Here is a 144,179-nt window from a genome sequence, read left to right on the forward strand (position 1 = left end):
TCACTCACTCACCCACCCCACCCACCCACCCACTCACTCACTCACCCACCCACTCACTCACTCACTCACTCACCCACTCACTCACTCTCACCCACTCACTCACTCACTCAATCAATCACTCACCCACTCACCCACCCACTCACCCACCCGCCCACTCACTCACCCACCCGCTCACCCACCCACCAACTCACCCACCCACCCACCCACCAACTCACTCACTCACCCACTCACTCACTCACCCACTCACTCACCCACTCACTCACCACTCAATCAATCACTCACCCACTCACCCACCCACTCACTCACCCACTCACTCACCCACTCACCCACCCACCCACTCACCCACTCAATCAATCACTCACCCACCCACTCACTCACCCACCCACCCACCCACTCACTCACTCACCCACCCACTCACTCACCCACCCACCCACCCACCTCACTCACTCACTCACTCACCCACCCACCCACCCACTCACTCACCCACCCACCCACCCACTCACCCACCCACTCACTCACTCACCCACCCACCCACCCACACACTCACCCACCCACCCACACACTCACCCACCCACCCACTCACCCACCCACTCACCCACCCACTCACCCACCCACTCACCCACTCACTCACTCACTCACCCACTCACCCACTCACCCACCCACTCACCCACCCGCCCACTCACTCACCCACCAGCTGACCCACCCACCAACTCACCCACCCACCCACCCACCCACTCACTCACTCACCCACTCACTCACCCACTCACCCACTCACTCACCCACTCACTCACTCACCCACTCACTCACCCACTCACCCACTCACTCACCCACTCAATCAATCACTCCACCACTCACCCACCCACTCACTCACCCACTCACCCACTCACCCACTCACCCACCCACCCACCCACTCACCAACCCACCCACCCACTCACCCACTCAATCAATCACTCACCCACCCACTCACTCACTCACCCACCCACCACCCACCCACCCACTCACTCACTCACTCACCCACCCACTCACTCACCCACCCACCCACCCACCCCACCCACCCACTCACTCACTCACCCACCCGCCCACTCACCCACCCACCCACCCACTCACCCACCCACTCGCCCACCCACCCACCCACCCACCCACTCACTCACCCACTCACCCACCCCACTCACTCACTCACTCACTCACACACCCACCCACCCACTCACCCACCCACTCACTCACACTCACCCACTCACTCACACACCCACCCACCCACTCACTCACTCACCCACTCACCCACTCACTCACTCACCCACTCACGCACCCACCCACTCACTCACCCAAGCACTCACTTACTCACTCACCCACTCACCCACCCACTCACCGACTCAACTCACCCACCACTCACCCACTCAACTCACCCACTCACCCACCCACCCACCCACTCACTCACTCACTCATCCACCCACCCACCCACCCCACTCACTCACCCACTCACTCACTCACTCATCCACTCACTCACCCAATCAATCACTCACCCACTCACCCACCCACTCACTCACTCACCCCACCCAACCACCCACTCACTCACTCACCCACTCACTCACTCACTCACTCACCAACTCAATCAATCACTCACCCACTCACTCACCCACCCAACCAATCACTCACCCACCCACCCACCCACCCACTCACCCACCCACCCACCCACTCACCCACCCACCCACTCACCCATCCACTCAGTCACCCACCCACCCACTCACCCACCCACCCACCCACTCACTCACTCGCTCGCTCACTCACTCACTCACTCACCCACTCACTCACCCACCAAACCAATCACTCACCCACCCACTCACCCACCCACCCACCCACTCACCCACCCACCCACCCACCCACTCACTAACTTACCCACTCACCCACCCACTCACTCACCCACCCACTCACTCACTCACTCACCAACCCACTCACCCACCCACTCACTCACTCAATCACCCACCCACCCACCCACCCACCCACCCACCCACCCACTCACTCACTCACCCACCCACCAACCCACCCACTCACCCACCCACCCACCCACCCACCCACCCCTCACTCACCCACCCACCCACTCACTCACTCACCCACCAACCCACCCACCCACCCACCCACCCACTCACTCACCCACCCACCCACTAAACCACCCACCCACCCACTCACCCACCCACTCACTCACGCACTCACCCACTCAATCAATCACTCACCCACTCAATCAATCACTCACCCACTCACTCACTCACCCACCCGCTAACCCACCCACCCACCCACTCACCCACCCGCCCACCCACTCACTCACCCACCCACCCACCCACCCGCCCACTCACTCACCCACTCACTCACTCACTCACTCACCCACTCACTCACTCACCCACTCATCCACCCACTCACTCACTCACTCAATCAATCACTCACCCACTCATCCACTCACCCACCCACTCACCCACCCGCCCATTCACCCACACACTCACCCACCCGCTCACCCACCCACCCACTAAAACCACCCACCCACCCACCCACCCACTCACCCACCGACCCACTCACTCACTCACCCACCCACTCACCCACCCACCCACTCACACACACACCCACTCAATCAATCACTAACCCACTCACTAACCCACTCACTAACCCACTCAATCACCCACTCACTCACCCACTCACCCACTCACTCACCCACTCACACACTCACCCACTCAATCAATCACTAACCCACTCACTAACCCACTCACTAACCCACTCAATCACCCACTCAATCACCCACTCACTCACCCACCCACCCACCCACTTACCCACTCACCCACCCACTCACTCACCCACCCACTCACTCACTCACCAACCCACTCACCCACTCACTCAATCACCCACCCACCCACCCACTCACTCACCCACCCACTCACTCACTCACTCACCCACCCACCCACTCACTCACCCACCCACCCACCCACTCACTCACCCACCCACCCACTAACCCACCCACCCACCCACTCACCCACTCCACTCACTCACTCACGCACTCACCCACTCAATCAATCACTCACCCACTCACTCACTCACCCGCTAACCCACCCACCCACTCACCCACCCGCCCACCCACTCACTCACCCACCCACCCACTCACCCACCCACCCACCCACTCACCCACCCACTCACTCACTCACCTACTCACTCACTCACCCACTCATCCACCCACTCACTCATCCACTCACTCACTCAATCAATCACTCACCCACTCATCCACTCACCCACCCGCCCACTCACCCACACACTCACCCACCCGCTCACCCACCCACCCACTAAAACCACCCACCCACCCACTCACCCACCCACCCACTCACTCACTCACCCACCCACCCACTCACCCACCCACCCACCCACTCACCCACCCACTCACACACTCACCCACTCAATCAATCACTAACCCACTCACTAACCCACTCACTAACCCACTCAATCACCCACTCACTCACCCACTCACTCACCCACTCACTCACCCACTCAATCAATCACTCACCCACTCACCCACCCACTCACTCACTCACTCAGTCACCCACCCACTCACTCACCCACTCACTCACCCACTCACTCACCCACTCACTCACCCACTCACTCACCCACTCACTCACCCACTCAATCAATCACTCACCCACCCACTCACCCACCCAACCAATCACTCACTCACTCACCCACCCACCCACTCACCCACTCACCCATCAACCCACTCACCCACCAACCCACTCACCCACCCACCCACCCACTCACCCACTCACTCACTCACTCACCCACTCACTCACCAACCCACTCACCCACCCACTCACTCACTCAATCACCCACCCACCCACCCACCCACTCACTCACTCACCCACCCACCAACCCACCCACCCACTCACCCACCCACCACCCACCCACCCACTCACTCACCCACCCACCCACTCACTCACTCACCCACCAACCCACCCACCCACCCACCCACCCACCCACTCACTCACCCACCCACCCACTAAACCACCCACCCACCCACTCACCCACCCACTCACTCACGCACTCACCCACTCAATCAATCACTCACCCACTCAATCAATCACTCACCCACTCACTCACTCACCCACCCGCTAACCCACCCACCCACCCACTCACTCACTCACCCACCCACCCACCCACCCACCCACCCGCCCACTCACTCACCCACTCACTCACTCACTCACCCACTCACTCACTCACCCACTCATCCACCCACTCACTCACTCAATCAATCACTCACCCACTCATCCACTCACCCACCCACTCACCCACCCGCCCACTCACCCACACACTCACCCACCCGCTCACCCACCCACCCACTAAAACCACCCCACCCACCCACCCACTCACCCACCCACCCACTCACTCACTCACCCACCCACTCACCCACCCACCCACTCACACACACACCCACTCAATCAATCACTAACCCACTCACTAACCCACTCACTAACCCACTCACTAACCCACTCAATCACCCACTCACTCACCCACTCACCCACTCACACACTCACCCACTCAATCAATCACTAACCCACTCACTAACCCACTCACTAACCCACTCACTAACCCACTCAATCACCCACTCAATCACCCACTCACTCACCCACCCACCCACCCACTTACCCACTCACCCACCCACTCACTCACCCACCCACTCACTCACTCACCAACCCACTCACCCACTCACTCAATCACCCACCCACCCACCCACTCACTCACCCACCCACTCACTCACTCACCCACCCACTCACTCACCCACCCACCCACCCACTCACTCACCCACCCACCCACTAACCCACCCACCCACTCACCCACCCACTCACTCACTCACGCACTCACCCACTCAATCAATCACTCACCCACTCACTCACTCACCCGCTAACCCACCCACCCACTCACCCACCCGCCCACCCACTCACTCACCCACCCACCCACTCACCCACCCACCCACCCACTCACCCACCCACTCACTCACTCACCTACTCACTCACTCACCCACTCATCCACCCACTCACTCATCCACTCACTCACTCAATCAATCACTCACCCACTCATCCACTCACCCACCCACTCACCCACCCGCCCACTCACCCACACACTCACCCACCCGCTCACCCACCCACCCACTAAAACCACCCACCCACCCACTCACCCACCCACCCACTCACTCACTCACCCACCCACCCACTCACCCACCCACCCACCCACTCACCCACCCACTCACACACTCACCCACTCAATCAATCACTAACCCACTCACTAACCCACTCACTAACCCACTCAATCACCCACTCACTCACCCACTCACTCACCCACTCACTCACTCACCCACTCAATCAATCACTCACCCACTCACCCACCCACTCACTCACTCACTCAGTCACCCACCCACTCACTCACCCACTCACTCACCCACTCACTCACCCACTCACTCACCCACTCACTCACCCTCCTCACTCACCCACTCAATCAATCACTCACCCACCCACTCACCCACCCAACCAATCACTCACTCACTCACCCACCCACCCACTCACCCACTCACCCATCAACCCACTCACCCACCAACCCACTCACCCACCCACCCACTCACCCACTCACTCACTCACTCACCCACTCACCCACTCACTCACTCACCCACTCACCCACTCACTCACACACTCACTCACACACCCACCCTCTCACCCACTCACTCACCCACTCACTCACTAACCCACTCACTCACCCACTCACCCACCCACTCACTCACCCACGCACTCACTCACCCCACTCACTCACCCACTAATTCAATCAATCACTCACCCACTCACTCACTCACTCACCCACCCACCCACCCACTCACCCACCCACTCACTCACTCACGCACTCACCCACTCAATCAATCACTCACCCACTCACTCACTCACCCGCTAACCCACCCACCCACTCACCCACCCGCCCACCCACTCACTCACCCACCCACCCACTCACCCACCCACCCACCCACTCACCCACCCACTCACTCACTCACCTACTCACTCACTCACCCACTCATCCACCCACTCACTCATCCACTCACTCACTCAATCAATCACTCACCCACTCATCCACTCACCCACCCACTCACCCACCCGCCCACTCACCCACACACTCACCCACCCGCTCACCCACCCACCCACTAAAACCACCCACCCACCCACTCACCCACCCACCCACTCACTCACTCACCCACCCACCCACTCACCCACCCACCCACCCACTCACCCACCCACTCACACACTCACCCACTCAATCAATCACTAACCCACTCACTAACCCACTCACTAACCCACTCAATCACCCACTCACTCACCCACTCACTCACCCACTCACTCACCCACTCAATCAATCACTCACCCACTCACCCACCCACTCACTCACTCACTCAGTCACCCACCCACTCACTCACCCACTCACTCACCCACTCACTCACCCACTCACTCACCCACTCACTCACCCACTCACTCACCCACTCAATCAATCACTCACCCACCCACTCACCCACCCAACCAATCACTCACTCACTCACCCACCCACCCACTCACCCACTCACCCATCAACCCACTCACCCACCAACCCACTCACCCACCCACCCACTCACCCACTCACTCACTCACTCACTCACCCACTCACCCACTCACTCACACACTCACTCACACACCCACCCTCTCACCCACTCACTCACCCACTCACTCACTAACCCACTCACTCACCCACTCACCCACCCACTCACTCACCCACGCACTCACTCACCCACTCACTCACCCACTAATTCAATCAATCACTCACCCACTCACTCACTCACTCACCCACCCACCCACCCACTCACCCACCCACTCACTCACTCACCCACTCACACACCTACTCACTCACCAACTCAATCAATCACTCACCCACCCACTCACTCACCCACCCAACCAATCACTCACTCACTCACTCACCCACCCAACCAACCAACCAATCACTCACTCACTCACCCACCCACCCACCCACTCACTCAGTCACCCACCCACTCACTCACTCACTCACCCACCCACCCAGTCACTCACTCACTCACCCACCCACTCACACACCCACCCACTCACACACTCACCCACCCACTCGCCCACCCACCCACCCACCCACTCACCCACCCACCCACTCACCCACCCACCCACCCACTCACTTACCCACTCACTCACTCACCCACTCACCCACTCACCCACCCACTCACACACCCACACACCCACACACCCACTCACTCTGACCTGACACGAAAGATTTAGAGGTAAAACCTCTGACCTGACACGAGAGATTTAGAGGTAAAACCTCTGGCCTGACACAAAAGATTTAGAGGCAAATCCTCTGACCTGACACGAGAGATTTAGAGGTAAAACCTCTGACCTGACACGAGAGATTTAGAGGTAAAATCTCTGACCTGACACGAGAGATCTAGAGGTAAAACCTCTGACCTGACACGAGAGATTTAGATGTAAAACCTCTGACCTGACACGAGATCTAGAGGTAAAACCTCTGACCTGACAGGAGAGATCTAGAGGTAAAACATCTGAACCTGACATGAGAAACCTAGAGGTAAAACCTCTGACCTGACACGAGAGATTTAGAGGCAAAATCTCTGACCTGACACGAGAGATCTAGAGGTAAAATCTCTGACCTGACACGAGAGATTGAGAGGTAAAACCTCTGACCTGATACGAGAGATCTAGAGGTAAATCCTCTGACCTGACACGAGAGATTTAGAGGTAAAACCTCTGACCTGACACGAGAGATTTAGAGGTAAAACCTCTGACCTGACATGAGAAATCTAGAGGTAAAACCTCTGACCTGACACGAGAGATTTAGAGGTAAAACCTCTGACCTGACACGAGAGATTTAGAGGTAAAACCGCTGACCTGACATGAGAAATCTAGAGGTAAAACCTCTGACCTGACACGGGAGATTGAGAGGGAAAACCTCTGACCTTACACGAGAAATCTAGAGGTAAAACCTCTGACCTGACACGGGAGATTGAGAGGGAAAACCTCTGACCTGACACGAGAGATTTAGAGGTAAAACCTCTGACCTGACACGGGAGATTGAGAGGGAAAACCTCTGACCTGACACGAGAGATTTAGAGGTAAAACCTCTGACCTGACACGGGAGATTGAGAGGTAAAACCTCTGACCTGACACGAGAGATTTAGAGGTAAAACCTCTGACCTGACACGGGAGATTGAGAGGTAAAACCTCTGACCTGACACGGGAGATTGAGAGGTAAAACCTCTGACCTGACACGAGAGATTTAGAGGTAGAACCTATTCACCCACGCACGCAATCTCGAACCCACCAATTCACTTATCCTCTCACCAACCCACCTTCACCCACTCTCACACCCACTCACGTGCTGCCCCACCCACTCACTCACCTCAACCATTCACAAACCCACCCACCCACTCATTCACCCAACCACCCACCAACCACTCAATCTCTAAACCCATTCACCCACCCACCCACTCAGCCACCCACCCACTAACTAACCCAATCAATCTCTAACCCACTCACCTACCCACCCACTCACCCAGCCACTCGTCTATTCACCCCCACACAACACACCAACTCACGACACCCATGACTTACCCTATCACCCACAATCTCTAACACAGTCACCCACTTACCTACTCCCTCAACCACTGACCCACACTCACAGACCCACCCACTATGTGTAGTCCTCACCTCTTCTGGTAATTATTATTATTCTTAGGTTTTTTCGGTAAAGTCACGTAGGTAAAACATTAAAATGAATAAAAGTAAAATAAAATAAAAATAAAAATCACGACGTTTTGGAGGCAACACAAGCTTCCGTCTTCAGGTGGAACCGTCACAGCCACGACAGCTGTATCAAGTAAATGAGAGATTACAAGAGCTACCACTCCGTATATATAATGGTTGGAGAGGGGAAGGGCCAAGTAAGGCACACTTTTTATTAATATAAGTGTAATGTAGTAACTCGGCGGGAGACGACTTCACGGGTAGCACACTCTTTATTTCACCAACTTCGGTTCACAGGCGACTAACACCCACTGTAGTATCTCGGGTGACTAACACCCACTTGGTTACTCGGGTGACTAACACCCACTTGGTTACCCGGGTGACTAACACCCACTTAGCTACTCGGGTGACTAACACCCACTTGGTTACTCGGGTGACTAACACCCACTTGGTTACTCGGGTGACTAACACCCACTTAGCTACTCGGGTGACTAACACCCACTGAGCTACTCGGGTGACCAACACCCACTTAGCTACTCTGGCGACTAACGCCCACTGAGCTACTCTGGCGACTAATGCCCACTGAGCTACTCGGGTGACAAACACCCACTGAGCTACTCGGGTGACCAACACCCACTTAGCTACTCTGGCGACTAACGCCCACTGAGCTACTCTGGCGACTAACGCCCACTGAGCTACTCGGGACACACCCTGCCGGGGTGTCCGTCTCGACTGTGGGTCCCCCAGTCCCGACCCACGTGGGCGTCGAACCACGGGTCCCACAGTCTCGCCTCCGAGCCACACAGGGCCCCGGTCCCTACAAGGACAGCGGGACTAGGGGTCTCGGGGCACTATGTCTTCAACTCCGTCTTCGATCTTCAACTGGTTAACAACCCCGAGTGCTCTCGCGCGTCCCCCTTTATACCCCACCTGCGGACGTCGCTGAGAGCACCCATCCTATTTGACCAATCACTGGGCGCTGGCTACGATCCTGTTTTCCCACATCTCAGCGTGCCTCACCACCCACGCCGCGCCGCCCCGTCATCCGTCACTCCCGGCGCGCGCGTCCATACCACGCCCACAACGCGTGCCCAACCCCGCACCCCGTGCCGCCCCGTGATCCATCACTGTCACAGTCGGCGCGCGTCAACACCACCACTACATAAGAATAGACTGCATAAAAAAGGCTGAGCCTTTGTTATGGAGAGGTACGGTTTGTGACTAAGCCTGGCCTACATAACAATAGTGTGAAAAAAGAAAACAACTAAACATGGTAAAACAAGCCTGGCTGTCTATCAATAACTTGTAATAGTTGTCTGTGAAATAAGATGGACCAAATAAGTGTAGTTAAATCTTTTTTACATGGTTAATCACATCTTTCCAATGATTACTCAGTTTGTAACCATCATCACGGTTGAAATTATGTCTGTGTTTGTATATTTGTATAGCTTCGTGTACAAACCTTTGATGGTAACCAGGAGGTTTGCAGAGCACCTTGGTCTCGGAAAAGACAATTTCATGAGAGCCCACAGAGTTGTAGCAATGATCGGCAACGGCCGAAGAATCAGTTCTGCCGTGTTTCAGATCTGACTTGTGCTCGCGGACACGATCAGAAACATGACGTTTCGTTTCTCCAATGTAGCAATCACCACAACTGCAACTCAATTTGTAGACTCCAGGATACTGTAAGTCAGGAACAACATCCTTCACAGATGGAATCAGGTCACGGATTTTATGCACTGTACTGAATCGTACTTGGATCTTATGTTTGTTTAGAATTTTGGAGATCTTTTTGGTCACGCCTGCTATGTATGGTAACGTGATAGTTTTGGTCGGAGTTTCATGTGGCTGTTTCTGTGTGGTGGGAGAAACAGCTTGGCGGATAGTGCGGTCAGAGTATCCGTTCATCCTGAGGGCCCGATGTACATGTATTAATTCACCGGCCAGGTGGTGTTGGTCAGAAATGCCATGGGCTCTGTGGTATAGCGTTTTGATGAGAAAATTCTTTTGAGATGGGTGGTGGTGGGAATCCGGTTTCAGGTAGGAATCTGTGTGGGTGGCTTTCCTGTAGACAGAATGTCCCAAGGATCCGTCAGGCCTCCTCTCAAACAGAATATCCAAGAATGTTAGTTTACCATCTTTCTCCACTTACATGGTGAATCTGATGGATGGGTGTCTAGAATTGATGTGGTCCAAGTGGTTCAATGCTGGGAGGCCATGTGGCCAGATGACGAAAGTGTCATCCACATACCTCTTCCACAGGGAAGGACGCAGGGTGGATGTCTGGATGGCGTCTGATTCAATCTTTTCCATGAACATGTTGGCTATAACTGGTGACAAGGGGGAGCCCATAGGGGTACCCTCATTCTGTTTGTAGAAGGTGCCATTCCAGGTAAAATAGGTGTTGGTGAGGCAATGCCTAACCAGCGCAGGTACATCAGAATTCAATCCATGTTGGACTAAGTCCTCAATTATTGTTAGGGTGTCCGGTACTGGGACTTTGGTAAACAAAGATACTACATCAAAACTGACGAGGATGTCATCAGGAGATAGTACCATGTCCTTAACCATAGAGACTAATTGGGTTGAGTTGAGTACTGCCGAAGAGGTCTTGCCTGTGAAGGGAAGCAGAGTATCTGATAGAAACCGGGCTAGTTTGTACGTAGGAGAGTTTATCGTCGACACGATGGGTCGTAGCGGGGTGCCTTCTTTATGGATCTTGGGAAGACTATAGAGTCTGGGAGGTCTAGCCGCTGATGGTTTTAGAGAGGGATGTTTGCTTGGTTCGATTAGGGAAGTCGAACTCGTGATGATACTGTTGGTTTTTGTCGTTAGGCTTTTAGTGGGATCGTTTTTAATTTTGGAGTAACTCCCATCATTAAGAAGCTCCAGGATTTTGTTGTTGTATGAATCTTTATCCATGATGACCGTGGCATTGCCCTTGTCTGCCGAGAGGATGACTATATCACCTCTCTTTTTTAGGTCCGCGAGTTCAGAGCGTTCGTTTTTGCTGATGTTACTAGTGGGTTTCTTAGCATTCTTAAGAATAGTAGCTATTTCAGCTCTTGCTACATCCGCATGGATGTGTCCTATGCCTCTGAGGGCTACATCAATCTGAGAAATCACATCCTCTACTGGTAGGGGTGACGGCGAAATTTAGTCCTTTGGCCAGTACCGTTTTTAGATTGTCAGAAATTGGGATGTTACTCTGATTAATCACGGTCTTGTTAACATCCAGCTTTGCGATGTGTGGCTCTGGTTTCTTCTTAGATAGGAGGTTGAATTTAGAAATCAGGTTAGCTTTGCATTTGGCTGACATTGAGTCAGCAGAAGCGGAAGTCATGTTATCAACGTGGTTCCAATCGGAAGGTGACATTTTTTGTGTTAACATTAAATGTGTTTGTAAGAGAGTCTTGTCTAAATTATCGAGTGCAGATCGGAGTAACCTTATTCTCTCCGAGATTAGTGATAGGCTAGCATTAAATAAGATCTGTTTAGAGTTCGGTGAGGACACAGCAGCGGATGTGAGTGTGAAAGCGATGGGTATTACCTTGTTATTTCGGCACACTATTGTTATGTAGGCCAGGCTTAGTCACAAACCGTACCTCTCCATAACAAAGGCTCAGCCATAACAAAGGCTCAGCCTTTTTTATGCAGTCTATTCTTATATTAATAAAAAGTGTGCCTTACTTGGCCCTTCCCCTCTCCAACCATTATATATACGGAGTGGTAGCTCTTGTAATCTCTCATTTACTTGATACAGCTGTCGTGGCTGTGACGGTTCCACCTGAAGACGGAAGCTAGTGTTGCCTCCGAAACGTCGTGATTTTTATTTTTATTTTATTTTACTTTTATTAATTTTAATGTTTTACCTATGTGACTTTACCGAAAAAACCTAAGAATATGAATCCTTGCAGTCACGAAAGCTTCAAATCTAGAATCTCTTCTGGTAATGTGAGATATTCTTCCTCCCAGCGGTATTTTACCAAGTAAGGCCCACTGAGCTATAAAGATTGTTTTCAGAAGCACCCTCGCCACAAATGATAGTTCAACAAAGTCGCTGTATACATTTGTAATAAAAGACTCGGACGCTTCTCTCTGTCCTGTGTCCTTTATTTGGGTTCGATCTCTTTCCCTCACGGTACTCCCCTATATACTCTCCACCCTGCAGCCCCAGGCTGCTGTCGCTCCCGTAGCCCACACTCTGCAGCCCCAGGCTGCTGTCGCGCCGTGCAGACCCCTGCTGCCGACTCCTCCCTTGCAGACCCGCTGCTCTCTGCAGCCTCCTCGCTGCTCCTCCTGCCCCAGGGTTGGTCACCGTTGGCCGACGGTGCTGATCCTCCTGGCTTGGGTGTGTGGCGACCTCGCCACTCTCTCTCACCCTTCGCCCTGCGTGGCCTCTCACTTCTCCCAGTCCCCGATCACTCCCGACTGCTTCCGGTTACCCCCCTTATAGACCGTTACCCTCTCCCCCACGTGACGTAACTCCTCCCCCCATGACGTCACTTCCCGAAGGTCGTTTACGCCCGCATTACACATTTATTGCACCCAATTCCTCTTATTACATGTTTCTAAATGTGGAGTGAAATATACAAGCGTCAAGGTTGGGATCGAACCACAACATTCTGTATAACAGGCGAGGTAGTTAACATCTTGCCACCGTGGCGCTCAATTCTTTGACTCACCCAATCACCTACTAAAGCCACCCACCAACCTACTAACCGACTCACAAACCCACTCACCCTGCCACACACTCAATTTCTAACCCACTCACTCAACCACTCATCCACGCACTCACCTACACACGCACTCACTAACTCACTCACCCAACAACCAACCCACCAACTCACCCACGCACTCACTGACCAACTCACACACCAACCCACCCACTCACACTGTGACCTACTCCATATCTAACCCAACAACTCACTCACCCAGCCCCTCACCTACTAACCTAACGACCCACCCACTCACTCACACACCTACGCACTCAACCACCCACTCACCCAACTGTAAACATTTTTTTTTTATAAGGTAAGGCCCACATAGCTATCATCAGAAGCAACATGGCCACAAATGATGGCGTAACCAAGTGGATTATCACGTAGACATTTAAAGCATCCAGATCCTCTAAATGCACGTTGATAAATATGGAGGGAAAACCCTGAGGACTCGGAGAAAAATCCATGAACCACGAGGAGAACATGCAAACTCCAAATATACAGGCATCACGATCGAGACCGAACCCACAACCTCCTGTACAAAAGGTAAGGTAGTTAACATCTCGCCACCATGGGGCTCCACTCTCTGACTCGCAGCCACCCACTCACCTACCCATTCAGCCAACTACCCATTCAGCAACATACCCACTCAAAGACCCACCCACTCAAAAACCCACACACCTTGCTAACCACTTACCTACGCACCCAACTACACACCCACTCACTGACTCACTCCCTCAACAATTCATTCACCCATCCACTCACCATTTCACTCCCCCAATCATACACCCACCCATCCACCCACTCTATCTCTAACTCACACACTCACCAGTCCACCCACTCACCCAGCCACTTACCTACTCACCCACTCATCCTGCCACCTACTCGACCTGCAACATAACCTACCAACCCAACGAGCCACCTACCCCCTAAACTAAACTACCTTATACTAAGCGAGGCAGTGAACATCTCACCACATTGGCGCCTCATTCTGACTCACCCATCCACTCACTCACACGCTAACTTACCCACTAAACCTCCCACATCAACTCACCCACCCACTCGCTGACCCCACTCAGTCAACAACTCACCCACCCACCCAACCACTCACTCAGTTAACCACTTGCTTACCCACCGACTCACCCTACGACCACTCACCAAGCTACACACTCACCTACCAACACACCCATTCACTCACTTGCTCACCCACCCACTTACTCGCCAACCACTAACTGACCCACTCACCCACCTACAAACTCACGAACAAAAAACACACCCACTCAACCCATCGCTCACCCAACCCCTCACTCATCCACTTACTCAATCACCCACCCACGCACTCACCGACCCACCAACTCACTTCACCCACCCAACACTCACCCAACCACCCACTCAATCTCTAAACCACACACCAACCCTGCTACTGAGAGAAGATCTGGAGGACCCGGATAAAACTTCCACACGACCACAGGGAGAACATGCTAACTCCAAATATACAGGTGGAAGGGATGGGATCGAATTCACAAACTCCTGTATACTAGGTGAGGTAGTTAACATCTCGCCACCGTGGTGCCCCACTCTTTGACTCACCCACCCACCCAATCACACACTAACTCACCTGCTCAACCTTCGATATTCACTCACCCACCCACTAACTGACCCACCCACTAACTAACCCACCCACCCACTCACCCAACAATCTACTCACCCACCCACTCACCTATTCACCCAACCCCTCACTCACCCACTCACCCACCCAATCACCTAGTTACCCACACACTCAATCTCTAACACACCAATTTACTCATCCACTCACCAACCCACCTCTCACCCACTCAATCACTTCAAACCATTCACTCACCCACCCACTAATTCACACAATCACCCACCACCCACTCAATCTCTAACCCACACCCACCTACTCACTCACCCAACGACTCACTCAACAATTCACTCCAATTCAACACACCCACTTCTCTAACACACTCACTCCCCTACTCCCTCAACCACTCACCCACCTACTCTCTCAACCACTGACCTACCGACTCACCCACCGACTCACCCACCGACTCACCCACCGACTCACCCACCGACTCACCCACCGACTCACCCACCGACTCACCCACCGACTCACCCACCGACTCACCCACCGACTCACCCACCGACTCACCCACCGACTCACCCACCGACTCACCCACCGACTCACCCACCGACTCACCCACCGACTCACCCACCGACTCACCCACCGACTCACCCACCGACTCACCCACCGACTCACCCACCGACTCACCCACCGACTCACCCACCGACTCACCCACCGACTCACCCACCGACTCACCCACCGACTCACCCACCGACTCACCCACCGACTCACCCACCGACTCACCCACCGACTCACCCACCGACTCACCCACCGACTCACCCACCGACTCACCCACCGACTCACCCACCGACTCACCCACCGACTCACCCACCGACTCACCCACCGACTCACCCACCGACTCACCCACCGACTCACCCACCGACTCACCCACCGACTCACCCACCGACTCACCCACCGACTCACCCACCGACTCACCCACCGACTCACCCACCGACTCACCCACCGACTCACCCACCGACTCACCCACCGACTCACCCACCGACTCACCCACCGACTCACCCACCGACTCACCCACCGACTCACCCACCTACTCCCTCAACCACTGACCCACCGACTCACCCACCGACTCACCCACCGACTCACCCACCGACTCACCCACCAACCCACCCACCGACTCACCCACCGACTCACCCACCGACTCACCCACCGACTCACCCATAGACCCACCCAGTTAATCACCCACTACGTGGAGTCCTCCCCTCTTCCAGTATTGTGAGATATTCTTCCTCCCAGCGGTATCTTCACAACAACGCCCGGTGGGGTGGGCAAGCCTCTCAACGAGCCGGGCGAGCGGGGCAACAGCCTGGTCATGTTGGGTTCATAGCGCAGTGCGGCACACGCATACACACAAGCAGACCACACACATATGAACACAATAACAACAGTGGGAGCCACTCACGCGATAGGGATGGGCCGCATGGTCCACTCCAGCTCGATGTACGGCTTGCCCGGATACAATGTTAACTACCTCGTCTGGTATACAGGAGGTTTTCGGTTAGATCCCAACTCTGACACCTGTATATTTGGAGTTTGCATGTTCTCTTCGTGGTCAAGTGGATTTTTATTCTGGTCCTCTAGATTTTCCCTACACATTTAGAAACAGGCATTTAGAGTAGTTGGCTGCTATACAATTCCACATAAGGCACGTTGTTGACCTATCATTTGTGGCCAGGTCACTTCTAAAACAAAAAAAATTGTTACTCAGTGAGATGGTTGAGATACAAGTGATGAGCCTGTGTGTGAGTGGTTGAGTGAGTGAGTGGTTAAATTAATGATTGAATGAATGATTGGTTGAGTGAGTGGCTGAGTGAGTGAGTGAGTGAATGGTTGAGTGAGTGGCTGAATTAGTGGTTGAGTGAGGGAGTGGTTGATGGAGCGATTGGTTCAATGAGCGAGCGAGTGGTTGAGTGAGCGAGTGAGTGGTTCAGTGAGTGGTTGAGTTAGTGAATGGGTGGCTGAATAACTGAGTTATTGAGTGAGTGGTTGAGTGAGTGGTTGAATGAATTAGTGAGTGGTTGAATGAGTATTTGAATGAGTGAGTGTTTGAGCGAATGAGTTAGTGTTTGAGCGCATGAGTGTGTGGTTGAGTGAGTGAATGAGTGAGCAGTTGCGTGAGTGTCTGAGTGAATGAGTGGTTGAGTGGGTGGTTGAGTTAATGACCGAGTGAGTGATTGATTGGTTGAGTGAGTGAATGGTTGAGTGAGTGAGTAGTTGAGCAAGTGGTTTAAATTTCGATTTAAAGCTTTCGTGACTGCAGGGATTCATCTTCTTGGTTCTTTCAGTAAAGTCACGTAGAATGGAAATAATAAAATAATACAAATAAAACATAATCAAATAATTGTCACGACGTTTCGGCCACAACGCAAGCAGCCGTCCTCAGGTGAAGAACAGGTCTGTCAAGGAGACAGAGTCTGAATGACAACCCCAGGCTTGGAGCGTCTTTTTTAAGCTGGGATGGAAGCGGGGAGAGTGCCTTGACAAAAGAATTTGCGAGAGAATAATAAGAGAATAAAGTTTAACTGGAAGCATATTACTGCAGATACATATTATTAACATTCCTTCTCTTTATTAATGCTACCCCTACCCCCTCCCTTTGATGTTGCTAATCCTGCATAATGCACGGGCATAATGACTTTAAACCCCTCGCCAAACCTCCTACGCATTTCACAAGTAGTACTAATCGCATATCTGCATTTCCCATAAATATGCTAAATTCCTCTTGATATGCAAATTATTTTGTCAAGGCGCTCTCCCCCCCTCCATCCCAGCTTAAAAAAGACGCTCCAAGCCTGGGGTTGTCATTCAGACTCTGTCTCCTTGACAGACCTGTTCTTCACCTGAGGACGGCTGATTGCGTTGTGGCCGAAACGTCGTGAGAATTATTTGATTATGTTTTATTTGTATTATTTTATTATTTCCATTCTACGTGACTTTACCGAAAGAACCAAGAAGACGAGTGGTTTAAGTTAGTGGTTGAGTGAGTGAGTGGCTGAATGAGTGAGTGGCTGAGTGAGTAAGTGGTTGAGTGAGTGGTTCAAGTTAGTAGTTGAGTGAGTGAGTGGCTGTATGAGTGAGTGGCTGTATGAGCGAGTGACTGAGTGAGCGAATGACTGAGTGAGTGAGTGGCCGGCGCGCACCTTGGCTGCGTTGTCCAGGGTGTCCCGCTGGTGCCGCCCCACTGTGTTGCTGTACTCCGTCAGGGTGAGAGCGGCGGTGCCGCGAAAGCAGCTGCTCCAGCGACTGGGCCATCTTGCCCAGCTCCTCCTGGCGAGCACGCAGCATGCCCTGGAGCTCCCGTCACATGGTGCTGGCAATCTGAGACACCCGCCTGTAGCACACACGCGATATGGGAATGGATTAGGGTGACCCGGGTGACGAGATGTTCACTGCTTTGCCCGGTATTCAGGATGTTGTAGGTTTGATCCAAACCCTGATGCTTACATATGAGGAGTTGCGTGAATTTTTCTTCGGATCCTCTGGTTTTGCCCTCCACATTTATAAATATGCATTGACAGTATTTGGCTTATTTACATTTCATCGTGATAAGCCACTTCATTGGGCTATCATTTGTGGCAAGGTAATTTCTGAAAAAGAGCTATATAGCTCAGTGGGCCTTACCTGGTAAAATAAAATAGGCGAGTGGGTAGGTGAGTGAGTGTATAGGGAAGTGGGTATGTTAGTGGAAAGGTCAGCGAGTGGGTAGATGAGCGTGTAGGTAGGTGGTTGAGTGAGTGAGTGGTTGAGTTAATAATTGAGTGAGTGATTATTTGAGTGAGTGGCTGAGTGAGTGAGTGGTTGAGTGATTGAGTGAGTGGTTGAGTGAGTGGTTGAATGAGTGGTTGAGTGAGAGAATAACTGAGTGAGTGAGCGGCTGAGTGGTTGAGTGAGTCTTTGAGCGATTGTGTGGCTGAGTGAGTGAATGGCTGAATGAGTGGCTGAGTGAGTGAGAGCGTGATGGATGAGTGAGTGAGAGAGTGATGGTTGAATGAGTGAGAGAGTGATGGTTGAGTGGTTGAGTAAGTAATTGAGTGAGTGGTTGAGTGAGTGAGTGAATGGGTGGGTGGGTGGTTGAATGATTGGTTGAGTGAGTGAATAGCTGAGTGAGTGAGCGGCTGAGTGGTTGAGCGAGTCGTTGAGTGAGTCTGTGGCTGAATGAGTTTGTGGCTGAGTGAGTGAATGGCTGAATGAATCACAGCTATGATAAAAATGGACATCAGCATATAAGTGGTCTTGTTTTCACTCACTAAATGAAGTTTAAAATAAAATTGTACACTCACAGGATCGAGTAAAAGATGACAGCGAATCGGAGTAAACTAAATCGCGGCAATGATGAAATTTGTCATTAGCATAATATTGATTTATAAGTCTACAAAATGACTTTTTGCAGAGCGATTTAACACAAAAGTCTGATAGACTACATGAAAAAATTAAGAAAAAAAGTACATACAAATCGGGCATCAATACCGTTGCTTTGTATGATCTGTGAAACGCCGAGGATTTTAGATTAAATCGCACATTTTGAGCTTGTTGCCGGATCGACTGAGTGGAATCAATACAATTAGTCTCGATTCATGATCAACAAAGACCATATATGGGAAAATCTCTGATCGGTGATTTTGATTGCATCGTATTGCAGCGCCCCTTTGATGATGTTATAAAGCACTTGCCCCAACAGTATGTTAAAGACTTAATTACACATTTTTGGACCATCTTATCTGACAGGTACTATTTTACTTTACTTTACCGAGTGTTAACATCCCCAGTGTTTAACAGTACTCTCTTCATTGTTCAGCCAGCACTGGTATAAACATGGGCATTTTCGTTCTTTTCTATCATGTGTATCAACAGGTGCTTGTACACACACATGTCGACGTACACTTGCACCCCACTCTCTCTTTTGGCCTCCCCTCCCCCTCTCTGTCCAATGCATTGGCGTGTGCAGCAGTAGTTGCTTGCGCACAACCACGTCCACGCCGCCGACTCTCGTGTACCACGTCGTGCATTCTTTTGGCCCCGCCCCCCTTCCCCCTCCCGATGCGTTCTACGTGGCACGTCGTGCCGTCTTTGAGCCCCGCCCCCCTCCCTCCCGATACGTTCCATTCATTGGCTACCACATTCTGCTGAGCTCCCCCCCCTCTCCTCCCCCTTCAACTTGCTTTTAAGGGATTACATCTTGAATCATTGCCTCACTTGATGCAGCAAATCTGGCTGTGACGGTCCCACCTGATGACGGAGACTTGTGTTGCCTCCGAAACGTCGTGATTTTTATTTTATTTTACTTTCATTAATTTTAATGTTTTACCTACGTGACTTTACCGAAAAAACCGAAGAATATGAATCCTTGCAGTCACGAAAGCTTCAAATCTAGAAATAGTATGTTAAAGGCTACAGGGGGATCTTTGTGTGCGAGTAGCTCACAGATCCTTGAGAGATCTGGACACTGTCCGATCATCAGCAAGCTCCTCAGGCAGGCGAGACTGCGTTGGCTGTTGTCTGTGCATTATGAGGTGATAAATATCCCACGCAGAGGAGTCTGCTTACAGGACAGATAAGAGGTTCTTCACTGACCATGCCCCGTGTCACGTGAACGTTAAATGGGGTCCCAGTAATTCAGTGTCCATCGCTGAATCATCTTTCACCATCACCACGCGTCCATTAAGGCCAATGCGACGAGGCCATAAATAGACGCCGCGTTATAACGGGGGGGGGGGGGGGGGGGGTGGGGGGAGCAGGACAAACGTCGTACTACGTGACATCACAACACCCTGCACACAGCCATAGTGGCTGATTAGGGTGCGCATCGTTCACGAATATGTGGTTTAAGTGGTTGAGAGTAGATTTTGGTGTAAATTGATCACGATGCATTGCGTAGCCTGCATTTAAAATTTAATGCGTGGGTGTGTGAGCAGATATGAGTGGGTGAGTGCGTCAGTAAGCTGGTAGGTGAGTGTGTGGGTGGATGGAGTGGCTGGGCGGGCACGGCATGGGCTGGAGTGGAGTGGACTGATGCGGTACGGAAGGATGTGGAGCTGAGTGGGCTTTGCCGACGACTGGTACCAGCGGTGTCGGGATCGGCCTCTGCGGGGGAGGCTCGTGAAGGACGCTTCTACTGGGCAGTTGGAAACAGTCGGCCTCCAACAACAACGGAAGAGTGACGCTCACAACAACGAGCGGAATACCGGATAATAAATATGCAGCAATTTGGCACAGTACGGGGTACAGGTGGTGCATCTGCCAGTCATCTCAGTCAGCCAACCCATGGCACCTGGGTCTGTTCCAGGACCTCTGGTCAGCGAGCCTTTGACACTTCACGTGGCTTCAAAGTGCACATGGCCTGGCACAGGTGCCGTGGTGACGTCACTGTCACTTATTGGCGAATGGCGACGGTCGATAACGCAGCGGTGGTTGTGAGCAATGCCATTTTGAGGGGGGGGGGGCGCCAACCCTGACCATCTGTGAACATCACGTCGCCTCACGCCACCACAGTGGCCACAGGGAGTTCTATATGGGTGCGAGGGGCTGGTAACCCCCCTCCACCTTCAACTAAATCACTACACATTTACATGCGAGCCCTTGGGTCTCTCTGCGAGTCGATGGATCTGTGTGGTGAGTCTATGGGTCTCTGTGAGAGTCCGTGGGTCTCTGTGAGGCGAGTCTGTAGCGTGGAAACGAGTATGCACACACCGCCTGTCCACCTACATGCAGTTACGGCCAGAGGTCTGTAGGGGGGGCCAGCCTGTACAAGGGGATAGAGAGAGAGCCTGGATTCCCCTCCCCTACCCCAGGTGAGGGGCTGGGGGGGCGTTCCAGGATCCACTGGAAGATTCCAGAAAGGGGGCGATACTGGGGGCGGAGAGTCCCTGCGGTTCTCTGGTCGGTTCGAGGCAGTGCTACAAAGACGAAGACTAGCTAGGCTAGGACCCTGGAACCCGGGACCCGACATCCTTGTAAGGGCGGGGGCCGAGCGCGGACCAGTGGCCCGGACCAGTGGCCCGGACCCGTACCTTGGCTGGGTCAGGTCAGAGTAGCCTCCCTAGCTAGGACCCTGGGACCCCAAGCCCGACGTCCTTGTAAGGGCCGGGCCGAGCTTGGACCAGTGGTCGGGACCCGTACCTTGGCTGGATTGGGTCAGTTAGCCTTCCCTAGGGCACAGATAGCCGGAGGGCTGAGAGCCAGATTACCCAGTGCGAGTGCACACTAGACCGGAGGCTGTACCTCTCTGTGTGATGAGTCTATGCCAGGGGTCGGCAACCTACGGCTCCGGAGCCGCATGCGGCTCTTTACGGGCTGCTTCTTGACGATATGTACGTATGTACAGTATATGTACATAGATGCATTGCGGCTCTTGAAATACTGAATTTTGTACCGAATTGGAAAGAAATGGCTCTTCTTGTTATTTTGGTTGCCGACCCCTGGTCTATGCGTTTTTGTATGACTCTATGTGTGTCTAGGTGGTGATTCTATGGGTCTCTGTTTGGTGAGTCTATGGGTCTCTCTGTGAGTCTATAGGTGCAAGTACATGGATCTCTCTGCGAGTCTGTGGGTCTCTGTGGGGTGAGTCTATGCGTCTCTGTCTGATGAGTCTATGGGTCTATGTGGTGAGTCTGTGGGTCTCTGTGGTGAGTCTATGTGTTTGTGTGGTGAGTCCATAGACCTCTGCGAGTCTTACTCTGCGAGTCTGTGGGTGTGTTTGAGTCTGTGGTACTGTGTGATGAGTCTATGCGCCTTTGTGTAAGTCTATGGGTCTCTGTGTGGTGATTATATGGGTCTCTGTGTGGCGAGTCTGTGGGTCTCTATGTGAGTATGGATACGATTGAGTCTATGGGTATCTGTCTGGTGAGTCTATGTGTCTCTCTGTGGTGAGTCTATGTCTCTGTTTGGTGAGTCTATAGGGCTCTGTTTGAGTCTGTGGATCTCTGTCTGATGAGTCTATGGGTCTCTGTGGTGAGTCTATGGTTCTCTGTGCAAGTCTGAGGGTCTGTGCGTGGTGAGTGTATAGGTCTATGTGTGATGACTATGGGTCTCTATGTGATGGATATATGTGGTGCACATATCCTGGCACAAGTGCCGTGGTGTCGTCACCACCACTTAGTGGAGAATGCTCCTCCCCCTGCTCCTGCTTGTTGTTGTGCTCGGGAAGGAGAGACAAAACTAGACTAAAATCTCAACGATTTTCATTTTACCAAGTAAGGTCCACTGAGCTAAACATCTCATTTCATTACACGCTTTTATTTAACTGACTCTGTTTGTTGTCGTATCCTCAAATCTTGTAACTCAATTTTAACCCACTTCCCAATGTGGTATCGACTGCAAACTTGGTATACTTATGTCATACCGATGATAAAACTAGATTCTATCAAAAAAAGTATTTTTAAACATTCATTTTTATATGTTATGATTCGGCTTGGGTCTAATTGTCCACGCTCAACTGACGTTGGCTGTAAATCACCACGGTCCCTTATGTTATGGCAAGCCTCGGGGCCACTTCCTGGAGTCGTGGAGTTCTGCCATTACTCGTACGGTACATTTCATTAAAGCGAGTTAAAAAAAAATACTTTTAAATATTACTTATTCAGAAGCGACTTTGCACCAATGATAGCTCAACGAAGTGGTGCATCATCACGTGTAAATTACAGTAGCCAAATACTTTAAACGAATATTCATATTCTTGGTTCTTTCGGTAAAGTCAAGTAAATAGAAAAAAATATATATTAATAAAATAAATATAATAAATTGCTTTTATCATTTTCAATATATCTTATTTTGTATTTTTATAAAAAAAATATTTAAAACAAATATTTATTGTTTTCTATTTACGTGACTTTACCGAAAGAACCAAGAATATGAATTCCTGCAGTCAAGTCAAAACTTTAAACGAATGTTTCTAAATGTGGAGGGAAGCAGAGGTGTGGACTCGAGTCATGTGACTTGGACTCGAGTCAGACTCGAGTCATGAATTTGATGACTTGCGACTCGACTTGGACTTGCATAACAATGACTTTGTCCCACCTATGAGATGTGGACTCGAGTCATGTGACTTGGACTCGAGTCAGACTCGAGTCATGAATTTGATGACTTGCGACTCGACTTGGACTTGCATAACAATGACTTTGTCCCACCTCTGGAGGGAAGACCCGGAGGACCCGGAGAAAAATCCACGCGACCACAGGGAGAGACACAGACACGCAAACTCCAAATATACAGCAGGCATCAAGGTCGGCATCGAACCCAAACTCCTGTATACCAGGCGAGGTAGTTAGGGGGGAAAGCAGAGACAGCGAGAGGGAGGAGAATTAGTCAAACTCACACTCAAAATTACTCACTAACCATGATACACTCACCATGATACCATCATACTCACGCATTCACCATCTTACTGACACACAAGCCCACACACATCAACAGTCGCCATTCACCACTACGTGGTGGTGACGTCACCACAATAACTCAGGTGCCATGGGTTGACTGCTCTGCCTGGCTCGGTACAAGAGGAGGGCTAGACCCTGGTGCTATGGGTTAACTCGTGTGCCACCACCTGCACAACCACCACAATAACCACACAATTATAATCACAACAATAACCACGACCATAACCACAACTATAATTTAACCACAACTATAATGTAACCACAACTATAATCCCCATCAGCCACACGGCCGTCTGGGAGTGCCTCTCAGCAGCAGCAGCAGGGCTGAGCTCTGTTTGAAGCAGCGCCGTGAACTCAGCAGAACGTGACGGCTGTGGGCCAGGCGCCTCCTCTGTCTCCCCCCACCGCCGCCGCCACTGCTAATGTGGACACACCGCGCGAGGTCCTCACCTTCAGGCTGAGTCAACGTAGAGGAGGCCCAGCGAGCCGCCGCTTCAGAAGCTTTCGCGAGTCACTGACAGTGGCCGTGAGCAGGAATTCAAATCAGCCGCTCGCCACCTACAATCCACAGCGCGCGCCGCCTCCACTTGGCCCCGGCCTAAGCGGAAGTAGCAGCGGGGGGGGAGGGGGTGGAGCTTGGAGTGTGAGGGGGCGGGTCGCGAGGGGGAGGGGCATTGGCGGGGGTTGCCAGGAAGGGGGGTCGCGACGGCGGGTCAGGGGGGGCATGGGGGGCAAAAGGGGGGTCACGATGGTGGGGAGGGCGGGGGGGGTCACGATGGTGGGAAGGGCGGGGGGGGTCACGATGGTGGGAGGGCGGGGGGGGGGTCACGATGGTGGTGAGGGCGGGGGGGGGGTCACGATGGTGGGGAGGGCGGGGGGGTGTCACGGGGAGGGTCAGGGGGGTTGCAGGGAGGGGCAGGAAGGGGGGGTCGCGAGGCGGGGCATGGGGGGTCACGAGGGGGGCAGGATGGGGCATGGGGTGGGTCACGAGGGGGGGCATGGTGTTAGTCACGAGGGGGGGGGGGCTGGGGGGGACAGGGAGTCGCAAGGGGAAGGGTAGGGGGCATGGGGGGTTGAGTGGGGGCAAGGGGGGGCAAGCGGGGGTCGCGAGGGGGGGGGCGGCATGGGGGGTCACGAGGGTAGGCAGGGGGGCATGGGGGGCATGAGGGGAGCCGCAAGGGGGAGGGCGGGGGGCATGGGGGGGGGTCACGAAGCGGGGGGGCCGGGGGCATGAAGGGGGTCGCGAGGGGGCATGGGGGGGATCACGAGGGGGCGCGCGGGGGTCATGGGGGGGGGGGGGTCGCGAGGGGGGGCATGGTGGGAGTCACGAGGGAAGGGCTGGGGGGACATGGGGAGGGAGTCGTGAGGGAGGGGCATGAGGGGGTCTCGTTGCGACGCTCGCCTTAAGGGTGTCGGCTGGTGCGTAATTCAAGCACGTGGTGCTGCTGGTGGTGGTAGTGGTGGTGGTAGTGCTGGTGTTGCTGCTGGTGGTGGTGCTGGTGGTGCTGCTGCTGGTGGTGGTGACTGCGCCCGCACATTCATACAGCGATTTTTAGCGCGAGTCGTGGGCAGCAGCGTGCATGGGTACGCATGCGCAAGGAGTCATCTCTGAGCATTTTTGGCGCGTGCACGTGGTGGGCAATGAGGATGGGTGGCTGTGCGTACACGTGGTGGGCAGCAGGTCCGGGTGTGCGCGCGCCCGCAGCCCCCGCAGCGTGAGTGCTGGTTTACGCGGGGGGGGGGGGGGCAGATTAACGTGAGGTGGTGGAGGGCCAGCCACCAACCCAGTTTTCACAGGGAGGGAGCTGGTGCGGGGAGGTCAATGACTCGATCGGTGGCAGCCCGGCATGAAAAAGAGGAGGTCGAGGGGGAAGAGGAGGAGAGGGGCATCAGCCTCCACAAGACTCTCTGTGTGAGTCTGTGTGTGTGGAACGGTCGTGTAGCTGACAGCGCGCCGCGCTATGAACCCGGCGACCCCGAGTGGGATTCCCTCTCAAGGCCAACAGCAGTGACGATTATCTGAACCGGTGCTGGGCCTCCTCTAGGTCGACTCAACCTCGAATGAGTACCTGGTGCGGTGTGTAAAGATCGCCACTAGGCAGACAAAGGCAACCGGGCGTGGTGCTGGCAATCCAACCCCCTCGTGTGTCGTGCCGGCCTTCATACGTACTGCTGGCTAACAGCACTTGCCCCTACAGCCTGTTAACTCTCTACGGGGATGTTTGTCTTTGGTGTCCCATACTGGCAGGGGGAGGAGTGGTGGTGTTAATGTTGGTGGTATTAGTGGTGGTGTTAGTGAGGTGGCCGGATGCCCTGGTGGTCCCCATCTTTAAGAAGGGAGACCGCACAGACTGTAACAACTACAGGGACATCTCACTCTTCAGTGTGCCGGGAAAGGTCCTGGCAAGGATTATTCAACACCGCCTTGCCAATCGGACTGGGACCTGTTCATCCCGGGGGTGCTGGCCGCGTACAGGTTGGCCTCTCATGCCTTGACGGGGTTCTGTCCTTTTTACCTCATGTATGGGAGAGAACCCGAGCACCCGATGCATGTCCAACTGGACCTTGGGCCTTCTAAGAAGGGTTCGCCTGTCCCTGCCCCCTTGAGTGTCACGCTCGATCAGCTGCGCGAGGCACGGCAGGCAGCTGTGGAAAATTCGGCCGGCCGGCAGGCGGCTAACGAGCATGAAGCTAGCTGTCCATGCAATGCAATCCTCAAATTTCACCGAGTTGGAGTTCTGTAAAAAAAATGGGCCAAATTTCCTCAAATCTGAGGTGAGAGACTGACCAACGGTTACAGGAAACAATTAAGGTGTTTGGGTTAGATCGCATTATTTCAAAATGTGTCACAACTCTCCACCACCCGACACGGCCAATCAGTAAAAAATGTGTCACTTTGACAAAAGACAAATATTTCACTACTTTAGTGCACTGGTGTGTTGAAGAGTGGATCCACAACATTTATAATTTGAGTACAACGTTTCGCTGGAAATTACATCCAGCATCTTCGGGCGATTTGCCAGAATAGTGAAGCCATCCACCTGATTCCGGTCTTAAATAGTGCAGGATGACGTCATCATTGTTGAACCCCATCAGGATTCGAGATCAGAGGCGGAGGTGGGGGTGTATGCATGTGACTCACCTGTAAGGAATTGCAATGTGTTGTATATTACTTAATAATACGCTTCCAGGCTGCACTGAGTCTATAGCTATCACAGCGATTAAAATAATTTTAATTCTTCTCAATTTCAATTGATTAACTAATCTTGGCCAGTAATAATTATTTCTGCATAACACTTCAACTTTATCAAAATCAATTGAATGTCCTTGTTGGCAAGCATGCTCTGCCACTGCTGACAGCTGTGTTTGGGAGAATTTAATGTTCCTTTGGTGTTCTTTTAGTCTCGCGCTAATGTTACGTCCCGTCTGTCCAATATTACATTTACCGCATAAGCAATTGATCCGATATGCACCTTCTGTTGCTAACTTCGGTAATTCATCTTTAGTACAAGACACTAGTTTTTATTACACACTTTTATTTAACTCACTTCGTCTGTTGTATCCTCAAAAAATAAATATTGTAACTAAATTTTACACACTTCCCAATGTGCTATCGACTGCAAACTTCGTATAGGTATGTCATACTGATGACAACACGATATTCTATCATAAAAAAAAAATCCAAAACATATTTTAAAACTTTTGACGCGCTTTTATTTAACTTACTGTATGTGTTGTCGTATCCAAAAATCTTGTAACTTAATTTCAACCATATTCCCAATGTCGTATCGACTGCAAACTTCGTATAGCTATGTCATACTGATGACAATACTATATTCCAGAGGTGGGACAAAGTCATTGTTATGCAAGTCCAAGTCGAGTCGCAAGTCATCAAATTCATGACTCGAGTCTGACTCGAGTCCAAGTCACATGACTCGAGTCCACATCTCATAGGTGGGACAAAGTCATTGTTATGCAAGTCCAAGTCGAGTCGCAAGTCATCAAATTCATGACTCGAGTCTGACTCGAGTCCAAGTCACATGACTCGAGTCCACACCTCTGCTATATTCTATCATTAAAAAAAAATAAAAAAAATTTAAACAATCTTTTTAACGGCTCTTATTGTCCACGCTCAACTGACGTTGCCTGTGTAGTGACATAGAACGGTCACTACTGTGTCGGCCCGTACGAGGGCTGGGGGCCCCAAGGGGGTGCCTGGGGGGTCACGTGGTGGAGGGACCCGGACCTTCCCAGAGGTGGGGGAAGGGAGGCGTGGCCTGGGAAGGGAGGCGTGGCCTGCACAGAGCCAGCCACGCCTGGGCGGAGCCGGCCACGCCAGAGGAGATATAAGCGTGGTGTGAACGCAGAGCGAGGCTGTTGTACTCCGAAGTGAAGACGACATCATCGGTTCTAAAGTCCCGGGTCGTCGTCCTGGGCCAGGCAGGCCGTTGCCTGTCTGGTCCAGTCTGTGTCGTGTTCCAGAGTGTTAGTGAGTTGAGGAAGGTGGTCACCACCTCATGTACAGTGTTATATTACTTACCGTTTAATAAATAGTGTTGCCTCCAAGCTGCGTGTGTGTGTGCACCTAATTCGAACCCACTACGCCTGTAAATCACCTTGGTCCCTTACGTCACGGCAAGCCTCAGCGAGCCATGTCCAGGGGCGGGGGATGTGGAAGGAGGGGAGGGGCGATGGGGGAAGGGGGCAGGGGGAGGGGCAGCTCGGACAGTACATTTAATTAAAAAGTGTTTTTTTTTTAAGTATTTTTAATTTTTTTGTGTTCCGTACCAAATCTCACTTTAATGTTTTAATTGTTTTGATAACCTTTTCACTTTCAGCAGTGTTGTTCGATTTTTATTTGACATTCAATGCTCTGTTCATTTGAGCATTATTGTAGCCATTCAGTCGTAGTGCTGCTTTAACATGTTTGATCTCTTTCCCTAAACTTTCACCATCAGACACTGTCTTGCCCGATGTATGAGTGTCTTGATGAGAGAGGATTTCTGTGCTGGGTGATTATGTGAATTTGCATTCAGATAGGCATGTGTGTGTTCCCTTTCGGTAGACACTGTGTGTTACTTTGCCATTTTGACCACGTCGAAGAAAAATATCCAGGAATGGGAGTGTGTTGTTCACCTCCATTTCCATGGTGAACTGAATGGCTGGGTTTTGCGCATTGAGATGATTTAAACATTCAATAAGTGTATCTTTACCATGTGGCCAGACAACCAAAGTGTCATCGACATATTTCAACCAAAAATATGGTTTAAATGTACCTGAGGAAAGTGTTCTTGTTTCAAAGTTTTCCATATATAGATTTGCTATAGCAGGAGACAAATGAGAGCCCATTGCTGCTCCTTCCTTTTGTTTAAAGTCACCTCTCCACAAGAAATTAGTGTTATTTAGACAATGGTCGGCTAGTTTTGGAATATCTTCTGGTAAACCTGTCTTCTTTACCAGTGTATCAAGTAATTTAAGTGCCTCGTTAACTGGAACCTTAGTGAACAGAGAAATTACATCTAAACTTACCAGAATATCATTAGGGTTAAGTTTAATATCTTTAATCACATTCACAAGATGTTCTGAATTTCTTATAAATGAAGATGTCCTTCCGATGTAGGGCTGTATTTGTTTAGTTACATGTTTTGCTAACTTATACGTGGCAGAGCCTATTGTACTTACTATGGGCCGTAATGGTATACCGATTTAATGAATTTCTGGTAGCCCATACAATCTTGGTGGTTTTGAGGCCCATGGCTTAATTTGGTATTGCTCAGTCTTGGGGATGAATAAATTTACAATGATTGCAGAAGTCTTGCGTTCTAAAGTATTGGTTGGATCTCGTTTAATTTTAATATAGGTATCTTCCTCCAGTGAATCTTTAATTGTATTATTATAATATGATCGTGACATCACTACAGTAGTGCGGCCTTTATCAGCTGCCAGAATTTGAATTTGTTTATTTAATCTAAGCTCTCTTAAGGCTTTTGCTTCACCAAAGCTAATATACATTTTTGGTGTTTTACGATTCTCAATTATTTTGGCAACCTTGTGTCTAGTATTCTCTGTCTCGTTATGTGGAAGATGTTTTACCGCTGATTCCACCTCGGAAATTATCTCATCTACTGGAATTGTGCGTGGGGCAACAGCAAAGTTAAGGCATTTAGAAAGGATGGAAATCATGTCACTGGTTATATCAGTGTTAGTTAAGTTCATTACAGTTTTGTTTTTAAATTGTTCGTTATTATTTGGGACTTGTTTGTTATGTAATCTGGATAATGTATTAATTTGCTTAGTTTTAGTAAAATTAAATATATTATCAGCCGATTGTTGTTATAGTATCGATTATATTCTAATCATGTGTAGGGGTGTTAGAGAGAGAGCCGTTATGCATGGCAGCTTATGGGAAACAAACACAGTGGGGCGGGGCTACGTGAGTGCACGGGGGGGGTGCTCTCAACGACGTCCGCACCAGGCAGCCCGGGGCCCCACCCCTCAGCGGGGGTGGAGTATAAAGGGGGATGTGTCAGAGGGCTCGGGGCAGAATGTTAAAGCTAAACCAGTGAAGACCGAAGATCGTCTAGCTAGAGCCCTGGACTCCCCTGGGACGCCGCCCTTGTCAGGGCCGCGCAGGACCGAGCCAGCGGCGTGGTCCCGAGAACCAGAGCTAGTGCTCTGGGACTCCGGGTACCGTAGCCCGACTTACCAGTGTCGGGCCAGACAGCCTCCCCTAGCCCGTTAGTGGAGGACTAGGAGGTAGGTCAGAGATAGCTAGCAGTGTATTCCCAGCTAGCCGGGTGAGGGGGCCGATACCCCCTCTAGTATTGTATGTCCACAGTTGTGACTACTTGTACGGAATAAATACGTGTGCCTCACCAACGGTGTCCAAGAGTCATCAACAGTACTTCACATGTATGGAAATACGATTGCTTGTGTGCAAGTGCTTTAGGGATTCAGATATTTGAGATAACTCACTCCTATTGTGCTGTATTCTCTCTAGTAATAATAATTTGCTAGCTTTGTGTAGTATTTGGTTAGCTTTAACAGACATACTGTGATTCTAGATTTGAAACTTTCGTGACTGCAAGGATTCATATTCTTAGGTTTTTTCGGTAAAGTCACGTAGGTAAAACATTAAAATTAATGAAAGTAAAATAACATAAAAATCACGACGTTTCGGAGGCAACACAAGTCTCCGTCATCAAGTGGGACCGTCACAGCCAGATTTGCTGCATCAAGTGAGGCAATGATTCAAGATGTAATCCCTTAAAAGCAAGTTGAAGGGGGAGGAGAGGGGGGCGGAGCTCATCAGAATGTGGTAGCCAATGAATGGAACGTATCGGGAGGGAGGGGGGCGGGGCTCAAAGACGGCACGGAGTGCCACGTCCACGCCGTCGACGTGTACCACGTCGTGCATTCCTTTGGCCCCGCCCCCCCTCCCGAGGCGTTCTACGTGACACGTCGTGCCGTCTTTGAGCCCCGCCCCCCTCCCTCCCGATACGTTCCATTCATTGGCTACCACATTCTGATGAGCTCCGCCCCCCTCTCCTCCCCCCTCAACTTGCTTTTAAGGGATTACATCTTGAATCATTGCCTCACTTGATGCAGCAAATCTGGCTGTGACGGTCCCACCTGATGACGGAGACTTGTGTTGCCTCCGAAACGTCGTGATTTTTATTTTATTTTACTTTCATTAATTTTAATGTTTTACCTACGTGACTTTACCGAAAAAACCTAAGAATAAGACATACTGTGATGCCGCAGCCGCGAAGCCGCTCTGCGGGCGCCCCACCTATGACACCGCCGCCACCAAGCGATGGGGCCGACGCTGCTTCCCCCTCACCAACCCCCCACACAAATACACACGCACACACCCCCACATAGAGCCTCGGGGGAAGTCGCCTGGCCCACAGGTTTTCAATCAGGAGCCCCCCTCGTAGGGGGGGGAACGTTCTGCACGGTTTTCTCTGAGGCCAGGGAATTGACGGAGGCTTTCTCCAGGCTGAATTACACTGCGTCGCCGTAAATTAACGTGGAAATGCACGATCACGGCGAGGCTGCGCAGCCACCGCGGATAGAAAACACACACGGGTCGGCGGGCAGGTAAGGGGGGGGGGGGGCAGAGCCACGAACGGCGGGAAAACGGAGCCGTCCCTCTGATTGGTCGGGCGCTCGGCAAACAAACCGGGAGAACGTAGCTGGAAAGCAACGGCAACAATCTGATTGGCCAGCGGGTTGGCGCCGAGTTATCTTTGATGTAGAGAACAATAAAAGGGGCACGGAGGGTGAAAGAGGCTCTCTTCTGCTCGAGTGGGGATCGGGGTAGTCACCTAGCCAGCCACTGGAACGTCCGTGAGACGTGTCTCAGCGCAGCCAGGCCCCAGGAGGACTCCGTGCAACCTCACCCCTCCTCGGCTCCCCATACATCCGAGGTGAACCGTGAGTACGTGAGAGAGAGTGGTAATTTAGACTAAAATCGGAAGGAGGTCTAATTCCAAAGAGACCATTGAAATCGGGTTTAGACGGCCGGGGGCTAACCTAGACCTGCCCTGCTGACCCAGGCTGATCCGGGTGAGAGTATCTCGCAGACGCGCCGGAAATAAATTGTAAGCGATCGATAAACAGCCTCGTGTGATTTTTACGAGCGCGAGGGAAGTGCGTGGTGGCGTGTGTGTGCGCTCGCCGTAACATGTGTGGTCGGTGCTTCCGCGGGTGCACGTTTCGTTCTGTGGCTGAGGACACCCGTGCTGCGTACGGGCTCACACCCACCGCGAACACCCGCCCCCACGGCCCTTTAAACGAGTGCTATTAACCACCCACGGCAGCCGCGCGTGTGCGAGCGACGTCACTGCCCTCCGACCTCTGACCCCTCGTTCAGCGCGTGTGATTGGTTCCCGGGGTTGTGTGAGCGGAGACATCGCGTTTGAGTGGCGGTGCGTATACGTGTCAGGGCTGTGGTGTGCCAAGGGAGTCTCCTACTAATGTTTGAGGGAATGCACGTAGAGAGTGGGTGTAAATGACCTGAGGTGGCCCAGGGCCAGCCAGGAGTTATGTTTCGCAGGGGGGAAACGGCAGCAGCGAGGGGAGAAGAAGAGGAGGAAGGGGGGAGAGGAATCGGGGGCCAGCAGCCTCAACAATACTCTTTGGTTCTTTCGGTAAAGTCACGTAGTTAGAAATAAGTATAACCCGTAAAAACAAAGTTTTTCACTATAAATCCTTTATATGCGTGGCAGCGAACTTAATATAAAGGATTTAAAAATATATTCGCCTGTGGAGGACGCGGGGATCGATCCCGCGACCTTTGGCATGGGAAGCGAGGGCGCTACCAACTGCGCTACTCCGCCACGGCCTGTGGAGGGGTTACGCTCTGGGCTCTTACACTGTGACGTTCAGCCAAAGCCATGAATGAGTTATATTTGAATATATGTAAAATAATTTTTTTTTGCCTAAAAAGTGTAAAATTTTGGGAATTTTTTTCAGGAACATTAATTGTCTCGCACAACGAGTCTGTGTGGAAAATGTCAGCTCGATTGGATCACGGGAAGTGGGTTAAAAAACGACCGAAAGATTTGCATGGTCGTAAGCAAGCACGCAAGCAAGCAAGCAAGCGAACTTAATATAAAGGATTTAATAAAATAATTTATTTTATTTTATTTGATAAATAATTTATTTTATTTATTTCTGCAGTCACGAAAGCTTCAAATCAAGCTTTAACAGACTTTATTTGATGTGTTATTTTAACTGCGTTTGGTATTACCTTTGAATATCTGCACCTTTTGAGGAACGCTAGTGAAGAAATCAATTTAACCCGCTTAATGCGGAGTTTCTCCAATCTTCTGGTTTTGAGAAAAGTATCCTCCCCATAGAGGTTAGTCAGTTTAACACGCATGCTTTAGCGACCAGTATTATTCATAATAAAGGTTTTTGGGTTAGATCACGTTATTTATAAATGTGTCGAAGATGATGGATGTCATTTCCAGCGAAACGTCGTACTCAAATGGTAAATGTTGTGGATCCACTCAACACACCGGTGCGGTAAAACAGTGAAATATTTGTCTTTTGTCAACGTAACACATTTTTTACTGATTGGCTGTGTTGGGTGGTGGAGGGTTGTGACGCATTTATAAATAACGCGATCTAACCCAAAACCTTTTATTATGAATAATACTGGTCGCGAAAGCCGACGTGTTGAAAAGGAAACACTTAGTTGAAGTCATTGCTGCTCAAGGGGGTGTCACCAGTTTCTGAATCTAAAGGTTCACGTGTTTAGTGAATGTAGAATTATTTGAGGATAATTAAATTTCGATTTAAAGCTTTCGTGACTGCAGGGATTCATCTTCTTGGTTCTTTCGGTAAAGTCACATAGAAGGGAAGTAATAAAATAATAAAAATAAAACATAATAAAATAATTCTCACGACGTTTTGGCCACAACGCAAGCAGCCGTCCTCAGGCGAAGAATGAGACATTATCAAGCTAGGAGCTTATATAGGTGTAGCGAGGAGGAGCGCCTTAACAAAAGAATGTGCATATGAAGAGGAATTTTAGCATACCAATGGGCAATGCGTAGGAGGGGGGGCGGAGGGGTTTCAAAGTCCCATTATGCCCATGCATTATGCAGGATCAACAGCACCACGGGGGGGCGCAAGGAACAACGTTAATAAAGGAAAGGAATGTTAATGATATGTAGCTGCATTTACCAAACAACCACGTAGAAAACCAAAGTAAAAACTACATAAAAAACTAAAATATAAACTGATACTTACTATACTCTACAATAAGCTGAGTTACTAACAACAAATAATAAATTACAATTCTACGTCGTAAGAAGTATATAATATACTTCCATCTAAACTTTATTCTCTTAGCATATACAGTACTATATACTGCCATAGATAAACCCAACATTAAATTATATACTGTATTGCTATAAACAACCCTATACTTTATACATTTTAATATAACACTATGTATTATTCAACTCACCCTAATGTGTATCGAAATGGTTTATTACGTCCTTCCAATGATTGCTAAGCCTGAATCCATCTTCTCGGTTAAAATTGTCTCTGTGTTTGTATATGTGGATCGCCTCATGAACGAATCTCTCATGATAGCCAGATGGCTTGCAGAGAACCTCCGTCTTGGAGAAGTCAATGTCATGTGAGCCCACTGAGTTGTAACAGTGGTCTGCCACGGCTGAGGTGTTTGTCCTACCGTGTTTTAGATCAGCTTTATGTTCACGAATGCGGTCTGAGACGTGTCGTTTGGTTTCCCCAATGTAACTGCTACCACAGAGGCAACTTAGTTTGTAGATGCCAGGGTACTGTATGTCTGGAATCACATCTTTTACAGACGGTACCAGATCACGGATTTTATGTACTGTGTTGAATCGGACCTGGATCTTGTGTTTAATCAGGATTTTGGAGATCTTTTTTGTGACCCCAGCAATGTAGGGTAAGGTGATGGTCTTGAAAGGCTCCTCAACAGGATCCTTCTTAATGGTTGGAGTGATGGCTTTGCGGATTGTGTAGTCGGAGTAACCATTAGCCTTAAGAGCTTGGCGTACGTGTTTGAGTTCACTGGAAATGTGTTCATGGTCGGAGATGCATTGGGCTCTATGATATAGAGTCTTGATGAGGGAATTCTTCTGGGATGGATGGTGGTGGGGATCCGGTTTTAGATAAGCATTCGTGTGGGTGGCTTTCCTGTAGACAGAGTGGCTCATTGAACCATCAGGTCTCCTTTTGATTAGGACATCCAAAAAGGGTAGCTTGCCATCATTTTCGACTTCCATGGTGAATCTGATGGCTGGGTGTATGGAATTGATGTGGTCGAGAAATTGGTCTAGAGCAGGCCGGCCATGTGGCCAGATGACAAAAGTGTCGTCTACGTACCTCTTCCATAAGGTCGGGCGTAGAGTGGCAGTCTGGATGGCGTCCGTCTCAAATTTCTCCATGAAGATGTTGGCTACAACCGGAGATAGGGGGGAGCCCATTGGGGTGCCCTCAATTTGCTTGTAGAAGGTTCCATTCCAGGTGAAGTATGTATTGGTTAAGCAGTGTCTCACCAGGGGGGGTACCCCAGCATTTAGTCCTTGATGAACCAAGTCTTCAATGATTGCGATGGTGTCGGGCACAGGCACCTTGGTGAACAAGGAAACCACATCAAAACTGACAAGCAGGTCGTCTGGGGACAGGGCAATCCCCTTGATTGTCGATACCAGGTCAGTAGAGTTTAGTACTGCAGAGGTGGTTTTTCCAGTGAAAGCCCGTAGGATTTCGGACAAAAAACGAGCCAGTTTGTAAGTGGGGGAGTTGATAGTAGAGACAATGGGACGAAGAGGTGTATCTTCTTTATGTATCTTTGGCAAGCCGTAGAATCTTGGTGGCCTGGCTGCAGAAGGTTTCAACGAGAACTGTTTGGTCTGATCAATTAATGCGGTTGAAGCAGAAATGATGTTGTTGGTTTTGGAGACGAGGCTGTTGGTGGGGTCTCTTTTTATTTTTGTATAGCTGCCATCGTTGAGTAGTTCTTGAATTTTGTTGTTGTATTCTATTTTGTCCATGATGACAGTGGCATTGCCTTTGTCGGCTGAGAGGATGACAATGTCATCCCTCTTTTTTAATTGAGCTAATTCAAAACGCTCATCTTTACTGATGTTGCTAGCTGGCATCTTAGCGTTTTTGAGGGTTACAGAGATTTCTCTCTAAGGTAATACCAAACGCATTTACACTAACATCTGCTGCTGTAACTTCTTCTAATGCGAAACGAATTCTGTCTAGAACTAGCTTAGCTCTTATCTCAGAGAAAATCAGACTTACGCGCACCGAACTAGATCAGTTAGACAAGACACTCTACAAATCACACTTATCTTTGAGTGCAACAATGTCCACATCGGATTGGGAACACGTGGAAAAAATGACTGCCTCTTCAGCTGCCGCTATGTCGACTAAATGTAAGGACAACTTGATTTCCAAATTCAACCGCCTCTCAAACAAGAAACCGGACCCACACATTGAAAAGCTAGATGTTAACAAAGTCGTAATTAATCGCAGTAACAGTCCTATTTCTGAAGGTTTGAAATCCCTTTTAGCTAAAGGACTAAACTTTGCAGTCACACCTAGACACATACCAGTTAATGATATAATTGCTCGAGTAGATGTAGCTCTCAAGGGCTTGAGTCACATCGCTGCAGACGTAGCAAGATCTGAAATCTCTGTAACCCTCAAAAACGCTAAGATGCCAGCTAGCAACATCAGTAAAGATGAGCGTTTTGAATTAGCTCAATTAAAAAAGAGGGATGACATTGTCATCCTCTCAGCCGACAAAGGCAATGCCACTGTCATCATGGACAAAATAGAATACAACAACAAAATTCAAGAACTACTCAACGATGGCAGCTATACAAAAATAAAAAGAGACCCCACCAACAGCCTCGTCTCCAAAACCAACAACATCATTTCTGCTTCAACCGCATTAATTGATCAGACCAAACAGTTCTCGTTGAAACCTTCTGCAGCCAGGCCACCAAGATTGTACGGCTTGCCAAAGATACATAAAGAAGATACACCTCTTCGTCCCATTGTCTCTACTATCAACTCCCCCACTTACAAACTGGCTCGTTTTTTGTCCGAAATCCTACGGGCTTTCACTGGAAAAAACACCTCTGCAGTACTAAACTCTACTGACCTGGTATCGACAATCAAGGGGATTGCCCTGTCCCCAGACGACCTGCTTGTCAGTTTTGATGTGGTTTCCTTGTTCACCAAGGTGCCTGTGCCCGACACCATCGCAATCATTGAAGACTTGGTTCATCAAGGACTAAATGCTGGGGTACCCCCCCTGGTGAGACACTGCTTAACCAATACATACTTCACCTGGAATGGAACCTTCTACAAGCAAATTGAGGGCACCCCAATGGGCTCCCCCCTATCTCCGGTTGTAGCCAACATCTTCATGGAGAAATTTGAGACGGACGCCATCCAGACTGCCACTCTACGCCCGACCTTATGGAAGAGGTACGTAGACGACACTTTTGTCATCTGGCCACATGGCCGGCCTGCTCTAGACCAATTTCTCGACCACATCAATTCCATACACCCAGCCATCAGATTCACCATGGAAGTCGAAAATGATGGCAAGCTACCCTTTTTGGATGTCCTAATCAAAAGGAGACCTGATGGTTCAATGAGCCACTCTGTCTACAGGAAAGCCACCCACACGAATGCTTATCTAAAACCGGATTCCCACCACCATCCATCCCAGAAGAATTCCCTCATCAAGACTCTATATCATAGAGCCCAATGCATCTCCGACCATGAACACATTTCCAGTGAACTCAAACACGTACGCCAAGCTCTTAAGGCTAATGGTTACTCCGACTACACAATCCGCAAAGCCATCACTCCAACCATTAAGAAGGATCCTGTTGAGGAGCCTTTCAAGACCATCACCTTACCCTACATTGCTGGGGTCACAAAAAAGATCTCCAAAATCCTGATTAAACACAAGATCCAGGTCCGATTCAACACAGTACATAAAATCCGTGATCTGGTACCGTCTGTAAAAGATGTGATTCCAGACATACAGTACCCTGGCGTCTACAAACTAAGTTGCCTCTGTGGTAGCAGTTACATTGGGGAAACCAAACGACACGTCTCAGACCGCATTCGTGAACATAAAGCTGATCTAAAACACGGTAGGACAAACACCTCAGCCGTGGCAGACCACTGTTACAACTCAGTGGGCTCACATGACATTGACTTCTCCAAGACGGAGGTTCTCTGCAAGCCATCTGGCTATCATGAGAGATTCGTTCATGAGGCGATCCACATATACAAACACAGAGACAATTTTAACCGAGAAGATGGATTCAGGCTTAGCAATCATTGGAAGGACGTAATAAACCATTTCGATACACATTAGGGTGAGTTGAATAATACATAGTGTTATATTAAAATGTATAAAGTATAGGGTTGTTTACAGCAATACAGTATATAATTTAATGTTGGGTTTATCCATGGCAGTATATAGTACTGTATATGCTAAGAGAATAAAGTTTAGATGGAAGTATATTATATACTTCTTACGACGTAGAATTGTAATTTATTATTTGTTGTTAGTAACTCAGCTTATTGTAGAGTATAGTAAGTATCAGTTTATATTTTAGTTTTTTATGTAGTTTTTACTTTGGTTTTCTACGTGGTTGTTTGGTAAATGCAGCTACATATCATTAACATTCCTTTCCTTTATTAACGTTGTTCCTTGCGCCCCCCCGTGGTGCTGTTGATCCTGCATAATGCATGGGCATAATGGGACTTTGAAACCCCTCCGCCCCCCCTCCTACGCATTGCCCATTGGTATGCTAAAATTCCTCTTCATATGCACATTCTTTTGTTAAGGCGCTCCTCCTCGCTACACCTATATAAGCTCCTAGCTTGATAATGTCTCATTCTTCGCCTGAGGACGGCTGCTTGCGTTGTGGCCGAAACGTCGTGAGAATTGTTTTATTATGTTTTATTTTTATTATTTTATTACTTCCCTTCTACGTGACTTTACCGAAAGAACCAAGAAGATAATTAAATGTTCAAAAATAATCATGTTTTGTGTAATTTGTTTAATCAGGTAATCTTTATCTATTATGATTTAGATTAAGATCTAATAACATTTTAGGTTTGAAATACGTGACAATCCTAAGGGGTTCACAACCTTTTTCTCGGCACTGTACCAGAACTGTTAACACGTGCTGGCTTCTCTGCATCATCTAAAGTCCAGCTACTCTTCCACCTCGAAAAACTTCGGGGAGTTAACCTGCTGATCCTCAATAATTTGATCATTCTCCTCCTGCTTTACACTGCTTCCATCGATGTGAACCTTGGGTTTTGGAGTTTAATCTTCATCTTTATATTTCACCTTCAAGTCTTCTCATTTCACCTTTACTCCGAGCCACGTTACCTAGTTAGGATTTTATGCTGGTTCCTATTTCACGAGAGATGCTCATTACAGCACTTACTTTCACATCGTTTTCAGAATCTGCTCCTGTGGACTTTCTGATTCGTGATTTGGTGTCTTAACTTTCCAAACGCTTTCCCACACACAGTGCACTTTGAAGGGTTTCTCTCCCGTGTGTGTTGTCTGGTGTTTAAGAACTGAGCGGTTGCCAAGGTTGCAAGCTCACAGTGTTCAATTTCGATTTAAAGCTTTCGTGACTGCAGGGATTCATCTTCTTGGTTCTTTCGGTAAAGTCACGTAGAAGGGAAGTAATAAAATAATAAAAATAAAACATAATAAAATAATTCTCACGACGTTTCGGCCACAACGCAAGCAGCCATCCTCAGGCGAAGAATGAGACACTGCCAACCTAGGAGCTTATATATAAGCTGAGTTGGAGGTGGAAGAAGAAGAGAGCCTTAACAAAATAATGTGCATATCAAGAGGAATTTAGCATATTCATGGAAAATGCGTAGGAGGTGGGCGGGGGGGTTTCAAAGTCATATTATGCCCATGCATTATGCAGGATCAGCAGCACCAAGAGAGGGTGCAGGGAGTAGCATTAACAAAGGAAAGGAAACAACCACGTAGAAAACTAAAGTATAAACTACATAAAAAACTAAAGTATAAACTGCATAGCACCATCAGTATATTTACTATACTCTACAATAAGCTGAGTTACTAACAGCAAGTAATACATTACAATTCTACGTCGTAAAAAATATTTAATATGCTTCCATCTAAACTTTATTCTCTTACATCACACGAGCATACACCGTACTGCCATAGATAAACCCAACATTAAATTATATACTGTCTTGCTATAAACCACCCTATACCTTATACATTTTAATATAACACTATATATTATTCTACCCACCCTAATGTGCATCACACTGCTATATGTTTACTATACAATTACGATACTATATATTACTTTGTACATTGTATTAAGCATATAAATGTTATACTATTTGTTATTATACACTATTCCATTGACCGTCGTGTCAATGGGTGAGTCGTGGGGGGAAAAAACTTGCAGCGGAGCAAAGAATCCATTCCCTGCGGAGAATACAATGCCAGTGAGTGGAACGCGGTCTTGAAAGGCTCCTCAACAGGATCCTTCTTGATGGTTGGAGTCATGGCTTTGTGGATTGTGTAGTCAGAGTAACCATTAGCCTTAAGAACTTGGCGTACGTGCTTGAGTTCACTGGCAATGTGTTCCTGGTCGGAGATGCATTGGGCTCTATGGTATAGAGTCTTGATGAGGGAATTCTTCTGGGATGGATGGTGGTGGGAATCCGGTTTTAGGTAAGCATCCGTATGGGTGGCTTTCCTGTAGACCATCACCTTACCCTACATTGCTGGGGTCACAAAAAAGATCTCCAAAATCCTGATTAAACACAAGATCCAGGTCCGATTCAACAAAGTACATAAAATCCGTGATCTGGTCCCGTCTGTAAAAGATGTGGTTCCAGACATACAGTACCCTGGCATCTACAAACTAAGTTGCCTCTGTGGTAGCAGTTACATTGGGGAAACCAAACGACATGTCTCGGACCGCATCCGTGAACATAAAGCAGACCTGAAACACGGTAGGACAAACACCTCAGCAGTGGCAGATCACTGTTACAACTCAGTGGGCTCACATGACATTGACTTCTCCAAGACAGAGGTTCTCTGCAAGCCATCTGGCTATCATGAGAGATTCGTTCATGAGGCGATCCACATATACAAACACAGAGACAATTTCAACCGAGAAGATGGATTCTGGTTTAGCAATCATTGGAAGGACGTAATAAACCATTTCGGATCTTAACTGATTGTGTTCACGTTTACGGTGACTTTCAGACCGCGTTCCACTCACTGGCATTGTATTCTCCGCAGGGAATGGATTATTTTCTCCGCTGCAAGTTTCCCCCCACGACTCACCCATTGACACGACGGCCAATGGTACAGTGTATAATAACAAATAGTATAACATTTATATGCTTAATACAATGTACAAAGTAATATATAGTATCGTAATTGTATAGTAAACATATAGCAGTGTGATGCACATTAGGGTGGGTAGAATAATATATAGTGTTATATTAAAATGTATAAGGTATAGGGTGGTTTATAGCAAGACAGTATATAATTTAATGTTGGGTTTATCTATGGCAGTACGGTGTATGCTCGTGTGATGTAAGAGAATAAAGTTTAGATGGAAGCATATTAAATATTTTTTACGACGTAGAATTGTAATGTATTACTTGCTGTTAGTAACTCAGCTTATTGTAGAGTATAGTAAATATACTGATGGTGCTATGCAGTTTATACTTTAGTTTTTATGTAGTTTATACTTTAGTTTTCTACGTGGTTGTTTCCTTTCCTTTGTTAATGCTACTCCCTGCACCCTCCCTTGGTGCTGCTGATCCTGCATAATGCATGGGCATAATATGACTTTGAAACCCCCCCCGCCCACCTCCTACGCATTTCCCATGAATATGCTAAATTCCTCTTGATATGCACATTATTTTGTTAAGGCTCTCTTCTTCTTCCACCTCCAACTCAGCTTATATATAAGCTCCTAGAGCTTGGCAGTGTCTCATTCTTCGCCTGAGGACGGCTGCTTGCGTTGTGGCCGAAACGTCGTGAGAATTATTTTATTTTATGATGTTTTATTTTTATTATTTTATTACTTCCCTTCTACGTGACTTTACCGAAAGAACCAAGAAGACTCACAGTGTTCATAAAGGTAGCCAGAATCAGAATGCTTATACTGGTAGGAACCTCCTGGTTACACCAGTCCACAGGGGATTATTTTGTCCGTCCGTCGTGCAGGGAGGGGCTGGGTGGGGAGAGAGGGGCTGAGTGGGGAGGGGAGGGTGGGGCTGGGTGGGGAGGGTGGGGAGGGGCTGGGTGGGAAGGGTGGGGAGACGCTGGGTGGGGAGGGGCTGGGAGGGGAGGGGCTGGGTGGGGAGGGTGGGGAGGGGCCGGGTGGGGAGGGGTTGGGTGGGGAGGGTGGGGCTGGGTGGGGGGGTGGGAGGGGTGGGGCTGTGTGGGGAGGGGCTGGTCACCCCGTGGTGCCCTTATACAACTCAACGTTTAACCTACTCACGCCGGCTTGTGACCACCCTCAGTCGGGCATATTTGCGAAATACACCACGTCGCCATTGACCCTGGCCATTGACCGAGCAACCCAACGTTCCTACCAGCTCCCTCCGCAGGAATGTGTTTTATTCTGGATAAATCCAATGAGCTATGAAGCCCTTTTTTCACAGATGTCCAGTAGGGGCGGGTCAAAAAGTTACAACAATACAAAAACACAATCTGAGTGCAATATATATGAAAGGAAAGCAAATCACTAAATTAATACGTAAAATAAAATATATATACAAGCGATCCCCACACCTATGACCTAATTGGTTCCTGGACAAGTAGCATGTTGAGCCGTCGTAAGTCGAAGCCTTATTTCACAAAGGCGCAATGTTATAAATTGAGGATTGTTCCTGGAAACCCATTACATACCATTAAAATACCAAAATTGACCACGGAAATAAATTTAAATAACCCTAACAAACATTTATTGTAACTTAACATAACTCTGACAAACATTTATCAAGTAGAATCAAACACTTTCAATAAAAAATCTTAATTATTTTTCTGCACATGCATCATATTTACTCTTCTCAGACATAGCGAAAGGCGAACATTTTCCTAAATTTGAATAAAATGAAAACGAGTTAAGAGCGTTGCTAAAGATACGTTCACTCGAGGCGCAGCTGCGGAATGACGGGCTATACTGTATATACGCATATGGCGGAAGAGCAAAGCAGCGCCATTAGGCGACAAGTCTGTGCATTATGTGCCAATCGACTCGCATGACATGCGCAGACTGAGCGCCAATCGACTCGGCATCGGTAGCAGTCATAGATATACGTTTTGGTCCTTACTTTGGGGGGTCTTACTATGAGAAATTTCGTAAAAGCAGGAAGTTGCAAGTCTAGCCGTCGTAAGTCAGGGGTTCCCTGTAAGTAAAAATTTCACAAATAGACCAAATCACAGGCTGCAAGGAAGCAAAACAACATCAAGAACAGTTCCAGACCACACTAACATAACACAGTCCCTGTGATGCCACGGAGCCACTCTGCCAACCCCCTCGCAAGCCCCCCATACGAACGCACGCACCCCTCCCCCACCCACTGAACACCCTCTCTCTCTTGTTCGTCCATCATAGTTGATGATGCCCATGGCACGTTCGTCATTTTGTTTTGTTTTGATGAGTGTGCAGATGGCTGAACAGGCCAATCCGAGCCCGGAATTATCTGTGGCACACTGTACAGGTCAGGGAAGACGTAGAGCTCTGAGGTGCAGCCACAAGTCCTTCCTTGGTATATTTGCGCTGCTGCCTCTTCAAGATAGCACAAGAGCTTCTCCTACTCTCACAGAGAACGTCACCGTCCTGTTCTTTTCTTCTCCAAGCAGGTCGGTCCTGTGCTAGGGGTTCCCAGCTTTTCAGGTCGAATCCAAAGCTCTTCAAGGAAGCGTTAAGGGTGTCCTTGTAGCGCTTTTTGGGGCCACCTTGTGCTCGCTTGCCATTTTTCAGCTCGCCAAAGAAGACTTGTTTTGGAAGTCTCGCACAGGGCATTCTGGTCACGTGGCCAGTCCATCTAAGGCTTCTAAGCTGTTCCTTCGCAAGCACGGTGTAGATGCTGGGGATATTGGCCTTGCTGAGGACTTCCGTGTCAGGGATTTTGTCTTGCCACTTGATCCTCAGCAGTTTCCTCAGACACCTCAAGTGGAGATGATTCAATTTCTTGGCATGGCTCCTGATTGATGCCAGTCCTTTCCAATACTGAGTCACGTAGACGTCCAAAGGCTGCACTGACCATGACAATCCTGATGTTAATTTCATCATTTATGTGCACAGCGCGAGACAGAGTACTACCTTCACCTTTACTCCGAGCCCACCGTCAAAACGGTAGATGAAGCTAATCCCAGTGTTGTGGTTCTGGAATGAGTCTTGCAGTATGGCAGAAAACACCATGCTGTAGAGTGTTGGCGCTAAAACACAGCCTTGCTTCGCCCCTTTTGTGATTGGGAATGGATCAGAGAGTTATTGCTGGTCTCTGACGCTGGCCATCATACCATCATGGAGATTGTGCACGATGCCAATGAACTTGTCTGGACACCCATACTTGGCCATTATTTTCCATAGGCCCTCCCGGCTGACTGTGTTAGATCAACGAAAGCCATATATAGATCAACATTTTGTTGTTGGCATTTCTCCTGTAACTGCCGGGCAGTAAATACCATGTCAGTGGTTCTGCGGTCTTTTCTGAAACCACACTGACTCTCAGGTAGCAGACCCTGGTCTAGGTGGACAATTAGGCGGTTCAGAAGGATTCTTGCCAAGATTTTGCCAGCGATTGATAGTATAGAGATGCCTCTGGTTGTCGCAGGCCTGCCGATTGCCTTTCCTCTTATGGAGATGGATTATAGAGGCATCCTTGAACTCCTGGGGAACGGCTTCTAATTTCTTCAGAGACTGGAAGAGGTCGGTCAGTTTCTCGACTAAGCGAGGCCCTCCAGCATTGTAGATTTCTGCTGGAATGACATCGGACCCTGGAGCATTGCCTGATGAAAGGAAGTTTATGGCTTTGCTGGTTTCCTCAATGGATGGTAGAACAGCAAGGGACTGGCTTATTTCAACTTGAGGCAGTCTCGCAATTGCCTCCTCATTTATGCATGATGGCTGGTTGAGGACTGTGAGGAGTGTTGTTCCATCTGCATTCAGGAGAGGTAAAGTTCCTGATTGTTGCGGACCATAAACCTGCTTGAGTGCATCATAGAGGCACTTGGTGTTGTTGCTGTCAGCGTAGGATTAAATCTCCTCAGCTTTTGCGCACAGCCAGTTGTCTTGCATGACTCTGAGTCTCTGCTGGACAACCCTGCAAATGTTGAGGAAGGCAGTTTTCTTTAAGCTTGAGCTGCTGTCATTCAGATATGCTTCATGCAGGCGGTGTTTTTCGTCAAGGAGTGCTCGGATTTCTGCATCGTTCTCATCAAACCAATCTTGATGTGTACGTATGGGAACACCAAGTGATTCAAGGGCCGTAGAATGCAGCACGGTCTTGAAAGCAGTCCAGTGTGCCTCAGCGTCTGTATGCTCGAAGCTTAGAGACTCCAGGTGATGGTCTAGAGCCTAAACAAAGGCCAGTCTGGTGTGTTCATGTTGTAGGCGAGTGATGTTAAGACGCTTGACACGCCTTTTTCCTTGTGGGCGTCTGGGAGGCTTAATCCGGATGTTAAGTTTGGAGATGATGAGGCGATGGTCAGTCCAACATTCAGCACCACACATTGCCTTGGTCACCCTGACATCGTGCCGGTCGCTCCTCCTCATGATGACGTAGTCAATCAAGTGCAAGTGGTGTGAACGAGGATGCAGCCGTGAAGTTTTCTTGCGCTTTGGTAGTTAATTCATCATTGTGCCAAGGTTGTGCGCGCCAATCCTGTTGTTGTTCATTCATCGTGTCTAGGTTTTGCGCGCGAATCCTGTTGTTGTTCATTCACCATTGTGCCCGGTGTTTGCGCGCGAGTGCGTGTTTGCCCCACGCGTTTTACGCAGTGGGGTCTCGTTGCGACGCTTGCCTTAAGGGTGTCGGCGGGTGCGTAATTCAAGCACATGTTGCGGCTGGTGGTGGTAGTGGTGGTACTGGTGGTGCTGCTGGTGGTGGTAGTGCTGGTGGTGCTGCTGGTACTGCTCGTGGTGGTTGTTGGTGGTGGTGACTGCGCCCACACCCACACATATTCATATGCCTATTTTTAGCGCGAGCCGTGGGCAGCAGCGTGCATGGGTACGCGTGCGCCAGGAGTCACCTCCGAGCATTTTGGGGGAGTGTCCGTGGGGAGTGTGTGGATAACTCCAGGCGGCGGAGGGCCAGCCTCGAGCTATGCCCCAGAGCGGACGTGGAGGCGGGGGGGCCGATGACCTGATCAGCGTCAGCGCGGCGGTAAGGAGGGGAGAAGGAAGGGGGAGAGGAGGAAGGGAGCATCGACCCCCACATCCCTCAATAAAATTGTACATTAAAATTTAACTATGGATATGTAATGCGAGCGTAAACGGGGTTTGCTGCTGGGCTCTGGCCCAATCACACGGCCCGGGGTATTGGGGGGCGGAGCCCAGTATGGGGGGCGTGTGGGAGGGGCCACCGTTCACCTCGGGTCCAATTGGAAGCGAGGTGAATGGGGGTGGAGCCAGCAGGGCAGTATGGGAAGGCCGGATCTGACGATCCGGAAGGGGAGGAGTCAGGGTCACGTGGTAAAGAGGATATAGGTGGGAGCCCGGAAGGGATCGGGGTCAGTTGCGGGAGTAAAGAGGCTGTGCCACGTTGGGTGGCCGGAGAGGATCCGCACCATCGGCCACGTGGCTGAAGGATCTTCGGCACGCCGTCGGCCAGCGGTGTGCGGAGTGGGGGAGCGGAGGAGCTGTTGGAGGAGCGCGCGTGGGCGCGCGCGAGGAGACGCTGGTCCGCTGTCAGGATCAGCGGGGTGCGAGGAAGAGCGGAGGAGCCGACGAGGGAGCGCATTCGGGGCGCGCGCGAGGAGATGCTGGTCCGCAGTCAGGACCAGCGGCGTGCGAGGAGGAAACTAAATAAAAGACCAACGGTGACCAGCAGTGCCTAACGAAGTCTTTTATTACAGATACATGGGCAAGGATGAAAGTTACAAACCACATTTGCAAACGGTTAATGGGGCAACAAGGCAAAGGCTGTCACCAATTCCAATCCTTGTTTTTGGTAGGTTTAGGTTTCTTGGGTTTGACAATGGGGTTAATGCATTTGTAGTGACATAGAATGGTCACTACTGTGTCGGCCTGTACGAAGGCTGGGGGCCCCAAGGGGGTGCCTGGGGGGTCACGTGGTGGAGGGATCCGGACCTTCCCAGAGGTGGGGGAAGTGAGGCGTGTCCTGGGAAGGGAGGCGTGGCCTGAAGAGAGCCAGCCACGCCAGGGCGGAGCCAGCCACGCCAAACCAGATATAAGCGTGGTGTGAACGCAGAGCGAGGCTGTTGTACTGTACTCCAAAGTGAAGACATCATCGGTCGTCAAGTCCCGAGTCGTCGTCCTGGGCCAGGCAGGCCTTTGCCTGCCTGGTCCAGTCTGTGTCGCGTTCCAGAGTGTTAGTGAGTTGAGGAAGGTGGTCACCACCTCATGTACAGCGTTATGTTATTTACCGTTTAATAAATAGTGTTGCCTCCAAGCTGCGTGTGTGTGCACCTAATTCGGTCCTACTACACATTATACAAATATAGCAAAAAATTTGCCAATGCTGTTCATTCATCATTATCATGTTATGCATGGACAGGGCCCAATTTAGATGTAATCTTGCATAAAATAACGTGCTATTGGATTTAGTGTTTAATTAGTAGCTGATCTATAAAGCAGTGTCACAGTAGTCAAAAAGTGGTAGAATGATATAGCTTCAACAATTTTCAGGAGCAATCAGATAGGATTTTTTTTTTTCTGATTAGCACGGTTAACTACATACAGTGCGAAAGATAATCAATAAATATACATACAGAAACCCATTATTATGTCATTTTCTTGGAGATCAATATAGTTTTGAATCAAAAAGGAAACCCTAGTATTTGAAGCACATTCAGCATCGGGCTGTTGTTGAGTAAACATTAATTTATTAATTACTTTAAAAGAGATTTAACAGACCAAACGGGTTTCCTTAAAACCTTCTGCTGCTAAACCACTCAGATTATATGGCTTACCAAAAATCCATAAAGGTGCACCCCTTCGTCCCATCGTCTCCACCATTGGCTCACCCACCTACAAACTAGCCCGATTTCTGATACCTTACAACCATTCACTGGTAAGACCACCTCAGCTGTACTTAACTCAGCTCACCTGTTATCGTCAATTAAAGACATCTCACTGTCCCCAGATTTGCTCGTTAGTTTTGATGTAGTTTCTTTGTTCACCAAAGTTCCTGTGCCAGAAACCATTGCAATCATTTGAAGATTTGGTCCAACAAGGATTGAATGCTGATGTGCCGGCCCTGGTGAGACACTGCCTCACCAATACATACTTGACCTGGAACGGAACATTCTACAAACAAACTGAAGGCACCCCAATGGGTTCTCCCTTATCTCCGGCTGAAGCCAATATTTTCATGAAAATTTTGAGATGGACGCCATCCAGGCATCCACTCTATGCCCATACTTTTGGAAGAGGTACGTGGATGACACATGTCATCTGGCCACATGGCCGACCGGCTCTGAACCAATCCCTCAACTACATCAATTCCATATACCCAGCCATCAAATTCATCATGGAGGTAGAAAAGGATGGCATGCTACCTTTCTTGGATGTCCTAAATCAAAAAGAGACCAAATGGCTCAATGAACCATTCTGTCTCCTGGAAAGTAACCCATACTGATGCCTACCTAAAACCTGATTCCCACCACCATCCATCCCAGAAGAATTCCCTAATCAAAACGCTACACCATAGAGCTCAATCTATCTCCGACCATGAACACCTAACCAGTAAACTCAAACATGTACACCAAGCTCAAGGCGAATGTATATTCTGACAACACAATACGCAAAGCCATCAACCCAACCGTGAGGAAGGAGCCATCTGAGGATCCAATCAAATCCATCACCTTGCCATACATAGCAGAGGTAACCAAAAATATTTCCAAAATCATGAACACAAGATCCAGGTACGATTTAACACATTACATAAAATTCGTGATCCGATTCCATCTGTGAAGGATAAGCTTCCTGACATGCAATATCCCGGCGTCTACAAACTAAGCTGTATCTGCGGTAGCAGTTACATTGGGGAAACTAAGCGACATGTTTCGGACCGTGTTCGTGAGCATAAGGCAGATTTGAAACACGGTAGGACCAATACTTCTGCCGTGGCTGATAATTATTTTAATGCGGCTGGTTCACACGAAATTGATTTTTCTAAGACGATGGTACTTTGCAAGCCTACTGGTTATCAACAAAGATTTGTTCACGAGGCCATACATATATCCAGACAATTTCAACTGAGAGGATGGTTATAAACTCAGCAATCATTGGAAAGATGTCATCAGCCACTTTGGGACATGACTTGATTTGTTTTCTTGTCAACCTCCACCGTCAGCAGTGTGGGTATGTGCAGAGAGGTGCAATGATTGCCTGGCGGCCCTTTGATTGGTGTAGACCCACTGCGTTGGCATTGCTTTCTCCTACATTTAAATTATCTGCCCCGCCCATGCTGCTGACACACTTGGGCTACGCCCATCTCTAAACCATTATAAACAGTTTGCCTTTAGAGGCTAACCCCCCTTTTCCTGATGACCGCTTGTGTTGTGATCAAAACTTCGTGGTTTTTGTTTTTATTGATATCTTATTATATTTAACTTGCTGAAAGAACCAGTATGTAATGTAGACTGTGGCCTGGTTCTTAATCTGAGTGAGCGTACTGGCAGTCTATTATGTAGAACAAGTCTACATTATAGACTGCCAGTACGCTCATGTAGAATAAATCTACATTATAGACTGCCAGTACACTCACTCCGATTAAGAACCAGGCTACAGTCTACATTAGTGTTTTTTTGTTTCTTATTTCTTATTAACTTTATTTTGTATTCATATTTTTCTATCTACGTGACTTTACCAAAAGAACCAAAGAATAACAATGTCCAATAGTTAATCTATACTAAGCATTACCTTATACATAACCAACACATTATAATGCTAAATTATGTTTAACCGTCACCCATATTACTTGCGGATTGACAATACATCACTAATCCACTGCTATTACATGATATTTACAGAAAGTTCTTACCTACACTCACATGCACTCTTGTAATGAGGAGTGTGTTAATAAGGTGAATACCAGAGATTATTTGTCTCAAGCTCTTGGTTGCACATATTCCAAGACCCCATTTCACATGTGCTGGACCCTCCTACTCTCCTTTGTCCAAAAAGTCCACCCACACCTCCACATCCACAAACTGCTGGGGGTAGTCTCGCTCTCCCGCAGAGTGCGAATTCTCCTCCTGCTTCACGCTGCGTTGATCAACCTGGTGGGCGTATCTGGGAGTAGAATCTTCATATTCACATTTCACCTTCAATTCTTCACATTTCACTTCTTCACATTTCACTTTCACTCCTGACCACGTTGGAAAGCTGTTTTTTTTATCTGCTTCTTGTTTCATGCAAGATGGAATGATTGCAGGAGCTTGGCTTTCAAATGGGGATTTCACTTTCCTCTCACTGTGGCTCTTCTCATGTCTAGTTCGCACTTCTGAAAATGAAAATGCTTTCCCACACACAGTGCACGTGAATGGCTTCTCAACCGTGTGTGTTCTCTTATGTTTCTGAAGATGTGTTGACTGTAAAAATGCCTTCTCACAGACGGTGCACTTAAAGGGCTTTTCACCTGTATGTGTTTTATGATGATTCTTAAGAGTTTTTGAATGAGCAAATGCCCTCCCGCACACAGTGCACTTGAAGGGCTTCTCACCCGTGTGTGTTCGCTGATGAATATGAAGAGTTTCTGAACGAGCAAATGATTTCCCACAAACAGTGCACATGAAGGGCTTCTCTCCTGAGTGCGTTCTCTGATGATTTTGAAGGTGTATTAACTGTAAAAATGTCTTTCTGCACACAATACACTTGAACGGCTTCTCGCCCGTGTGCGTTCTCTGATGTTGCTTCAAGTGTCCATTGCTATCCGTGCTGTATGAACAATGGCCACATTGGTGCCTTTTAGCACCGGGCTGTGTCGAGGCTCTCTCCTTCATGTGCTTGATTCTGCAGATATACATAACATTATACACACACATTAACAAGACAAGGATCCCCTTTATAGCCATAAAATACTGTTGGGGCAAGTCCTTTTAGCGAGCACCTATGAAGGCCTGCACGAGGGGGTGGGTGGCCAGCATCATGCCCGGCTGCCTTTGTCTCCCAATTGGCGATGCTTACACATAATTTTAGGATATGTAGACCTAGGTGAGGCCCAGGAACAGTTCGGTTCATCGTCACTGGTGCAGGCCCTGAGTAGGAGTTGAACTTGGGTTTTCGGGTTCAGAGCGCAGCACAACAACCACTCCACTATTGCTCCCCACATTACACACACACAGTACACTCACACAATATATGTACTTATTACACACTTGAACACAAAGTATACCGACACGAGTATACCGACACAAAATATACTGTTTGTGCAAGTGTTGAAAGCACCCATTAATGCTGGCATGGCACACAGATGTAGTGTGGCCAAAACCATGCCCGGCTATTTTTGTCTCCCAATGATGTTTACAAACTGCACGAGGTACTCGTACAGAGATGGGATGATTGCACCACTGACTTTCAAGTGGTGATTTCATTTTCCTCTTTTTGTGGATCTTGTCATGCCTAGTTCGCACTTCTGACCTTGTAAATGCCTTCTCACACGCATTGCACCTGAAGGGCTTCTTACCTGTGCGTGTTCTCTGGTGCCGCTTAAAGTGTTCAGTGCAATCCGTGCTGTATGAACACTGGCCACATTGGTGCCTTTTAGAACTGGACTGTGTCGAGGCTCTCTTCTCCATGTGATTTATTCTGCAGATATAAATACAAATTACACACAATATACACATACACATTGCAAATAACTCACATAGCCTTAGCAGACTGTTGGGGCAAGTACTTTTAAGCGAGCACCTAAGAAGGCCAGCACATAAGGATGTGCTGGCCTTCTTATGTGCTAGACAAAGGTGTGGGTGTTGACCATTCATCCCCTTGGATGAATGGTCAGCACCACATATTTGTCTACCCAGTGGCATAATGCATTAGGTACTGATTTGAGACTGAGTCGACTCAGAGAAGGCCCAGGACTGATTCATATAATCGTCACTTGTGTTGGCCGTGAGCAGGAATCGAACTCAGGTTTTTGGGATCATAGCGCAGCGCGCTAGCTGCTGCACTACCGCTCCCCACTATACACACCTCTACACAGACACACAATACAGTCAATGAGTTAATGTGGTCGATTAACTACTACAGACACTACATATACACCAATACCCGCCATTCGCCACTAAGTGATGGTAACATCATGACAGCGCCTGTGCCAGGCCAGGTGCACTTTGAGGCTACGTGAAGTATCGAAGGCTCACTGACAGGAGGTCATGGGACAGACCGAGGTGCCATTGGTTGACTGAGATGAATGGCAGATGCCTTAGCTGTGCCCCCTACTGTGTCAACATATACACACAACACTACACACAGAAAATACTCAATCACAATCAGTTAATGTAGCCAAATTAACTACTACAGATACTACATACTACACTACATACACAATACTCTTTCACACAATATTCACCCACACATAAAACACTACACACTGGGGAGACAAAAGCGGCCAGGCGTGGTGTTGCCACCTACCCTCATGTGCTTTGCTGGCCTTCATAAGTGCTCGCTAACAGCATTTGTCCAAACAGTCTGTTAAGGCTATACGGGGGATCTGTGTCTTTTTGTTTGTCCATGAAATGCTTACACGGCAAAGGCGCAACTGACTGCCTCGCATCCCTCGCCCGCCCCGCATCACGGTTTCAGCAACACAACACCATCACTTGAGAAGCTTCGAGTGATACTTCCGTGTATATCATCGAAAGGACAAAACTTACCACTTGTGATAACCAAATTGAAAAAACAGAATGCTTGCCCGCGACAGGTCGAAACCGTGAACGATAAACCCATGAAAGCCAAGGGGTTTCTGTACTCACTCGCAACGAGTTAATGTAGCCAGATAAACTACGACAGATAGTACATACACACCCACAAAACTCACAGATACTACATACAATACTCACTCATACAATACAATCAAGGAGTTAATGAAGGCAATATTAACCCCTTCCCGTTCTGAGAAGTCTGCAAGTATCAAAGAAGGTCTTGTTCACTGCTGAATCTCGGAACGTGCAAGCGGTTAGCGTTAATTTAATTTAGAGAGGCGTAGCGCTGCTGTTTTTAAAAACATTGTACTGTACTCACCACAGAGAACCATAGCGACTTGACTGTACTCTATGATAGCCAGCGCCAAACTGTATCACACACCCTCTGGCATGGCCATTTACTCGCGATTCCATTCAGAATCGATTTGATTCTGTTTGTAATAAATTATGTTCTGATGACGTAAACGTACGGAATCAAAAGAAAAACTTAAAAAGTCCACGTACGTCGTCGGAACGGGAAATGGTTTTAATAGGCTATATGGGGAGTCTGTCTTTGTCCGCAAGATGCTTGCACGGCAAAGGTTGAGGTGCCACTGACTGCCTCGCGTCCCTCGCCTGCCTCGCCCACGGTATGAGCCAATGATACAGTACTTCTTGATACAGTACTTCTTGGTACTGTATCCGCGTGAAAGGCCAAAACTAACCTTCGTGATATAAAAATTGGTATACAAAGAGGTTGCCTGCAATAGGTCAAAACCGCGAACAATAAACCTGTGATATTCAAGCATCTCCTGTACTGTGTGTGCATTGTACATGTATGTTGCGTGTGACTTGTGAGTGTGATTTGTAGTGTGCAAGTGTACTGTAAAGTAAACAAAATAAAAATTAAAAAAGACATTGGGGAGAACTGCAGAAAGGCAAAGGCACACATGGCAGCCACTTTAATGGCAATGTTAAAAAATTACCGTATAGAGTCAACATTACTTCATGTATAACCATCACATTTTTCGTGTAGATTATGAATAAACTCCTTTAAAAAAGTTCTTTAAAAACAACGGTTTTATTAACAACTTCGTTTAACTCACGGTCGAGAAGTACGTCAATGGCGCCTGAGATACGCAGCACCTGCTTTGTGTGCGAGCCGATTCCACAGTTTTTGACCTACACAAATATATATAAATAATAAGGTGTCCATACAAAATGTACATTGCTTTAAAGTAGCTAAATAATTTATTAATTGATGCCGATTTTGATACAGGTGTAGTGGTGATACGCGCTGGGTGTATATGTCGTGTGCCAGCGCGTATGTACGGGGGTGTGTGTGGTGACGCGCGCTGACGGGGAGGAGCAGGCGTCAGTGCGCGGGTGGGGGTAGTGCTGCTGATTGGCTGTGTGCCGGTGACGCGCCCAGAGGGAGTGATCGGGTAGCAGCGCGGTGTGATTGGTCGGGGAGTGGAAACACGCGCTGAGCGGAACCGGATCGTAGGGATAGCGCGTGGGGATTGGGTAACTGAGGAGCGGTGCCGACGTTGAGGTCCGCATCCGCTCCGTCTCCCGGGAAGAAGGGGTATATAAGGTGATGCACAGAGGAGCAGGGGGCAGAAGTGGAACCATCTAAGAATGAAGACGAAGGTGCAGAGATAGAGCCCGGAGAGGAGAGTAATGGAGAGGCAGAGAGAGTAAGGTATAGTGTGTAGCCAGCGAGAGAGAGAAGGTCTACACGAGCTGAGTAATGTATAGTGTGTAGCCAGCGAGAGAGAAAGGTCTACACGAGCTGAGTAATGTATAGTGTGTAGCCAGCGAGAGAGAAAGGTCTACACGAGCTGAGTAATGTATAGTGTGTAGCCAGCGAGAGAGAAAGGTCTACACGAGCTGAGTAATGTATAGTGTGTAGCCAGCGAGAGAGAAAGGTCTACACGAGCCGAGTATGCATACGGTGTAGCCAGCGAGAGAGAAAGGTCTACACGAGCCGAGTATGCATACGGTGTAGCCAGAGGGAGATGCAAAGTCTACACGAGGCGAGTGGAGAGTGTAGCAGAGGCGCAGAGTCTACACGAGGCGAGAGAGGAGTGTAGCCGAGGCGCGGAGTCTACACGAGGCACAGAGAGCCGGCAGCACAGAATCCAGAGTCAAGAGAAGCGCATTGTGAGAAGAGAGGCCACGCGTTGTATTGTTACGAGTCAAGATTTAATAAAAGAAGTGTGTTCCCGTCAAGGAGTTTCCTGCCGTCATTTTCCAATACTTCATCTGGCGTCAGAAGTGAAACGGGCTTCCAAGTATGGAGACGAGGAAGACCCGTAGGACCCACGGGATTGACCGCGAGGAAGACCTGGACGACTCGGGGCCGCTGGTGGCGGGGGGTGAGGAAGAGGACTTGCCCACGCTGCAGGGTCCGTCGACGGCGCCGGCCGAGCGACCGGGGACAGACGCCGGGCTTCGTGAGGCGCACTCCCGACTGGCGGAGCTGCTGCTCGCCGCCGCGTCCATCTTGGCGGAGATCAGCTCGTCGGGAGGAGCGGGGACGGTGGGGGACATTTTACAAGGTCGCCCCGCAGATTCCCGCCAAAACGAATGGGGGATTCCCGCCATTGCGCCTGGGCCTACTTTTGGCGGGAACGGCGAGCGCCACGTGGTGGTGGGTTCCCAAGCGCGCGCATCGACGTCATCAGCGCGCGAGGGGGTCCGCCATCTTACGTCTGCTGCTGGAGCCGCCATCTTAGACACCGACGGACAGGCGGAGAGGAACCACGAGGCGGATGACTTCATTTTTCAGCAGCGCCTGCCCACGTTGTCAGCCTTCAAGGCGGAAGGCGGAGACTGGGGCCAATTTCAGCGAAGGTTTTTGGCCCATCAAGAGATGTCAGCGTGGTCCGATGCTACGGCGCTGCGGGCATTGCCCGCCATGCTGGACGACGATGCGCTCGCGGCCTTCAGGGCTGCACGGAAGTCGGACCGCTCCACGCTGAAGGATGCGCTGGGGTTGTTGGCCAGGGTCTACGGGCCTCCCTCTACGTGCCGCCATCAGTTCTACGCAAGACGGAAAACGGCCACAGAGACCGCGCTGGCCTATCGCACGGCGTTGCTGGCTCTTGCTGATGCTGCGTTCCCTCGGATGGACGAGGAGGGCCAAGACGCGATGGTTTTGGAGCAGCTGCTCAAGTTGGCGCAGGACCTGGGGGTCCCTATCAACACAGCTGACGAGATTGATATTTCTTCTTTGGGAGTCGCCACGAGTATTCAAGCGCACGAGGCCCTACAACGGAAGCAAGGCGTTGGTTGCAACGCTGCTGTCGTCGCAGCCCCGGGTTTGGTGGTCGCCGAACCCCAAGTCGTCAGCCCACGAGAGGAGGCGTTCGCCACGGGACGACCAGGGGACTGGAGGCCGGGGGCCCGGTCGCCTCTGCGATCGGGCCGAAAGTCGGAGCAACCAAGATCTACTCCGACCCTCGTCACGTGCTATAACTGCGGCCTCCGGGGCCACGTGGCGTCCGGGTGCCGCGCTCCGCGGCAGCGCGCCATGGGAGCTCGGCTGGACGACGACCGAGAGCCCAAGTCATCTCTACAATCCCCGGCAAGTCGCGGCACCTCACACGCTCGGCCTGTTTATTCGGCACACATGGGACGCCGCGTTGCGGCGGAGGAGGGCCGGTTAAGGTTCGGGGATTCGGTTCGGCGAGGGGGGTTCGGCCGGGACCAGGGAGACATTGAATGGGCGGAATTGGGGCATAGAATTGTGGCTGCTTCGGCGGGTTCGTCCGTTGTTACGGGATCTATTGATGGGGTTGAGATTAGGGTGTTAGTGGACACGGGGGCATCGGCAACTATTATATCGGACCTCATTTATAATATTCTTCCGGTCCAATGTCGTCCGCTGCTTCCAGTGGATGTGCCATTTTACGCCGCTAACGGGGGATCGTTGGGCATTATCGGTCAGGTTAGGGCGTCCATTTGCATTGGAGATATCAAATTGTCGGGACCCGTTTTCGTTTCGTCTTCGTTGGCAGTTCCGTGTCTTTTGGGCACTGACTTTTTGGCTAAAATGCCCATTAAAATTCTTATCGATCAACGATGCATTGAACTGCCATCGGGTCGCCGGATTTCATTTTTGACGGGCCCTACTGACATTCGGACGGCGTGCGCTACGATACAAGCGGTGGCGACGCAGACAGTGCAAGTGCCCCCGGGTTCACAGATGTTGATTCCCCTCCGGTTGCGGAAACCATGGGTGAGGGAGGCTTCGGGACAGAGTATGCTTTTGGGTCCTTCTAACAAGGCTGTCGGGGGTCTTGATTTATCGGTGGCTCACACTTTGGTGCGGGCTGACAGGGATCCGTTTGTGATGGTTTTGAACGCGGGGTCGCGACCAGCTATCATTCCGCAGGGCACCGTGCTGGCTCACGCGGCGCAGGTCCCTGGGGATGATGGGTTGGTTGCGCAGGTGGGCTCGAGCCCCGCGCGGAACGTTGAGCCAAGGGAAGACCTTGAGTGGGTCCATTCGTTATGTGCCGCCTCGGACGATTTGTCGGCGGCGCAGGTGGGTGCGCTGCGCGAGTTGCTCATTGAATTCTCTGATGTATTCAGTAAACATAAGTATGACATTGGGTGCACGGATTTGTTGCACCATCACATTGAAACGGGCGATGCGGCGCCGGTCAGGCTAAATCCCTTCCGACTGAGTCCCGTGGAGAAGGAACATGTTCAGTCGGCTGTTAACGATATGCTAGAAGCCGATATTATTTCGCCCTCCTCTAGCCCGTGGGGAGCGCCTATTGTGCTGGTTAAGAAGCAGGACGGGTCCCTGCGATTCTGCGTTGATTTCCGTCGCCTGAATAAGATCTCTGTGGCTGACGCGTATCCGCTCCCCAGGATGGATGAGTCCCTCGATGCATTGTCTGGTGCGCGATATTTTTCGACTCTTGATTTGTTATCGGGGTTTTGGCAGTTGCCGCTCGACGAAGAGTCGAAACCTAAGACAGCATTTCGGACTCCAGGGGGGCTGTTCCAGTTTAACCGGTTACCCATGGGACTTCACTCCTCTCCAGCGACGTTTCAGCGACTTATGGAGCTGGTTTTGTCGGGCTTGCAGTGGGATACATGCTTGATTTATATGGACGATGTCATTGTTTTCAGTAAAACGTTTGAGGAACACCTCCGGCGATTGAGAGGGGTGTTCTTGCGAATGCGATCGGCTAAGTTGAAATTTAAACCGGCCAAATGTCACCTCCTTCGTAGGTCCGTTAGATACTTGGGTCACATTGTCGATTCTTCGGGGATCTCCACCGATCCCGCGAAGACGGATTGTGTCGGTTCGTGGCCGACACCTACGTCCGTTTCTGACGTGCGTAGTTTCATCGGGTTTGCTTCTTATTATCGGCGGTTCGTTGAGCACTTCGCCACTATTGCAAAACCCTTGCACGCTCTAACGGCGAAGGGAGTGAAGTTCAAATGGGGACCGGAGGAGGAGGCCGCGTTTCGCTCCCTCCGGGACGCCTTGGTGGGTGCCCCACCCTTGTGTTATCCCGATTTTGCCAGTCCCTTTTTGCTGGACACGGATGCTAGCAACACGGGCATTGGGGGGGTGCTATCCCAAGTCGTTGGGGGTGTCGAAAGAGTTGTCGCCTACGGTAGTAGGGTGTTGTCTCCGGCGGAGCAGCGCTACTGTGTCACCCGTCGCGAGCTGCTTGCCATTGTTTTTTTTGTGCAGCAGTTTAGGCCATATCTTTATGGTCGTCACTTTACAGTCCGAACGGACCACGCGGCGCTACAGTATTCATTGAGGGTCGCCCAGCCCTCGGGCCAGTTGTCGCGTTGGTTGGAAGTCTTCCAGGACTATCAGTTTACGACTACGTACCGTAAGGGGTTGCGACACACGAATGCCGATTGCTTGTCGCGGTTGTTGCCTTGTGATGAATGCGCGTGTTTGTCGGGATCGGCGCGCTGTAAACCGACGCTTGCGGGGGAGATGGGGGCACTGGCTGCGACAGCGGGCGCACCGATCGGGGATGATTCCACTGCCTCTCAGGGTCGGGACTCGCTGCTCTCGCTGTCGCTCAGCGAATGGGGCCGCCTCCAGATGGCGGACAGCTCGCTGCTAGCGTTGCGCCGCAAGGTTGGGGGTCCCGAGGGGGACCAGGAGCGTACCGGCTCCTATGTACTTGAGCGGGGCGTGTTATTGAAATGGGACAGTTTGTCCCGGCGGAACGCACTCGTGGTGCCTTCCGCTGTGAGGGGGAGGGTTGTCTTGGCGGCACACGAACGCCTCTTGCACTTGGGAGTTAATAAGACGCTTGCCCTGCTTCAGCGTGACTATTACTGGCCGGGAATGGGAAGTGATGTGGTGCATATTCTGAAGGGGTGCGTTGAGTGCGCCAGGCGTAAACCACCGGCCGTGGCAGCTAATCCACCGCTGCAATCTATTCAGGTCTCGCGTACCAACGAGCTCGTTGCACTCGATATTTTGGGGCCCTTCCCAGTCACGCCGAGAGGGAATAAATATTTGTTAGTGGGGGTCGAATACTTTACCCGATGGCCTATGGCGTGGCCTCTCGCTAACCAGTCGGCAGCGGCTGTGACGGATGCCTTCGTCCAGGGCTATGTCCTGGACAAGGGGGCTCCCGAACGCCTGCTGACCGACCAAGGTAAAAATTTTTCGAGTAAATTGTTGCAAGAGGTGTGCGATCTGTTGGGGACCAAGAAGGTGCGTACCTCCCCGTACCACCCGCAGACTGACGGGATGGTGGAGAGACTCCACAAAACCTTGACTTCCATGCTGTGCCAGCAGGTGTGCGAGGCACATGTAGATTGGGACCTGCAGGTCCCGGGAGTCCTTGCCGCGTATAGAATGGCCCCCCATGCAGCTACGGGGTTTTCCCCATTCTATTTGATGTACGGTCGGGAAGCTGACCCGCCAATAGAAACGCAACTTGGCCTGTCCGCTCCACGAACTAATTCTAATTTGGCAGAACATATTAAGTTTAATATTCACAAGCTGACAGAGGCAAGGGAGGCCGCGCAGCTTAATTCGCGGGCTCGCCAAATTGCTAATGAACGGTTGCGGGCACGGAAGGTGTCCATGCACGAATGGAAACCAGGTGACAGGGCCTGGCTGCATTGCCCTCAGGCACCCTTGGCTACGTCGCCTAAATTGTTGAGACCGTGGAGGGGACCCGTGGAGGTCGTGCGCGTTGCACGGCCCCAGTGCGTTCAGATAAAGTGGGGAAAGCGCCGGTGGTACGTTCACCCCTCCCGACTGAAACCGTTCTCGCCTCCATATGGCCTCCCCTTGTGTCGTGATGGCCGGGCGTGTGACGTGACCGGCGACCCAGAGGGGGAAATGTCTCTGCCTGATCCACACGTATCTTCGCCTGATCTGCTCCCAGGTGTCTCGGAACTGACAGCTGCCGATCACCGGCGGCCGGATCTCCGCGGCGGGGCCGGCCCTTTCAGGCCCGTTCCGCGCCGTCTGGAGCAGCCGGAACCGCCGGACGGTCGTCAGTGTCCCGCCCCATACGATGGACCAGCCAGACGGACTCGCGCCAGGTCGTGCTACTTTGCATGACCTGCCTCGTGAGGAGTCGGGGCAGTTGGAGCGCCTCGTCACTGCGTGTAGTCGCAGGGACGTGGGGCGCGTTCGTTTCGAATTTGCTCGTATCGTGTTATTGTTGACTTTTCGGGTTCATTGTCAATCTGTACATAGTTATTCTTGTTGTTGTTGTTGTTGTGTTATGTTACGGGGCACACTCGGGGGGTTACGGGGTTTTTTTTTTGTTGGTTGTCGTTTTATCGTCGCGGTTGGTTGTTGTTAGCAGCCGGGCCGGCTGCGAGCTATGTGGGAGGGGGTGATGTAGTGGTGATACGCGCTGGGTGTATATGTCGTGTGCCAGCGCGTATGTACGGGGGTGTGTGTGGTGACGCGCGCTGACGGGGAGGAGCAGGCGTCAGTGCGCGGGTGGGGGTAGTGCTGCTGATTGGCTGTGTGCCGGTGACGCGCCCAGAGGGAGTGATCGGGTAGCAGCGCGGTGTGATTGGTCGGGGAGTGGAAACACGCGCTGAGCGGAACCGGATCGTAGGGATAGCGCGTGGGGATTGGGTAACTGAGGAGCGGTGCCGACGTTGAGGTCCGCATCCGCTCCGTCTCCCGGGAAGAAGGGGTATATAAGGTGATGCACAGAGGAGCAGGGGGCAGAAGTGGAACCATCTAAGAATGAAGACGAAGGTGCAGAGATAGAGCCCGGAGAGGAGAGTAATGGAGAGGCAGAGAGAGTAAGGTATAGTGTGTAGCCAGCGAGAGAGAGAAGGTCTACACGAGCTGAGTAATGTATAGTGTGTAGCCAGCGAGAGAGAAAGGTCTACACGAGCTGAGTAATGTATAGTGTGTAGCCAGCGAGAGAGAAAGGTCTACACGAGCTGAGTAATGTATAGTGTGTAGCCAGCGAGAGAGAAAGGTCTACACGAGCTGAGTAATGTATAGTGTGTAGCCAGCGAGAGAGAAAGGTCTACACGAGCCGAGTATGCATACGGTGTAGCCAGCGAGAGAGAAAGGTCTACACGAGCCGAGTATGCATACGGTGTAGCCAGAGGGAGATGCAAAGTCTACACGAGGCGAGTGGAGAGTGTAGCAGAGGCGCAGAGTCTACACGAGGCGAGAGAGGAGTGTAGCCGAGGCGCGGAGTCTACACGAGGCACAGAGAGCCGGCAGCACAGAATCCAGAGTCAAGAGAAGCGCATTGTGAGAAGAGAGGCCACGCGTTGTATTGTTACGAGTCAAGATTTAATAAAAGAAGTGTGTTCCCGTCAAGGAGTTTCCTGCCGTCATTTTCCAATACTTCACAGGCATGCTTTGTCACAGGACCTGAGTATGTGTGCAAAATGTGGAATTGATTGGACAACGGGAAGTGGACGAAATTTTGATTACAAGATTTGACGACGACAAACAGAGGAATCAAGTTAAGTAAAACCATTGAAAAAAGGCACTCCTTTGCAATGACATTTTACTACAACATAGATTGCATCAGATTTACTGAAAGCTCATGTCTGTGCTTTTCACGAACATGATGCTATTGCCTGTTACATGTTAACTTATGAATAGAAAAAGAGAGGAACTGTGCAGACATCTCTTGGCAACTTTTTCAAGAGTAGAGAGGAAACACGAGCACCAAAGGGAGTTAGCATCTACATCTGCAGAACATAAAGAACTAGTGGCATCTACATCTGCAAAACATGAAAAACCAGTGGCATCTACATCTACAAGAGATTATACAATTTTTAAAGCCATTCGCCATGCTTAGTGTATATGCCGTACAACATGTGTAGCGGAGTATTGTTAGCAACCACGAGGGGGCGAAGAGAGGGAAGTGCGAGCGAGTTGACAGCGGAGGATGACGTCCAATCACGGGTGCGGTAAGGGGGTACCCTTCGGGAACAAAGGCGGGTCCGAGCTAGGGGGAGGAGCGGCTAAAGGGGTACTTAAGGGGGACCCCCGTGATGAAGGCGGGGTCGTTGTGGGGAGCCAGGATAAGGATCGGCTGGAAGAGGTCTCTCCCTCCTCGTCGCCGGGCGGTGTTGGGTGAACCCCCATCCCGTGCAGACGAGAGGGAGAGCGAAGGGGATAGCCGAGAGCAGGGCTCCGAGTATTGAGTAAGAACCAGCTGAGAGAGGGTTCTCTCTCCTCGTCGCTGGGCAGTGTTGGATGAACCCCCGTCCGGTGCAGACGAGCGAGAGAGCCCCAAGGGATAGCCGAGGGGAGGATAATAATAGAGTTCGGGGGTCCAGGATAAGGACCAAGAATAGAGAACACCTACCTCTGGTGTGAGTAAATGTCGTGTGAACAGTGTTAATAAACGGCATCAGCCCTTACAGTGAATTCCGTCTTCGCGTGGTTGTTCTGCACAACACGTTTGGAACCGACAGGAGTAAAGTTGGACTTAGGAACAAATAGACTTACGAACAGACCTCTGGAATCTAACTTGTTCTTCAGGAGACGAGGTCCTCTACAGTAATAATTGATTATCCAGCAGCTTCGGGGGGGAAGGGGGCACCACATTTAAAAAAATGCCAGATAATCACATCATAATTTAAAATAGCTTATATTTTCACATTCTTTTATAACATTGTTTTAAGGTGTTGTGTACATGTGCTTTTTGTGTTTTAAAATGTTTTACTATCAAATTGGAATAAACATACAAAGACAAAAATAAATATCCTACTGTAAAAAGTTACCGTTTTTACTGTGCCGTACTTAGCATTCCAATCTCAAAACTATTGTTTCAACAACAGGTGTTTGATGATGGCCGAACTGATGCAACCTTGAGATCGGTGCTCCTTCGAATGCTGAATTACACGCCCTTTTTGCCGGATCATTATTTAAGATGCTGTATGTAGTGTATATTGTACTGTATATAATATTTGACACTAAAATCAAGCGTAGCTACTTTTTTGTCACGCACAGTGCCGATGGCTGGACTAGTATAGCCTTTGAAGTGGTTTTGCCGGTTCTGTCAGATCTATATGACCACCACAGGGAGAAAATGTAGACTCCATTCACTCACACTCAATTAATCTTACTCACACAAACGAACACACTCACTCACACTCTTACTCACACAGATTAAGACACTTACAGACTAACACACTCAATGTCCCTCATAGACTAACACACTCTCAGACAGACTAACACTCAAACTAGCCCATTCACTCACTGCCACACTCACACACTCACACAACACAGACTAACACATTCACTGTCCCACTCACAACACTCACACAGACAAACAACAACCTCCGCCGCCATTCTCCACGAAGTGCCAATTATGTCACCACGGCACTTGTGCCATGCTAGGTGCACTTTGAGGCCATGTGGCATGCCAAAGGCCCACTAGCAGAAGGTCATGGAACAGACCCAGGTTTATTGACTGAGATGAATGGCCGATGCACCGATTGTGACCACTGTGCCAACTCACTGCGTTTTAGCTGCCCGGCGCTCTGCTTGTTGTTGTGAGTGAAGCCCCTCTGCCCTCCGTTGTTGCTATCTGTGGAGGGAGCTGAAGGTTCGAGTTGCCAAACGACAGCCTCGAAACCTTAATGACTTGGAGAAGATCTGCAAAGAGGAGTGGGACAAAATCCCTCCTGAGATGTGTGCAAACCTGGTGGCCAACTACAAGAAACGTCTGACCTCTGTGATTGCCAACAAGGGTTTTGTCACCAAGTACTAAGTCATGTTTTGCAGAGGGGTCAAATACTTATTTCCCTCATTAAAATGCAAATCAATTTATAACATTTTTGACATGCGTTTTTCTGGATTTTGTTGTTATTCTGTCTCTCACTGTTCAAATAAACTTACCATTAAAATTATAGACTGATTATTTCTTTGTCAGTGGGCAAACGTACAAAATCAGCAGGCGATCAAATACTTTTTTCCCCTCACTGTATTCTTATTATGATGAGATGCAGGTCATGTAAAAATTCTCTACACCTCAGCTGTAGCATACGGACTAAGAAAATGGCATCAGTGTAGGACTGCCCTGGTCTGAAATTACATTGGGGCCTCCGCAAGCTTCTCCTTAGTATGTCTGGCAAGGTGATGTTTAATAATTCTTGCCAGGAACAAACACTCACTCACAGAGAATAACACACACACTCAATCACACACTCAGTCAAACCACGAACATAGTCAAATCCACTCACTCACAAGATCCCCTGTATAGCTGCCATTGTCTCCCTAGTGGCAATGTTTATTACACACCGCACCAGGTATTCATTTCAGTCTGAGTCAACCTAGGGGAGGCCAAGGACTGGTTTAGATTATCGTCGCTGGTGTTGGACGTGAGTTGGAATCGAACTCGGGTAGCCAGGTTCGTAGAACAGCGCGATAACCGCTAAACTACCGCTCCGTACACTGACTAACACACTCACTCAATCACACACCCACTCACAGTCTGCAGAGCAGGGTGTGAACATAAACACTCAAAATATATTATTTGGGTCTTTTGGTAAAGTCACGTAAATAGGTTCAAAGAAAATAACAAAAACAAAAAACTACGACATTTCGATCGCAACACCAGCATTCGTTATCAGGAAGAGGGGGTTTGGTTCTAAAGGGTTAGCTTCTAAAGGTAAACTGTTCATAAATGAGCGTAGCCCAAATGTCAACAGCCAATGTTAATGTAAGAGGTGGGCAGCGACTGCGACGGTGGTGGGTTTTCCTATAAATCAAAGGGCTGCTCGGTAAAAATTAGCATGATAATTTAAGATCATTCAGTAGCTTCCACGGCGGGCACCCTGAGCTGGCTATGTTAATGTGAGAGATTAGCATGTTAATGGCAGATCGCAAAGCAAAAACCTCGAGCTCGGTGAGCGAGGTGGCTGTGTTAGGGTGAGAAATTGAACCTGTTAATTTAACATCAGAGAGCCTAAAATAACAACTAACATCGGAAGGTGGTAGGATGGGAACATCACAGCCAGTTACGATTTAAACTGATTCATAACGTCCTTCCAATGATTGCTTAGTTTATGCCCATCTTCTCGATTGAAATGGTGTCTGTGTCTATATATATGGATGGCTTCATGAAGAAATCTTTGTTGATAGCCAGTGGGTTTGCAAAGTACCTTCGTCTTAGAGAAATCAATTTCGTGTGAGCCCACCGCATTAAAACAATGATCAGCCACGGCCGAGGTATTGGTCCTACTATGTTTCAGATCTGCCTTATGTTCACGAACACGGTCCGAGACATGTCGCTTTGTTTCCCCAATGTAACTACTGCCGCAGACACAGCTTAGTTTGTAGACGCCAGGGTATTGCATGGCAGGGATCACATCCTTCACAGATGGGATCAGATCACAAATTTTATGTACTGTGTTAAATCGCACCTGGATCTTGTGTTTGCTCATGATTTTGGAAATATTTTTGGTGACCCCTGCTATGTATGGCAAGGTGATGGTTCTGATTGGGTCCTCAGATGGTTCCTTCCCAACGGTTGGGGTGATATCTTTATGGGTTGTGTAGTCTGAATATCCATTCATCTTGAGAGCCTGGTGTACGTGTTTCAGTTCACTGGCTAGGTGATGATGGTCGGAAATACATCGAGCTCTATGGTGTAGAGTTTTGATGAGGAAATTCTTCTGGGAAGGATGGTGGTGGGAGTCAGGTTTTAGATATGAATCCGTATGGGTGGCTTTCCTGTAGACAGAGTGTCCCATTGAGCCATCTGGTCTCCTTTCGATTAAAACATCCAAGAATGGTAGCTTGCCATCTTTTTCCACCTCCATGGTGAATTTGATGGCTTGGTGTATGGAATTGATGTGGTTGAGGAATTGGTTCAGAGCTGGTCGGCCATGTGGCCAGATGACGAACATTTCATCCACGAACCTCTTCCACAAGGATGGACGTAGAGTGGATGCTTGGATGGCATCAGTCTCAAATTTAATTTTTACCAGGCAGCCCTTTGATTGGTGGGAAAACCCACCACCGTCGCGGTCGCTGCCCACCACTTACATTAACATTGGCTGCTGACATTTGGGCTACGCCCATTTCAAACATTTATAAACAGTTTACCTTTAGAAGCTAACCCTTTAGAAGCTAACCCCCTCTTCTGGATGATGAACGCTTGTGTTGCAATCGAAACAACGTAGTTTTTTGTTACTTTCTTTGAACCTATCTATGTGACTTTACCGAAAGACCATAAGAATATGGGTGAGTGGGTGGGCGGGAGAGTGGGTGGGCGGGTGAGTGGGGTGGCGGGTGAGTGGGTTGGCGGGTGGGTGAGTGAGCAGGTGGGTGAGTGAGCGGTTAGGTGAGTGAGCGGGTAGGTGAGCAGGTGAGTGGCTTGGTGAGTGGGTTGGTGAGTGAGTGGATGGGTGAGTGGATGGGTGAGTGGGTGAAAGGGTGGGTGGAAGGGTGGGTGGGTGAATGGGTGGTTGGTGAGTGGGTTGGTGAGTGGGTTTGTGAGTGGGTTGGTGAATAGGTGGGTGAGTGGGTTGGTTATTGGGTGGGTAAATGGAAGAGTGGGTGAATGGATTAGAGGGTGGTTAGTGAGTGGGTAAGTTAATGGGTGAGTGGGTGGGCGAGCAGGTGCGTGGGTGAGTAGGTGTTTGGGTGATTAGGTGGGTGGGCGAGTAGGTGGATGGGTGGGTGAGTAGGTGGATAATAGGGTGGGTGAATGGGTGAGTTGGTGGGTATATGAGTGGGTAGGTGAATGGGTGAGTGGGTGAGTGAATGGGTGAGTGGGTGGGTGAGTGAATGGGTTAGTGGGTGAATGGGTGGGTGGGTGAGTGGGTAGGTGAGTGGGTGGGCAGGTGAATGGGTGGGTGAATGGGTGGGTGGGTGAATGGGTAAGTTGGTGGGTATATAAGTGGGTAGGTGAATGGGTGAGTGGGTGGGTGAATGGGTGAGTGGGTGGGTGAATGGGTGAGTGGGTGGGTGATTGGGTGAGTGAATGGGTGAGTGGGTGAATGGGTGAATGGGTTAGAGGGTGAATGGGTGGGTGGGTGAGTGGGTGTGTTAATGGGTGGGTGGGTGAATGGGTGGGTGAATGGGTGGGTGGGTGAATGGGTGGGTGAATGGGTGGGTGGGTGAATGGGTGAGTTGGTGGGTATATGAGTGGGTAGGTGAATGGGTGGGTGAATGGGTGGGTAAATGGGTGGATGAATGGGTGAGTGGTGGGTGAGTAGGTGGGTGAGTGGGTGGGTGATTGGGTGAGTGAATGGGTTAGTGGGTGAATGGGCGGGTGGGTGAATGGGTGGGCGAGTAGGTGGGCGGGTGAGTAGGTGAGCGGGTTGGTGAGTGAGCAGGTAGGTGAGTGAGCAGGTGAGTGGGTTCATGAGTGAGTGGGTTGGTGAGCGAGTGGGTGGGTGAATGGGTGAGTGGGTGGGTGAATGGGTGAGTGAATGGGTGGGTGAGTGAGTGGATGCGTGAGTTGGTGGGTGAGTGGGTGGGTGAGTGGGTGGGTGAGTGAATTGGATAGTGGGTGAATGGGTGGGTGGGTGAATGGGTGGGTGGGTGAATGGGTTAGTGGGTGAATGGGTGGTTGAATGGGTGGGTGAATGGGTGGGTGTGTGAATGGGTTAGTGGGTGAATGGGTGGGTGTGTGAATGGGTTGGTGGGTGAATGAATCGGTGAGTTGGTGGGTATATGAGTGGGTAGGTGAATGGGTGAGTGGGTCGGTGAGTGGGTGGGTGAATGGTTGAGTGAATGGGTGAGTGGGTGGGTGAGTGGGTAGGTGAGTGAATGGGTTAGTGGGTGAATGGGTGGGTGTGTGAATGGGTGGGTGGGTGAATGGGTGGGCGGGTGAATGGGTGGGTGGGTGAATGGGTAGGAGAATGGATGGGTGGGTGGATAGGTGAATGGGTGGGTGAATAGGTGGGTGGGTGAATGCGTGGGTCGGTGAATGCGTGGGTGGGTGAATGTGTGGGTGGATGGGTGGGTGAATGTGTGGGTGGGTGAATGGGTGGGTGAATAGGTGGGTGGGTGAATGGGTGGATGGGTGAATGGGTGGATGAATGGGTGGGTGAATGGGTGGGTGAATGGGTGAGTTGGTGGGTGAATGGGTGAGTTGGTGGGTATATGAGTGGGTAGGTGAATGGGTGAGTGGGTGGGTGAGTAGGTGGGTGAGTGGGTGGGTGATTGGGTGGGTGATTGGGTGAGTGGTTGGGTGAATAGGTGAGTGGGTGGGTGAGTGAATGGGTGGGTGGGTGAATGGGTGGGTGAATGGGTGAGTTGGTGGGTGAATGGGTGAGTTAGTGTGTATATGAGTCGGTAGGTGAATGGGTGGGTGGGTGAATGGGTGAGTGGGTGGGTGAGTGGGTTAGTGGGTGGATGGGTGGGTGGGTGAATGGGTGGGTGTGTGAATGGGTGGGTGAATGGGTGGGCGGGTGAATGGCTGGGCGGGTGAATGGGTGGGTGGGTGAATGGGTGAGTTGGTGGGTATATGAGTGGGTAGGTGAATGAGTGAGTGGGTGGGTGGGTGAATTCGTGGGTGGGTGAATGCATGGGTGGGTGAATGCGTGGGAGGGTGAATATGTGGGTGGGTGAATGCGTGGGTGGGTGAATGCGTGGGTGGGTGAATGCGTGGGTGGGTGAATAGGTGGGTGGGTGAATGTGTGGGTGAATGTGTGGGTGAATGGGTGGGTGAATGGGTGAGTTGGTGGGTATATGAGTGGGTGGGTGAGTGGGTGGGTGAATGGGTGAGTGGGTGGGTGAGTGGGTAGGTGAGTGAATGGGTTAGTGGGTGAATGGGTGGGTGGGAGAATGGGTGAGTTGGTGGGTGAATGCGTGGGTGAATGGGTGGGTGAATAGGTGGGTAGGTGAATGGGTGGTGGTTGAATGTGTGGGTGAATAGGTGGGTGGGTGAATGCGTGGGTGAATGGGTGGGTGAATGGGTGGATGAATGGGTGGGTGAATGGGTGTGTTGGTGGGTGAATGGGTGAGTTGGTGGGTGAATGGGTGAGTTGATGGGTATATGAGTCGGTAGGTGAATGGGTGGGTGGGTGAGTTAGTTGGTGGGTGAATGGGTGACTTAGTTGGTGGGTAAATGGGTGAGTTGGTGGGTGGGTTAATGGGTGAGTTGGTGGGTGGGTGAATGGGTGAGTGGGTCGGTGAGTGGGTGGGTGAATGGTTGAGTGAATGGGTGAGTGGGTGGGTGAGTGGGTAGGTGAGTGAATGAGTTAGTGGGTGAATGGGTGGGTGTGTGAATGGGTGGGTGGGTGAATGGGTGGGCGGGTGAATGGGTGGGTGGGTGAATGGGTAGGAGAATGGATGGGTGGGTGGATAGGTGAATGGGTGGGTGAATAGGTGGGTGGGTGAATGCGTGGGTGGGTGAATGCGTGGGTGGGTGAATGTGTGGGTGGATGGGTGGGTGAATGTGTGGGTGGGTGAATGGGTGGATGGGTGAATGGGTGGATGAATGGGTGGGTGAATGGGTGAGTTCGTGGGTGAATGGGTGAGTTGGTGGGTATATGAGTGGGTAAGTGAATGGGTGAGTGGGTGGGTGAGTAGGTGGGTGAGTGGGTGGGTGATTGGGTGGGTGATTGGGTGGGTGATTGGGTGAGTGGTTTGGTGAATAGGTGAGTGGGTGGGTGAGTGAATGGGTGGGTGGGTGAATGGGTGGGTGAATGGGTGAGTTGGTGGGTGAATGGGTGAGTTAGTGGGTATATGAGTAGGTAGGTGAATGGGTAGGTGGGTGAATGGGTGAGTGGGTGGGTGAGTGGGTGGGTGAGTGGGTTAGTGGGTGAATGGGTGGGTGGGTGAATGGGTGGGTGTGTGAATGGATGGGTGAATGGGTGGGCGGGTGAATGGGTGGGCGGGTGAATGGGTGGGCGGGTGAATGGGTGGGTGGGTGAATGGGTGAGTTGGTGGGTATATGAGTGGGTAGGTGAATGAGTGAGTGGGTGGGTGGGTGAATGCGTGGGTGGGTGAATGCGTGGGTGGGTGAATGCGTGGGTGGGTGAATGCGTGGGTGGGTGAATGCGTGGGTGGGTGAATGCGTGGGTGGGTGAATGCGTGGGTGGGTGAATGCGTGGGTGGGTGAATGCGTGGGTGGGTGAATGCGTGGGTGGGTGAATGCGTGGGTGGGTGAATGCGTGGGTGGGTGAATGCGTGGGTGGGTGAATAGGTGGGTGGGTGAATGTGTGGGTGAATGGGTGGGTGAATGGGTGAGTTGGTGGGTATATGAGTGGGTGGGTGAGTGGGTGGGTGAATGGGTGAGTGGGTGGGTGAGTGGGTAGGTGAGTGAATGGGTTAGTGGGTGAATGGGTGGGTAAATGGGTGGGTGTGTGAATGGGTGGGTGTGTGAAATGGGTGGGTGGGTGAATGGGTGGGCGGGTGAATGGGTGGGTGGGTGAATGGGTAGGAGAATGGATGGGTGGGTGGATAGGTGAATGGGTGGGTGAATAGGTGGGTGGGTGAATGCGTGGGTCGGTGAATGCGTGGGTGGGTGAATGTGTGGGTGGATGGGTGGGTGAATGTGTGGGTGGGTGAATGGGTGGGTGAATGCGTGGGTGGGTGAATGCGTGGGTGGGTGAATGTGTGGGTGGATGGGTGGGTGAATGTGTGGGTGGGTGAATGGGTGGGTGAATAGGTGGGTGGGTGAATGGGTGGATGGGTGAATGGGTGGATGAATGGGTGGGTGAATGGGTGGGTGAATGGGTGAGTTGGTGGGTGAATGGGTGAGTTGGTGGGTATATGAGTGGGTAGGTGAATGGGTGAGTGGGTGGGTGAGTAGGTGGGTGAGTGGGTGGGTGATTGGGTGGGTGATTGGGTGAGTGGTTGGGTGAATAGGTGAGTGGGTGGGTGAGTGAATGGGTGGGTGAATGGGTGGGTGAATGGGTGAGTTGGTGGGTGAATGGGTGAGTTAGTGGGTATATGAGTCGGTAGGTGAATGGGTGGGTGGGTGAATGGGTGAATGGGTGGGTGAGTGGGTTAGTGGGTGGATGGGTGGGTGGGTGAATGGGTGGGTGTGTGAATGGGTGGGTGAATGGGTGGGCGGGTGAATGGCTGGGCGGGTGAATGGGTGGGTGGGTGAATGGGTGAGTTGGTGGGTATATGAGTGGGTAGGTGAATGAGTGAGTGGGTGGGTGGGTGAATTCGTGGGTGGGTGAATGCATGGGTGGGTGAATGCGTGGGTGGGTGAATATGTGGGTGGGTGAATGCGTGGGTGGGTGAATGCGTGGGTGGGTGAATGCGTGGGTGGGTGAATAGGTGGGTGGGTGAATGTGTGGGTGAATGTGTGGGTGAATGGGTGGGTGAATGGGTGAGTTGGTGGGTATATGAGTGGGTGGGTGAGTGGGTGGGTGAATGGGTGAGTGGGTGGGTGAGTGGGTAGGTGAGTGAATGGGTTAGTGGGTGAATGGGTGGGTGGGAGAATGGGTGAGTTGGTGGGTGAATGCGTGGGTGAATGGGTGGGTGAATAGGTGGGTAGGTGAATGGGTGGTGGTTGAATGTGTGGGTGAATAGGTGGGTGGGTGAATGCGTGGGTGAATGGGTGGGTGAATGGGTGGATGAATGGGTGGGTGAATGGGTGTGTTGGTGGGTGAATGGGTGAGTTGGTGGGTGAATGGGTGAGTTGATGGGTATATGAGTCGGTAGGTGAATGGGTGGGTGGGTGAGTTAGTTGGTGGGTGAATGGGTGACTTAGTTGGTGGGTAAATGGGTGAGTTGGTGGGTGGGTTAATGGGTGAGTTGGTGGGTGGGTGAATGGGTGAGTGGGTCGGTGAGTGGGTGGGTGAATGGTTGAGTGAATGGGTGAGTGGGTGGGTGAGTGGGTAGGTGAGTGAATGAGTTAGTGGGTGAATGGGTGGGTGTGTGAATGGGTGGGTGGGTGAATGGGTGGGCGGGTGAATGGGTGGGTGGGTGAATGGGTAGGAGAATGGATGGGTGGGTGGATAGGTGAATGGGTGGGTGAATAGGTGGGTGGGTGAATGCGTGGGTGGGTGAATGCGTGGGTGGGTGAATGTGTGGGTGGATGGGTGGGTGAATGTGTGGGTGGGTGAATGGGTGGATGGGTGAATGGGTGGATGAATGGGTGGGTGAATGGGTGAGTTCGTGGGTGAATGGGTGAGTTGGTGGGTATATGAGTGGGTAAGTGAATGGGTGAGTGGGTGGGTGAGTAGGTGGGTGAGTGGGTGGGTGATTGGGTGGGTGATTGGGTGGGTGATTGGGCGAGTGGTTTGGTGAATAGGTGAGTGGGTGGGTGAGTGAATGGGTGGGTGGGTGAATGGGTGGGTGAATGGGTGAGTTGGTGGGTGAATGGGTGAGTTAGTGGGTATATGAGTAGGTAGGTGAATGGGTAGGTGGGTGAATGGGTGAGTGGGTGGGTGAGTGGGTTAGTGGGTGAATGGGTGGGTGGGTGAATGGGTGGGTGTGTGAATGGATGGGTGAATGGGTGGGCGGGTGAATGGGTGGGCGGGTGAATGGGTGGGCGGGTGAATGGGTGGGTGGGTGAATGGGTGAGTTGGTGGGTATATGAGTGGGTAGGTGAATGAGTGAGTGGGTGGGTGGGTGAATGCGTGGGTGGGTGAATGCGTGGGTGGGTGAATGCGTGGGTGGGTGAATGCGTGGGTGGGTGAATGCGTGGGTGGGTGAATGCGTGGGTGGGTGAATGCGTGGGTGGGTGAATATGTGGGTGGGTGAATGCGTGGGTGGGTGAATGCGTGGGTGGGTGAATGCGTGGGTGGGTGAATGCGTGGGTGGGTGAATGCGTGGGTGGGTGAATGCGTGGGTGGGTGAATGCGTGGGTGGGTGAATGCGTGGGTGGGTGAATAGGTGGGTGGGTGAATGTGTGGGTGAATGGGTGGGTGAATGGGTGAGTTGGTGGGTATATGAGTGGGTGGGTGAGTGGGTGGGTGAATGGGTGAGTGGGTGGGTGAGTGGGTAGGTGAGTGAATGGGTTAGTGGGTGAATGGGTGGGTAAATGGGTGGGTGTGTGAATGGGTGGGTGTGTGAAATGGGTGGGTGGGTGAATGGGTGGGCGGGTGAATGGGTGGGTGGGTGAATGGGTAGGAGAATGGATGGGTGGGTGGATAGGTGAATGGGTGGGTGAATAGGTGGGTGGGTGAATGCGTGGGTCGGTGAATGCGTGGGTGGGTGAATGTGTGGGTGGATGGGTGGGTGAATGTGTGGGTGGGTGAATGGGTGGGTGAATGCGTGGGTGGGTGAATGCGTGGGTGGGTGAATGTGTGGGTGGATGGGTGGGTGAATGTGTGGGTGGGTGAATGGGTGGGTGAATAGGTGGGTGGGTGAATGGGTGGATGGGTGAATGGGTGGATGAATGGGTGGGTGAATGGGTGGGTGAATGGGTGAGTTGGTGGGTGAATTGGTGAGTTGGTGGGTATATGAGTGGGTAGGTGAATGGGTGAGTGGGTGGGTGAGTAGGTGGGTGAGTGGGTGGGTGATTGGGTGGGTGATTGGGTGAGTGGTTGGGTGAATAGGTGAGTGGGTGGGTGAGTGAATGGGTGGGTGAATGGGTGGGTGAATGGGTGAGTTGGTGGGTGAATGGGTGAGTTAGTGGGTATATGAGTCGGTAGGTGAATGGGTGGGTGGGTGAATGGGTGAATGGGTGGGTGAGTGGGTTAGTGGGTGGATGGGTGGGTGGGTGAATGGGTGGGTGTGTGAATGGGTGGGTGAATGGGTGGGCGGGTGAATGGCTGGGCGGGTGAATGGGTGGGTGGGTGAATGGGTGAGTTGGTGGGTATATGAGTGGGTAGGTGAATGAGTGAGTGGGTGGGTGGGTGAATTCGTGGGTGGGTGAATGCATGGGTGGGTGAATGCGTGGGTGGGTGAATATGTGGGTGGGTGAATGCGTGGGTGGGTGAATGCGTGGGTGGGTGAATGCGTGGGTGGGTGAATAGGTGGGTGGGTGAATGTGTGGGTGAATGTGTGGGTGAATGGGTGGGTGAATGGGTGAGTTGGTGGGTATATGAGTGGGTGGGTGAGTGGGTGGGTGAATGGGTGAGTGGGTGGGTGAGTGGGTAGGTGAGTGAATGGGTTAGTGGGTGAATGGGTGGGTGGGAGAATGGGTGAGTTGGTGGGTGAATGCGTGGGTGAATGGGTGGGTGAATAGGTGGGTAGGTGAATGGGTGGTGGTTGAATGTGTGGGTGAATAGGTGGGTGGGTGAATGCGTGGGTGAATGGGTGGGTGAATGGGTGGATGAATGGGTGGGTGAATGGGTGTGTTGGTGGGTGAATGGGTGAGTTGGTGGGTGAATGGGTGAGTTGATGGGTATATGAGTCGGTAGGTGAATGGGTGGGTGGGTGAGTTAGTTGGTGGGTGAATGGGTGACTTAGTTGGTGGGTAAATGGGTGAGTTGGTGGGTGGGTTAATGGGTGAGTTGGTGGGTGGGTGAATGGGTGAGTGGGTCGGTGAGTGGGTGGGTGAATGGTTGAGTGAATGGGTGAGTGGGTGGGTGAGTGGGTAGGTGAGTGAATGAGTTAGTGGGTGAATGGGTGGGTGTGTGAATGGGTGGGTGGGTGAATGGGTGGGCGGGTGAATGGGTGGGTGGGTGAATGGGTAGGAGAATGGATGGGTGGGTGGATAGGTGAATGGGTGGGTGAATAGGTGGGTGGGTGAATGCGTGGGTGGGTGAATGCGTGGGTGGGTGAATGTGTGGGTGGATGGGTGGGTGAATGTGTGGGTGGGTGAATGGGTGGATGGGTGAATGGGTGGATGAATGGGTGGGTGAATGGGTGAGTTCGTGGGTGAATGGGTGAGTTGGTGGGTATATGAGTGGGTAAGTGAATGGGTGAGTGGGTGGGTGAGTAGGTGGGTGAGTGGGTGGGTGATTGGGTGGGTGATTGGGTGGGTGATTGGGCGAGTGGTTTGGTGAATAGGTGAGTGGGTGGGTGAGTGAATGGGTGGGTGGGTGAATGGGTGGGTGAATGGGTGAGTTGGTGGGTGAATGGGTGAGTTAGTGGGTATATGAGTAGGTAGGTGAATGGGTAGGTGGGTGAATGGGTGAGTGGGTGGGTGAGTGGGTTAGTGGGTGAATGGGTGGGTGGGTGAATGGGTGGGTGTGTGAATGGATGGGTGAATGGGTGGGCGGGTGAATGGGTGGGCGGGTGAATGGGTGGGCGGGTGAATGGGTGGGTGGGTGAATGGGTGAGTTGGTGGGTATATGAGTGGGTAGGTGAATGAGTGAGTGGGTGGGTGGGTGAATGCGTGGGTGGGTGAATGCGTGGGTGGGTGAATGCGTGGGTGGGTGAATGCGTGGGTGGGTGAATGCGTGGGTGGGTGAATGCGTGGGTGGGTGAATGCGTGGGTGGGTGAATGCGTGGGTGGGTGAATGCGTGGGTGGGTGAATGCGTGGGTGGGTGAATGCGTGGGTAGGTGAATGCGTGGGTGGGTGAATGCGTGGGTGGGTGAATAGGTGGGTGGGTGAATGTGTGGGTGAATGGGTGGGTGGGTGGGTGAGTGGGTAGGTGAGTGAATGGGTTAGTGGGTGAATGGGTGGGTAAATGGGTGGGTGTGTGAATGGGTGGGTGTGTGAAATGGGTGGGTGGGTGAATGGGTGGGCGGGTGAATGGGTGGGTGGGAGAATGGGTGAGTTGGTGGGTGAATGCGTGGGTGAATGGGTGGGTTAATAGGTGGGTAGGTAAATGCGTGGGTGGTTGAATGTGTGGGTGAATAGGTGGGTGGGTGAATGCGTGGGTGAATGGGTGGGTGAATGGGTGGATGAATGGGTGGGTGAATGGGTGTGTTGGTGGGTGAATGGGTGAGTTGGTGGGTGAATGGGTGAGTTGGTGGGTATATGAGTCGGTAGGTGAATGGGTGGGTGGGTGAGTTAGTTGGTGGGTGAATGGGTGACTTAGTTGGTGGGTGAATGGGTGAGTTGGTGGGTGAATGGGTGAGTGGGTGGGCGGGTGAATGGGTGAGTGGGTGGTTAGTGAGTGGGTAAGTTAATGGGTGAGTGGGTGGGCGAGCAGGTGCGCGTGTGAGTAGGTGTTTGGGTGATTAGGTGGGTGGGTGAGTAGGTGGATGGGTGGGCGAGTAGGTGGGTGGGTGAGTTGGTGGGTGAGTTGGTGGGTGAGTTGGTGGGTGAGTGAGTTGGTGGGTGAGTTGGTGGGTGGGTTGGTGGGTGGGCGAGTGGGTGGGTTGGTGGGTGGGCGAGTTGGTGAGTGGGTGGGTGAATGGGTGAGTTGGTGGCTATGTGAGTGGGTGAGTGGGTGGGTGAGTTAGTTGGTGGGTGAATGGGTGAGTGAATGGGTGAGTGGGTGGGTGAGTTGGTGGGTGGGTGAGTTGGTGGGTGGGTGAGCTGGTGGGTGGGTGAGTTGTTGAGTTGGTGGGTGGGTGAGTTGGTGGGTGGGTGAGTTGGTGGGTGGGTGGGTTGGTGGGTGGGTGGGTTGGTAGGTGAGTTGGTGGGTGGGTGGGCGAGTTGGTGGGTGGGTGAGTATAATAGTGGAATGCTTTGATGTCTGATTCGGAGTTAAACTACTGGACTGGTGGCATCCAAACATTCCAATACTGAAAAAGTTCCTGCAGATTACTCAATCGAGGATTACGCGCAGAAGCACCCCCCCCCCCCACACTGACTGCAAAACCAACTGGGCAGGACGCTTCTGAATTAGAGTAATGAGACTTAGTGAGTTAAAGTAGTCAGCCAGGTGAACACTGATTTAATTTAAAAAGAAAATGTAAGCAAATTAAACCAAGCGAAGGCAAGCCCTGCATGGCTAGGCCTCGCGTTGCAATGTTCTAACCTAGACATCGATTCCATACTTGCTGCTACTCAATTGATATCCCTACGAGAGAGAAGAAGCGATACTTTACCCTGGTAAACAACAACAACCACCACATTGTGAATATCTCACCTCGGAACTCAACGAGTGACGAGAAGAGCTGCAGCTCCTCAGATCTCGTGATCTCAGGCCAAAGGGAGTGGCGGGGGAGATGACATGACGTCACCAGCGGGCGACAACCCCTCCCTCCGCGGAGCGGCGGCGTAACTAAATATATTATATTTTAATTATATTATTGTATTCGACCAAACCCATATATAGAGTGAGTGTGGTTGGCTTTGCCCAATTAAGTATTTTATCGAAACATGAATCGACAGTAACCAAACAGACATTACGTCACGCGCAGGAGCGCGGTGGGCGGGGAATTCCTTCATAACATGACGTAATAGCTGGCTACATTTCACCCTGGCGTCTCGCGCCGATGACGTAACACGGAGTGGGAACGTCAGAGACCAAGAGAGAGCGGGGTCAGACGGTGATTGTGGCGAGGAGTGTTTTTAGAGTTTAATTTTACGTAGATTACTTTTACATTTCTTCCTCTATTATACAGAGATCCCTTGGGTGCCTGAGCTCAGCAATAACGTGAACATTATTGTGTGTGTACACTGTACATTATGTGTAGGCTATGTGTGTGTACAGTGCGTGTTTACACTGTGTGGTGGGCAGTCCCGGGTAAAGCTACATGGCTGGGAGTCGGCCATTCCCTGTTCACCTTGGGGTGGAAGAGGAATGTCCTCTCGCTCCTACATTATTTAACATTGTGTAGGGGACTGAACAGAGAAAGTGCTAAAAGGCACGCGTTGAGATAATTGGATACAGGTGGCCGGAAGGCAGTGTAATCGTTATTCAATCAAGGACACACGTGTCAGAGTAAAGTGGGGTGGCCACCATCCTACAGGGGCGGGACTGACCGAGTATCTGAGGGGGAGCGAGGCGCGCAATCGGGGCGCTTGCTTTGGAACGAATCGACGACCAAGGTGTAAACCATTGGGACTGACTGCTCAAGAAACAACTTGGTATAAACCATTGGGCTAAAGATAGCCGTAATAATTACGAGTGTGGCGGTTGTTACACTCGGAACTGTAAATACATTACACTCGTGGCAGTGGTGGGAAGCAGTCTACGGTATCCCAAAAGAAGACTGGCAGAGAAGCTCCCTTGGAGGAAGAAGTGTCGTCCCTAAGCACCCTGGGTCCCTGAGAACCAAAACCCAGTGTAAGCCGGACCCTGTTGGCATGTACGTTCCAAAAAGAGATAAAGACCTCAGACCGGGGGAACCAGAATCGCCGAGACAGGAGAACTGACAATTGATCGGCTGCTGACGGCGAACGTTGAAGCGAGGGGAAGGAAGAGCCGATGCCGCTGCCTCCACCCACCACGTGGCAAGCTGAAGCTCCGGGGATGCAGCCGCCGCCTCACCTCACAGTGCAGCGAACAGACACACCTGAGCTAGAGCCGCCGCCACTCGACATGTGGTGAGTTAGGGCTCCGGGGAGGCAGCAGCCGCCACTCCTCACGGAGCCGATCAACCTGTTTGGCCGCTGTTACAAGCTGCATCACGGACCTCGACCACCTTGTCCACGCAGGAGCTACGCCCAACGGGGATCCCAGATGGAGATGTGTCGCACGAGATACCACCGCGGACCTTCACTGAACCAACCTGAGGTCCGGCGGAGCGCACACACGAAGGCTGGGTCCCATGAAGGAATTTACGGCGACCGGAGGTGATTGGGTGGCATTTGTCAAAGGATTCGAAGCTACCGTCAAAGTCCGCAGATGGAGCGAGAAGGAGGCCCTTCAAGAGCTGCCCACGGTGTTCGACAATGGAGCGCATGGCGGCCTTCTGCACGATTTCTGAGAATCAGCGTCCCACACTACGACAGGCCTACGAGGGGATGGCAGAGATGTTCTGCCCTTTGTCTCGCGCAAGGCATCGATTTTCATCCCGGCGGAGAGGAGATAATGAGTCACTGATGGCATACTGTAGCGCCTTGTTGGCACTCCCAATTGTGTTCCCGCAGATGGATGAGGTTGCCCGGGACGTGCTGTTGGCAGAGCAGATGTGAGGAGGCCTCATCCATCGGAGCGGCTTTGCGTTACCGATTGCGCCAGAGAGCTAATAGATTTTGATGTGCTTCGTTAAGTGCCTCCGAGCACACGAAGAAGGAAGAGCGCCATTTTAGATGGTAGCACAGGTGTCAAAAATGATGGAGAACGGAGGAGCCAGAGGACCAGCGGAGCCAACAGGAACAGCAACGACAGTGGCCACTGCCGGGCCCAGCATGGGTAATGATCTTAAGGCGACCTTGGAGTAGATGGCAGCGGCCATCCGGGAATTCGGCAGTCCAAGGCATGATCAAGAGTGGCAGCGACCATGGCAGACCCACGGGGGGAGGCCGGGCCACATCGCAAGAAGATGCCAGGGTAAAGTCAACCCGAGACAACCAAGCCAGCTCTGGACAACATCACGTGACTTCCCAAGAAAGAATCAGGCTAGCCGCGACACCCGGCCAGACCATACACACACCTCATCATGAAAACCCTCATCACCATTTACACCTGCACACCACTCGATCACGGTGACCCACGGCGACCCAGGGAAAATTTAGACAACATCTAAATAAAAATGGAAAAAACTTGCGAGACGGGTTGTAGCAGTGGTCATGGGGTTATTGGTACTAACAGGAACGATAGGGGGAAATCCCGCAGGGGTGTTGGTCGACACGGGAGCATCAGTCACCATTATTTTTGCGCTCGTGTTCGATATGTCACCAACAGTTAAACGCCGCCTAGAACGGGTTTATAGTAAATTTGTTGCGGCAAACGACGGTAGCTTGGGAATTGTCGGAAAGTTAAAACAAATCCACATCGAAAAAATTTGTTTATTGGGCCCGGTATTGGTCGATTCGTCCCTAACAATACCATGCTTATTGAGAACCGATTATTTAAGTCGGCTACCCATTATAATACTGATGGACCAGGGCTGTATAGAGATTCCATTGGGAGGATGTATTTTTTGCGGCCTGACGCAGACAGGGAAGGCCACCAGAATAAACACACTGGTGGGAGAGTCGATGATGATTCCGCCGCTAGCACAGGCGTTGGTCCCCTTGCGATATCGATCACCATTAATTACCTCATGGACAGACAAGCCGATTATAGTGTAGTAACGCTTACGACTCGTTGACACCGGAGTTGGAGGCACACTTGTTTATTTGAATACCAACTTTGTGACATACACAATTGAGGGGGTATCGGCCCCCTCACCCGTCTATCTGAGGACACACCTCTAGGCTAACCTTAGCCTGCCTCTGAGTCCTCCACTAATGGGCTAGGGGAGGCTATCTTGGCCCGACACTGGTCAGTCGGGCCCGGTACCCAGAGTCCAGACCAGCACTGGCTCTGGCTCTGGTACCACGCCACTGGCTCGAGCCTGCGCGGTCCTGATAAGGACGGCGTACCAGGGGGAGTCCAGGGCTCTATCTCAGACGTCTTCCTCCTCCTCTTCTTTAGCTAAACATCACTCCCGAGCCTCCCGATACATTCCCCTTTTATACACCCCCCTCCCTGAGGGGTGGGGCCCCGGGGGATCGTAACGTCCGAAGCGCGGACGTCGTAGAGGGCACCTGCCCGTGCACTGACGTAGCCCCGCCCACTGTGCTTGTTTACCATAGGCTGCCATGCATAACGGGCTCTCTGTAACAGCCCTACATCACTCCCCCCCACATAGCATGCAGCCGTCCCGGCTGCCAACATACAAAAATTTGACAATAAAGGTGCCTTCACCCCCTCACGTGTGCCTCACTATTTTTTGAACCATAACAGGAACCAGAACAAGACACAACAACAAGATGAGAAACAACCCGTCGCACCCCCCCGAATAAATACGAATTCCGTAAAAAAAACAGCTTATATACAACCAGCAGGGAACCCACCCCGCACACACAACAAACGGTGAACCCAACATATGTACATCCGAGGAGCGGGAAACACACCATCCACACAACACCCAATAAACACAACAGCTATGTACACATTTTCCGGCCTCACAACAGTTTGCGCATTTTAGCGCGCGTCCTTGCAGCGGGCCCCTCACACGGGGTAACCCCGCGTGGCGGACCATCAGGTGGCGACTGTCCGTCTTTAGGTGAGCATTCCTCTGACTCCGCGTGACCCTCGGCATCCGCAGGAGGGGTGATCGGGCGTGAGCCCGTCACTCCTGATGCTCCTGAAGGTGGCACAGCCGGCAAGGCATTAGGTGAGAGCGACGGAGACGGACCCAGCAAGTCGGCCGACCCCCCACATGTTTGGCCACGCGCGTGTGAAGTGGGGTTGTGTACCGCAGCGAAGGGTTTTAATCTGGAGGGGTGCACGAACCATCGCCGCTTCCCCCACTTGATGCGCACGCACTGCGGACGTAACACCTCCACCACTTCCACAGGGCCCCGCCACGGCCGCACCAGTTTAGAGGAGGTTGCCAGTGGCACCTGGGGGCAGTGCAACCATGCCTTGTCCCCCGGCTTCCACTGCAGCATGTGCGCTCGACTCAATCTGAGGCGCTCATTTGCCTTCTGACGGAGGTCAGAGTTTTGCATTGCAGCATCCCGTGCCTCGGTCAATTTGTCCAGATTAAATTTAACGTGGTCAGCCAGATTAGTTTTTCCCTGCGGCACAGGGATCCGCAACTGGGCACGAACAGGCGGGTCTGGTTCTCGGCCGTACATGAGGTAAAAGGGAGAAAACCCCGTAGCCGCATGGGGTGCCATCCGGTACGCCGCCAAGACCCCCTGAATTTGTAGGTCCCAATCCGTTTGCGAGTCCGAAACTTGTTGTGATAACATGGACGAGATGGTGCGATGCAAACGTTCGACCATCCCGTCAGTTTGTGGGTGATATGGGGAGGTCCGAATTTTCTTTGTGCCCAGGAGATCGCAGACTTGTCTGAGTAGTTTACCGGAAAAATTTCTGCCCTGGTCGGTCAGCAGCCTCTCCGGAGCACCTTTGTCCAGGACATAACCCTGAACAAAGGCCTCCACGATGGCTGCTGCCGACTGGTTGGCCAGAGGCCAGGCCATAGGCCAGCGTGTAAAATACTCGACACCCGTCAACAAATATCTATTCCCTCTGGGGGTGGCGGGGAATGGTCCCAAAATGTCCAGAGCGACCAGCTCGTTTATCCTGGACACTTTGATCGATTGCAAGGGCGGGTTAGACTCCCGTGCCGGCGGTTTGCGTTGTGCACATTGAGGGCACGATCCCAACAAATCCCCAACATCCCTCGTCATGCCAGGCCAGTAAAAATCAAGTTGCAGCAAGGCGAGAGTCTTTTGGGTCCCCAGGTGTAGGAGGCGCTCATGAGCGGCCCATACCACCCTACCCCGCAACCCAGTAGGGACAACCAGCCGATGTCGACGTGACTTCCCGTCCCAATGCATTAGCAGACCTTGGCACATTTCCCATGCGTCGGAAGCACCTCTTTTTCCCCCCGCCGCACCGCCAACGCGACGTCGCCACCCGAGGAGGGAGACATCCTCCATCTGGAGGCGCCCCCATTCAATGACGGGCAACCCCAACAGGGAATCTTTGCCCTGTTGTTCGATCGAATTAGGAACCATTGCATCGTCGTCGTTGGCGGCCGCCAAGACAGGTACCGATGTGTCCCCTGGAGGCCTGCAACGTCCAGACCCCAGGAGGCATGCACACTCGGAGGTGGTTGGCAAGCGTGACAGAGCGTCCGCGTTGGTGTGGCGAACGCCCTTACGGTATGTGGTTTGGAAATCGTAATCCTGGAGGACCTCCAACCATCGGGACAATTGTCCCGATGGCTGTTGAACCCTCAGGGCGTACTGCAGTGCCGCATGATCTGTGCGGACGGTGAAATGCCGACCGTACAGATATGGGCGATACTGTTGGACGAAATGGACAATTGCCAACAGTTCCCTACGGGTGACACAATACCGTTGCTCCGCTGGAGACAACACCCGACTGCCGTACGCAACCACACGTTCCACGCCGTCAACCACCTGGGAGAGCACGCCCCCAATACCCGTGTTGCTCGCATCGGTGTCGAGCAAGAACGGTTTTGAAAAATCAGGGTAAATCAGGGGAGGAGCGTTTACCAAAGCGTCCCGAAGGGAGCAAAAAGCAGCTTCCTCCTCCTGACCCCAGCAGAACCGAACCCCTTTAGATGTCAAAGCATGTAGGGGTTTGGCGATAGTCGCAAAATTAGCGACGAAGCGTCTATAATACGACGCAAACCCAATAAAACTCCTAACCTCTCCCACTGAGGTGGGAGTCGGCCAGGAGCTAACACACTGCGTTTTGGCGGGATCGGTAGAAATACCTGAGCGCCCCACGATGTGCCCCAAATAACGCACCGACTCGCGTAACAAATGGCATTTTTGGGGCTTAAATTTCAAATTAGCAGCCCGCATCTTTAGGAAAACTGCCCGCAACCTCTGGAGATGTTCCTCAAAAGTTTTGCCAAAGACAATGACGTCATCCAAATAAATCAGGCACGATTCCCATTGCAATCCAGCCAAAACCAATTCCATCAACCGCTGGAAAGTTGCCGGCGCTGAGTGTAAGCCCATCGGCAACCGGTTGAATTGAAACAGGCCGTGCGGAGTACGGAAAGCAGTTTTAGGCTTTGAATCATCGTCCAGAGGAAGCTGCCAGAATCCCGAAAGTAAGTCCAATGTGGAGAAGAATCGCGCTCCCGCCAAGGCGTCAAGCGATTCGTCCATCCGTGGGAGCGGGTATGCGTCGGCAACCGTAATTTTATTAAGGCGCCGAAAGTCAACGCAAAACCGCAACGAACCGTCCTGCTTCTTAACCAGGACGATCGGCGCTCCCCAAGGGCTGTTGGAGGGAGAAATGATGTCGGCGGCTAGCATGTCATCAACAGCCGATTTGACATGGTCCTTTTCGGCGGGACTCAACCGAAAAGGATTCTGGCGTATTGGCGCGCTGTCACCCGTATCAATATGGTGACGCAGCAGATGAGTGCAGCCCAAATCGTATTTATCCCGACTGAAAACGTCGGAAAATTCCCTCAGTAGTGTCTTATGACGTTGGCGCTCTAAATTTGACAGGTCCGTCGATCCCGCGCAAAGCGCCTCGAGCCACCCTTCATCGCTGTCCGAATGTGGTCGCGGTGCAGGGACAGCGCCGACATGACTCGCGACGGGTTCCTCACAGGGCACCGGCGTTGCGTGAGCAAGTACGGTCCCCTGTGGGACCACCACCGTCTGCGAGCCCACATTGAGGACCGCGATGAAGGGTTCTCCTTCCCCTCTCACTATGGTCTGGGCCGGGAGTAAATTAGGTCCACTGACCCCGGCCCTAGACGGTCCCAGCAGAACCCCTTGAGCCCCAATGCCCTTAGCGAAGGGCCGCCGAAGTTTCAAAGGAATTAACATTTGCGCCCCCGGAGGAACGCGCACCGTTCTATCTACGAACGCCGGCACCGTCGCGAACGCCGTCCGGCTCATAGCGGGGGATGGCAGAAACGCCATGCGTCGGCCCGATGGGAGCTCAATGCATCCCTGGTCGATTAATATCCTAATCGGCATTTTGGCCAGGAAATCCGTCCCCAGCAGGCACGGAACCGCCAGCGAGGAGGAAACAAAAATCGGCCCAGATAATTTAATATCCCCGACACAAATCTGGGCTCGAATTTGTCCGATGATGCCAAGTGAACCCCCGTTAGCAGCAAAGAATGGTACATTAACAGGCATCAAAGGACGGCTCTGGGCAGGGAGAATGTTATAAATCAACTCCGAAATAATGGTCGCCGATGCCCCTGTATCGACCAGGATGCGCACCTCGACCCCATCGATGTGACCCACAACGGCCGACGACCCCGATGACGCGGCTACAACCCGATGGGCCAACACGGACCACTGGCTGGGTTCAATGTGAGTACCCAGAGCGGTGCGTGTTGGTGCCATGGTACGCGATATTTGCCCCCCCTTCGCTGCGGTGTTCGAGTGTGTGACGGGCGTGTGCGTGGGCCAAACATGAGGGGTGCCGCGACTCGCCGGATTATGATGGTGGAGCTTGTGACGAGGGCCGGCGTCCCGTTGAGGTGTCGTCCCGCGCTGCCGAGGAGAGCGGCACCCCGAGGCGACGTGGCCCCGGATGCCGCAGTTATAACAGCGTGGAAGCGCTGGTGGCGACGATGGACGTTGGAGACGGCTTGAACCGGCCCGGTCCTCCCGCGCTCCCGCTCCGTGCTGCCGTCGATGGTTGACGGCGCAAACCTCTTCCGCCGGGAGGGTGGCCGCAGCGACGGCGCGCCCGCTCGCCGCCTTGCTGGCCTTCCGTCGTTGAGAGGACAGGTTTGCGTGGAGGAGACGGGCCGCTTGGAGGGAGCACATTTCTGCATCGTCCTGTGCGACAATGACGATGTCTAAGTCGTCCGCCAGCAAAAGTATCTTTTCTGTCACCATGGCGTCGATCCCCTCGTCGTCCATTCGTGGAAAGGCTTCCTTTGCCAGCGCCAGGAGGCTTGTACGGTACGCCAGGGGCGACTCCTTCGTCCCCCGCTGGCGATCGTAAAAGAGTTGACGACAGTCCGATGGTGGCCCATACACAGCGGACAGCACTTGCAACGCCTTCCGCAGCGTGGAACGCCTCTCCTTCGTTGCCGATGTTAGTGTGGCGAGGGCGTCGCTGTCGAGGAGTGCTGGCAGTGCTCGGAGAGCCTCGGCGTCTGTCCACTGTGCCATCTCCTGGTGAGCGAGGAAGCGCCGCTGGAAGCCGCCCCAGTCGCCCTCCTCGCCCACAAATTCTTTGAGCGGCGGCAGTCGCTGATGTAAGGCAGCGGCTGCAGAGGACGATCGCGCTCCCTCGTCTCCCTCACTCGACTCAGCGTCGGCCCGAAGCAGCGATGGCATCGCCGGTCGCACCCGTGGTGACGCGGCAGGCACTGTACTCCCGCCGTTGGACGCGATGCTTAGAGCGGCCACGCCCTCAACAGCAGCTGCGGCGATGGCGGGAGTTTCAAAATGTTGCTCCGTTGAAATGGCGGGAAGGCGCTGTGGTCGTTGGCTGCTGTCGCCTCGTGGCGGTCCCGCAGCCCCCAGCCGCGTGATGTTGTCGAGCATGGCGGCTGCGGCGTACAGCAGCTCGGCCAGCTTCGCGTGCGCCTGCCTCAGCCCCTCCGTCGACGGCTCCCCTTCCTCCAGCTGCTGTGGCGTGGATGCACCCAGCCCCGGCTGCTCGATGGCATCTTCAGCCATCTCGGGCCCTCCAACTGCAGCGGTGTCCTCCGCCCCTGGTACTCCGACTCGAGTCGTCCGGCGTGTATCCATGTTCGTACTTTGTTTCACTTCTGACGCCAGATGTAGTAACGCTTACGACTCGTTGACACCGGAGTTGGAGGCACACTTGTTTATTTGAATACCAACTTTGTGACATACACAATTGAGGGGGTATCGGCCCCCTCACCCGTCTATCTGAGGACACACCTCTAGGCTAACCTTAGCCTGCCTCTGAGTCCTCCACTAATGGGCTAGGGGAGGCTATCTTGGCCCGACACTGGTCAGTCGGGCCCGGTACCCAGAGTCCAGACCAGCACTGGCTCTGGCTCTGGTACCACGCCACTGGCTCGAGCCTGCGCGGTCCTGATAAGGACGGCGTACCAGGGGGAGTCCAGGGCTCTATCTCAGACGTCTTCCTCCTCCTCTTCTTTAGCTAAACATCACTCCCGAGCCTCCCGATACATTCCCCTTTTATACACCCCCCTCCCTGAGGGGTGGGGCCCCGGGGGATCGTAACGTCCGAAGCGCGGACGTCGTAGAGGGCACCTGCCCGTGCACTGACGTAGCCCCGCCCACTGTGCTTGTTTACCATAGGCTGCCATGCATAACGGGCTCTCTGTAACAGCCCTACAATAGTGTCACCACTAGTACCAAGTTTATTCGGTATTCATTAGTGGTGGCGGACACCATTTTAAGACGGAACCAACGATTGTGCATACAGGTTTTGAACACATAGGAGCATGCGATTGCACTGCGAGAAGCAAAGGTAACAGCCTAAGTTTATCCAGCAAGTGAAATACTGGAGGATGAAGTGGTTGCGGAGATACAAGAAGTGATGGATGGGGTAGGGTCCCCCCTGGGCGGAGGAAATCATTCAGCGGAACCTTGAGTTGACTCAAGCTGAAAGAGACCGACTTAAAAGTCTCCTTCACGAATTTGATGATATTTTCAGTAAGGGCCTGCATTATCTAGGGCAGGGGTCCTCAAACTTTTTAAACAGGGGGCCAGTTCACTGTCCCTCAGACCGTTGGAGGGCCGGACTATAGTTAAAAAAAAACTATGAACAAATTCCTATGCACACTGCATATATCTTATTTTGAAGTGAAGAAACAAAACGGGAACAAATACAATATTTAAAATGAAGAACAAGTACAGTTAAATCAACAAACTTGCCAGTATTTCAATGGGAACTATGGGCCTGCTTTTGGCTAATGAGATGGTCAATGTCCGGTTCCATATTTGTCACTGCTAGTCGTAACAAGTGATGCAAGTGTGCATCCGTTAGTCTAGATCTGGTTGGAGATTTCAAATGTTTCATTCTGGAAAAAGTCTGTTCACAGACATAAGTGCTGCCAAAGATGGTTGCCATTTTGAGTGCATGGTTCCTGAGATGAGGATATGTCTCAGAGGGGAGAGATGCATAGAAATTATGAAGGCTGCTTGACTTGAATGCGTCTTTCAGAGAGTCACAATTCTGCAGTTCAGCCAGTTCCATTTGGTAAATTGTATCCACATTTTCAATGTCAATAGAAAATGGATTACGGAAAAGCTGTATGTCCTGTTCATGGAGATGAAGCTCTTTAAATCCAAATTGGAACTCCTTTTGCAAATTTTCCAGTGAATCCACACATGTTTTGTTTGGGAATGCAACCAATGGTTTTTCCGCTAACAGATTTTGAGTTGTGGGGAGATAGCAGAAGTTTTCCTCCTTCACTTGTTTGATGAGGAGGCCTAATTTTACTTCAAATGCTTTGACATGTGATTGCATATCACAGATGAGCTTCCCCTTTCCTTGAAGTTGCACACTGAAACTGTTGAGTAGCTCTGTTACATCTGTCAGAAAGGCAAGGTGCCATTTCCATTCTGCATCATTGAGCTCTGGTACTTCTTTGTTTTTTTAAAGCAGAAAAGCTGTAATCTGTGGAAGTAAGTCATAGAAACGTTTCAAAACTCTCCATCGACTCAGCCAACGGACTTCCGTGTGATACAGAACATCTTCATAGTCAACATTTAGCTCAGACAGAAATTCCTGAAATTGTCTGTGGTTTAGTGCATGAGCTCTAATGAAGTTAACACAAGATACCACAAATTTCATAACAGAGTCCCACTTCAGTGATTTACTACACAGCACTTGTTGGTGGATGAGGCAGTGTATGGCTATTGGATGAGAATGGTTATCTTTGTCCATCTCTTGGTTAATGCGAGCAATTACTCCTTTCTTAGACCCCACCATGCTAGTGTAGTAGAGTTACCCACTCGATATTCACAAACTCGGAGAGCAAATCGTTAACAAGGTTTTCCCGCTCAAACTAACGGTCAGGGTCTCACAAGCTGTGAGAGCTGACCGTAAACAAGGTTTTACCGCGTGACCAAACGGTCAGGGTCAGATAGGGTGAATTGGGATCGAAAAGCATATTGGGAACGACCAATCACAGGGTTCCACAAGATGGCCAACCCGGCCACGAACAAGTATAAAGCCAGAGCGCTGAGAGCTCTCGGGGAGTTGGACTACACGAAGACCCAAGACGGCGGAAGAAGCCTAGGACCCTGGACCAAGCCCTCCAGCCCTTATCAGGGCTAGGGTTCAGAGTAACCAGTGGTCGGGAGACATCTCCCTAGGTCCAGTCAGAGGACACTGAAAGAGCGGGATATTAAGTAGCCTGTAGGGTACGGGGGCTTGTACGTTCTGAGTGCATAGGGACTGTGTTAATAAGACGAATAAAAGTGTGTGCTACAAAAGACGTTGAAGAGTCCGTTTGTACAACACTACATTGGCGTCAGAAGATGGAAACAAGACGAACGAACCGCACGCGAAGTCCCGATGATGCAAGCTCCGACTCACCTGTGGGTGCTGCGGGCGGCGCTGAAGATATTGGCGTGTTGCCAGCCGCCCCACCACCAGCTGTGCAGCCGATCGCCGCGAGCGATGGCACCCAGGCTGCTCACGCCCGCCTCGCCCAGCTGCTGCATGCTGCAGCAGCCATCCTGGAGCAACTTACCCTGGGGGCTGCGGGCGGGGAGGAATGGCCAACAGCGAACGTCCCCGCCATCGCAAACCCGGCGGGTCACGTGGAGGCGGAAGCCAAGTGCATGCTGGGACCCCCGGGGGCCAATCACGACACACCGCGTCATCGCAGAGCGACGCTGCCTTTGCAGGACCCTCCAGCAACACCGCGTCATCACGGCTGCGACGCCGTACTGTACATGTTGTCGACCAAGCCATCGCTGCGTTCGGGACCGAGTCTGAGCTTGACGAAGACGACGACACAGCTGCTCTACAGCAGCGGCTGCCTGTCTTTCGCGAATTCTCGTCCACAGGGGGCGACTGGGCGGCATTTCAACGTCGCTTCCTCAGCCACCAGGAGATGGTGGGCTGGTCGGATGCACAAGCACTTCGTGCACTGCCAGCCACCTTGGACGATGACTCTCTCGCTGCACTCATCTCCATTCCCAAGCGACAAAGGGCGACACTACAAGCAGCACTTCAGCGGCTGTCTGATGTCTACGGACCTCCTTCCGCCACACGCCACCAGTTCTACGAGAGACGGTGCAAGCCAAGGGAGTCGCCATTGGCGTTCCGCACCGCGCTACTCGCCATGGCAAGAGCAGCTTACCCCCGCATGGACGATGAGGCTGCTCCGCCGGATCCCGAGACCGGGACTACAGAGCTTCCAGAGCAGCGCAGCATAACCAGGCAAGTCGCGGCACCCCACACGCTCGGCCCTCATACACACCACAACACACCATTGACTCCGCTCGGAACACGGCGTATGACACGCGGCGTTTGGCCGACTCTTCGCGACCACTGTGACCCGGGCAGTGGTCAGAGCTGGCCCATAGAGTGGTTGTAGCGACGGCGGGTTCCTCGGTGGTTGTTGGTTCGATCGAGGGGGTGGAAGTGCGCGTGCTTGTTGATACCGGTGCATCGGCCACTATCATCTCCGAGTTAATTTACAATATACTGCCCGTGCGATGTCGATCTTTGGAAAAGGTTTCCGTTCCATTTTTCGCTGCAAATGGAAGTTCCCTGGGGATTCTCGGCCAAATTCGGGCGCAAATTGCCATTGGAGATATTAAATTGGCCGGACCTGTTTTTGTGTCTTCTTCCCTTGCGGTGCCGTGCCTTCTGGGAACTGATTTTCTTGCCAAAATGCCCATTAAAATCCTTATCGATCAGGGATGTATTGAACTTCCCTCGGGCCGCCGGATGGCATTTTTACCCGCGGCCACGCGTTCACGGACGGAAAATGCTTCCGTACAGGCTTTTGCGGCTTGCGCTGTACGCATTCCGCCAGGGGCACAAATGCTCGTCCCCTTACGGTTAAAGAAACCGCTCGCTCCCACCGCCTCGGTAAATGGCATTTTATTGGGACCTTCCAACACAGCAGTTAACAGCCTTTCGTTGGTGGCCGCACAGACTCTTGTAGCGGGCGACAGGGAGCCATTTATACAAGTTTTGAATGTCGGTCTGTCAGACACCGTCATTCCACAGGGGACAGTGCTCGCTCATGCGACAGTCGCGCCCCTGGGGACCGGGATTGTCGGACACGTAACGAACGCTCAGCAACCTCGCCCTCAGAACGGTGACGAGGGGTGGATTGACGCTCTCTGCGCTGATGCCGGCGATTTATCCGGCTCACAGCAGAGTGATTTGCGGGCTCTTTTGCGGGAATTCTCGGATGTGTTCAGCAAATCACAATTTGATATTGGCTGCACCAAGCTGCTGCGTCACCATATTGATACCGGTGACTCTGCCCCTATCCACCAAAACCTGTTTCGGCTCAGCCCTGCGGAGAAACAGCATGTTAAATGGGCAGTTGACGACATGCTGGCGGCTGATATAATTTCTCCTTCAAACAGCCCCTGGAGTGCTCCGATAGTGCTGGTCAAAAAGCACGATGGCAGTCTTCGATTCTGTGTAGACTTTCGGCGCCTGAATAAAATTTCCGTAGCTGACGCATATCCTCTGCCACGTATGGATGAGTCATTGGATGCCCTGGCAGGGGCGCGCTATTTTTCCACTTTGGACCTTCTGTCAGGGTTTTGGCAACTCCCCCTCGACGAAGCGTCAAAGCCAAAGACTGCTTTTCGGACACCACAGGGCCTCTTCGAGTTTAATAGATTGCCCATGGGGCTCCACTCGGCCCCAGCGACGTTTCAGAGGCTCATGGAGCTGGTCCTCGCTGGGCTCCAGTGGGACTCATGCCTGATTTATCTTGATGACGTTATTGTCTTTGGCCGCACGTTCAACGAACACATTGAACGGTTGCGCGCTGTCTTCGAAAAAATGCGAGCTGCGAACCTCAAATTTAAGCCGCAAAAGTGCCACCTGCGGGAATCTGTGCGCTATCTGGGCCACATAGTCAGCCGCTCGGGTATTTCCACAGACCCTGAAAAGACTAAATGTGTCAGCCAATGGCCTACCCCCACCTCTGCTGGGGATGTTCGCAGTTTTATCGGGTTCGTGTCGTACTACCGACGTTTTGTGGCTGGTTTCGCTACAATCGCCAAGCCACTACACGCTCTTACAGCGAAAGGGCTGAAATTTCATTGGGGAGACGCGGAACAGGCCGCATTTGACTCCTTACGGAATGCTCTTGTAGCAGCACCGCCCCTGGCTTACCCCGATTTCACAAAGCCGTTTATTCTGGACACCGATGCCAGTAACACCGGGATCGGCGGGGTGCTGTCCCAAATCGTTGATGGCGTTGAGAGGGTGGTTGCCTATGGAAGCAGGGTTTTGTCCCCTGCAGAGCAACGTTATTGCGTAACCCGACGCGAGCTGCTGGCCATTGTTTACTTTATACAACAATACAGGCCATACCTGTACGGTCAACGGTTTACCGTGCGCTCCGATCACTCTGCGTTACAATACGCTTTGCGCATTGACCAACCGTCTGGCCAGCTCTCCCGATGGTTTGAAGTCCTCCAGGACTACAATTTTATGGTGATTTACCGTAAGGGCACACAGCACAGTAATGCGGATGCGCTATCTCGCCTCCCGTCAGAACAATGCGCCTGTTTCACGAGTTCTGGCCGGTGCAAACCACAAATAGTACGCCCAGTTGCACCTCCTGAAACGGTTTCTGCTGCCCTTCCTTCCGATCCTGCGCCGGGTGTGGACCACGAAAATCCGCCAGCAAGTGACGACTTGCTGGGGATAACGTTGGACGAATGGGGTCGGCACCAAATGAACGATGCGTCATTGGTGCCTCTGCGTCGTCGCGCATGTGATTCGTCCTCACGTTCAAGTAAATCGAACTCTTTTGCCATGCGCCGCGGTCTGCTCATGCATTGGGATGCTGATTCTTGCCAGTACAAAATTGTAGTGCCATCGGCTTTGCGGTGTTCGGCTGTGTGCGCGGCACACGAGCGATTGTCACACCTGGGTGTGCATAAAACCATTGGGTTGCTAAGATTACAATTTTACTGGCCGGGCATGCTTCGCGACGTAACTGATATTTTAATGGGCTGCACCCAATGTGCGCAACGTAAACCTCCAGCGAAGCCGGCATGTCCACCGCTGCAGCCCATCACGGTATCCCGTGTGAACGAGCTGGTTGCTCTCGACATTTTGGGGCCTTTTCCTACAACGCCTCGTGGTAACAAGTACCTTCTGGTTGGGGTGGAGTATTTTACACGGTGGCCTATGGCCTGGGCCCTCCCCAACCAGTCGGCAGCAGCCGTGGTGGACGCCTTTGTTCAAGGCTATGTGCTGGACAAGGGCGCTCCAGAACGGTTGCTGACCGATCAGGGAAGAAATTTTTCAAGTACCCTGCTGAGTGAGGTATGCCGCCTGTTGGGCACTAAGAAGGTGCGCACTTCGCCCTATCACCCCCAAACAGATGGCATGGTGGAGCGGTTGCATAGAACCCTCACCTCTATGCTATGCCATCAGGTTGACGAATCCCACGTAGACTGGGACCTGCAGATCCCAGGGGTCCTCGCTGCTTACCGCATGGCGCCACATGCAGCGACAGGGTTCTCCCCATTTTTCCTAATGTATGGCAGGGAGGCCATTCCCTCCGCTGATGTGCGGCTTGGGATAGAGCAGCTTCCACAGTCATCGAAGCTCACTGACCATTTGCGGTTCAACCTGCAAAAGCTGTCTGAGGCTCGTGATGCGGCGATCGAAAATTCCGCTTCCCGCCATCGGGCAAATTCGAGGTTGCAGGCCCCTCGCACGTCCGTGCATCAGTGGGCTCCAGGTGATATGGCGTGGCTTCATTGCCCCCAGGTGCCGGTGTCCACATCGGCTAAACTCCTAAAACCATGGCGAGGTCCGGTTGAGGTGGTCCAGGTACTGCGCCCACAGTGTGTTAAGATACGTTGGGGACGACGGCGCTGGTTCGTGCACCCCTCTCGTCTGAAGCCATTTGTTGCTCCGCGCGGCGCTGCGTCACACTCAAAACACGAGGGCCGAGCGTGTGATATGCCCGACGAGCTGGATGTCGCCCCGTTGGTACCTAATCCACAGCGCAGACGTCTCATTCCTCCCGCAGATGATGCGGGACTGAGGGAGCCGTGCGAGCCACGAGTCTCTGCACGAAGGCCCCGTGAGCCGCCCAACATGTTTGCCAGGATGCCTGACCCGTCTACAACAAGAGTCTCTGCAAAGAGACCTTCTGACCCACCTAACATGTTTGCCAGGATGCCTGACCCGCCCAACATGTTTGCCAAAATGCCTGACCCGCCCAACATGTTTACCAGGATGCCTGACCCGCCCAACATGTTTGCCAGGCTGCCCGACCCGTCTGCTCCAAGGGTCCACGCAGAGAGGCCTCCTGCCCCTGCTGACATTTTTGCCAGGATGCCTGGTCAGCCTGCAGCCCGGAAAGGGGCACCCATCCCCTACGACGGGCCCGCGAAATACACACGGGCTAGATCGCGTCGCTTTTCTTGATTGCCCATCATTTTTTTTGCGGCAGCTGAATGCTGCATGCGTTGTGCGTCGCGAATGTCGTTATTTGTGATTGGTTCTGACCATGTACATATGTTGCGTTGTTGATGGGGGGGGGGTATTTATAGTGGGTGTTCCTGTTCTTGTTGGATGTTCCTGTTCTTGTTGGTTGTGGCACACACACACTTTGATTCATTGATGGGGATTTTCTGCTTGTAACAGCCGGGACGGCTGAGGCTTCCGAAGGGGAGGGTGATGTAGTAGAGTTACCCACTCGATATTCACAAACTCGGAGAGCAAATCGTTAACAAGGTTTTCCCGCTCAAACTAACGGTCAGGGTCTCACAAGCTGTGAGAGCTGACCGTAAACAAGGTTTTCCCGCGTGACCAAACGGTCAGGGTCAGATAGGGTGAATTGGGATCGAAAAGCATATTGGGAACGACCAATCACAGGGTTCCACAAGGTGGCCGGGGATTGGACAACCCGGCCACGAACAAGTATAAAGCCAGAGCGCTGAGAGCTCTCGGGGAGTTGGACTACACGAAGACCCAAGACGGCGGAAGAAGCCTAGGACCCTGGACCAAGCCCTCCAGCCCTTATCAGGGCTAGGGTTCAGAGTAACCAGTGGTCGGGAGACATCTCCCTAGGTCCAGTCAGAGGACACTGAAAGAACGGGATATTAAGTAGCCTGTAGGGTACGGGGGCTTGTACGTTCTGAGTGTAACGGGTGAGGGGACCGTATACCCCTCAGTGCATAGGGACTGTGTTAATAAGACGAATAAAAGTGTGTGCTACAAAAGACGTTGAAGAGTCCGTCTGTACAACACTACACTAGGAGCACCATCAGTTGTCACACTGGCTAGTTTAGCCCAGTTCAGCTCCAAACCATTCACAGTTTGGCAAACCTTTTCATAGATATCCTCTCTTCTTGGTTCTTTCGGTAAAGTCACGTAGAAGGGAAGTAATAAAATAATAACAATAAAACATAATAAAATTATTCTCACGACGTTTCGGCCACAACGCAAACAGCCGTCCTCAGGTGAAAACCAGGTCTGTCGGGGAGACAGCGTCTGAATGAAACAGCACACGAGCTTGGAGCATATATAAGCTGGGTTGGAAACGGGGGAAAGAGCGCCTTGACAAAAGAATTTGCATATCAAGAGGAATTTAGCATATTTATGGGAAATGCAGGAATGTTATTAGTACTACATATGCAGCACGGGCATATGTAGTACTAATCACATTCCTGCATTTCCCATAAATATGGTAAATTCCTCTTGATATGCAAATTATTTTGTCAAGGCGCTCTTTCCCCCGCTTCCAACCCAGCTTATATATGCTCCAAGCTCGTATGCTGTTTCATTCAGACGCTGTCTCCCCAACAGACCTGGTTTTCACCTGAGGACGGCTGCTTGCGTTGTGGCCGAAACGTCGTGAGAATTATTTTATTATGTTTTACTTTTATTATTTTATTACTTCCCTTCTATGTGACTTTACCGAAAGAACCAAGAAGATGAATCCCTGCAGTCACGAAAGCTTTAAATCGAAAGATATCCTCTCCTGTAGTTGTTCCTTTGATGCTTTGCAGTGCAACAAGCTCTTCTGTGACTTCGAAATAGTCATTCGTCCCACGAATAAAAATTAGAAGTTGTGCAGAATCACGAACATCATTGCTTTCGTCGAGTGCCAAGGAAAAATAGGAAAGTTTTTTTGTGCAGTTTTGCAAATGCTGATGCAAATTGTTTCCCATTTCTTCAATCCTCCGTGTAATTGTAGGTCCTGAAATACTCACTGTACTAAATAAATCGACCTTCTCTGGACACATCTCTTTGGCAACAGAAAGAAGGCATTTTTTAACAAATTCTCCCTCCACGAATGGTCTGCCAGTGCACGCTATTAGCTTGGCAACTTGAAAACTTGCTCGCAGTGATCAAATATTTAGCTGCTTCTGCTTCACAAAAGTATTTTGCTGAGTTAATGTATTTTCAGTTTTAATATTTTATCTTTTCTCACTTCTCCGACCAAACAATCATATTTATCTTTATGTTGAGTTTCATAGTGTCGACGTAAATTGTATTCTTTGAACACAGACACTATATTCTGGCATATCAGACACACAGCTCTTTCCTTGTGAAGTACCGTTGATGACTCTTGGACACCGTTGGTGAGGCACGCGTATTTATTCCGTACAAGTAGTCACAACTGTGGACATACAATACTAGAGGGGGTATCGGCCCCCTCACCCGGCTAGCTGGGAATACACTGCTAGCTATCTCTGACCTACCTCCTAGTCCTCCACTAACGGGCTAGGGGAGGCTGTCTGGCCCGACACTGGTAAGTCGGGCTACGGTACCCGGAGTCCCAGAGCACTAGCTCTGGTTCTCGGGACCACGCCGCTGGCTCGGTCCTGCGCGGCCCTGACAAGGGCGGCGTCCCAGGGGAGTCCAGGGCTCTAGCTAGACGATCTTCGGTCTTCACTGGTTTAGCTTTAACATTCTGCCCCGAGCCCTCTGACACATCCCCCTTTATACTCCACCCCCGCTGAGGGGTGGGGCCCCGGGCTGCCTGGTGCGGACGTCGTTGAGAGCACCCCCCCCGTGCACTCACGTAGCCCCGCCCACTGTGTTTGTTTCCCATAAGCTGCCATGCATAACGGCTCTCTCTCTAACACCCCTACATCACCCCCCCCCCGCATAGCTTGCAGCCGTCCCGGCTGCCAACATACAAAAAAAACGACAATAAAAGCGCATTTACCCCCTGACCGCGCGTGTGCCTCACTATTTTTCAACATAACGCGAAGAGAACAACAACAAGAACCAGAAAACCCCGAAGGGAAAACAACCCGACGCACCCCCCCCCGAATAAATACGAATTCCGTAAAAGCAACGTATATACAAATCGCAAGGAACCCCCAACACACACACAACACAACACAATGTGCCAGGAGCACACCACCGACGCAGCGCACAGTAACCATACACGTGAAAAAAAAAAAAAATTATTTTTGTGCATCACAAGAGTCTGCGCATTCTTGCGCGCGTCCTTGCCGCAGGCCCGTCACACGGGGCAACCCCAGATGGCGGACCATCCGGTGGCAGCTGTCCATTTCGAAGTGAGTCTGCGCTTGATGTCGCGAGACCCTCGGCATCCCCCGTAGGGGTTGTTGGGCGGGAGCCCGTCATTCCTGGTGCACCTGGGGGCGGGACAGCCGGCAACACGTCAGGCGAGAGCAGCAGAGACGGACCCTTTGAGTCGGCCGACCCCCCACATGTTTGGCCACGCGTGTGTGGAGTGGGGCCTCGCACCGCAACGAAGGGTTTCAGCCTAGAGGGGTGCACAAACCACCGGCGCTTCCCCCATTTGATGCGAACGCACTGAGGCCGCAAAACCTCGACCACCTCGACGGGGCCCCGCCACGGCCGCACCAGTTTTGAGGAGGTCGCGAGTGGTACCTGGGGACAGTGCAGCCATGCCCTGTCCCCCGGCTTCCACTGTAGCACGTGCGCGCGACCCAGTCTGAGGCGCTCATTCGCTTTCTGACGCCTGTCGGAATTTAGCATGGCAGCATCCCGTGCCTCAGTCAATTTCGCAAGGTTAAATTTAACATGGTCGGCCAATTTAGTTTTTCCCAGCGGCGCGGGGATCTGCAGCTGTGCCCGAACAGGTAGGTCAGGTTCGCGGCCATACATGAGGAAGAAGGGTGAAAATCCCGTCGCAGCATGGGGGGCCAATCTGTATGCTGCCAGGACCCCTTGAATTTGCAAGTCCCAATCGGTCTGTGAGTCCGAAACCTGCTGCGACAACATAGACGTGATGGTTCGATGCAGACGCTCGACCATCCCGTCAGTTTGCGGGTGATAGGGAGAGGTACGAATTTTTTTCGTTCCCAGGAGCTCACAGACCTGTTGGAGGAGTTTGCCGGAAAAATGTTTTCCCTGGTCGGTCAGCAGCCGCTCCGGAGCACCTTTGTCCATGACGTAACCTTGGACAAAGGCCTCCACGATGGCTGCTGCCGACTGGTTGGCCAGGGGCCAGGCCATAGGCCAGCGCGTAAAGTATTCCACCCCGGTCAACAAATATCTATTGCCCCTAGGGGTGGCGGGAAATGGCCCCAGAATATCCAGCGCGACAAGTTCGTTCACTCTGGAGACTCTGATAGACTGCAGAGGCGGGTTTGACTCCCGTGCTGGTGGTTTTCGCTGCGCACACCGAGGGCATGATGCCAACAGATCTGCGACATCCCTCGTCATGCCTGGCCAAAAAAAATCAAGCTGGAGCAAGGCGAGGGTCTTTTGGGTACCCAGGTGGAGGAGGCGCTCATGAGCAGCCCACACCACCCTACCCCGTAACCCAGAAGGGACCACCAGCCGGTGTCGATGGGATTTCCCGTCCCAATGCATCAGCAACCCCGCGTGCATTTCCCATGCGTCGGCATCACCCATCCCCCGCCCCGCCTCCCCGGCGCGACGACGTGACGCGAGAAGGGAGGTATCCTCCATCTGGAGGCGCCCCCATTCATTAACGGGCAAACCCAGCAGGGAATCTTTTCCCTGTTGTGTGATAGAATTTGGAAGCAATGTTTCGTCGTCGGCGGCGGCCGCCAGGACCGGAACCGGCATGTCCCCTGCTGGCTTGCAACGTCCCGACCCCAGGAGGCATGCACATTCGGAGGTGGTTGGCATGCGCGACAGAGCGTCCGCGTTGGTGTGGCGAACGCCCTTACGGTAGGTGGTTTCGAAATCAAAATCCTGGAGGATCTCCAACCATCGGGACAATTGTCCCGATGGCTGTTGAACTCGCAGGGCGTACTGCAGTGCCGCATGATCTGTGCGGACGGTGAAATGCCGACCGTACAGATATGGGCGATACTGTTGGATGAAATAGACAATTGCCAACAGTTCCCTACGGGTGACACAATATCTTTGCTCCGCTGGAGACAACACCCGACTGCCGTACGCAACCACCCGTTCCACGCCGTCAACTACCTGGGAAAGCACGCCCCCAATACCCGTGTTGCTCGCATCGGTGTCGAGCAAAAATGGTTCCGAAAAATCGGGGTAAATCAAGGGAGGAGCTTTTACCAGGGCGTCCCGAAGGGAGCAGAAAGCAGCCTCCTCCTCCTGACCCCAGTGGAACCGAACCCCTTTTGATGTTAAAGCGTGTAGGGGTTTGGCAATTGTCGCAAAATCAGCGACGAACCGTCGGTAATACGACGCGAAGCCAATGAAACTCCTGACCTCTCCCACCGAGGTGGGAGTCGGCCAGGAGCTGACACACTGCGTTTTGGCGGGATCGGTAGCAATACCTGAGCGCCCCACGATGTGCCCCAAATAACGCACCGAATCGCGTAACAAATGACATTTTTGGGGTTTGAATTTCAAATTAGCAGCCCGCATCTTTAGGAAAACCGCCCGCAACCTCTGGAGATGTTCGTCAAAAGTTTTACTAAAGACGATAACGTCATCCAAATAAATCAGGCACGACTCCCATTGCAATCCAGCCAAAACCAATTCCATCAAATGCTGGAAAGTTGCCGGCGCTGAGTGTAAGCCCATCGGCAACCGGTTGAATTGGAACAGGCCGTGCGGTGTACGGAAAGCAGTTTTAGGCTTTGAATCATCGTCCAGAGGAAGCTGCCAGAATCCTGAAAGTAAATCCAGTGTGGAGAAGAATCGCGCTCCCGCCAAGGCGTCCAGCGATTCGTCCATCCGTGGGAGCGGGTATGCGTCGGCAACCGAAATTTTGTTAAGGCGCCGAAAATCAACGCAAAACCGCAACGAGCCGTCCTGCTTTTTAACCAGGACGATCGGCGCTCCCCAAGGGCTGGTGGAAGGAGAAATGATGTCGGCGGCTAACATGTCATCAATAGCCGATTTGACATGGTCCTTTTCGGCGGGACTTAACCGAAACGGATTCTGGCGTATTGGCGCGCTGTCACCCGTGTCAATATGGTGACGCAGCAGATGAGTGCAACCCAAATCGTATTTGTCCCAACTGAAAACGTTGGAAAATTCCCGCAGTAGCGTTCTAAGCTGTTGGCGCTCTGAATTTGACAGGTCCGTCGATCCCGCACAAAGCGCATCGAGCCACCCTCCATCGCTGTCCGAATGTGGGTGCGGCCGGGGAGCAGTGCCGACGTGATTCGCAACAGGTTCCTCGCAGGGCACCGGCGTCGCGTGAGCAAGCACCGTCCCTTGAGGAACTACCACTGTCTGCGACCCCACATTGAGGACCGCGATGAAAGGGTCCCCGTCCCCTCTTACGACGGTCTGGGCCGGAATCAAATGAGGTCCACTAACCCCGGCCCTAGATGGTCCCAGCAGAATTCCCTGGTCCCCAATGCCCTCAGCGAAGGGCCGACGAAGTTTTAGAGGCACCAACATTTGAGCTCCCGGCGGCACACGAACTGTTTTAACGACGAACGCTGGTACTGTTACGAACGCCGTCCGAGCCGCAGTAGGGGAAGGCAGGAACGCCATGCGTCGTCCCGACGGGAGCTCAATGCATCCCTGGTCTATTAAAATACGAATCGGCATTTTGCCCAAGAAGTCCGTCCCCAGCAGGCACGGAACCGCCAGCGAGGAGGAAACAAAAATCGGGCCCGACAATTTGATATCCCCGATACAAATTTGCGCTCGAATCTGTCCAATGATGCCAAGAGAGCCCCCGTTAGCAGCATAGAATGGGACGTTAACCGGCAGTAAAGGACGGCTCTGGACAGGTAGAATATTGTAAATGAGTTCGGAAATGATGGTCGCCGATGCCCCCGTATCGACCAGGATGCATACCTCCACCCCGTCAATGTGTCCCACCACGGCCGACGACCCCGACGACGCGGCCACAACGCGATGGGCCAACACGGACCACTGCCTGGGTTCGATTTGAGTCCCCATAGTGGTGCGTGTTGGCCCGGCGCAGCGCAATGTCGGCCCCCCGTTCGTTGCGGTGTGCGAGTGTGTGACGAGTGTGTGCTTGGGCCAAACATGAGGGGTGCCGCGACTCACCGGATTATGTTGATGGAGCTTGGGAGGAGGAGGGCCGGCGTCCTGTCGAGGCGTCGTCCCGCGCTGCCGAGGAGAGCGGCACCCCGAGGCGACATGGCCCCGGACGCCGCAGTTGAAGCAACGCGGGAGCGCTGGCGGCGATGACGGACGGTCGAAGCGGCTCGACCCATCCCGGCCCGACCGTGCTCCCGTCCCCTGCTGCCGTCGACGGTCGACGGCGTAAACCTCCTCCGCCGGGAGGGTGGCCGCAGCCACCGCACGCCCGGCCGCTGCCCTGCTGGCTTTCCGACGCTGTGACAGCAGGTTGGCGTGGAGGAGCCGCGCAGCCTGGAGGGAACTCATCTCCGTGTCCTCCTGTGCAACGACGGCGATGTCCAGGTCGTCTGCCAGCAGGAGGATTTTTTCTGTGACCATGGCGTCCATGCCGTCGTCGTCCATTTGAGGGAAGGCCGTCTTCGCCAGTGCCAGGAGACTCGTCCTGTACGCCAGGGGCGACTCCTTTGCACCCCGCTGGCGATCGTAAAACTGCTGCCTGCATTCCGCTGAAGGTCCGTAGACCCCGGCCAGCAACTGCAGCGCCATCTGTAGCGTGGAGCGCTTCTCCCTCAGCGCCGATGTAAGGGCGGCGAGTGCGTCGCTGTCGAGGAGCGCCGGCAGCGCGCAGAGAGCCTCAGCATCCGACCACCGTGCCATTTCTTGGTGGACGAGGAAGCGTCGCTGGAAGCCGCCCCAGTCGCCCTCCGCGCCAACAAACTCTTTGAGCGGAGGCAGCCGTTGGTGCAGCGCAGCGGTCGCCATGGAAGCTCGCAGGCTGCTGTCCCCGTAACTCGGCTGCGCTTCGGCGCGAACGGCAGATGGTATCGCCTGTCGCAGCCGTGATGACGCTCCCTCCGCTGGCGGTGACGCGGCAGCCCCAGCGAGAGCGATGTTGGACCCGAGGTTCAGGCCGGCCACGCCCTCAGCAGCTGCTGCGGTGATGGCGGGAGATTCAAAGTTTGAATCCGTTGAGATGGCGGGAAGGCGCATCGGACGTCGGTTCTCCTCGCCCCGTGGTGGTCCACCAGCCCCCAGCCGCGTGATATGTTCGAGTGTGGCGGCAGCGGCGTAAAGCAGCTCCGCCAGCCTCGCGTGAGCCAGCCTCAGCCCTTCTGATGGCGGCTCCTCTTCATCCTGATGCCCCGGTAAGAATGCGTCCGGCCCCGGCTGCACGATGTCTTGTTGAGCCGTCTCGGGCTCGACAATTTCAGCGGTGTCCTCCACCTGCGGTACTCCGGCTCGAGCTGTCCGGCGTGTGTCCATGTTCGTAGTTGTTCTGACACCAGATGAAGTACCGTTGATGACTCTTGGACACCGTTGGTGAGGCACGCGTATTTATTCCGTACAAGTAGTCACAACTGTGGACATACAATACTAGAGGGGGTATCGGCCCCCTCACCCGGCTAGCTGGGAATACACTGCTAGCTATCTCTGACCTACCTCCTAGTCCTCCACTAACGGGCTAGGGGAGGCTGTCTGGCCCGACACTGGTAAGTCGGGCTACGGTACCCGGAGTCCCAGAGCACTAGCTCTGGTTCTCGGGACCACGCCGCTGGCTCGGTCCTGCGCGGCCCTGACAAGGGCGGCGTCCCAGGGGAGTCCAGGGCTCTAGCTAGACGATCTTCGGTCTTCACTGGTTTAGCTTTAACATTCTGCCCCGAGCCCTCTGACACATCCCCCTTTATACTCCACCCCCGCTGAGGGGTGGGGCCCCGGGCTGCCTGGTGCGGACGTCGTTGAGAGCACCCCCCCCCGTGCACTCACGTAGCCCCGCCCACTGTGTTTGTTTCCCATAAGCTGCCATGCATAACGGCTCTCTCTCTAACACCCCTACATCACCCCCCCCCGCATAGCTTGCAGCCGTCCCGGCTGCCAACATACAAAAAAAACGACAATAAAAGCGCATTTACCCCCTGACCGCGCGTGTGCCTCACTATTTTTCAACATAACGCGAAGAGAACAACAACAAGAACCAGAAAACCCCGAAGGGAAAACAACCCGACGCACCCCCCCCCGAATAAATACGAATTCCGTAAAAGCAACGTATATACAAATCGCAAGGAACCCCCAACACACACACAACACAACACAATGTGCCAGGAGCACACCACCGACGCAGCGCACAGTAACCATACACGTGAAAATAAAAAAAATAAAAAAATTCTTTTTGTGCATCACAAGAGTCTGCGCATTCTTGCGCACGTCCTTGCCGCAGGCCCGTCACACGGGGCAACCCCAGATGGCGGACCATCCGGTGGCAGCTGTCCATTTCGAAGTGAGTCTGCGCTTAATGTCGCGAGACCCTCGGCATCCCCCGTAGGGGTTGTTGGGCGGGAGCCCGTCATTCCTGGTGCACCTGGGGGCGGGACAGCCGGCAACACGTTAGGCGAGAGCAGCAGAGACGGACCCTTTGAGTCGGCCGACCCCCCACATGTTTGGCCACGCGTGTGTGGAGTGGGGCCTCGCACCGCAACGAAGGGTTTCAGCCTAGAGGGGTGCACAAACCACCGGCGCTTCCCCCATTTGATGCGAACGCACTGAGGCCGCAAAACCTCGACCACCTCGACGGGGCCCCGCCACGGCCGCACCAGTTTTGAGGAGGTCGCGAGTGGTACCTGGGGGACAGTGCAGCCATGCCCTGTCCCCCGGCTTCCACTGTAGCACGTGCGCGCGACCCAGTCTGAGGCGCTCATTCGCTTTCTGACGCCTGTCGGAATTTAGCATGGCAGCATCCCGTGCCTCAGTCAATTTCGCAAGGTTAAATTTAACATGGTCGGCCAATTTAGTTTTTCCCAGCGGCGCGGGGATCTGCAGCTGTGCCCGAACAGGTAGGTCAGGTTCGCGGCCATACATGAGGAAGAAGGGTGAAAATCCCGTCGCAGCATGGGGGGCCAATCTGTATGCTGCCAGGACCCCTTGAATTTGCAAGTCCCAATCGGTCTGTGAGTCCGAAACCTGCTGCGACAACATAGACGTGATGGTTCGATGCAGACGCTCGACCATCCCGTCAGTTTGCGGGTGATAGGGAGAGGTACGAATTTTTTTCGTTCCCAGGAGCTCACAGACCTGTTGGAGGAGTTTGCCGGAAAAATGTTTTCCCTGGTCGGTCAGCAGCCGCTCCGGAGCACCTTTGTCCATGACGTAACCTTGGACAAAGGCCTCCACGATGGCTGCTGCCGACTGGTTGGCCAGGGGCCAGGCCATAGGCCAGCGCGTAAAGTATTCCACCCCGGTCAACAAATATCTATTGCCCCTAGGGGTGGCGGGAAATGGCCCCAGAATATCCAGCGCGACAAGTTCGTTCACTCTGGAGACTCTGATAGACTGCAAAGGCGGGTTTGACTCCCGTGCTGGTGGTTTTCGCTGCGCACACCGAGGGCATGATGCCAACAGATCTGCGACATCCCTCGTCATGCCTGGCCAAAAAAAATCAAGCTGGAGCAAGGCGAGGGTCTTTTGGGTACCCAGGTGGAGGAGGCGCTCATGAGCAGCCCACACCACCCTACCCCGTAACCCAGAAGGGACCACCAGCCGGTGTCGATGGGATTTCCCGTCCCAATGCATCAGCAACCCCGCGTGCATTTCCCATGCGTCGGCATCACCCATCCCCCGCCCCGCCTCCCCGGCGCGACGACGTGACGCGAGAAGGGAGGTATCCTCCATCTGGAGGCGCCCCCATTCATTAACGGGCAAACCCAGCAGGGAATCTTTTCCCTGTTGTGTGATAGAATTTGGAAGCAATGTTTCGTCGTCGGCGGCGGCCGCCAGGACCGGAACCGGCATGTCCCCTGCTGGCTTGCAACGTCCCGACCCCAGGAGGCATGCACATTCGGAGGTGGTTGGCATGCGCGACAGAGCGTCCGCGTTGGTGTGGCGAACGCCCTTACGGTAGGTGGTTTCGAAATCAAAATCCTGGAGGATCTCCAACCATCGGGACAATTGTCCCGATGGCTGTTGAACTCGCAGGGCGTACTGCAGTGCCGCATGATCTGTGCGGACGGTGAAATGCCGACCGTACAGATATGGGCGATACTGTTGGATGAAATAGACAATTGCCAACAGTTCCCTACGGGTGACACAATATCTTTGCTCCGCTGGAGACAACACCCGACTGCCGTACGCAACCACCCGTTCCACGCCGTCAACCACCTGGGAAAGCACGCCCCCAATACCCGTGTTGCTCGCATCGGTGTCGAGCAAAAATGGTTCCGAAAAATCGGGGTAAATCAAGGGAGGAGCTTTTACCAGGGCGTCCCGAAGGGAGCAGAAAGCAGCCTCCTCCTCCTGACCCCAGTGGAACCGAACCCCTTTTGATGTTAAAGCGTGTAGGGGTTTGGCAATTGTCGCAAAATCAGCGACGAACCGTCGGTAATACGACGCGAAGCCAATGAAACTCCTGACCTCTCCCACCGAGGTGGGAGTCGGCCAGGAGCTGACACACTGCGTTTTGGCGGGATCGGTAGCAATACCTGAGCGCCCCACGATGTGCCCCAAATAACGCACCGAATCGCGTAACAAATGACATTTTTGGGGTTTGAATTTCAAATTAGCAGCCCGCATCTTTAGGAAAACCGCCCGCAACCTCTGGAGATGTTCGTCAAAAGTTTTACTAAAGACGATAACGTCATCCAAATAAATCAGGCACGACTCCCATTGCAATCCAGCCAAAACCAATTCCATCAAATGCTGGAAAGTTGCCGGCGCTGAGTGTAAGCCCATCGGCAACCGGTTGAATTGGAACAGGCCGTGCGGTGTACGGAAAGCAGTTTTAGGCTTTGAATCATCGTCCAGAGGAAGCTGCCAGAATCCTGAAAGTAAATCCAGTGTGGAGAAGAATCGCGCTCCCGCCAAGGCGTCCAGCGATTCGTCCATCCGTGGGAGCGGGTATGCGTCGGCAACCGAAATTTTGTTAAGGCGCCGAAAATCAACGCAAAACCGCAACGAGCCGTCCTGCTTTTTAACCAGGACGATCGGCGCTCCCCAAGGGCTGGTGGAAGGAGAAATGATGTCGGCGGCTAACATGTCATCAATAGCCGATTTGACATGGTCCTTTTCGGCGGGACTTAACCGAAACGGATTCTGGCGTATTGGCGCGCTGTCACCCGTGTCAATATGGTGACGCAGCAGATGAGTGCAACCCAAATCGTATTTGTCCCAACTGAAAACGTTGGAAAATTCCCGCAGTAGCGTTCTAAGCTGTTGGCGCTCTGAATTTGACAGGTCCGTCGATCCCGCACAAAGCGCATCGAGCCACCCTCCATCGCTGTCCGAATGTGGGTGCGGCCGGGGAGCAGTGCCGACGTGATTCGCAACAGGTTCCTCGCAGGGCACCGGCGTCGCGTGAGCAAGCACCGTCCCTTGAGGAACTACCACTGTCTGCGACCCCACATTGAGGACCGCGATGAAAGGGTCCCCGTCCCCTCTTACGACGGTCTGGGCCGGAATCAAATGAGGTCCACTAACCCCGGCCCTAGATGGTCCCAGCAGAATTCCCTGGTCCCCAATGCCCTCAGCGAAGGGCCGACGAAGTTTTAGAGGCACCAACATTTGAGCTCCCGGCGGCACACGAACTGTTTTAACGACGAACGCTGGTACTGTTACGAACGCCGTCCGAGCCGCAGTAGGGGAAGGCAGGAACGCCATGCGTCGTCCCGACGGGAGCTCAATGCATCCCTGGTCTATTAAAATACGAATCGGCATTTTGCCCAAGAAGTCCGTCCCCAGCAGGCACGGAACCGCCAGCGAGGAGGAAACAAAAATCGGGCCCGACAATTTGATATCCCCGATACAAATTTGCGCTCGAATCTGTCCAATGATGCCAAGAGAGCCCCCGTTAGCCACATAGAATGGGACGTTAACCGGCAGTAAAGGACGGCTCTGGACAGGTAGAATATTGTAAATGAGTTCGGAAATGATGGTCGCCGATGCCCCCGTATCGACCAGGATGCATACCTCCACCCCGTCAATGTGTCCCACCACGGCCGACGACCCCGACGACGCGGCCACAACGCGATGGGCCAACACGGACCACTGCCTGGGTTCGATTTGAGTCCCCATAGTGGTGCGTGTTGGCCCGTCGCAGCGCAATGTCGGCCCCCCGTTCGTTGCGGTGTGCGAGTGTGTGACGAGTGTGTGCTTGGGCCAAACATGAGGGGTGCCGCGACTCACCGGATTATGTTGATGGAGCTTGGGAGGAGGAGGGCCGGCGTCCTGTCGAGGCGTCGTCCCGCGCTGCCGAGGAGAGCGGCACCCCGAGGCGACATGGCCCCGGACGCCGCAGTTGAAGCAACGCGGGAGCGCTGGCGGCGATGACGGACGGTCGAAGCGGCTCGACCCGGCCCGACCGTGCTCCCGTCCCCTGCTGCCGTCGACGGTCGACGGCGTAAACCTCCTCCACCGGGAGGGTGGCCGCAGCCACCGCACGCCCGGCCGCTGCCCTGCTGGCTTTCCGACGCTGTGACAGCAGGTTGGCGTGGAGGAGCCGCGCAGCCTGGAGGGAACTCATCTCCGTGTCCTCCTGTGCAACGACGGCGATGTCCAGGTCGTCTGCCAGCAGGAGGATTTTTTCTGTGACCATGGCGTCCACGCCGTCGTCGTCCATTTGAGGGAAGGCCGTCTTCGCCAGTGCCAGGAGACTCGTCCTGTACGCCAGGGGCGACTCCTTTGCACCCCGCTGGCGATCGTAAAACTGCTGCCTGCATTCCGCTGAAGGTCCGTAGACCCCGGCCAGCAACTGCAGCGCCATCTGTAGCGTGGAGCGCTTCTCCCTCAGCGCCGATGTAAGGGCGGCGAGTGCGTCGCTGTCGAGGAGCGCCGGCAGCGCGCAGAGAGCCTCAGCATCCGACCACCGTGCCATTTCTTGGTGGACGAGGAAGCGTCGCTGGAAGCCGCCCCAGTCGCCCTCCGCGCCAACAAACTCTTTGAGCGGAGGCAGCCGTTGGTGCAGCGCAGCGGTCGCCATGGAAGCTCGCAGGCTGCTGTCCCCGTAACTCGGCTGCGCTTCGGCGCGAACGGCAGATGGTATCGCCTGTCGCAGCCGTGATGACGCTCCCTCCGCTGGCGGTGACGCGGCAGCCCCAGCGAGAGCGATGTTGGACCCGAGGTTCAGGCCGGCCACGCCCTCAGCAGCTGCTGCGGTGATGGCGGGAGATTCAAAGTTTGAATCCGTTGAGATGGCGGGAAGGCGCATCGGACGTCGGTTCTCCTCGCCCCGTGGTGGTCCACCAGCCCCCAGCCGCGTGATATGTTCGAGTGTGGCGGCAGCGGCGTAAAGCAGCTCCGCCAGCCTCGCGTGAGCCAGCCTCAGCCCTTCTGATGGCGGCTCCTCTTCATCCTGATGCCCCGGTAAGAATGCGTCCGGCCCCGGCTGCACGATGTCTTGTTGAGCCGTCTCGGGCTCGACAATTTCAGCGGTGTCCTCCACCTGCGGTACTCCGGCTCGAGCTGTCCGGCGTGTGTCCATGTTCGTAGTTGTTCTGACACCAGATGAAGTACTGTTGATGACTCTTGGACACCGTTGGTGAGGCACGCGTATTTATTCCGTACAAGTAGTCACAACTGTGGACATACAATACTAGAGGGGGTATCGGCCCCCTCACCCGGCTAGCTGGGAATACACTGCTAGCTATCTCTGACCTACCTCCTAGTCCTCCACTAACGGGCTAGGGGAGGCTGTCTGGCCCGACACTGGTAAGTCGGGCTACGGTACCCGGAGTCCCAGAGCACTAGCTCTGGTTCTCGGGACCACGCCGCTGGCTCGGTCCTGCGCGGCCCTGACAAGGGCGGCGTCCCAGGGGAGTCCAGGGCTCTAGCTAGACGATCTTCGGTCTTCACTGGTTTAGCTTTAACATTCTGCCCCGAGCCCTCTGACACATCCCCCTTTATACTCCACCCCCGCTGAGGGGTGGGGCCCCGGGCTGCCTGGTGCGGACGTCGTTGAGAGCACCCCCCCCCGTGCACTCACGTAGCCCCGCCCACTGTGTTTGTTTCCCATAAGCTGCCATGCATAACGGCTCTCTCTCTAACACCCCTACACTTGTACTGCATGAAAAAGTAATCATAAGTCCACTGCTCTTTGAATATCCTACACTCCGAGTCAATTTTTCTCTTTCTTGACATCATTGTTTCCTAGGGAGTCAAAATTGCTATTAGTAAAATACCAATATATATACCACGCTACAAAAACAATATACCAGCACTGCCCATTAATGCAGTCTGATTGGGGGGAACTCCGCCCCCTCTCCCTCTTCCACCAATGACCGTCCTTCTCATGTAGAAAAAAAGTAACAGACAGGCAGCGGCGGCAAAAACACCCGGCGGGCCGGATAAATGTCCTCGGCGGGCCGCATGTGGCCCGCGGGCCGTAATTTGAGGACCCCTGATCTAGGGTATTCTGACTTGATGCAGCACCACATTGAAATGGAGAGTGCTCAACCCATAAGACAGAACTCGTATAGAGTGGGACCGACAGAAAAGGAGCAGATCCGTCGAGCTACAGACGAGATGTTAAGAGCAGAGATAATTTCTCCATCGACTAGCTCCTGGGGAGCACCAATAGTACTGGGTAAAAAGCCAGATGGCTCCATGAGGTTTTGCGTTGATTTTCGGTGACTAAATAAAGTTATGATTGTGGACGCATATCCCCTGCTCTGTATTAATGACTCACCGGATGCATTAGTGGGAGCTAAATATTTTACTATGTTGGATCTGTCATCAGGATTTTGGCAGCTCCCCCTGGATGATGAATCCAAATTAAAGACGGCTTTTCGGACACCGCCTCATGGAACTAGTACTATTGGGCCTACAATGGGAGATATGTTTCATCTATTTGGATGACGTCATTTTATTTAGTAGGTCGTTTGAGGAACACCTGGTGAGATTACAACAAGTTTTCTTAAATATGCGAGCTACTAGACTGAAACTGAAACCGTCAAAATCTCATTTTGTACAGAGTTCCTTTAAATATTTGAGATATGTCGTCAGCGGGAAGGGTGTAGCAACAGAGCCGGTTCGCTACCATAGTGAAACCCTTGCACACCCTCACCAAAAGGGGTGTGATTCCGGTGGGGGGAGGAAGAAGAATCGGTACTGCAAATGCTTTGTTCGAGGTTGACTGATGCTCCCACACTAGCATATCCGGATTTTTCACTACTGTTCATTCTAGATACTGATGCTAGTGATGTCGGTATGGTGCTGTGTTTTCACAAATACAAAGGAAGTGGTAATTGCATACGGTATCGCATGCACTTCACCGCTCCCTGACTCGCCGGAACAGGTGACGTCAATAAATGCAGCAATACAGTGGTACCCCGGAGATCGAACTTAATTCGTTCCAGAAGGCCATTCGAAGACCGAATTAATTTTCCTCATAAGAATTAATGTAAATGACATTAATTGGTTCCAGATACAAGAAATATCTCATTATAAAGCATTTTTCACGAAGTTTACAGTGATTACATGCATAAAATCATACAAAAAAACAAGAAACAGTAAATAAATGGAATAAATATATGGAATAAATGAAATAAATTAACATTGAACTTCACTTTACCTGTAGTAAGGAGAGTTGATGGCTTGGGGGAAGGTGGTGAAGAGGAGGTGGTGGTGTTATTGTTTGGAAGGGGAGTCCCCTTCCAAATAATAACGTCGGGTAACTGCCCTTCTGGGGTTCTTTCTCTTTTGTGCCTCTTTTCTACCACTAACTGTGAGTCACTTGAGCTCTTTCTGACTTAAAACTTATCTAAAGAGGTTTGTTTCTGCCTTCGTTTTAGGATGTTTCGAAAATAATACCGAAATATCGTTCAAACACCGATTTGTTCGAGTTCTGGTGCGTTCGATCTCCGAGGTTCTACTGTATATGAAATTGATCTTGCCACCCATAGATCATGATCCTGGGCTGATAAGGATCACATGGATCAGACTACAGAAAGATGATGACTCACTGGAGTCCTTTGCTGCATTAGCAGCTGAATCTGCTAAAAATGGTCAAGCAGGGGCACCATTTGTAAAATGGCGAGGCTTTTTGATGAGGTGGGACGCTAGGATGCAGTGTCGTTGCCTGGTGGTACCCACCCCCCTACTATAACTGTTGTTATTAGAAGTGCAAGGCGAAGAACTTATGCACTTGGGTCACCGTAAAACATTGCTCGTGCTGCAATCTCGATATTTTTGGCCGGGAATATTGAAGGATGTGCGAGAGTGGGTAAGTCGTCAAGATTGTGCAAAAAGGGAAACCTTTCCAACCCATACAGCCTCCTCTGCAGTTGATTGCGGTATGAAGGGTGAACAAGCTGGTGGCATTGGATATCCTGGATCCATTTCATTAAACATCAAGGGGAAATAAATATTGCTTGTTGGGACGAAGTATTGCACTTGTTGGCCCATCACATGGCCACTATCAGACCAAACGGCTGCGCCTATAGAAGAGGTCTTTCTCCACTGGTATGTATTGGATAAAGGCCCCCAGGGTCGATATTTTTCTGCTAAACTGTTTGAAAACCTTATAAGGAACCATTGACACAAGGTATCATTCAGGTCCAGAAAGGCCAGGTCTGGGGGTGTCATGACGAAAGCCAGGGACAAAGACGTCCTCATCGGGAAAATACTGCTTCTGCACTCTCTTCCCCTCTTTTCAGGAACGACCACAATGAAGATCAGCAGGAAGGGGGAGGCCAACGGAGTCATCCAAGAAAGTGTGGGGGATGAGCATCGCCAGAAGAGACATATAATTTAATCACCCACACACATTAACGAATGCCAGTGGATGTCAGGTTAGGTTGCATATTGCCTTATGTTAAATGTTCCCCCTGGCAGGGTAGTTAATGTTAAGGTTAGTTTAGTTTACCATACCTGCGGTACGCAATAGTAATTTTTAGTCAATGCTTTCCTCTGCTTCAATGGCCTATTTTATGCGTTGACCTAGAAGTTTAATATGATTCATCCCATGCCCCCTGGTAAAATTCCCTTGAGAGATCCCATAGCCCACTTGTGTTCAGATCTCTATTGTCATAATTTGAGTTGTAGCCAGGATGGCTATGTTTTTCATCTGGGGGGTGATGTAGGGGACTGTACAGAGAAAGTGCTAGAAGGCATGCATTGAGATAATTGGAAACAGGTGGCTAGAAGGCACTGTAATCAAGATTCAATAAAGGACACACATGTTATAGTAAAGTGGGGGGCCACTGTCCGATAGGGTCAGTGCCGAGCGAGTATATAAGGGGAGTGAGGCCTGCGATTGGGGTGCTTTCTTGGGGACTAATCGACGACCAAGGTGGATGACATCGGGGGCCAACTGTTCGAGATCAACTAAATGGAAACCATCAGGGCTGAAGATAGCCGTAGTAATTATGAGTGTGACGGTTGTAACATTCGGAACTGTAAATATGTTAAGTCGGACATAAATCTCTACTTCTACAAAAATGGACGTCTCAAAGGAGCGTATTTACAATTGTAGCGGTGTGGATGAATGCTGTCGCTAAGGGATTAGCCGAGCAACACGAGTTTGATTCCCACTCACGTCCACCAACACCTGTGATGATTATCTGAAACAGCCCTGGGCCTCCACTCGGTCGACTCAACTTAAAATTAATATCTGGTGCAGTGTGTAAACAGTGCCACTGGAGAGACAAAGGTGTTCGGGTGTGGTGCTGGCCACACACCCGCTTATGAATTTATTGTTAAGACTATATTGGAAATGTCTGTTGCGTGTGTAGTGGGTTCTAATCAGGCGCACACCAAGACTTGGAGGCAACACTTTTATTCACTAACACAACCAACACTGCTCAACGTTCCAAGGTTAACTATGTACATTCCGGGTAACTATGTACATTTCGGGTTAACTACGTAAGGTGGTGGCCACTGTTCCTAACCACCTCACCACTTTAATGAATCACTATATGGTTGAACCAGAACAGCCGATACGCCGTCGGATCATCGTGTGTGCAGAGACTGAAGAGCGAGGATCGAAGAAGGCGGCTTCATTCCCGGATCGAATAGCCACGCTCCCTCTCGGGACTCGGCTTATATCCCTCCCCTGTGGCGTGACCGGGCTCCGCCCCTGGTCACACCCCCTTCTCGATCCTTCACTGAAGCTCTGGGTCCACATCACCTGGCCCGCTCACCCCCTTATGGGGGTCCCTGTGCCCCCTCGTCTGTTTTTAATTGACTGCTAGTGTAGAGTAATAATTAACCTATTTTTTTATTTGCGTTTTTATCCTTTGTGGTTTTGCAGAGCATGTTTTGGAAGCGTGTTAGCATGCTTGGTACCTATCGTGCATGTTCGTGTATTTGAATGTGTGTTTGTGTGTATGTATGTGTAATTGGCCTGGCACAAGTGTCATGACATCACTGCCACTTAGTGGCGAATGGCGGTGGTTGTTGTATTTGTAATTGTTGGTTTTGCTATGCCTTAAACATTTGAGGAAGTAACCACCACTTAGTAGTGAATGGTGGCTGTTTTATTTACCTAATTTGTTACAGCTATAAAGTATATTGACCCGATAAAACACCAAGGTATATTCAAAGCAATATATTTTTCTTTTTTTATGGAACATTTGTAATGACATAGCGCTGACCGTTGTACAGCAGCCGCAGGTGGGCACTTAGCGCACACACCACTGAGCATATATGCGGGTGTACCGGCAGGGCAGAGGAACTGGGGCAAGGGTCACGGTAGACCTCGTGGGGAAGCCCCTGGAACCCTCTGGAGGGTTCGAGAAGGGAGGCGTGGCTAGGGTCAGAGCCAAGCCGTGCCGAGGGGAATATACGATGTAGTGGTGGTATTGACGTGCGCCGACTGTGACAGTGATGGATCACGGGGCGGCGCGGGGTGCGGGGTTGGGCACGCGTTGTGGGCGTGGTGTGGACGCGCGCGCCGGGAGTGACAGATGACGAGGCGGCGCGGAGTGAGTGGTGAGGCACGATGAGATGTGGGAAAAGAGGATCGTAGCCAGCACCCGGCGATTGGTCGAATAAGTGGGTGCTCGCAGCGACGTCCGCAGGTGGGGTATAAAGGGGGACGCGCGAGAGCACTCGGGGAGAGTTACCCAGTTGAAGACCCGAAGACGGAGCTGAAGACCTAGTGAAGCCGAGTAGCTCAGTGGCGTTAGTCGCCGAGTAGCTAAGTGGATGTTGGTCATCCGAGTAGCTCAGTGGCGTTAGTCGCCGAGTAGCTAAGTGGATGTTGGTCATCCGAGTAGCTCAGTGGGCGTTAGTCGCCAAGTAGCTAAGTGGGTGTTTGTCACCCGAGTACTAAGTGGATGTTGGTCATCCGAGTAGCTCAGTGGCGTTAGTCGCCAAGTAGCTAAGAGGATGTTGGTCATCCGAGTAGCTCAGTGGGCGTTAGTCGCCAAGTAGCTAAGTGGGTGTTTGTCACCCGAGTACTAAGTGGATGTTGGTCATCCGAGTAACTCAGTGGGCGTTAGTCGCCAAGTAGCTAAGTGGGTGTTTGTCACCCGAGTACTAAGTGGATGTTGGTCATCCGAGTAACTCAGTGGGCGTTAGTCGCCAAGTAGCGAAGTGGGTGTTTGTCACCCGAGATACAAAGTAGGTGTTAGTCACCTGTAACCAAGTTGATAAAATAAAGAGTGTGTTACCCGTGAAGTCGTCTCCCGTGGAGTTACTACATTACAACTGGCGTCAGAAGTAAACCTGTCTTCAAGAAGTATGGACACAAGGAAGACTACCCGTACCCACGAGCGAGGTCGGGATGACGACTGCGTACCGGGGACACCGACCTCGGGAGTAGAGGACGAGGAGTTGCCGCTGATGCAGCACTTCGCGGTGATGGCCGACGCTCCGCTTGCCTCCGACACCGGCCTCCAGGACGCGCACGCCCGCTTGGCGGAGTTGCTACTCGCCGCCGCCGCTGTCTTGGCCGACATCTCCGTTCCGGCGAGCGGAAAAACGGCTGCGGGGGTCGTGGAGGAAGCGACGGTGGAGGATTCCCGCCAAAGGGCGCTTCGCGCCAAAAGCCTGGAAGTTGCCGCCGTTTTTGGGGGGCCGCCACCGATTGGCGGGAAAGACGGACGCCACGTGGCCGGACACCTCCGCGCAGCGCAGCCCACGTCATCGGCGCGCGCCGGAGCCCTCCATTTTGCGCCTGACAACCGAGCCGACATTTTACACAACTCCAGCGGAGCGCGGGAAAATCTCTCCGACGTCGACGACGATCGGGTCCTCCAGCAAAGATTGCCCGCGCTGTCGGCGTTCAAGGCGGATGGGGGCGACTGGGGAGCCTTCCAACGAAGGTTCCTCGCTCATCAGGAGATGTCGGGGTGGTCCGACACCACTGCCCTGCGTGCGTTGCCAGCGATGCTTGACGACGACGCGCTTGCAGCCTTCACATCTGCTGCAAGGTCGTCCCGCTCTACGCTCCAGGCCGCACTACACCTGATGGCGAAGGTGTTCGGGCCGCCCTCCACGTGCCGCCACCAGTTCTACGATCGGCGGAAGGTGGCTGGGGAAACGACGCTAGCCTACCGCACGGCACTGCTCGCCTTGGCGGACGCGGCTTTTCCCCGCATGGATAAGGAGGGGAAGGACGCCATGGTGATGGAGCAGCTGCTGGTGTTGGCCCACGAGTTGGGGGTCCCCATCAATGTGGCAGACGAGATGGAGATCTGCTCCCTGGCGATCGCCACGAGCATTCACGCGTACGAGGTCCTCAAACGCAAGCCGGGGGTCGTCTGCAAATGGCCGGGGAATGCGGCACTGGCCGCCACGATCGCCGAACCTCAGCCAGCTGCGGTGCAGGAGCGGGCCTTCGCTGCACCGTGTCCGGGGGAGTGGAGAACGGGAGGTCGTTCGCCCACACGTTCGCCCCGCAAGCTGGAGCAACCGAAACCTACGACGTCCGTCGTCTGCTACAACTGCGGCCTTCGGGGTCACGTCGCAGCCGGGTGCCGGGCCCCGCGTCCGCGCACCGCAGGACCACGTCGGGACGACGACCAGGGCCACAAGTCATCCCAACAAAACCCGGCAAGTCGCGGCACCTCACACGTTCGGTCCACAAACACGGCACATTCGGGTCGCCGCTTCGCGGTGGGGGGTTCGCGGCTGGGTGCCGGGGGTTCAATTCGGCGGGGGGGGTCCGTACGCGGCCCGCAAGCAGTCGAGTGGTCCGAATTGGCCCACAGGATCGTGGCTGCGTCAGCCGGGTCGTCCGTGGTAACGGGGTTCATTGACGGGGTTGAGGTCCGGGTGCTTGTTGACACGGGTGCGTCGGCCACCATCATCTCGGACCTTATTTATAACATCCTTCCCGTCCAAAGTAGACCCCTTCTGCCGGTAGACGTGCCATTTTATGCGGCGAATGGGGGATCCCTGGGGATCATCGGCCAGATTCGGGCGACTATTTGCATTGGGGACATTAAATTAGCGGGCCCTATTTTTGTATCATCATCGCTGGCCGTTCCCTGTTTGCTAGGTACGGACTTTTTGTCAAAAATGCCCATCAAAATTCTTATTGATCAGGCCTGCATAGAGCTTCCGTCAGGTCGGCGGGTTGCCTTCTTGTCGAGCCCTATCAAAGTGCGCACGGTTTGTGCGACGGTGCAGGCGCTGGCGACTCACACTGTACGGGTACCCCCGGGATCGCAAATGTTAGTACCCCTTCGGTTCAGGAAGCCACTCGAGGTGGGTGCGGAGGCACAGGGGGTGCTGTTGGGGCCGTCAAACAGAGCCAGTAAGGGCCTCGACTTAGCGGTTGCTCAAACCATGGTGAGAGGGGACAGTGAGCCGTTCGTAATGGTCCTGAATACGGGGTCGCGGCCGGCCGTAATTGCGCAGGGAACGGTGCTGGCTCACGCCGCGCCGCTGCCCGTTGAGGAACGGCTCGTGGCTCAAGCAGATTTTACTGTCGAGTCGCATCCTCAAAGTGATGAGGGGACTGAGTGGTTGGACTCGCTGTGTGCGGGTTCTGCTAACTTGTCCGGGGTGCAATTGGGAGCATTGAGGGGTTTGCTCATTGAGTTTGCTGACGTGTTCAGCAAACATAAGTACGATATCGGCTGCACTGACCTGTTGCGCCACCACATAGCTACAGGGGACGCGGCCCCTATTCGTCAGAATCCTTTCCGGCTCAGCCCGGCCGAGAAGGAACATGTGCAATCGGCGGTTAATGATATGTTGGCGGCCGATATCATTTCGCCCTCTTCTAGTCCGTGGGGTGCTCCTATTGTCCTAGTAAAGAAACAGGACGGGTCCTTGCGGTTTTGTGTCGATTTCCGCCGCTTAAACAAAATCTCGATGGCGGATGCGTATCCGCTCCCCAGGATGGATGAGTCGCTGGATGCCTTGGCGGGAGCGCAGTTTTTTTTCCACACTCGATCTGCTTTCTGGATTTTGGCAATTGCCACTCGATAACGAGTCTAAACCTAAAACTGCTTTCCGCACACCTGGGGGCCTTTTTGAATTCAACCGTTTGCCCATGGGCTTACATTCCGCCCCCGCCACGTTCCAGAGACTCATGGAATTGGTTTTGTCAGGCCTCCAATGGGATACCTGTTTGATTTATCTTGACGATATTATCGTCTTTAGTCGGACTTTCGAGGAGCACCTCCAGCGACTGAGAGCGGTGTTCCTCAGGATGCGTTCCGCTAAGCTAAAATTTAAACCGGCTAAATGTTTTCTGCTTCGGGAATCTGTCAGGTATTTGGGCCATATCGTGAGTCGTTCAGGGATCTCGACGGACCCTGCTAAGACGCATTGCGTCAGCTCATGGCCAACGCCAACCTCGGTCACGGAGGTTCGTAGTTTCATTGGTTTTGCCTCCTATTACCGTCGTTTTGTCAAGCAATTTGCCACCATAGCCAAGCCCCTGCACGCTTTGACGGCTAAGGGTGTGAGGTTTCACTGGGGGGCAGAGGAGGAGGATGCGTTCTGCTCCCTCCGTGACGCTTTGGTGCAGGCTCCCCCCTTGTGTTACCCCGATTTCACACAACCGTTTTTGCTTGACACGGACGCCAGCAATACGGGTATCGGGGGGGTGCTCTCACAGTTGGTCGGGGGGGTTGAACAGGTGGTCGCCTACGGTAGTAGGGTTCTTTCCCCCGCAGAACAACGCTATTGCGTAACTCGTCGTGAATTGTTAGCCATTGTGTTTTTTACACAGCAATTCAGGCCGTATCTTTACGGCCGTCATTTTACGGTCCGGACGGACCATGCGGCTCTACAATACGCTATGCGCGTGGCGCAGCCATCGGGCCAATTGTCCCGATGGTTGGAGGTCCTTCAAGACTACCAATTCACGACGATTTACCGAAAAGGGTTGCGGCACTCAAACGCGGACGCCTTGTCGCGGTTGCCGCCGTGCACGGACTGCACATGTTTGTTGGGATCAGCGCGGTGCAAACCCCCGGTCGCCGGCGCCCCGGGAGTTGCGCTCGCCGCCACTGACACCCCGGGAGAGGACGCCCCCACGGGGAGGGATTCGCTGTTGTCGTTGCCCCTCATTGAGTGGGGCCGCCTCCAGATGTCCGACAGCTCCCTACTTACGCTGCGTCGGAAAGTTGGCGCTCCCGAACAAGGGGAGGCGCGGGTCGGTTCCTGGGTGTGCAGACAGGGCCTGTTGATGAGGTGGGACAACATGTCCCGGCGTCACGTGCTCGTGGTGCCTGTTGCTATGCGGGGTAGGATTGTTCTGGCAGCTCATGAACGGCTCATGCATCTGGGTTTTCACAAAACGCTCGCCCTAATCCAGCGAGACTATTATTGGCCGGGGATGGGTAACGACGTGGCGAATATTCTTAAGGGATGCGTAGAGTGCGCCAAAAGGAAACCGCCACCATTGGCGGCTAATCCACCGCTGCAATCCATTCAGGTTTCGCGTATAAACGAATTGGTAGCGTTGGACATCTTGGGGCCCTTTCCGGTTACACCAAGGGGAAATAGGTTCCTGCTGGTTGGCGTGGAATACTTCACCCGATGGCCTATGGCATGGCCGCTCGCCAACCAGTCGGCTGCGGCGGTGGCGGACGCCTTTGTCCAGGGTTATGTGTTGGACAAGGGCGCCCCCGAACGCTTGCTGACGGATCAAGGGAAGAATTTTTCGAGCGTTTTGTTGCGCGAGGTGTGCGACCTGTTGGGTACAAAGAAAGTGCGTACTTCCCCCTACCACCCGCAGACTGACGGGATGGTTGAGCGTCTGAACAGAACGATTACGTCTATGTTGTGCCAACAGGTCTGCGACGATCAGGTTGATTGGGACTTACAGGTGCCGGGGGTACTCGCGGCCTATCGAATGGCCCCTCATGCGGCGACAGGGTTTTCCCCATTTTTTCTTATGTATGGGCGGGAGGCCGATCCGGCCATGGACGTCCAACTGGGGATTTCCCAGCCACGTGCAAAATCTAAATTGGCAGACCACATCAAATTTAATATCGCCAAATTGACTGAAGCGCGGGAGGGGGCAAGGTTGAATTCGCGGTCGCGGCAAATTGCAAACGAGAAATTGCATGAGCGGAGGGTGCATACGCATGATTGGAAACCAGGCGATAAGGCCTGGCTGCATTGTCCACATGCACCGTTGGCTACGTCCCCCAGGTTGTTGAGACCTTGGAGGGGACCGGTGGAAATTGTGCGGGTTGCACGGCCCCAGAGTATACAGATTAAATGGGGGAAACGCCGTTGGTATGTGCACCCCTCCCGACTGAAGCCCTATGCGGCACCGTGTGACCCCGTTCTGTGCCGTGACGACCGGGCGTGTGATGTGACCGTCGACTCGGGGAGGGAGGTGTCGCAGGCTGATCCTCACGTGTCTCCACCTGACCCACCCCCAGGTGCCTCGGGCTTGACGGCTGCTGACCATCGAGAGCCTGAACCCCGGGGCACGCACGAGTCCTCGATGCCTGGCCGATGTCTTCCTGAACCGCCGGCACCACCGGACGTTCAACCGCGTCTGGTGCCGTACGACGGACCGGCAAGGAGGACTCGGGCTAGGTCTCAACAATTTTCATGAGGACGGGGTTTTTTTTGTGCTCTACACCGAGCTCGCCCGGTGTTCCCCTCTGCCGGGATAATGTCCCGTTGTAGGGACGCTCGGAAGAAAAGGGGACACTGCACGAGTCGAAAGAAAAAAAAAAAAATTTCCTTTTTTTTTTTTTGTATACACATTGCTATTGTCACTCGCCGGTTTGTATATATTGTTCTGTTGTCGCGGTGGCATTGGTTGAGGGTTGCGGATGGTGGTGTTCGCGTCGTGTTGTGTTGTTAGCTTAGTTGTTGTTCTTGTTCTTGTGTTGTGTTACGGGGCACACAGGGAGGGTTTGTAATTTTTGTAGCAGCCGGGGCGGCTGCGAGCTATGTGGTAGGGGGTGATGTAGTGGTGGTATTGACGTGCGCCGACTGTGACAGTGATGGATCACGGGGCGGCGCGGGGTGCGGGGTTGGGCACGCGTTGTGGGCGTGGTGTGGACGCGCGCGCCGGGAGTGACAGATGACGAGGCGGCGCGGAGTGAGTGGTGAGGCACGATGAGATGTGGGAAAAGAGGATCGTAGCCAGCACCCGGCGATTGGTCGAATAAGTGGGTGCTCGCAGCGACGTCCGCAGGTGGGGTATAAAGGGGGACGCGCGAGAGCACTCGGGGAGAGTTACCCAGTTGAAGACCCGAAGACGGAGCTGAAGACCTAGTGAAGCCGAGTAGCTCAGTGGCGTTAGTCGCCGAGTAGCTAAGTGGATGTTGGTCATCCGAGTAGCTCAGTGGCGTTAGTCGCCGAGTAGCTAAGTGGATGTTGGTCATCCGAGTAGCTCAGTGGGCGTTAGTCGCCAAGTAGCTAAGTGGGTGTTTGTCACCCGAGTACTAAGTGGATGTTGGTCATCCGAGTAGCTCAGTGGCGTTAGTCGCCAAGTAGCTAAGAGGATGTTGGTCATCCGAGTAGCTCAGTGGGCGTTAGTCGCCAAGTAGCTAAGTGGGTGTTTGTCACCCGAGTACTAAGTGGATGTTGGTCATCCGAGTAACTCAGTGGGCGTTAGTCGCCAAGTAGCTAAGTGGGTGTTTGTCACCCGAGTACTAAGTGGATGTTGGTCATCCGAGTAACTCAGTGGGCGTTAGTCGCCAAGTAGCGAAGTGGGTGTTTGTCACCCGAGATACAAAGTAGGTGTTAGTCACCTGTAACCAAGTTGATAAAATAAAGAGTGTGTTACCCGTGAAGTCGTCTCCCGTGGAGTTACTACATTACATACGCAGCAGAGAGCTCGAGCTCCGGGCTGCCGGTTCTGGGATTGGACTCTTCTTGTCGTCGCTGTCGTCGTCACCGCCCTTGTTGCTACCGCCTTCGCCCGATCATTGCGCGGCCAGACACTGTCGGTGCAACACGGACAGGGTCGTGTCTGGGACGGGTCTTGCGTCAGCGTGGTTGTGAGAGAGAGAGAGGCGGCCCGAGTGGTGACATGAACTCAACAACAATAAAAGGGAAGGACGGTGCCTCCTGCGACTTCTTCGTCTCTGAATGAGTGTGTTTGCGACGCACGCTACCCACACACACAGACGACACTACACATTTGCAAGCATGGAGAGTGCTGAGGATATGAACACAGCATATACGCAGCTGAAGTTACATCTGTCCATGCAAGTATTCAAGCAAATCTGAGCCTGGCTGTGGACCTGCAAGTTGCAATTGAACATGAATTTGTCCATTTTGCTAAATTTATGCCTAATACAAAGTTTTATTTTGAACACCCTTTGCTATTTTAGCAGCATTTTGCTTAAGAGAATATTTATTCAGTAGCCAGAAATACCCACAATTGTTTACGTGAAATTATGGTTACCATTTATATTGATGATACGCGGGCCTCCAGGCATAATACTGACTACTTGTGTAGTGTAGCACAGTCGGAGACGAGGTAGTTACAGGAGGCACCTTTATTGTAACACCCTTCGGCCATTCACACAGGATCGCCACATTTGGACACTTATGGGGCCAAAACAGGCATCAGAAGATCCACATGGAGCTGAGGCTGAAATCGACATGTGAAGGTCAAAGTGCTACAATGAGCCAATCTCTCATGAAACAAGAACCAGAACAAAATTCCAGATATTCATGTGTGTGTGTGTAGACCCACACGTAAGTGATGCTACAAGTCACTACATCACCCCCCCTCCCCATGTAAAAATACAGCTGTCCCGGCTGTGACAATACAGAAAAAAATACATTGTGCCTCCAACAAACGTCAATAAGTAAACCGGCGACCGATAATAAATACCGCGAGAAACACATGTACACACCGAGAGGTGGGGGGGAGAATGTATGGAACGAGGGGAACCAACAACAACACATGTACATCAAGAAGAACTGGTCAACCCACTTATCCCTCAGCACAGCCCACCCGTGTGAAGTTTTACGCATGCACCGACATATGAATGTGACTGTTTGATAAAGGTGTAGGCAATCAACAAGGTGTGAGAGTCATGTACAGCGGCCAGTCTTCGAACGAGTTCGCGTGGCCGAGCCCCCAGAGGAGGCGAGCACGCTCTCCCTGGAGGTCCTGAGGGAACTTGAAAAAAGCCCAAAAAGGGCACGGCCCCTCCCCAGGAGTTGAGCAACAGGAAGAGCCAGAGTGACGGACGGGCACTCCACTCCCCCCCTCAAGTCCAAATCCGGTCAGCACAACTGGCGACTCCAAGGGTGGCAGGTGCTGGAATCATGTGACGAGAAGAAGAAATCGAAACCTGAGGCACAGCACCACGAACACGTGCCACAGCTCATCGGACACGACAGCCACCCGGCTCCAGGGTAGTGGAGATGATTGTATTCCGCCCGGCGAGAGAGAGAAAAAATACACAGATTCCGACACGTTGAATGCACAACCATCACCGGTAATCAAACCGAAATCACACACCAACACCACATGGATGGCAGTGTCTCACACCGCCCTGCTACCGTTCCACCCCTCAGGTGGCAATAGGGCAAAGACCGAAATGTCTATCACCCACCTACACACACCATTTAACATTCTGGACGTCTTCTTACGTCCCGGGTTGAGAAGTCGTACTTCAGGGTCGACCCATGTACTGGCTCAAGGAAGTCACGCTTCAAGGGAATGATAGATAAAGGAGTGGGGGGTCGAGGGGGGGGAATGTGGGAGGAAATGAGAAGTGAAAGCGGGAGTAAAAGATAGATAATAGATGACAGAATAGTAATGAACGACTGACGAATAGAGAGGTAAGGAACAGAAGGGATAGGAAGGGAATAAGATAAGGAACAGATGAGATAGGATATGAGATGGGTGGTTATAGAGGACTAAGATACAGAGACACATTTTTAGAACAGGAGAGTAGAGAGGAGTCAGTGGAACAGAGAATAGAGGCAGAAGAAGATGCAGAAGAGGAGGCGGAAGGCGGGGAGTATGTGGGTGACTGGATGATGTAACTGCGATTACACATGAACATCTCGTCCCGTTTAACTGAAGCCAGTGGCCTTTTTCCAGTCCAGACAATCCTCTTTGTGTATCAGAAAATATCTAAAGCAAATCAATGTGTATATTTGCAAAAACATGTTATAAGAGATTATACATCCCTCACCATCATTCTGCAGACCAATCAGCACTGGAATATTAATCGTGCAGCAATAAACCATTGAACACCTTGTTGTGAATTGCTGCTGTAAGTCGTATGTACTTGGTGGCGCACACCTGTGAGTAAGTGCTGTGGAGGCAGTAGCAGCTGTCGGTCGATCACACATGGATTTATCAAAACTCCTTTCTACCCTGTGGGTGGAAGTCGAGGATCCATACACTGCCTCTGCCAGACAACGCGACACAGCAACGTGTTTAGACTAATCTCCATCTGTTCGGCGCTCCCTTCTACCCGTATGTGGGCGTTAGGGAGGAGCCGTATTTTGGCTCCGTCAGAAGGCAGTACAGCAAAGTGTGCGGACTAATCTCCTTTTCTTCCACATTCCCTTCCCCGTGGGTGGGTGTTGAGGAGTCGTATCCTGGCTCCCAGGAGAAGGGGATACATCAAAGTGTGTGGACTAATATCTGTCGTTTTCATCTGCATGGGATAGTGTTGTCTCTTCTCTCATACGTAAGGGTATTGTCTGGGTGCTCCAATCAATAATATTACAAATAAACTAAAAGTATTCATAGAAACTCTTTGTCAGTATCTCTAATAAACATAAAACTATTCAACGGTTTTTTTGGTATATCCATTATCGGACACCCTGTACTTTATACCTCATGCTGCTATATAATGGCCATTGCTAATCCAGTCTCTAATTAACAATTGGTCACTCAGGAAAATTTAATTATAGCATCTCTCCCTGCGTTGCTCTGAATAATAAATTAGATTTGGCAGAATCTTTACACTCCTTAGTAATCCTGTCTATGGGCAGTGGGCAGTGTTGGTATATGGGCAGTGTTGCGTCTGCAGACAGTGTTAGTCTATGGGCAGTCTTGATTTGTAGCTTTCGTGACTGCAGGAATCCATATTTGGTTATTTCGGTAAAGTCACGTAGTTATAAATAAAATAAAACAAATCACGACGTTTCAGGCGCAACACAAGCGTCCGTCATTAGGTAGGACAACCACAGCAAGAAAAAAATTGCTGAAGTGGGCGAGAGAGCTTCCGTGGCAAGAGGTTACAGTGAGGGAAAAAAGTATTTGATCCCCTGCTGATTTTGTACGTTTGCCCACTGACAAAGAAATGATCAATCTATAATTTTAATGGTAGGTTTATTTGAACAGTGAGAGACAGAATAACGACAACAAAATCCAGAAAAACGCATGTCAAAAATGTTATAAATTGATTTGCATTTTAATGAGGGAAATAAGTATTTGACCCCCTCTCAATCAGAAAGATTTCTGGCTCCCAGGTGTCTTTTATACAGGTGTAATGAAGGACTCTTTCACAGTTTCGATCTCCGTTGTCCTTTATTTGAGTTCGTGTAAATCTCGCTCCCACGGCGTCCTCGCTCAGGCCCGCGTCTCCTCCGTCGAGCTCTCCGCAGCCACACTGCTGCTCCGCCCTGCAGCCACACTGCTGCTCCGCTCTGCAGCCACACTGCTGCTCCGCTCTGCAGCCACACTGCTGCTCCGCTTCTCGCTTACGGCCAGCCTTCCACAGCCCGCTAGCCCCCCTGCGCCCGGACACCGATGGCCCACGGTGCCGAGGTCTCCCAACACGTGGCGATCGCGCCACCCTCCCAGTACTGCCCAGCATGGCCTCCTCCCGTTTCCACTCCGTCTTCTCTCCCTGATCCCTTCCGGTTCTCTCCCTAAATCCTCTCCCCCACGTGACCCTAACTCCTCCCTCTCCTCACGTGACCCAGACTCTGCCCCCCTCAATCCTTGCTCGCATTACACGACCCCCCCCCCCCCCCCCTGATGAAAAACCCAGCCGTCCCCGGCTGCAACAGAACAAAATAATGCGAGCAACTTTCAACCATCGGGCAACACCGGACAACGGAGATTATAACAAGATGATAACAAAGAACAACAAGAACAATCAACGAAAGGAAAGGGTTTTGGAACGCGTGCGGGTCGCCGGCCCGTCCTGAACGGGCGGCGGCCCCCCCACAAACCGAGAACGCGACGGGGTTTTAAGAGCGACGGGATTAGAACCGCCCGCCGCTGTTGGAGGCCCGTCAACGCCAAGGTCCCGTTCCCCAGAGAGACCCGAGTCCGGGGTCTCCCGCAACCGTGTCTGTGGTGGGGTTGGAGGGGCAGCGGGGTCAAGTGTCCCCGTCACCGTGGTACGCCCACCCAGAGCAGGATTTGCTGCATCCGCCTGTGTCACGGCCGGTTCGTCTGTAGAAGGCACGACAGGCGCGCTTGCAGGGTCAACAGGCAAAGGCAGAGGTGCGTCGGATGCAACAGACACCGGCAAGGCAACATCAGGAGATGACGCATCCGTCAGCGGGGCCACGTAGGGTTTCAACCGAGACGTATGGACGTACCAGCGCCGCGATCCGAACCGAACATGCGCGGACTGCGGGTTAGGAACCTCAATAAGCTTAACCGGCCCCTGCCATGGTTTGTGCAGCTTAGGGGAGGTCCCCGCCCGCACCTGCGGGCAGTGAAGCCAGGCCATGTCCCCCACTCGCCAGGGGCATTTCCCATTCGAGCGCTGAGCGCAACGTTCCGGGCCTGGGTCTTGGCAGTAGCCAATCAGGCCCCCTCCCGTGCCTCGGTGATGCATCGAACAGTGTCTTGAATGTACTCGGGGAGAGGCTTAACAGGACCCTTCGCCCCCGTACCCAGCTGTACATCCACCGGCGGCACATTCTCGCGGCCATACATTAGAAAAAATGGAGAATACTCTGTCGACGCATGAGGCGTCATCCGATACGCGGAGAGTACCCCAGGGATATGCAAATCCCAATCAGCTTGTTTCTCGTTAACCGTGTGACATAGCATGGCCGACAGCGTCCGATTAAGCCGTTCCACCATGCCATTCCTCTGCGGGTGGTAGGGAGACGTACGAACCTTCTTGGTTCCCAGAGCAGCGCACACTTCCGCCAACAATTTAGAAGAAAAATTTCGCCCTTGATCCGTGAGCAGCCTTTCCGGCGCCTCTTTATCCATTACATATCCAAACAGGAAGGCGTCCGTGATAGACGGCGCCGACTGGTCGGGTAAGGGCCAAGCCATCGGCCAGCGGGAAAGATATTCCACCCCGACCAGCAAAAATGTATTTCCCCTAGCGGATGGCGGGAAGGGTCCCAAAATATCCAACGCCACCAACTCGTTAATCCGAGACACCTGTATAGTCTGCACTGACGGCACATATGGGTTTTTAGGCGGCTTCCGCCGGGCACACTCGGGACATGCCCGAATGTGTCCGACGACATCCGTCGTCATGCCGTGCCAGAAGTAGTCTCACTGCAACGTCAACAAGGGTTTCTGCACCCCGAGATGTAATAGAGTGTCACAGTGCAGAGTCCGAATCAATTCGTACCGTAACGACGACGGTACTACCAGACGCCAGCGATCGTGCAACCCCTCCCTCCACATCAGCAACCCATCCCGGAGAGCGGCCCCCGGCGTCCCACCGGACAGCAGTCCCCCCGTTCCCTTCGCAGCCCGACTCCGTAAGGCCCCCAGCGAGTCATCAAGCAACTGCTCGCGAATCCATACCGAGCGCGGCAGGTTCAGAACCCCATCGGCCGGTCCCGGGCATACGGGAGCCTCGGGCACCTCGACAGCTGACACAACAGGCCGAGGGGGTTGCTGACCCGGCGTACACCTATTCGTACCCGAAGCGCAAGCGCAAGGGGACCCCTGCGGCAACCTGGAGAGCGCGTCCGCGTTACGCGACCCCTTCCGGTACTGAATTTCGAAGGAAAATTCCTGCAGGGTTTCCAACCATCGTGCCAGTTGGCCAGATGGTTGGTTAACTCTCAGGGCATATTGCAAAGCCGCATGGTCCGTGCGAACAATAAACGACCGCTGTATAGATATGGGCGATATTGGCGGAGAAAGTAGACAATTGCCAAAAGTTCGCGGCGAGTATCGCAGTAGCGGGTCTCTGCCGGAGACAGCACGCGGCTACCGTAGGCTACCACGCGTTCCACACCGCCCTTGGACTGTGACAGAACGGCCCTGATCCCGGTGTCACTAGCGTCCGTATCCAGAATAAAAGGGCGATCAAAATCCGGATAGTCCAATGTCGGCGCCGTCGCCAAACGATCACGTAGGCCTTCAAACGCCGCTTCCTCCGGCGGTCCCCAGCTGAACCTCCGGCCCTTCCCCGTAAGGAGGTGCAAGGGCCTAGCGATTGTAGCAAAGTTTGGAACGAACCTGCGATAATATGAAGCGAACCCAAGGAAGCGACGTACGTCCCCCACCGAGGCCAGGGTTGGCCAGTTGCGAACGCACGCCGTCTTCTCTGGGTCCGTGGCCACCCCGTCCGCACTGACTATGTGTCCCAAATAGCGCACGGATCGTTGCAGTAGGTGACACTTTTTGGGTTTAAATTTCAAATTGGCGGAGAACATCCTAGCAAACACCGCTTCCAATCTCTGTAGATGTTCTTCAAACGTGCGGCTAAAGACGATAACATCGTCTAAATATATCAAACATGTCTCCCACTGCAGACCCGTTAACATCAGCTCCATCAACCGCTGAAAGTGGCGGGGGCAGCATTCAAGCCCATCGGAAGACAATTAAACTGAAATAAGCCCTGCGGCGTACGGAAAGCTGTCTTTTCCCTCGAGGACTCATCCAGGGGAAGCTGCCAGAATCCCGAGGAGAGATCAAGCGTAGAAAAATTTTCGCCCCGGACAAGGCATCGAGGGAATCATCCATACGCGGCAGGGGGTACGCGTCTGCCACGGACACTTTGTTTAATTTGCGAAAATCGACACAAAATCGCAATTTCCCATCCTTTTTCTTCACAAGGACTGTTAGATGGGGAAATTATGTCAGCAGCCAGCAAATCCTCCACTGCGCCGCGAACATGATCCCGCTCCGTCGGGCTCAACCGATGCGGGTTCATCCGAATCGGAGCGGCATCCCCCGTATCAATGTGGTGGGAGAGCAAGGAGGTGCGTCCCAAATCAAAATCATCCGAGCTGAAAACGTCGGAATAGCTTAGCAAGAGCGCGCGAAGTGCAGACCGTTGTTCCCCAGTCAGGGATGAGTTTTCCCCACACAACTCGGCAACCCACCGATCATCCTGCCCCGTGAGGGCCGAAATCCCCCCTACCAGGTCCCGGCGGACCCGGTCGTCATGGGCCGTGAAAGCAGTCGTGGCGTGAGCCAAAACCGTTCCGGCCGGTACGCTAACATTATCCGCACTCCCATTCAGCACTTGTAAAAACGGAGGCTGACCCGGTCGGACAATCGTCTGTGCCCCGACCAGCGCCGAGCCGCCCGTTATAGCCGTGGACGGCGATAACAAAATACTCGCCGCTCCCTCAACGCCAGGCACTGGTTTCCGATACCTCAACGGAATAAGCATCTGCGAACCAGGTGGAATATCAACAGATACCTCGGACAGCGCCTGCACCTGGCAGACAGGGGCAGAGTCGCCCCAGGGCGACAGCAAGAACGAAATTTTTCGACCCCCTGGCAATTCAATGCAATTATGATTCACCCTTATTTGAATAGGCATTCTCACCAGGAAATCGGTCCCCAACAAACAGGGCACCGCGAGGGACCTGGAAATCAAAACGGTCCCCGAAGCCGACACCCCCCCAATCGATATGTTGGCGTCCACCTGGCCCACAATGCCCATACTTCCCCCGTTCGCCGCTATGCAAGAGTCATAAACCGGTCGCACCCTTCCCGGCGGAATGCCTAACAGATGAAAAATGACGTCTGAGATAATGGTCGCGGACGCACCTGAGTCCACCAAAATGCGCACCTCGACCCCCTGAATAGCACCAGGCACAGTGGACGACCCAGTAGCGGCCACAACCACCCTCCGTGCCAATTTCCGCCACTGCGTCAGCGAGCGACACGGGTCGATTGGCGGCCCCCCGTTGTTAATGACACACGGATCGCACGGCGATGGTGATGCATGAGGTGACAGGCCTTGCCGGGTGTCTGATGCGCACCGACTTGCCTGTCCTGGATGGTCCTATCGCGTCACATCCGTGGCAGAGGCCTCCTGCTGGGGCGGCCCCGGGATGCGAGCCCAACAATCCCTGGCGAAGTGGCCCTTACGGCCGCAGCGGAAACACTCCAAGTCGTTTCGGCGCGCAGCACCCCCTCTGTCCCGACGCTTCCGCGTCGGCTGCCCGGAGCGCACCCCCGCTCCCCCTCAAGCAGGCCACTGGGCGGACGCGGCCGTCAACTCCTGCGGACCCCTGTCATCAGGAACGTAGACAGCCTTCTTGGGGTCCCACCCTGTAGCACCGCCTTCGACGATGGGGCCCCCCGTCCAAGCCGACACCTGTTTCCACCATCGAAGGTTAAATTGGGCATCCAAGCACTTAGCCGCAACACGGGACGTCAACTTATCATGTCCGCACACCGGCATGGGGATCCCCAAGTCCCTAGATAACTCCAGCATCTTGCCCAATATGAGGGGTTCCAACAAATCAGGCTCCGTTTCAGGATACGCAGCCATAGCTAGTTCTAGAACGGCGCCTCGGAATGCCACCGGCGATTCTTCCGGCGCCCGTTGCCGCTGTACGAATCTGCGATGAGCATCGTCCGGAGGCTCATACGCGTCCGCCATTTCCTCAAAGACCCCCTGTAGCATCCTCTTCTTTTCGGCCTTGATGGAGCGGAAGAACCTGACAGACTCGTCGTCGAGAAGTGTTGGCAGGACTTCCAGGGCCTCCGCGTCCGTCCATTTAGCGGATCGTACAGCCGCTTGAAAATGGCAGGCGAACGCGCTCCAATCTCCGCCAATGGAGAACTCTTTAACAGTTGTTAGATGATGGCTGCGGGTCCTTGCTCCGCCGTCCTCCGTCGATGGTGACTCGTGCGGCAGCGACAAGATGGCGTCACTCCGCAACGTGTTCAAGATGGCGGCTCCCCGCGGTGGAGGGCGTAAGATGGCGGCTTCCCGCCGTTCCTCCTCGGCCACGCCCAAGATGGCGGCTTCGTGCCGCGTGGTGGAGAGGGCTGACGGCGTCGGCAAGGCCCCGGCCCGCTGTTCCCCGCTGGTCCTCTCCGAAGTCGTCGCCAGCGTCACGAGGTCGCACAACTGCGCCAACACCGCTTTCAGTGCCTCCAGTTGGGCCGCCACCTGTCGCCATCCTTCGTCGGCGTCCACTTGCGCGCCGGAGGGAGGTCGTCTTCAGAAGATGTTGCAGAAGATGGTGCAGGGACGTTCTTTCTTCTGAGCTGTTTTGACATGCCGTTTCACTTCTGACACCAGTGTAATAAAGGACTCTTTCACAGTGTCGATCTCCGTTGTCCTTTATTTGGGTTCGTGTAAATCTCGCTCCCACAGCGTCCTCGCTCAGGCCCGCGTCTCCTCCGTCGAGCTCTCCGCAGCCACACTGCTGCTCCGCCCTGCAGCCACACTGCTGCTCCGCTCTGCAGCCATCCTGCTGCTCCGCTCTGCAGCCACACTGCTGCTCCGCTCTGCAGCCATACTGCTGCTCCGCTTCTCCTCGCTTACGGCCAGCCTTCCACAGCCCGCTAGCCCCCCTGCGCCCGGACACCGATGGCCCACGGTGCCGAGGTCTCCCAACACGTGGCGATCGCGCCACCCTCCCAGGACTGCCCAGCGTGGCCTCCTCCCGTTTCCACTCCGTCTTCTCTCCCTGATCCCTTCCGGTTCTCTCCCTAAATCCTCTCCCCTACGTGACCCTAACTCCTCCCTCTCCTCACGTGACCCAGACTCCGCCCCCCTCAATCCTTGCTCGCATTACACAGGTAACAAGCTGAGATTAGGAGCACTCCCTTTAAGAGTGTGCTCCTAATCTCAGCTCGTTACCTGTGTAATGTGAGGGTATATCCGGGTGGTCGATTGATCACACCTCGTTACGATGATTGGCTCTACCGGTCCTGGCCCATAGCCAATGGGGAGAAGTCTAGGGGCGTGGCCCTGACGTAATGCGAAGGTGACATCTGCAAGTAGATGATGGGATCTGCTGGCTTTAGCCACAGCCAATGGGTGGACGAGTCAGGGGCATGGTCCTGGGATCGTACGATGGAGTCTGGAAGATTCCATGGAGGTTAGCCAGGACTGGTGGAAAGGTACCACGTGACCCGGGTATTAAAAGGGGTGGAGATGGACAACACGTGGTCAGATCTGGAACGAACGAAGGGTGAGGCCACGCTGGAGCAGGGGTCCAGGCCTGCCATGTGGCAGCACGAGTCTCTCTCTCCCTCTGCCGCCGTCTGCCGCTCTACCCGATACCGCGCATCGACGACAGGCCGGCGAGGAGGCGTCTCCAGCTGCGGACGAGGGGTGGCGTCAGGTGGCGGAGCAGATAGAGTCGCTCCGTGCGATCCTGCTAAATCTTGCAACGGCGGTCGCGTCATTTGCGGCCCTCGGTCGTCCGCGTGGAACTCACCCAAGGGCCGACGACCAAGCTCTTCAGGGGGAAACGCCATCCGCCATTGCTCCTGTCGCGGAGGGGGAGGCCTCCATCTTGGGCAGGGCTGCTGCCAAGCGGCCGCCGGACGCCATCTTGGGCGCGGCTGCTGCCACGCGGCCGCCGGACGCCATCTTCACGGAGCCGCGTGCTGCGCGGGGGGCGGGATCTGACACGCCCGAGGCCTCGGATATTCACCGCGGCCATCGCCTTCCTCAAATTAAAGAATTTGTCGCCGGGGGCGACTGGAGCGCGTTCACGTGGCGGTTCGAGTCAGCCTTCCGGTCGGTGCGATGGACGGAGGCAGAAGCGCTGGAGGCTTTGCCCACACTATTGGATGACGTCTCCTTGGCAGTCTTCCGCTCCATCCCGGTGAGTAAGAAGAAGACGCTGCATGACGCTTTCGCGGAAATGGCGGAGTTCTACAAACCACCGAGGGCGGCTACCAGGAAATTCATGCAGCGGCGTCGAGGAGTGGAAGAATCGCCCTTGGCGTACCGTGGGGCGCTGTTGGCGCTTCCCATGGCCGCCTACCCCGATTCATTAGCCGATCTCCTGGATCCTCTCATCCTTTCTAGGATGATTGAGTTGTCCCAGGAACTTAACATATCATTGCCGGTGTGCGGCCATGAACCGCGAACGTCTCGATGGGCGGCGCGCTGTTTGGACGCCAAGTTCAACCTCAAACGCTGGGACCAGATGGCGGCCTGGACGGGAGATCTTGAGATAGATGGGCCACCGTTGGGATGGACTCCACGTCGTGTCGTCCACGGCTCCAATGACTCCAGCGACGATGAGGTGATTGCAGCTGCTCCTCGCTGGGTCCCGAAACGCCGGCCGCACGAGCAGCGCGACGGGGCCGGACGTCCACAAGCGGGGACCAGGGCGACCGACCGCCGGGCGGTGGCCACATTTTTCAAGTGTGGCCAACGAGGCCATTTTGCCTGGGATTGTCGGTGCCGACTCCAACCTCCTCAGCTCCCGTCAGGCCGACTTCCATCTCCTCCACCGGACGCGGATCCACGGCACCCTCGGGCAAGTCGGCACACATCGGACACCCGGCAGGTCTTGACACATCACGCATCCACTCGCACCTATGTTTGCACTCCTGAAGGAAATTGTGGGTCACCTGGGTCGATGCCGCACTCGGTTACACAATGGAAAAAATTGGCTCGAAGGGTGGTGGCAGCCGCGTCGGGGTCCTCGACGGTACGGCGTACTATTGATGGGATCGATGTCCGTATTTTGGTGGACACCGGCGCGTCTGCAACCATCATTTCCGATGTTATTTTTCATCTCCTGTCCATTCCTACGTCGCTGATCCGACCGGCTAACGATGCATGCTTTGCTGCGAATGGGGGTAGCATGGGTATTTTGGGACGAGTGATGTACACATTGCTATAGGGAATATCACCGCGTTGGGACCAGTTTTGATCTCACGTTCGTTGGCCGTCCCATGCTTATTGGGCACCGATTTCCTTCGTCGGATGTCCGTTAAAATAATCGTTGATCAAGGTTGCTTGGAAATGCCAGGGGGCCATAGAATGTCTTTCTTGCCGTCCCTGTTGGGCCGGTCGCCCCCAGGAAACACTGTTAACGCGATTGTTGCTGTCACGGTAGAAATACCATCGGGCACACAAATGCTTAACCCACTGCGTTACCGGAAGCGGTTGGAAGCCGCGGACGATGCGACGGGTGTGTTGTTGTCCCCATCAAACTCTGTGGCTAAATCGTTTTCCGTTGTGGCGGCTCAAACTATCGTTCGGCCTGGAAAGGCCCCGTTCATACAGGTGTTAAATGGGGGCCCGGACCGGGTGGTCGTTCCGGCTGGCTCGGTATTGGCTCACGCCACTACCGATTTCACCAGCTTTGAGGGCGACCAACCCACAAAAATGGCCGCTGGCGTGCCACAATCCGATTGTTCAGACGATCGATGGATCGCCGAATTGTGCCATGAAAATACGTCCTTGTCAGCCATGCAGCGGAGCGCCTTGCATTCACTATTGTCGGAATACGCGGACATTTTCAGTAAAAACGATTTGGATTTGGGCCATACCTCGCTCTTGTCGCACCATATCGACACCGGTGCGGCGGGACCGATTTGTATGCACCCGCATCGCATGAGCCCTGCAGAAAGGGAACACGTGCGTGGCGCGGTGGACGACATGTTGGCGGCCGATATAATTTCGCCGTCCAACAGTTCTTGGGGCGCGCCGGTGGTGTTGGTTAAAAAGAAGGAGGGCGGAACGAGGTTTTGTGTAGACTTCCGTCGATTGAATAAGATATCCGTGGCTGACGCATACCCCTTGCTATGGATGGACGACTCGTTGGACGCTTTGTCGGGGGCAAATTTTTTCTCAACCCTCGACCTGTCATCTGGGTTTTGGCAGCTTCCCCTCAATGACGCGTCCAGACCGAAGACGGTGTTCCGCACACCGCAGGGCCTCTTTGAGTTTAACCGCCTATCCATGGGCTTGAATGCAGCGCCGGCGACGTTCCAACGTCTGATGGAACTAGTGCTAACGGGGCTGCAGTGGGAAACGTGCCTCATATATTTGGACGATATCATTGTATTCAGTCGCACCTTCGAAGAACACCTCCAGAGGATGCGGTCGGCTGACCTCAAATTTAAACCAAAGAAGTGCCACCTTTTGCAACGATCTGTCCGTTACCTTGGACACATCGTCAGCTCTGACGGTGTGTCCACGGATCCTCAGAAAACGTTTTGTGTCCGGGAGTGGCCCACGCCCACTTCTGTGGGCGACGTACGGCGGTTTATAGGGTTCGCATCTTACTATCGCCGATTTGTTAAGAATTTCGCGACGCTGGCTAAGCCGCTGCATGTTCTGACAGGGAAGAATCAGAGATTTAAATGGGGCCCGGAAGAGGAGCGCGCTTTTCAGTCTCTCCGGGATCAATTGGCCACCGCTCCGACACTCGACTACCCAGACTTTTTCCAGCCGTTCATCCTTTACAAGGATGCTAGCGACATCGGCATAGGGGCCGTTTTGTCGCAACGGAAAGACGGGGTCGAGCGAGTGGTGGCATACGGCAGCAGGGTTCTGTCTCCTGCCGAGATGCGTTATTGTGTGACGCGACGAGAATTGCTGGCAATCGTCCATTTTGTTCGCCAGTACCGGCCGTACCTGTATGGAAGGAAATTCCTCGTGTGCACTGACCATGCTGCCTTGCAGTATTCATTGAAATTGGAACAACCGTCCGGTCAATTGGCTCGGTGGTTGGAATTGCTGCAGGAGTTTTCCTACGATATCACGTACCGCAAGGGTACTCGCCATGGCAACGCGGACGCTCTCTCTAGGTTGCCCTCGACCCCTCCCTGCGCCTGTCTGATGGGTACGCACCGCTGTGCGGCGCTGCCTACCCTGCCCTGTCCAGTCATGGGGGCGATGTCAAAGGATGAAGGCCAGGATATACCCGTTGGGGCCGACGATACGCTGCATTTGCCGCACTCGGTGTGGCTACGCAAGCAGAAGGCTGATGCCTCTTTGGCTCCACTGCGGGAATTGGTCGGGAAACCGAGATCTCATCTTCTTGGTTCTTTCGGTAAAGTCACGTAGAAGAGAAATAATAAATAATAAAAATTAAACATAATAAAATAATTCTCACGACGTTTCGGCCACAACGCAAGCAGCCGTCCTCAGGTGAAGAACAGGTCTGTCGGAAAGACAGTGTCTGAATGAAACACCACCAGGCTTGGAGCGTATATTTAAGCTGGGTTGGAGGGGGAAGAGCGCCTTGACAATAATTTGCATATCAAATATGCATATCAAATACGTGGTCAGATCTGGAACGAACGAAGGGTGAGGCCACGCTGGAGCGGGGGTCCATGCCTGCCACGTGGTAGCACGAGTCTCTCTCTCTCTCCCTCTCACGCTGTCTGTTAGCAACGTGAATGAGTAAGACAGGAGTGGAATTTATATGAGGAGTGTTGTGAACGAAAGACAAATAAAGACCCTGATTCCAGAAGTCGCTTCCACGACCTTTATTACACCTGTATAATAAGACACCTGTTCACAGAAGCATTCAATCAATCAGATTCCAAACTCTCCATCATGGCCAAGACCAAAGAGCTCTCCAAGGATGTCAGGGACAAGATTGTAGACCTATACAAGGCTGGAATGGGCTACAAGACCATCGCCAAGCAGCTTGGTGAGAAGGTGACAACAGTTGGTGCAATTATTCGCAAATGGAAGAAACTCAAAAGAACTGTCAATATCCATCGGCCTGGGGCTCCATGCAACATCTCACCTCGTGGAGATGCAATGATCATGAGAACGGTGAGGAATCAGCCCAGAACTACACGGGAGGATCTTGTCAATGATCTCAAGGCAGCTGGGACCATAGTCACCAAGAAAACAGTTGGTAACACACTACGCCGTGAAGGACTGAAATCTTGCAGCGCCCGCAAGGTCCCCCTGCTCAAGAAAGCACATATACATGCCCGTCTGAAGTCTGCCAATGAACATCTGAATGATTCAGAGGACAACTGGGTGAAAGTGTTGTGGTCAGATGAGACCAAAATGGAGCTCTTTGGCATCAACTCAACTCGCCGTGTTTGGAGAAGGAGGAATGCTGCTTATGACCCTAAGAACACCATCCCCACCGTCAAACATGGAGGTGGAAACATGCTTTGAAGGTGTTTTTCTGCTAAGGGGACAGGACAACTTCACCGCATCAAAGGGACGTGGACGGGGCCATGTACTGTCAAATCTTGGGTGAGAACCTCCATCCTGTTGGGTATATGCCCCTTTAAAAAAAAATAATATTAAGAATAATTCTGCCAATAATATTTTTTTTAATAGACACGGGGGCAACTTGGTAGCAAACAAAGGAAAAAAAAACCTGTTTCCCCGCTTCCAAGAGCAGATGCACGCACACCTCGCTTCTAAAGGCCAGAGAGCATGAAAGAGACAGCCATAAACCTCCCCGAATTGCACACAAGAGAGAAGGGGGGGGAATTGCAAAAGGGTGTTAAAACCATACCCACACTACAAAAGGCCCCCTCACAATACAAGCAATAGGCGCCACGAGACATATATAATTATTATTATTATTATTTTTGGTTAAAAGTTTAAAAATATTGGCAACAAGGAAGCAAACAGACGGGTTTTTGAGCCATATTAGTTAAACAAAGATACCAACTTAGCCATGAAGATTAAACAAACATTATCTATCCTCACTCCAATTGAAAACCAGACTACAGTCTGCACCAGGGGGTCGTGAGTCTTCATTTGTGAATTCAATACTGATATTATTTACCTTTAATCATTTTCTACGCGGCCTGACTGAAGCATCAAAGAATAATTATGGCAGTCAGGGTCGCTCCTAAACCAAAAAAAAACAAATTCCCTAGCCCCGGGATATCAGATACAAATAATAACAGGCTAAGTCACAAATCGTGAATAAACACAAACCAAATAATAAGTATGAAATTAGAGAGGATCTCCTTGGAGAGTTAAGGGCGGAGAAGTCTATCATACCTAACCAACATGTAACACTACAGGGAAAGGGGGCTCACAGCCGTCTTTGTCTTCCCGAGAGGAATGGCCAGCAGGCACAAACAAAGCAGGGAAATGGCCCTCATAAAAAGTTTCATGGCGAGTGGGGAAGGTGCCCACGGACAACGGCTCGAGAAAGGAATTCAACAGACGTCTCTATAAGAATAAAAAAAAACTCGAGCAAATAACATCTCCCCATAAAGAAATCAAACCACGATGGAAATACCGTGAACACGGCTACAACATACCTTGAATCACTTACAATCAAATCACAATAATACTAAGCAGTAAAGTGAGTCTCATTTTAACTTCCAAACCAAACGAACAACTTAAAGCTGTGTGAAACAAAGAATAACGCCCAGAGCGAGGGAAGGGATTATATAACTCGCTTAACGCGTAGGCTTTCGCGACCAATATCCAAACCCAAACGTGATTATGATTTTGTAATCTCGGTGCGAACGCGAATCGTCAGTCTGGTTTAGTCTGATGACTCATATGTGACGCCGTTTCGCGAGGAAACCCCCCCCCCCTCTTTCCAGAATTATTACGGACAGCTGCTTCTTTGAAGAACTTTATTCCTCCAATAAATCGCACACACGGACACACACATGACACACACGGACGCAGCTGTGTCCACGCACACAAACGAAAAAAATTATATGGCTCCGGCCCTTTGAACAACTCGAAAAAAAACAGAGTGGATTTTCCCGATATAAGCCGAGGCAAAATCCCGTCAACGATATACTGTTGGGGCCGCTGGTCCCCGAAGTCCCTCCCTGCTGCGTACCTATGGCAGGGGCTCTGCCGTTCGCCGACCCCTCGCTACTCTGCGAGCAGCTGCTGCCGTCGCTTTTGCTAATCGCCCGATGGCTCCCCTCCCTGGTCCGCCCCTCCGCGAGCTCGTGTGAGAGGCATAGCTCGCCGCCCGCTCTCGTTCACCTGTAAACGCTGCGTTGTCTCTCCACCAATCACGCGCTCTAAACGGGGGTCAGGGGTCGGAGGGCGAGTGACGCTGCCCTCACACCGCGCGAGTCCCTGCCGCGATAGACGGAACGGGTACCTGTGGACGCACCGACCCCTTCCCCCACGCTACGAGCGCACACACCTGCTCACACGCGACACCCACTCGTGCGCCGCTCTGCGCAGCGCTCCCACGTGGCGAGCCGCTGTATACACAGCACCACACGCGTTCCCACTTCTCAGCGAGATCACACGGGGACACGATCAGCTATTAATGATTTATTGTCTGCCACCTGGAACTTGTTGTTGAGTCAGTATGAATCGACGAGGCTGGCCTACGCTGATACCTTCATGCCTATTCCCGAGTTATCTGCCTATGATCCTAATTCACCTTCTTACTCACTGTTAGGTGCCCACGGCGGTCCGTTGATCCCGTGCTCGCAGCGTACCTCGATGCGTCGCACGGACGTCTGGGTCGCTGGGCTGGAGAGCGTCTTGTGGCCTGATGCTGGAGTAAGAGAGACAGATCTCCCGTTTTCGCCCCCTTTTATCCTAATTCCCGGACTCAGGCCCCCCCCCTTCCCACGCACTCTTCGTTCCCCCTCCTGCCATGTGTGGGCATGTGCTGTTCAATCGCTTTCTTATGCAGGGTGCCTTAGTTATGCACATTATGCGGCGGCGTCCATCACAAAGGCTCGACGTGGGAATTTGTGCCCGGGCTCCCCGCGTGCCTCCGCTCTCCCGATTATTCATACTTTCAGCTCTATCCTTTAACTTCCCTAACAATGGTGCCTGCGCGCTCAAGCATAATTATCTCAATCATCAGCGACTACGCGCAAGAGCCCCTGCGGTCATGCTAATCACGCCGTCCCTCACCTGCCTGTGCGGGGTGCCTTGGTTATGCAACTCAGATGCGCTGCGTGTTTTCTAATGATGCTCCTCCATCACAATGCTTATGCGCGGCGCTCACTCCAACTATGGTCCTCTTCTTGCCCCGTCGATCCTTGCGTGTGTGGGGTGTGTGTGGTGCGTTTCACCCGCGGTGGCCGAATGGCCCCTCACTGCGACCTTGCAATCTTAATGCCGGTCGCAGCGCCGCGAAGTAGCATCGGGGGAGGTCGTCCAATTCCCTGGTCACCGGAAACCGTGAAAGTTTATCCCGATAAGGGTTTCTCGGATTAAAACCGGCCGGCCAGGTGACTTCCTCTCGGAGCTCTATGGGGGGGGGAGGAAAGGCGTGCGGGTGTGTTCATGTGAGGTGAGGTGAGGGGGACCCGGGGTTGGCTCCGTCGCTTGGTGGTGGCAAGGTCGTAGCTAGGGCGCCTGCTGAACAGCTTCGTGGCGGCGGCATCACATAGCCCCCCGAGGTGCTGGTCCCCGTCTCGGGTTGACTGGAGCACCTTGCTTGGGCCGCGCCCACGAGGAAACGCTGCGGGGTCCGGGGGATCCGTCCGGACCTCGTGGCTGGTCTCGGGGCGGGTGGCTCCGTCTTCTGCAGCTCCTGCGGCGGCCTCCTCCTCCACTCCAGCGGCTCTCCCTGTCCCTCGGTACCTGCGGGCTGGGGTACAAACTCAGAAGCAGAAGGGTTTAGGGGCCATCGTCCGCGCCGTCTCCTGACTGGATCGGGGCGTCCCGGGGGCCTGGCGGGGCCCATGTAGCGTGCGAGGCCCCCAAACACGGGGGGTGCGGGTACCCCGGGATTCCGGGGCCTTCGGGTGACGGGTTTCTCTCTCGCCGGGGCCGCTTTCCATGGTTTTAAGCGGCGGACGTTGACCACCGTCTCTCGACCCCTCTCCCCGCCATAGATTAGTACCGTCCAGGGGGAGATCTGCCGCACCACGGTCCAGGGTCCCCGCCAGTAGGTCGTCAGTTTCCCCACCTGCCCGGCCCCGACGCGAGGGGTGTGTAGCCATACCTTAGCGCCTGTCAGGAATAAGGGGGGTTCCATGCGGGGTCGGGCGCCCTGTTCCTGCCGCCGATGCGCGGCTTCCCCTTGCGGGTATGCTCGGCCTCGGGCTTCTCGCAGGGTCTCCATCAGGTGTTTCACGGGGCGGCTTCCCTCCTCCGGCTGGGGGGAAGGAACGCCGAATAGCAGATCTGCGGGTAAACGAGACTCACGGCCGAACATCATTAAAAACGGGGTTTGTCCCGTCGACGTGTGTACGGTGGTGGCGTAGGCGAAAAGGGCGTAGGGGAGGTGTTCATCCCAATCCCGTTGATTTGCGGCCGCCATACGTTTGAGTTTCCCCGCTAAGGTCTGATTCATGCGCTCCACCATACCGTTCGCCTGTGGTTCGATCCTTCTGGATTCCGAACTCTCGGCACAGTGCCTGGAACAACTCGGCCTCGAACTCGCTACCCTGGTCGGTGAGGACTCGTTCTGGGATCCCGTGCTTAAGTACGTAATGTTCCACGAATGCCCGGGCCACCACCAAGGCCGTTTTATCAGGGATGGCCACTGCCATGGGGTAGCGGGTGAAAATACTCTACTGCGACTAGGATATACCGGTTGCCTCGATGGGATCGCGGGAATGGCCCCTGTAGGTCTTCCCCGACCAGCTGATTCGTGCGGCTGACGCGGAACGGCCTTAGGGGTACCTGGTATCGTGCCGGTTTCGGCCCACACTGCTGACTGGCGCGGCAGCCCTATACCCAGGCGGCCACGTCTTGTGCCAATTTGCGCCAGAGATACTGGCGACGTAGGGTCTATCGAGTGCGTCGTTCCCCGTCATGGCCCCCGAGCGGGTGATCATGCACCAGCTGTAGCAGCTGGGGTCGCACCTGGGCAGGAACACAGATGCACCCCGGCTGGCCGGCCTCGGTTAACTCCCGTACCACTCCGTTCTGCACACACAACCGGGCATACAAACCGCTCCAGGGTCCTAGTAGGGCGCTCTTTTCCTCCCGCAGTGCCGCCTCCACCGCCGCCAGATCCGGATCCCGCTGTTGTGTCTGTCTCAGCTGCTCGTCGTTCAGGCCCGGGAAGGTGCAGCCAACGTCCTCCTGGATCCGTCCGATCGGGGCGGGGTGGTCCGCTGGGCCCCGAGCCGTGGGTCCTGCGCTTGCCGGGCGGTCGACGGGATCCCCTGTGCCACCTGCGAGGGTCTCTGTGGCGCACACTGCACTCTCTCTCACTGGGGGGGGGGGGGGTCAGTGGCCGCGGCCTCTCGGGGGTCCGTTGCCTGCAGGCAGCGTCCCCACGTGAAACACAGGCAGGCCTCCTCCGGCCTTGTTTCGGCGTACACCGTGGGTTGCGTCCGCGTTTGCATGCGTCCGGCCAGCCCGATACTCGATTTGCAGGTTGTACTCCTGCAGCTGCGCCAGCCACCGGGCCATCTGCCCCCGCGGCTCCTTGATTGTAAGAAGAAACTGCAGAGCATAATGGTCAGTGCGTACGCGACATCTCCTGCCATACAAATACGGCCGGAACTGCTTAAATGCGAAAATCACGGCGTACAACTCTTGGCGGGTCACGCAATAGTTCAGCTCGGCCCCACTCAAGGTCCGGCTGGCGTACGTGATGACTCGTTCCGTCCCATCCTGCACTTGTGACAACACCGCGCCCAGCCCGCTGGTGCAGGCATCGGTGTCCAAAATAAAATCGGTGGTAAAATCGGGGAAAGCGAGGGTGGGGGCGTGGGTGAGGTGGTTTTTGAGAGTGGTGAAGGCCGTCTGGCAGGCCCCTGTCCACTGATAGGGGTGCTTAGGGGAGGTGAGTTGGGTGAGGGGGCGTGCAATCTCGCTGAATCCCTTTACAAATCGACGATAATAGGTGGCGAGCCCCAAAAATGATCTGATCTCCGTCAGATTCCTTGGCTGTGGCCACTCCACTACGGCGCGTACCTTCTCCGGATCGGTGCGCACGCCTGCCTCGCTGACGCGATGCCCGAGGTACCCCACCTCGCGTTGTGCGATGTAACACTTACGTGGCTTGAGCTTGAGATGAGCCGCTCGCAGTCGCTGGAACACCTCTCGTAACCTGGACCAGTGCTCAGACAAAGATCTACTGAACACGATCACGTCATCCAAGTAAATCAGGCACTGTTCCCATTGCAAACCCCG

General features: G+C 52.6%; 1 protein-coding gene and 2 long non-coding RNA genes across 5 annotated transcripts; 1 reads left to right on the forward strand and 2 right to left on the reverse strand.

The window, feature by feature from the left end:
• Positions 1–48,214: 48,214 nt before the first annotated feature.
• Positions 48,215–78,665, reverse strand: LOC144730842 (uncharacterized). Of its 2 annotated transcripts, XR_013587865.1 has the most exons (6): positions 78,568–78,665; positions 65,234–65,370; positions 64,076–64,158; positions 55,361–55,436; positions 53,036–53,157; positions 48,215–52,362 (listed from the first exon to the last, which is right to left on the reverse strand). It is a non-coding gene; the product is annotated as an uncharacterized LOC144730842 (long non-coding RNA). The 2 variants fall into 2 exon arrangements; XR_013587864.1 differs by lacking the exon at positions 65,234–65,370 and having other exon boundaries at positions 78,568–78,658.
• A 272-nt stretch (positions 78,666–78,937) lies between these two features.
• LOC144730844 (uncharacterized) lies at positions 78,938–115,223 on the forward strand. 2 transcript variants are annotated; one of them, XR_013587866.1, is made up of 2 exons: positions 78,938–86,414; positions 113,337–115,223. It is a non-coding gene; the product is annotated as an uncharacterized LOC144730844 (long non-coding RNA). The 2 variants fall into 2 exon arrangements; XR_013587867.1 differs by lacking the exon at positions 113,337–115,223 and adding an exon at positions 87,687–88,876.
• LOC144730843 (uncharacterized) lies at positions 98,653–103,359 on the reverse strand. The gene is made up of 2 exons (XM_078611615.1): positions 102,667–103,359; positions 98,653–98,855 (listed from the first exon to the last, which is right to left on the reverse strand). The coding sequence occupies exons 1-2, from the start codon at positions 103,357–103,359 to the stop codon at positions 98,841–98,843; spliced, it is 708 nt and encodes a 235-aa protein (XP_078467741.1). The 3' UTR covers positions 98,653–98,840.
• Positions 115,224–144,179: the final 28,956 nt, after the last annotated feature.

Source organism: Lampetra planeri, chromosome 37 (genome assembly GCF_965212315.1).
Source record: "Lampetra planeri chromosome 37, kcLamPlan1.2.h2, whole genome shotgun sequence".
Classification (NCBI taxonomy): domain Eukaryota; kingdom Metazoa; phylum Chordata; class Hyperoartia; order Petromyzontiformes; family Petromyzontidae; genus Lampetra; species Lampetra planeri.

Coding starts and splice junctions, on each gene's coding strand:
- LOC144730843 (XM_078611615.1), bottom strand. CDS start 103,359: ATGGCACGGTGGTCGGATGCTGAGGCTCTCTGCGCGCTGCCGGCGCTC.